The sequence below is a fragment of the Emydura macquarii genome, unplaced genomic scaffold (genome assembly GCF_026122565.2).
Source record: "Emydura macquarii macquarii isolate MOO-44397 ecotype Brisbane River unplaced genomic scaffold, CSIRO-AGI_Emac_v2 contig_1551, whole genome shotgun sequence".
Classification (NCBI taxonomy): domain Eukaryota; kingdom Metazoa; phylum Chordata; order Testudines; family Chelidae; genus Emydura; species Emydura macquarii.
The window spans coordinates 1,721,194-1,865,372 of NW_027131688.1; positions in this window are offsets into that span (position 1 = coordinate 1,721,194).

Sequence of the window (144,179 nt, forward strand, 5' to 3'; positions counted from 1 at the left end):
ATGAAAATGGATACATAACTGCAGAATTTGTAAAACCGTTTGAATCAGATCCTCATGCAGGTAGCTGTCAAATTGGGAAAATCCAAACAAAAGGCAAAGGCCTACTTCAACTGAAACCAAAGAGAGAATACTTGGATGGTTGGCAACCAAGTAATGTTATTATCTTACAAAGCATCAAAGTATGGGCTGTGTAGTCAATGGATCGGATCCTTCTGAGTCATCAGTAAAGTCAGTTCATCAGTGTATAAAAGTAGGCTAACAGGAGGCAAGTATAATAAAAACAAAAGTTACCATGCTAATCAGTTAAAGCTGTATCTAGCATCTAGATCTCAGAAGCAACTTCCTCCTCAGACACTAAGTAAACAGCATGCGATGGACACTGCTATTTCAGACTTACTACATCCTCTGTTGCTGCTCTGAGGCTCAGGCTGAGTCAAAATCAAATATTCAGGACTGAAATGTTACAGAAGTTAAAATAGGTCCTCAGAACCATAAAACCCAGCAACACGTGAACAATCAATTGATTAAACAGCTAAGCAAAACACATCTAAAAGTCTGTTCCACTTCAAACTTGTAATCAATCCAGACAACAAGGTTACCTTATGACTGCATACTAAACCATTGGAAAATGTTTATATGAATTAATTCCTTTATCTTATAGGTGCCTTAAGTGTGTAGTTACTTTCCAAACTAAATCAGGAAACAAGGAATACATACTGAATGTAACTTTGAAGTTTAAAGTTTGGAATCCAATGGTGGATTATGACAGTCCAAAATATAATGATGTAACTTGTCCAATAATGGGCTCAGGACTTGTTAGTGGTCTCACCACAGTGCCTATATCAGGGGATTGGTTAATCAAGTTCAGTTTATATATCTATCTGTGGTGCTAAATTGGTCTCTAAATGAATTCAGTTATTGCAGGCATACCAAAGTGGTTTCCTCTTTCTCAGTGATCCTTGTGGATAAGGGTGTAACTGATCAACATGTACAAAATACTATTCTGATAGGGATACATTCTATACCGCTAGGAGAAAGTGTAGCTTGGATCCTCTTGGAATCCTGGGGCCCTGACACGACTATTTGGTTCAGTTTGGTTTCAGTTTGATTTATTGATTGGGGCGACCCAGCTGTTTAATGAAATCCAACTTAAAAATTGATCAGCTGGTCACCATAAAGAATAATCAGCAAAATGACCAATATTTAAGAAAAAAAAATATCTGCTTTATGCATGGAAACTATGTTATAAATACAATCACTGGTGCGTTGCAATCTCTAAGTTTAAAAATGGTTCTAGACCTAATCAAAGATAAGCAATTGTTAAGTTGCTGTATCTCTAAATGTTTTCAAAGGCTGGGAAAGGAAAGAGCCACATGTTTGAACTCTGTCAGCATTTGGTTCATTAGGAACAATTAAATAAATGGAATCTGTGGCATTTCACGCCAACTGAGACAATCTAAGGATTATATAAGGGCCTGGTCCTTGTATGTCTCATTCACGGTTTCTTTAAGTGTTCAGTGCTTGACTCAGACAAGGATGTGCACAGGCAGTTGGCAGCTGTCCAGTCCATTGGTCACCTAGAAGATGGCACCTGCAGAGAATGTGTCAATGTGCCTCCCTTGTTGGTCTATCACACTCCAACTCAGACCTGAAAAGCTCTTCAGATGATCTGTTGCTCTGAAAAAAGGCCTCAGTCTACCTGTAGATGTAATGTATTTGAGACAGACACTGTCATGTGTGGACTACAGGGAAAGTTACAAATAAATCGTTGTCATGCCTGGTGAGGCTGACTAAGTGAAGGACTCCGATAAAGAGGATGACATGTGCTGAAAATGGCCAATTTTGCATGGTAACCAAAAAAGCTACCATTATAGTCCCTTTGAGTGTCAGGTCACAGACTCACATCTTGTTTTACTCAGAAATAAGTTACTTTAACAGGAAACCAAGGAATTTCCCCTATTCCCATTCTTGAAAACATCACTGTCATCCTATCAGATCCAGCTTATCAAGATTTAACTATCCGCAGAACACCAACATTCCTTGTCTGTATTCCCCCACTAGGGTTGCAATTAAAAGCAATATTGCTTCATAAAGAAACGTACCTTGTATAGATTATTAACGATATGGACAAGACCAAATGAGCTATTATTTAATTAATGGATAAAGGTAATAAGTCTTCAGCAAACCCCCTGGGTAGAAGTTGGGCTACAAAAATAAATTGTTGTCCAAGAGATTGCAATAGGAACTATTTTCATTATTTTAAAATGCATGCAGTGTAAAAACAATAAGCAGAAGCAGAAATCCATACAAAAAGTAACTAATAATGCTGTTAAAAATGTACCCAGGGTAATCATCACTAACAGATACCAGGACTCAAAGTATCATCATTATAATACCTTTCCTCCATCGCATGCGGTGGAAGACAGCATTGAAACTATCCCCGCAGGTCTATACAGGTCTAACCTTCTACATCCATATCTATGTAATAAGGGGCTGGTAGCCCATAGGGTTAGCCTGTTTGTTTGTTTGTGTATAAATCTTTTATTTGTAATGTAATTAAATTATATAATTAATGAATATAATTAAATCATGTAATTAATGTAAATGAGCCCTTTGGCGCTCACATTCACTGATTTGATAGTTCAGGTCTCCCTGATGATGACAACAGGAATATTGCCGGTTCAATTTAATAGCCCTCTACTCCTCCCCACTTCTGAACAGCAATAGAAGTATCAATACTCAAATTGACCCGCTGCCCAGAATACATACAGCAGCCATACCCCCAGCAGCGCAAGACAAATCCACATGGGCAAGGGGAGTTATTCTGGTGATGAATCTGAGCCGCAATAACTACCATCTTACTATGGCCATGGGTGAATACACGAGGGAAGCTAATCGCTTTTAACACCTTGGAGTATTTTTAGCAGGAATGGGCAACATGTTTGTTAAAAATAAATGTAAAACCTGCACATTTTGAACATGAAGATTTTCTAAAAAGATATGTTCTAGTGAGACATAAATTAATCCAGGAGAATTCTCCAGCCTGCCCTATACATGAGGTCAGACGAGATGATCACAAAAGTCCCTTCTGGCCTTGGAATCTCTGAATTTAATTTTAAGTTTATCAACTGCTTTGACACTTGACCGGAAAAACTGGTGGTGGTTCTTGTTAGAGCGCGCCAGCTGCATTCGCTGTGCTGGGCCCTGTCCCGGTCCCAGGGAGCTCACATGCTGATTCTCCATTTATAAACAAAGCAGAAAGTGAGGAGTGAGCCTGAGAGACAGGTTTACACATGGATCATCTATTTAGAGAGCTGCATATGAGGGTGTGGTTCAGTATGAGGGTGTGGTTCATTAATGATCTGGAGGATGGGGTAGATTGCACCCTCAGCAAGCCTGCAGATGACACTAAGCTGAGGGGAGTGGTAGATACCCTGGAAGGTAGGATACAGAAGGACCTAGACAAACTGGAGGATTGGGCCAAAAGAAATCTGATGAGGTTCAACAAGGACAAGTGCAGAGTCCTGCACTTAGGATAGAAGAATCCCATGCACAGCTATAGACTGGGAACCAACGAGCTAGGCAGCAGTTCTGCAGAAAAGGACCTGAGGTTACAGTGGATAAGAAGCTGGATATGAGTCAGCAGTATGCCCTGGTTGTCAAGAAGGCTAATGGCATATTGGGCTGCATTAGTAAGGGCATTGCCAGCAGATCACGGGAAGTGATTATTTCCCTCTATTCGGCATTGGTGAGGCCGCATTTGGAGTATTGTGTCCAGTTTTGGGCCCCCCACTACAAAAAGGATGTGGACAAGTTGGAGAGAGTCCAGTGGAGGGCAATGAAAATGATGAGGGGGCTGGAGCACAAGACTTATGAGGAGAGGCTGAGGGAACTAGGCTTGTTTAGCCTGCAGAAGAGAAGAATGAGGGGGGATTTGATAGCGGCCTTTAACTACCTGAAAGGGAGTTCCAGGGAGGATGGAGCTAGGCTGTTCTCAGTGGTGGCAGATGACAGAAAAAGGAGCAATGGTCTCAAGTTGCAGTGGGGGAGGTCTAGGTTGGACATTAGGAAAAAAAATTTCCCTAGGAGGGTGGTGAAGCACTGGAATGGGTTACCTAGGGAGGTGGTGGAATCTCCATCTTTAGAGGTTTTTAAGATGTGGCTTGACAAAACCCTCACTGGGATGATATAGCTGAGGTTAGTCCTGCTTTGAGCAGGGGGTTGGACTAGATGACCACCTGAGGTCCCTTCCAACTCTAATATTCTATGAAGACTTTTTCTTGGTGTGAGCTTGAAATACCTTCACCGTGCCAACCCTTTCTTCTTCCAACTGCTCCTGAAAGGTGTGTGTTTATCTGTGCCTAGATTAATAAAGAATTTCTAAAAATGTAATGTTTGGTGGACAGTTACCAGGAGTATTCACACCCAAATTTTCATCCTAAGGCTTACACTCAGCTAGGCAGGGGACCCAAACACACCATCTCTCATAACTACCATCAAAACTAAGTGACTCAGTTCAAATACCTGCAATAAACTGGCTGTGCCCAGTCTATAGACTAAGGCTTACTGAGAGAAAATGTTCAGGGATTGTTTTCAAACAACAAATGCATTCAGTAACATGAAAAACAGTGCCCTATGTTCAACACAACACAAAGCAAAATTAATTGAATAAAATTATTTTCTACTAATTTTTTCACTCAGCTCCTTTGAAAAGCATGTTCTGTAGTGAAGGCAAATTTTGGAAGCCTAAATTTAGTAGACAATAAATTGTATTGCACAAATTTAAAATCCATCATTTCCATCCACTCTGAAATATGAAATGTAAACAGTATCAAAGAATGCAAATTAAGAATGTCTTTTCAGCAGTTCTGAAAAGCATGAGGCTTGCGAGCTAGGGAGCACTGCAAGGTACAAGCATGACCTTTTGTCCCTGGCTGGAGCTTAGGGACATCATTGTGTGTGGGAACAAAGGATTCTTCCCTGTTGGTTTCATTTTGCAATGTATATTGAGTTACAAATAAGGCACTCTCCCGTCTCATTTCTGGCAGATATGACAGATTGAATCTTCAGCAGGCATATTTCTTATTCAGGTAAAGATCTGTTTATCCTCTGACTAATTGCAGAGTTGTAAAACAAAATACACTTCTGTTTTGCAACAAATAAAAAAAAAAATCTCCCTTTCCATTGAGCTGTGGAAGCTAATTACATGGCATGGCACACTGAAATAGCTAGCTGCACTCCGGGTTCCGTCAAGCAGCTCCAGCAACATTGTAAAGTGTCGGTAGCAGTTCTAATTCCCTAACTGGAAACTAAATTCTGAATGTTCTGCGAGGAAGGCTAGTGCGTCCGTTCTTGGGCTAAGAGGTAGCGTAAGAGTGAAGAAAATTGTTCCTCCCAATCTTGGGCCTCAGGATCATCAATTCCTGATCAGGTATTGACCGCTGACATATCAGAAAGATCACTATTGAGTTGCTCATATTGAGTTGATGGTCCCTTAACTACAACGAAGTGTTCTCCAAGAACAGCCGCAAGCTGATCTGCATAATTAAGGGGTTGCTTTGAGTGGTGAGAACAATTAGTGTATTTGCGACCCTTTGGGATTTCCTATTTTAAGTCCTAGCCTGACAGGCTAAGGGGTTCTTTATTAGCAATAGACTGAAACAACAACATTGCACAGTTTGTTCCCCTAAGAGGGTTTGCTTATTATTAGAACAGCCAAGCTGTCACTTTAAGAAAAACGGTTCCATGCCGCTGTATAAATTGGCAATCTCTGAGTCATTTACACTGTTTTAAATGCAGCCCTGGTGTGTTTAAATAGGTAGAACAGTTAATAAAGAAAAGGACATGTAAAAACTTCAAGGCTGAGATGGAAGGGAAGTTCGCCTTGTGGCTCTGGGCCTGGAGTATGAGACAGGAGTGTGGGGCTCTGGATTTGCTTCTGCCAGGCACCTGCTCTGTGAACCTGGAAAATCATCGCTTTGTAGCAGTGGGAAACTGAGGCTCCGAGAGGTTTAATAATAGGCCAAAGATGAGTGTGAAGACCGTTCCGTTCCCAGCACATGCACACAGAGCTTGAATGTTGCAGCATAACACTACCCCTAGGAATCCAGCATGCAAACACACGACAGCCGAATACAGAGAGAGCGAGGGCAGGCCGCTCCCTAGGGCACACAGCCTGACTCAGCTCACGTTGCTCTGGGCTGGTGCTTTGCAGACTGACTGCAGAGGATCCAGACTGTGTGCTTTCCTGGAGAGTCCCCTAACCTGCAGGCAGGACCAGGAAACCCCTCGGGTGTCAAGTGACCGCTTGATAGTTGTACACCGTTCTCAACACACACAGGAGCAGACAGCCGTGGAACTCAGCTTGGTGATTCACAGCCTGGCCCAGGTAAGTCCAGTGGGGCTAGGCTGTGCCTGTTGCAGCCCACCCCTGTGTCGCAGCCAGGGTGCCACCGACGCTCCACTGGAAGACTCTGCCTCAGACAAGCACGACTTTTGCTGGGGCTGCTGTTGAACCAGCCAGTCGGACAGAGCAGATTCCCCTTATGGGGGTCAGGGGCCATAACAAGCACCATGCAGGGCCCAAAGGGCACTAGTACGAGTGATCCTGGCATGTTCATGTGAGAAGGAGGGGGAAGATTTCTGCTTGTCTGCCGCGGGTCCCGTCTGGGTCTCACGCTTTCTGGGCCATCTGGGCAATGGCAACCATGCCCTTAACCCTAGAAACAGACACTGGCCTAGGACTCAGAACTCCCAGCCTTGCTCTTAACCCACTGGGCCATGTGACTTTCCAGAGGTGGGTAAGTGGGGCCAGAGCCTATGGACAACACCAGCTTCTCAGACTCCCCGTGGCTCTCAGGCTTTCATGTGATGCTGTCCTTTTGTCTTTTCCCAGCATAATTTCCCCCAAAGGCTGTAAACCTCATACATTCCTCGAATCCAAGGCTGTACAGCTAGTGTGAATCCTGTATAATACAGGCCATAGAATTCCCCCAAAATAATTCCTACAGCAGATCTTTTAGCAAAACATCTAATCTCGATTTAGCAATTGTCAGCGATGGAGAATCCACCATGACCCTGGGTAAATTGTTGCAATGGTTAAATACCCTCATTGTTAAAAATGTACACCTTATTTCCTATCTGACTGTACCTTACCAACATTTACCTTGTGAAACTGAGCAAAATGAACCAGTGAAAAATCATGCATGAAGTTCTGTGAAAAAGAAAAAAAACCTTCCCCCCTCCTGTCGCCCAGTCTTACTGGAGATCGGGAGCTTCAGGTTGGTTCCAAAGCCCACTGATGTCAGCAGGAGTCCTTCCACGGAGTTCAACAGGCTACAGAACAGGAACGCTCGGGAATAGGAAAAGTGCTAAAATAGCTAACCTGTGTATTAAACGATGCTTGAGAGCTAGTCCAGCTGGAATCCCGTTTGCTCCATGGCTGCACCTGATGCTCCTAAGGGGAAGATAACTGGGTGCCACACAGGCTTTGTATATGAGATTGTAAAGTGTTGGCATGCAGGACGCTCCTCCAAAGCAATGGGGCAGTGAATTGATTTTAGGAAATCTTTAAAAACATAATTCCCCTGCTCAAATTTAACTATTAATTTTTAATTCTGTAAATGCTAAACACGGAACTTAGAGCTTTGGCTTAGAGGCTGTGTTTCGTTCTTTCAAAGGGCAAAATAATTATTTTAAAATGAAAACTTATATTTCCTTAATCCATAATGTGGCAATGTCTTATTTTTACCAAAAAAACCAATGGCAAACGGAACATGCTCTGAACCAGGCTACGGACAGAGCACGTTCGGTAAGATTCATTTTTCATTTAGCTGCAGGAAAGGACCTGGGGGCTACAGTGAACAAGAAGTGAACAGTGTGCCCTTGTTCCCAAGAAGGCTAATAGCATATTGGGCTGCATTAGTAGGAGCATTGCCAGCAGATCGAGGGAAGTGATTACTTACCTCTATTCAGCACTGGTGAGGCCACAATTGGAGTATTGTGTCCAGTTTTGGGTCCCGCACTACAAAGAGGATGTGGACAAACTGGAGAGAGTCCAGTGGAAAGCAACAAAAATGATTAGGGGGCTGGAGCACAAGACTTATGAGGAGAGGCTGAGGGAACTAGGCTTGTTTAGTCTGCAGAAGAGAAGAATGAGGGGGGATTTGATAGCAGCCTTTAACTACCTGGAAGGGGGTTCTAGGGAGGATGGAGCTAGGCTGTTCTCGGTGGTGGCAGATGACAGAACAAGGAGCAACGGTCTCAAGTTGCAGTTGGGGAGGTCCAGGTTGGACATTAGGAAAAAGTTTTTCACTAGGAGGGTGGTGAAGCACTGGAATGGGTTACCTAGGGAGGTGGTGGAATCTCCATCTTTAGAGGTTTTTAAGCTGCGGCTTGACAAAGCCCTGGTGGGATGATTTAGTTTGGGTTGGTCCAGCTTTGAGCAGAGGGTTGGACTGAATGATCTCCTGAGGTTCCTTCCAAATCTAAGCTTCTATAATCATCTTTTAGTTTCTTTTCTCTGATAAATAAATGAATGCATTCAGTGCTTGCAAAAAAGAGCTACGTTCACTTATTGATTTTAAAGAGAAAAGGTGGCTTAAAGCTACTTTGGTGTGTGCACACTCTGTCTCTCTCACACACACACGCACACACACACACACGCACACCCTTCAGCTGCATTGAGCTTTCCTCAGCTAGAACTGAGAATGAGGCCCAGTGAATTAAAGCACATTGATTTCCACTCTTTTTTGTTGGCAATTCTTGTCCAGGCCAGCGTTTCAGCCTAAGCAATGAAGAAACCTGACTTGAGATCAAAGTGATCTAATAATGTCCAAAACGTGAAAGCTGGGGAACAGGAAGTAAATAGGAAAGTCAGTGAGATGTGTTCAGCTGAGTTGAAGTGAAAGTGACTGATTTCAACAACATTTTTATTTTTTCCATTTTGGGGTTCACCAAAAATTCTGAAAAATTTCATTTGGGGGTTAACTTGAATTTTTTTTTCAATTTTTCAGACTTGCCAATTAAAACAAGCAAACAAAAAATCATTATTCACTGAGCACTAGCATTCTTCTCACTCAAAATAATTTGTGGGTGTGTGTGGGGGGGGAGTTGGTAAAATGAACTAATAAAAAGAAATATTAAACTTCCTGGAATTCTTGCATTGCTGTTTGCTGAGGGCTTCAGACAAGTAAGTGGCTGAACTAGGAAAAGTGACCCATTGGTTGTGATGTCAGGCTTCTCCTCTGAGTTCAGCAGGTCCTGCCAGGAGCGCTCTCTCTCCTTCCCTCCCTCCCTCCTTTCCTATATTCATGGGTTTGTTGGTGTTGGGTTTTATTGTTGGTTTCATTTGGCTTTACTTCAAGCAGCATTTTCATGACCTCACAATGTGACACTTTACCACTACACACCCCTGGGCTCGAACACCTGCTCACTGCAATCCAGTGCAGACTGGGTTAAACACTTTTCTCCACTTTCTAACATCTTTCTGACACCCGCTTTCATTTTCCCTGTCTGCATGTAACAGCTATGATGCCAGGTGTGTAGAAGCATTGCATGCTGATCTATATATGCTTACCTGTATGCTCGTCAATTCCTGCATCTCCGAATACCACAAAAAGATCATTCCAGTCACGTGGCTGGAAGCGCATGATTTCATGTGTGCTCCATTGAGGAAGCGGGTTCTTCTAACTGACCGGGACACTGCCGTACCTCCTCCATGCAAAGCTCCATGCAAAGAAAGACAACAGAGAATTACAAAGTAGTTTGTTTGTTTGTTTGTTTTTATGCAGAGTCTTTCATCTGACCTGTCAGAAGGTGAACTTTGCAAAGGCAGAACAGAGATAAAAAACACTTTAGGGAGCTGAATGCAGCAACTTTCTGCAGGAAGGAGAGCCCAGCATGTAAAGACAGGTGGGAGAATGAAAAAACGTCAACATTTAAAAGCAGTAGAGATGTAACTGTGTACCTCGGAATGCCTGTCGGCTCTCTAGCTGTCCCCCTGTGCAGGCCTATGGAAGTGACTGCACGGGTGCATTGCAGTCTGCATCTTCCAGAGGGTCAGGACAGAGTAGGAGGGGAAAGGGGTGTGCTCCTGAAGCACTTTCCATCTTGGAGCTTCCCCTGTGGCAGTGCAGCTCCCCATTGCCCTTACTGCTGGGTCACCTCCACCCTTAATGCCAGTCATCGGGGCTCTGAAGAATTAAAGTGAGAGTGCTAAGTTTGGGCTGGATTAAATGGAATGTGGGTATATTGAGGGGAATGGAGAAAAGCAGCAATGAAAGGAAGGGGAAAGAGGGTGGTGTGAACATCTAAGCTTTATTGCAAATCAGCCACAGGAGAAAGCAGACGCAAAGGCCTGGGAATGGGAGGCAGTGAGCCAATCCCGCAGGAGAGGAAACTGCAGCCAGAGTGGGCAGCAACACCAGCGGAGTGAGTGCTGGGCAGGAGGAATCTACAGGGTTAGAAGAATCTTTGGAGAGGTTTGAACCTGGCTGGGCTGGCTAGGAAGATGGTGACAGTGAGACAGAACGGGTTGGCCTGAGCCTGTTTTTGGATCAGGGAAAGCTTTATTACTCCACCACTCCCAGCTGGCTAAAGGTTAGAGATTGGGGATTGTTAGGTTACTGTGGGTGGGTGAGGCTCTGTGGCCTGCACTGTGCAGGAGGTCAGACTGGAAGATCACAATGGTCCCTTGTGACCGTAAAGTCTATGAGTCTACGAATGGCTATCCAGGGGTCGGGAAGAGACGAGGGCAGGAATCAGCACAAATCAATTCAGGAGTGCCTGGCGAGAGCTCTCATGTCATTCAGCAGGGAGTGACGTTGCATGCTAGCGCTTTTGTGGGAGCAGGGCCAGGAATGGTTGTTCTCACAGCAAGGCAGTGTAAAAGGCACCCCAGATTGGAGAGTTGAGGGGACACAGCTGTTCAACTGTCCAGATTGTACCCTTGGGAATGTCACATTGGTGGATGGAAAATCCCAGGCTCACACACTTTTCTCTTTTTCTCCACTGGAAAAGGAGGAGGGGAGGCGGTTAGAAAACGGGAGAGTGGTTTCTTTCCTCCATCTAAATGAAGTGAAATGTTTTTATAACATTTTTAAAATTTGTTGTTTCAAAATTTCTAGTTTAAAATGTTTAAATGATTTTTTCACAACATTCTTTGTTTTGATTGAAAAGTCACTTTCCATCCAAAAAAAAAAAAGTTTCATGCAGCCCTTAGCTTCAGCGGACAATATAGCATCTCTGGAGTGTGGACACAGTAGCTGCTTATCTTCACAGCCACACAGAATTCAAATGGTCTCTGACTTTGGTTGGAGAAGGAACCAAAACAAGAGAAACACAAAGTATTTTAAAATATCAAAAGGCTAGAGAGTCAATACTCAGCATGACGGCAAAACCCTGATGTCGTTTTTTAATACACAGGGTGAAGCTCCTGTTTTAAAGTCTAGTGTTTCTAGATTTGTCAGCCCAATGCAAACACCTTTAGTACCAACAGTCTTTTCTAAACAATAGTCCTGGAGATAGACTGGTAATCAGAAAGAGGCGTTATCTGTCTTTAAATGCCCACCCTGGCATTACTCTTGTGTCTACCCACTCTGTGCCTGAGTTGTAATCTACTGGCTTCCCTTCCCCAAATTCAAGTTTCTTGTCTTGCCTAAGCAGCCCTGCAGAAATCCATTCACAAACAACTTCTGTAATTTCTTGTTCCACCAATGAATCTCTCCTCTCCATTCCCATCAGCTCCTCTCATTCTCAGCTTTGTTCCTTTCTCAATCTCACCACCAGAGCCTGGAACCAGGTCTTAGCTCATTTCCCTACCCCTCGTGCTGGGTACTTGGCCTCTCTTCTTTAGAACATCCTCACAGCTCTCTTCTTCTGTGATGTCCACAAACGCACACCTGCATCACTGAAATGATGCTGCCCACTCAGTACAAGGTCCACGATAGATTTTTACTCTGCGTGTCCTGTGGTTTTGTGTCTGGTTGGTATCATCTGTGTAAATTATAAACTCCCCCAGAAAGGACCATGCCCTCCACGATGTCGCACATAGCGCCAAGCACGGTGCCAGCACATAGCCAAAACAGTAATCACTTAACGGTTGTATTTCGTGATTTTCCAGGGAAACAGATGATTGTTTGCAAAAGTCAGAAGAATGCGGAAACGGGGTTTTGTACTGGAGACTGCTTTGGCACATTAGCTATGGTGCAATCCGGCTCACCACTAATGACTAATTTAGATAAATTAAAGAGGAACAGGGTGGTTCACTGTTCCATTATAACATCACAGATGTTAAGGCCAGAAGGAACCATCATGATCATCTAGTCTGAGCTCCTGCACATTGCAGGTCACAGAACCTTACACACCCACTCATGTAATAGACCACTCACCTCTGGCTGAGTTACTGAAGTCCTCACATCATGGTTTAAAAACTTCAAGAGAATCCACCATTTACATTCATTTAAACCTGCAAATGGCTTCTGCCCCAGGCTGCAGAAGAAAGGAAAAAAAACTCAGGGTCTCTGCCAATCTGACCCAGGGGGGAATTCCTTCCCGACCCCAAATATGGCGACCAGTTAGACCCTGAGCATGTGGGCAAGACTCACCAGCCAGACATCTGGGCCAGAATTCTCTGTAGTAACTCAGAGCCCTCCCTATCTGTGTCCCATCTCCGGCCGTTGGAGGTATTTGCAAATAGTAGTTGCAGACAGGCCACATGCCATGGCAGGCAATCTCATCGTACCGTCCCCTCCATAATTGTATCAATCTTAGTCTTGAAGCAAGTTAGTTTTTTTCCCCCACTTCTCTCCTTGCTGTTCCAGACTTTCGTTCCTCTGATGGTTAGAAACCTTCATCTAATTTCAAGCTTAAATTTCTTGATGGCCAGTTTATATCCATTTGTTCCAGTGCCAGCACTGGCCCTTAACTTAAGTAACTCCTCTCCCTCCCTGGTGTTTATTCCTCTGATGTATTTACAGAGAGCAATTCTCTCTCCCCTCAGCTTTTGTTTTGTTAGGATTGACCAGTACATTTAGGTTTTTTTCCTCCTCTGTTTCTTCCAACTGATACATTCCCAGTTTATAGCAAAAATTCTTGTTGTTGGTCCCTAAGTGCATGACTTTTACACTATTAAATTTCATCCCATTATTTTTACTCCAATTTTCAAGGTCCTCCAAATCTTCTTGTATGATATTCTGGTCTTCCTCCATATTGGCAATACCTCCCAACTTTGTGTTCTCCAGAAATGTTATTAGCGCGCTCCCACTTTTTGTGCCAAAGTAATTAATGAAAATGTTAAAGAAGACTGGCCCCAAGACTGATCCTGATCAATTCTGACTAGTAACCTTCCTCCAACATGTATTTTCAATCCTAACATTTATCCTGTCTCATTTTTCCATAAATAATCTGAGCAGAAGCTGAATTAGTCATTGGAAAAGACAAGCAAAATTCTTTCTCAACTCAAGGTGTCATCATCATGTTTAAAAAATGGCTTTTATTGTAAGTCATAGCTCATTATGCATGATCAATTTTCTGATTAAGCATTGTTTGGGAATACAGATTTATTCTGTGTGACAAATGTAACACCAAACTGTTTTTTTTAATTGCAAATGATCTATATAAAAACTACTGCCGACACTTCTTTCATTCTGCTTCTGTAATGCTAATTAGCAGAAGAGATATTTTTAGTACTTGATGGCATACTTTAACATGCTCATCCCTGGCTAGCTGGTGGAAAAGCTAAGTTCTCTCATAAAACCAGTGTTCTTATCATTTGATTTCTGTATAGGTCAGGGCTCTGGACTGGAAGTCAGGGCAGCGGCGGTCTCTCCCTGGCCCTGTACTTTACCTGGTGGTGTGGTGATGGTGCTGCAGTCTTGTTAATGCTGCCAGTATTGCTGTTCTTGGCTCTCCGATGGCAGCTGCACTAGCAGAAAGTGCAGCCTATTAATTCATCAGATCTCAAGGTTTTTCATAAGAAAGGCCACAGGCTCGGTTTGGTGGTGAAGGCGCTCAGCCAGGCTTATTGTCAGCACAGCCCGGTAGTGTCCCATAGGCGTTAAGGGTACACTGACACACGTATGCCTGTGACAATGGTACCTGCTCACTCAGCACACTAGGATCCTGTCCCCTAAACCAACACAAAGGTGCCCCTCCTGTGACTTCTCCTTTTATACATTGATACTTGCGCTCCAGACGTTGTTAGTTACACCCTTATCCTTGCACCTGCTAGTTCGAACAAAACATCCTCATCCATTATCCTGTCATCCCTCCTTATCTTTATGAGAGGTCGTTGTGTTCTTGTGCCGTCTCTTAAGAACGTGTTTGCAAAGTTACTTGAGTGATCTGTGTGTTTTTGCACCATCCTCTCTGGCCAGGAATGTGCTGGTTAGCTGACACCTGATGTGTTACTATTCTGCAAGGCCAGGCCTCCTCTGGTTCACAGACTTTGGTTCACACTGCTTGTTATGCCTACAGGTGATCTTGGGCAAGATAGTTCTCCCATCTGTGCCTCTGTTTCCCCTCTATCTCTGGGTCTGTGTTGTCGATGTAGGCTATTAGCTTTTCAGGACAGGGTCTATGTCTTGTTATGTGTCTCTGCAGCACCTAGCACTAAAAGGCCTTGATCTCATTTATACAAATAGCAGTAGAGACGCATGATCTTGCAGTCTAACCTAGACAGAAAGAAACACAGAACAGAAAAACAAATGTGCTGTGTTTAGCATCTTGCTTGATAATTCAGCTTGGTAATGGGTGATACTTCAACAGTACTTGGCTGAGTATGCGAGCTGCTGTCGCTGGTGCAGGGAAGTGGCCAGCTGTGGCAGGCTGGAAGAAAGAAGAGTGTATTTATGGGGAGAGTGAAACCTTTTTTCTAGACCCTGATCCAAAGCCAAAGTCAATGGCGATCTGTGTTCATTTCACTGGGCTTTGGATCATGTTGCTGGCACGGTTCCTTATTGTCAGAAGTGAATAGGACATTGTGACATGCTCCTGGGAACACAGAGCTGTGAGCCCCTGTGTTACTCTCTGCCTCAGCAAGAATGAGCCATGCTAGAGATTAGACCGGGTTAGCTCCCTGCCACACCAGTCTGTCCTCCTCACCAATGAACTCCTCAAAGCTCTGTCGGCCCCGACCTCACCGAGCAGGTAACAATCAGTGGACTCCAGCCCCGAGTTCCCCAGAGAGGTTTCTCTGCAACTGTAAATGTTTCACAGCCTCTACCGCTCAACCTGCACAGACGATATGAAGTTTGCTGCTCTTTTAGACAGTCACTGCCCTGCAGCTTTTTTAAGTAACTGGGGTGAGCACACCCTTCCCTTCCAATACAGCACTGCATTGCTTTATAGAGTGGAACCCCAGAGTTACAAACCACAGTTACCAAATGACTGGTCACCCACACACCTCATTTGGAACCGGAATGTGCAATCAGGCAGCAACAGAGACCAAACAAATAAGCAAATACTGTACAGTGCTGTGCTAAACATAAGCAACTAAAAAAAAGGGAAAGTCAAAAAAAAATATTTGAGAAGGGAAGGAAACTTTCTGTACTTATTTCGTTTAAATTAAGATGGTTAAAAGGAGCGGGGTTTTCATTCTGCATAGTAAAGCTTCAAAGATGTATTAAGTCCGTGTTCAGTTGTAAACCTTTGGAAGAACAACCATAACGTTTTGTTCAGAGTTATGAATACTTCAGAGTTACAAACAACCTCCTTTCCCGAGGTGTAACTCTGAGGCTCTACTATAGTAAAAATAATTCAAGTTTATTAACAAAAGGAAATGGGCTAAGTGATACCAAGGACAAGGTATACAGGTAGAAACGGTTACAAACACACACAGATAAAAATACACTTTCTAATGGCTAAGACCTAATTTAACAAGCTACAATCTTTGTTAAAGATGGTTTCCTCACCAATCTTCCTATCCTAGCAACACTGACTGGCTCTTAGCTAGGACCCACACCGAGTCTAAGGGGCTGTTTTACCCTGTCTCTTCAGGTGAAGGACAATCCTGTAGCCCATCGGGCAAGTTTGCTCTATTAGATTCAACCCATTGTATTCACTGGCTTCCCTTTTGCTTAGCTGTAATGCAAAGAACCTACAAGTACAGTCCCAAAAGTGAAATCCCTGCAAGCTGCATGGAAACGTTTTAAAGACACCATAGTTAAGGTCAGTTTTAATGTATACCCCAAATTAAAAAAACCTAGTAAGAAGACGAAAAATTGCCACCATGGCTAAACAACAAAATAAAAGAAGCAGTTAGAGGCAAAAAGGCATCCTTTAAGAGGTGGAAGTTAAGTCCTATTGAGGAAAATAGAAAGCAGCATAAGTTCTGACAAGTATAAATCCGTAATTAGGAAGGCCAAAAAAGATTTGAAGAACAGCTGGCCAAAGACTCAAAAAGTAACAGCAAAAAAAATGTTAAGCACATCAGAAGCAGGCAGCATGCTGAGCAATCAGTGAGGCCACTGGACGATCAAGATGCTAAAAGAGCACTGAAGGAAGATAAGTCCACTATGGAGAAACTCAATGAATTCTTTCATTGATCTTCATGGCTGAAGATGTAAGGGAGATTCCCAAACCTGAGCCATTCTTTTTAGGTGACAAATCTGAGGAACTGTCCCAGACTGAGGTGTCATTAGAGCAGGTTTTGGAACAAACTGAGAAATTAAGCAGTAATAAGTCACCAGGACCGGATGGCTTCCACTCAAGAATTCGGAACGAACTCAAATGTGACATTTCACAACCACTAACTATGGTATGTAATCTATCATTTAAATCAGCTTCTGCACCAGATGACTGAAGGATAGCTAAAGTGATGCCAATTTTTTAAAAAGTCTCCAGAGACAATCACGGAAATTACAGGCCAGTAAGCTTAACTTCCATACCAGGCACATTGGTTGAAACTATAGTAAAGCACAGATTTATCAGACATAAATTAATATGATTTATTGGAGAAGAGTCAACATGGTCTTTCTAATGGGAAATCATGCCTCACCAATCTACTATAATTCTTTGAGTGGGTCAACAAGCATGTGGACAAGGGTGATCCAGAGGATATAGTGTACTTAGATTTTTCAGAAAGCCGTTGACAAGGTCTCTTAACAAAGGCTCTTAAGCAAAGTAAGCTGTCATGGGATAAGAGGGAAGGTCTTCTTCTGGATTAGTAACTGGTTAAAAGATAGGAAACAAAGGACCGGAATAAATGGTCAGTTTTCAGAATGGAGAAAGGCAAGTAGTGGGGACCCCCAAAGATCTGGACAGGGACCAGTACTGTTCAACAGATTCATAAATGATTGGGAAAGGGGGCAAACAGTGAGGTGGCAAAATTTGCAAACTATACAAAATTACTCAAGATAGTTAAGTCCAAAGCAGACCGCAAAGAGGTACAAAAGGATCTCACAAAACTGGGTGACTGGGCAACAAAATGGTAGATGAAATTCAGTGTTGATAAATGCAAAGTAATGCACATTGGAAAACAAAATCCCAACTATCCATATAAAATGATGGGGTCTATATTGGCTGTTACCACTCAAAAAAGAGATTTTTAAGTCACTGTGGATACTTCTCTGAAAATATCCACTCAATTTGCAGTGGCTGTCAAAAAAGTTTGCAGAATGCTGGGAATAATTAGGAAAGGGATAGATAATAAGACAAAAAATATTGTATTGCCTCTTTATAAATCCATTGTACCCCCAGATCTTGTATGCAATACTGTGTGCAGATCTGGTCACCCCATCTAAAAAATATTGGAATTGAAAAAGGTACAAAAAAGAACAATAAAAATGATTAGGGGCATGGAAAAGCTTCCATAAGAAGAGAGATTAATAAGACTGCAAGTTTTCAGCTTGGAAAAGAGACGACTAAGGGGGGGATGTGATAGAGGTCTATAAAATCATGACTGGTGTGGAGAAAGTAAATAAGGAAATGATATTTACTCCTCATAACAAAAACTAGAGGTCACCATATGAAATTAATGGGCAGTAGTTTTAAAATGAACAAAAGAAAGGATTACTTCACACAACACACAGTGAAGCTGTGGAACTCCTTGCCAGAGGATGTTGTGAAGGCCAAGACTATGACAGGGTTCAAAAAAGAACTTGTCCTCCAGGACAAGTCCATCAAGGGCTATTAGCCAGGAGAGGCAGGGATTGCTGTTTGCCAGAGGCTGGGAATGGCCAACGGGTTGGCTCACTTGTTGATTACCTGTTCTATTCATTCCCTCTGAAACACCTGGCATTGTCCACTGTCAGAAGACAGGACACTGGGCTAGATGGACCATTGGTTTGACTCAGTATGGCCATTCTTATGTTCTTATGTACAGTCCTGCTTCCTGTAAGATATTAGCTGGAGCATAAGTTAGCAGATGTGTGGATAAATATGCCATAACCCTTGGCACAGATCAATGGTTACCTTTAGATTTTCAGAACCAAGAAGAGCTGCTCAATGGTAGGAGTTAGAATGTTCCAGTCTGGGCGACCAGAAGGAACATGGAAGTAATAACCGCAAATCCGCTTAAGCCAGGGGTGAGGGCATGATCATGCACTGAAATGGCAGTGACACATCGCCGTATGTTAACCTATAGAACCAGTACCCCACAGTGTTATATCGGTGAAAAGGTGAAATATAGCATAATAATGGGCATGGAGGGCTGAGCATGAGCAGATGATGATCAGGCTCTAAAGCGAGACAGGCCCTTTTGTCTCCTACCGCCAGGCCCGCAGCTAAGGGTGCGAGTGAGCAATTCTAAAAACTTCCGCATAGAACGGTACCACGGATTACCCCAACCCATATTATCTTTATCCTGTTATGTGGCTTGGATCTTTTCTAGCTTTCTCCATTATTTTACTAATGGGATCTAACGTTTTACTTTGCCCTCAGTGTGTGTGTCCTGGTTACCTACCCCAAAACTCCCCACAAGACACTGAACTCCAGAGTGCGAATTTTGGGTAGCCTGATTCTGGGGGAAGAACATTAGTGCAGTCTGATCAATTGGATATCAATCTCTTTATTGTTATCAGTCTGAAAAAGGGTGAGGCAACAATCCAAAGTCCTTCTGTGGGCCCTTATCTCTCAAAGTCTGCCTTTTTACAAGGGTCACATTGATCCCCTAGGGCTCAGTCTCCTTTCTCCTCTGGGGGGCAGCAGGGAGGGAGGGGAATCTATCTTCACTAAGGTGTCCCCTGGCATGTTCCCATGTGAATTTTAGAAAGAAAATGCTCTCTTCCTGCAACCTCCCATACAGATGAATAGTCCACTGACTTTGGCCACACCTGGTGTGAGGTGTTGGCCTCCTGCCTTTGTCCTGAGCAGACCTGTTTGTAAACTCCCTTAGAAGGCTGATTTAAACCCCTTTCTGTCTCAGCCTGTAAAGCAGAGCGTCAGTGACTAGCCATAATTCCACACCCAGCCTTGTCACCTGCATTGCACAATGATGTCGCTGAGCGGTATCATCAGCGTTCAGACGCCACCTCCCCAGCTACGTTAGGGCTGCAGTGAGACTCGTACCAGTGTGAGATGTGAACACTGGCGTCCCCAGGCTCACAGAGAGTATCACAAGGAAGTACCGGGCCAGAATGGCCTAGGTAGATTGAGGGACTAATTGGCGCTAGAAAGCGTCCAAAGAAACCGCTTGTTCCTTCGCCCTGCCGTGCAAGCCCCTCTCCCTTATCACACGTGCACGGCGAAGAGCAGGGTCTGCACCTGAGTTTGAGCTGATACAGAGCAACTGAAGCTCTGCATTTAAAGCAGGGCTGTCCCTGCCAGATGCCATAGCGGCCATGCAGAAGGCCCCTACACGACACTGTTAGTCCCAATTTAAGTTCTGTGTTAAGATAAGACTCAGAGTTTAACCACTGGCCCACCTTGGCCTGACGGGTCCCTGAGCAACCCAGCTCACTGGGGCAGCCTGCACCCGGCACTGTCCTGCTGGGCAAGGAAGCATGTACACATGTATGCACGCATGCACACGCACGCACACACACGCCATACTCAGCCAGCTCTCTGGGCTGGTGCCAAAAGCCCCATTTCTTCCTGGCGTCCCGTCACCCTCCCCTTGATTTGTGCCTCAGGCTGCTTGAATCCTCCTTTCTGCTTTGAGTTCGCATAGGGCAGAGGCCCTCTGGCACTAGAGTCTCAAGTGGTTCAGAGGGTGGGGCGAGAGTCTGCACTGGGGTGAGACTCGCCCAGACAATTCGGGGCTCTTCAGTCAGCTTTTCAGCATCCAGCCGTCGCCCTGAGAACTGGCCAGGTCTCTTCGTCCATGACAGACATTGCACTCCCGCTACTCCACAGCCAGGTGTCCTTCTCAGAGACCCAGAGCACAGAAATCTCTGCCAGGTTCCCTTTCAGGCTGGATAGCCCACGCCATACACACACAAGTGCAACTCAGTTCCTCTAACGATGAGTAAAGAGCAGGTGGCATGCAGATATTTGTGTGCACGTTGATCAAATCCCACCAGCTGCAGAGCAAAGATCATGCTTCAGCCAAAGAGTAGAAAGTGCAGAATATCCGATTGGATGGGCTGGATGTAAAGAGCCGTAACGGCTCTGATAGAAAGCATGACGATGTCTCTTCTTATGTTCTTCTGGGATTATTATAGGCTAAGATGTGTTTTGTCTCCCTATAGGTTATTGTTGGTTGTATTAGAACCCGCAGTAATTTGCTCTGTATTATGCAGTTTGTTTTCTGATGCTGTCTCTCATTACTTATCATTCTCTTTCTCAGATGGCATTAGTAGTTGTTTCCTTGTCTTCTCGCTTGGCCTTTACTGAGTGTTTCCTGGAAGTGATTCCTTCACCATCTAGAACACTCCATCCCTTTGCGAGAGAGGCCGGTGGCAATGTGACAGGCCCACGAGGACAGATGAGCAGTGCCTGCATACCTGTGAGGAGGAGAGCAGGGGTCTGTCAATCCCGGGGGCAGTCAAGGGTCAGTTTGGTCTTTGCACAACTTCACTCTGCTTCCGGGCTGCTCTAACTCGTTCCAGTTTGTAATGCCCCCCATGCAATACACTCCAGCCCCACCCCATCTCGCCCTGACATGCCCCCTTGCTGCCAGGAAAGGGTTCCCCTTATGCAGTGGGAATTCCCAGCTGGGATATTAGGATAGCTCTTTCTGCCCTGTATGTCTCACCAGAAGGCCAAAGGAGATGGCCTGCAGCCATGATGCTGGAACTCGGGGTGCTGGGGGAGCTGCCGCATCCCTTGGCTTGAAGTAGTAATAACAAACTCCAAATCCATGGTTTCCATCATCAGCACCCCCCGCTATAAAAACTGTTCCAGCGCAGCTGGACTGGGGCTGAGAGGGGCACAGGGGCCTGTTCAAAGACGCTCAGCACTGGACAGGTTCTGGAGTTGTTGATGATTTTACTATTGACTTCAAAGGGAGCAGAGCTAGGTCAATGCTCAGCACCTCCTCACCCCCCATGGAATTAAAGCACTGGGGTATTTGACCAGCCTCGTAAAAGACAATAAGCTCCAGGTTTAGTTGTGTGGCAGGTAGCTGTCACTGTCCCCAGATTGGTGGGGGAATGTTCATTGCATTAGTCCAGTAGGAGAGGCAGAGAAAACCAGACCAGACAAAACCTACCATTGGTCACCATTTTATGGAACAGATTAAGACGTGCGCTTAAAGAAAGGGGGAAATTTTGAGAGTCACTCTCTCCTCTGTGGCCTGTGAGAGAAGAGTAGGCAGCACGACTGAGAGCACATAGATGTCCTAGTTAAATGCCGAGGTCCCCACCAGCCCTGTGCCATTGTCCTGTGTGCTCCACCCTGTTCTGTTTTCCAGACCCGATGAAGAGAAGGCGACTCTTGAAACCTTGCACATTTTATTTCTGGTTTTCCCCAATAGCAGTCTGTTTACTTCCTGGGTGTGTTACCCACATAAGGGCTACAGGACTGGGGCAGAAAAGGAATCAGCTATCAATTCTTCTTCGTTAGGGTGTGTTCTCTTTTAAAATGCCGTTATTTCTGTGCCTGAGGATGTGGGCATACACAAGTCACTGCACAGGCAATATTTATAGCGCAAAACAGGAGCACAGCAAAATCTAACCATTTTGCAAAAAGTCACATTTTCTGGGTTTAATCAGCCATTTATGCTGTGTGCAGAATAACTCCTTATGTGCTGGTTGTTGAGTACTGTACCATCAGCAATACATATAAAAGGAGGGTATTAGTTTAAAGATTTTCCTTCAATGATCATACATTGATGGTTTTTAAAGGTGGACTAAAACGGGTGCAGTGATGCATCTGTTACTCCAGTGAAGCTTCCTCCTCATTATGGATTTTTCGTCTTTGTTGGCTGGATCCCAAAGTGCTGGTTTTACTCATTGTCTCCTGAGACCATTCAAAGACAGCACCTCAGGAAAGGAACACAACAAAAATAGTGCCCTTACTTATACCTTTTCTAGGCTAGGTGGCATTGAGTCTGTCTCTAGTTTCTATAAAATAAAATATGCAATATGCACACAATCCCCCAACAACACTATCAGTCTAGCATTAAGACTTGCTCCTTCGCTTTGCTCTGCAGTGAGCAGGGCATTAGCGTTATGTTTTCTAGGAGACCCTGGGTGAAATTCCTCCCTCTGCAGAAGACCAGCACAGGGCTTTTGCACTGTCCGCCCCGCACTGTGGGAGTGAGGAGGGATTTCCCCCAGCGTGCAGTCATGCACACCCTGTACTAGAACAAAATGCTGCCCTTTAGAGGTCAAAGTCTAAATGTACGCAATGTTTAACCTAAGTGAACGATATGCTTTGTATGTACAGCTGTAGCACCCTTGTTAATAGTCTGTAAAGACAAACATGATTTAATTAGTGAAAAATAGAACTAAACCATGTCATTAGTTCATCTCTAATACAACCTGTTTCATAGAATATATATTTTGGTGAGAAATTCTGCTACGTTAGTTAAGTCACATTTATGTTTTCTGTACAGTTCACTGTGAGTTAAATTCCAGCTTCAATCAGGTCAATTGGATTTTGTCATTTACTTCCGTGAAGCTATGTATAGCCATGGCATAAAAGAAACCAGATTCCCAGAGAAACAGGGTGAATGGCTGAGTGTTTTCATTCCCCAGCACCAGCATGCAGAGACTCAGATATTCCGAACACCTTTTCGCAAGTTCAAGCTGAAAAGTGGCTCAGTTACACTAATTACATTGTAGAATCAGATCAGAAATCTATGTTGAGAAAGGGTAAAAAGTGAGGTATATGCTCATTGGTATAAATACCCCAGATTTAAAACCATGTATGTTGTCAGCCCAGCTCCTACAGACATTATACACGAATTTTCTTCTTCAGAGATGGTAAAAACAACAACAGCCGTGCCTGGAGTTGTAGCAATGATAAACCATGCAATTGTACCACAAATGCATGCAATTGTACCACAATAGGTAAGATTGTTTCAGCATTTGCATCGTAATCCGATTTGTGATGTCAGACTTTGCTCTAGAATGAAAATTACAATGGACGGGTTAAGCCTAGGGGGATCTGAGTTGGTATCTTTTACAAATGTATTTATTTTACACATCTAAGAGCTAGCGAAAGAGAGAGAGACACTACCTAATGTGTAGCAACAGAACTCTCAGTGGATGCAGTAGAGCAGGGGTCCCAACCTTTCTCTTTCTGAGGCCTCCCCCAACATGCTATAAAATCTCCCCATCCCACCTGAGCAGGGCAATTGCCTGGGGCCCCACACCACAGGGGCCCCGGGAGGTTAAGTTGCACAGGCTTTGGCTTCATTCCCGTGCAGTGTGGGCTTCGGCTTTCTGCCCTATGCCCTAGAGAGTCTAATGCCAGCCCTGCTTGGGGACCCCCTGAAACCTGTTCACGGTCCCCCAGGAAGCCCCAGACCCCTGGCTGAGAACCGGACTGCATGATCATATTTTTCCTGGGGTGGGGCCCACTTTCCCACCCCCAGCACCTTGCAATAGAGACCTCCCTCTGATTTCTTTTATCACACGTGGGGTGAGTTTGTTCGTTGGCTTTAATGGCACTAAAGTTACCAAGCCGGTCCTGCAGGGCAGCGTTGCAATTCTCTGGCAGACCATGGATGCTCTAAAGCCATAGGAGCCGGCAAGTGGAGGATTCTCCATCAGCAGGGCAATCCTTTGGTAGTGGACAGGGAGATGTAGACCACTTCCAGGCCCAGCATGAGAGGCTCAGTTTGCTCAGATGTGGCCTGGCTGGCTGTGTAGCACCTTGCGGCTGTTCTGGTCTATTCTGGGGACTGGGCTGATGAAGAATTGACCCAGTGAACCGGGGGGGGAGGACCCTCCCTGAAACCTCAGCTGCACTTAGTGCTACTGGGCAGAGCAGTGCCCCCCAGAATTGTATGAAGTGCAATAGACCTGATTGACCCTCCCCGCAGTAACACCTGCTTGTGGCTGCCCCTCAGACCCATGTACACACTTTTCCGTATGTGGGTCCAGGGGGGCTAGGCAATACAGGTGTATTTCATGCTTTCCAGCCTAACCCCTGATTCTAGGGGCTCATAATTTATCAACTGTTGGAAATCTCAACTGACTAAACCATGGCATAAAAGACACTAGAGCCCCAGAAAAACAGGGTGCATGGCTGAATATTATCATTCTGCAGTACCAGCATGCAGACGCTAAAATAACCCTAACGCCTTTTTACACATTCTAGCTGAGAAGTGGCTTCGTGGCCACTAATGACATTTTTCAAATAATTAAGTCATTTGGATTTTAAAAAGCTGCGGTATTTAGTACTGAAATCCGGCATTGGAGCAGCCATGGAAATTACTTTCATGACACGGTTCCTTTGCTGTCTGCAGTGTGGGATGAATGCAAGTAAAGACATTAGGAAGCTCTGAGCATGACGATGGCAGAGGATATGCATCTCACCATTAAACAGGAATTTGATTCTTTTTTTGTCCTTTAGGGCAGGGTAAGATGAATATTTGTGCTGTTTTCTCAGCATCAGCATACTGGCAGCCTCGCTACAATTGAGTAAAAAACACATACGACACGCCAGAGTCATTCATTTTAAAGTTGCTTATCCATTGTTTGAAAAATGCTATAGGTCCTTTACTGAGGTGACAGAGGAGCTACCTCATGAGACCTCATCATGGATAGCTAGACTGCACTGAACACTGCTTCTGTGGTCTCAGTGGAAGGACAAATCTATGTGGTTTCCATTGCCATTATGCAATTGACACCTTCCAATCATTGATACAAGAGTCCCCAAGAACCTCCATGGATGCGTGAGCACTCTGAAGAATCTCTAAGGAAAGTAAGTCCCCAGTTTGGGTGTGTTTCACATGACGTCCATATCCAATCACACCTTTGACGAAGTGCTGAAGTACGACCTTCTGCGATGGGGAAGTTGATACAGTGTATGCCTTTTAAACACTTTTGCGATACTAGAACAAGGGACCGAAGATTTTGTCAGACAGCTTCTCCTGTAACATCTTGATAAAGGCAATATGTCCACAACATCTATTCTTCCTCTGAAGGGAGATGTGGAGCTGGTGTCATATTCACCCTTGTGCCGAAAGCCAGATGGCCTCTGCACTCCTTATGTCTTACGTAAGCCCTAAAGGATGAATTTCCTCCTTAGGGTTGCTCTACATGGGGAACGTATGCCAATGGAAGCTACGGTGTGAATTTAAACCACTCTATTTATAATGGCATGACCCCTGCATGGATACTCTTGGTCCAGACTAAGAGTGGAGTTTTCTTTGGTTTAGTTTAGGCCATTTTGGAAAGGGTTTGAACTAAACTGAAAAAAGCCACTTTGATTCCGCAGTCAGAGTGCCCATGTGGGGTGTTCTACTAGGGTGGCTTCACTGTGCCAGGCGTAAATGGTAACATTTTCCTGCTTGGTCAAGCCCTTAGTGAGCACAGTGATGACATTTTCTTTTCTGTGAGCACTCACAGCTCGCTGGAAATACTGTCCGATGTTCTATTGTTTGGCCGAAGCTATGGGGGCCAGAGGCACTGGGCTCCACGTCTGGCCGGTGAAATTCAGTCCAGAGGGGAAGGTCACAGACATTTAATCAGCCAGTACCATTCCTTTAAGGCCCGTGTTAAGGGCAAAAATCTCCAGGATGAAATTCACCAGCACGTAGGGGGCCCATGCTGAAAAGCAGGCCATGCCTAGGTCTTAAGTGTCCCTTAGACCTTGCTCTGGCCTCTGCACAGGGGTGAATTTCACCTCCACAGAGTAGTAAGTAAATACAAGGCATGCTGACACCTGTGCAATACCAAAGCCATTCATCAGAGAGAGATTCTCCCGCCTCCAGGGCTGCCTGGAACTCCTAAAATACTCAACATTTTTACTCCTAGACCCACTGCATACGGCATATCCTTGTTGGAGCCTGTCCCAGGTCCTAATGAGTGCCCCCCAGACACCACGAGGACGGCTGAGAGGGAAATCTAAGCATCTGGGCTCTGGTTCTCCTGAGGTGTGCTAAGCCTCAGCCGTCTGCAGCCCTGAGTCCTCCCTCGGCCCCTCCGGCCTATTTCCAAGGCACTGACTCTCCGGCTGCCCCCCTTCTGGAAATAGTGTTCCTCTGCCCACCTGTCTGGCCCTCCCAGGCCAGCTCTGAGCCCCCAAGATACCCCAGTTACATCAACCCGGCCTCTCCCAAACACCACCCCGGGGCAGGTCTCTCGGGGGTGACAGCAGAGTGGAGCAGTGAACGTGCAGAGAGACACTTTGCGCAGAGTTGAAGAAGGAAACGTCCTTTTACCTTGTCATGGGAAGCACAGGCAGGTACAGATCACACAAACAATAAACACTACACACATGCCCCTGCCTCAGTTTCCTCACCACGCCCAGGCTGAGGTCCAAATCCCATGGGTTGTCCAGAGTCCTTGGGGCCATCTGGGCTCAAGAAAGTGGGCAGGGATTCCCCTGCCCCAAGAGGTTGCTACCTGATGGGAGGCTTTTCCCTCCTGGAGCGCCTCACCCAATTTCTCTGGCCTTGCTCTTTCCTGCCCCAGGCTTCCCGTCTTTGTCTGACTCCTCCTTTGTTCTGCACCTGGTAGGTTTCCACTGCTCCTACCTGCCCCTTCCCTTCAGAGGAGTCAGCTAACTTGCTCTTCTAAGGAGATGGCTCATCCATCATTCCCAGATACTTGCATCTGAATATGGTCATAAGTGCTCAGCACCTTCTACTGGCTCTGTCTGGTGCGTATCTGCCCCAGGGCCTGTCAGCAAAGGTGGAGCCACACCCGTATGGGCACAGACTATACAGCAGTTTTCCAGAATAAAATTTCCCCATTCTGGTCAGGATTCATAATCTCTACAGCCATAGCTCCAATTCACTGCAGAGCCACGTGCTGTCTCTTCCCCTTTGCATGACACTGATGCTTCACAGCTAGAAATAGCTTTTATCTAAATGTCAAGTGAAGATAACACCACCAAATAGATATCCATTTTTTGCTGCAAATTGTAACTGCGTTTGCTTCACAATCATCGTCTCTCCCCGATGGTGTGGCGTACCCTGGTCCTGTGCTCTGCTACGTAGGCAAAAGTACCTGATTACAGTCTGGGTTTTTTCATTGTTCTCACTGCATGGCCATCTGGAAAGAGCGCTGCTTGATCCATGCATGATACTGAGGGCGTGAGAGAGCGTAACTGAAACCAGCTGCTGTCTACACTATGGTAGAACTCGTTACCGTGGACCATTGGGCAGGTGTCTGGCTGCCTCAGTATGCATTGTGTGACAAGATCCGAACTCCAAATTGTGTCTGGTCACTGCTTTGAGCTTTATTTACCTCCACCTGATTCCAGCATCCAAGAATATATTTTTTTAACGAAATAACACTAAAAACATGTACTACTAATGACGTGTACTACTCTAATGAGATGCCTTGTTCCACAAGACAGATACGTAGCAGTCCCTGGGCCGCAAAGGGCTCTGTCTGTGTCTTCCATCACTTTCCTATAACACAGTTCTTAGAACTGTTTGCCAAAAAGTGAAGTTTATCATTTCTAGCTGTGATGGGTGGAAAGTTGCTCTCCGCTGAGATAGGACTCTGTGAATAATGGAAAATAGAGCTTAAAAAAAGAGTGTCAAAGAGTCTGGGCAAAACACACTTACTTCTCTCATCGGCTAATCATGCGTCCCCTTCCCGCTGCAGCTTGGGGTCTGCAGTGCATCCTGGAGTGAGGATCTATGGCCCACTGCCAACAGCTGCAAGCTATTGCTTTTCCTGGCCATTTGCACAGGCTGTTCCCTCACGCTGCATGCAAGGTGCAGGATTCATCTGTAAGAGAAAATGTTAAATGCTGACAACATTACCCATCCCCTGGCAAGAGGGCCCCTCGAGTACATAAACAAATGCATTCTGTTGTTTAGTGAAGGAGCTCAATGAATTTTTCCAAGGAAGATGACTCCAAATGTATGCACCACTTAATGATTCAGATGTGGTCTAATACACAATATCATTGTAGGACAACTGCATTACTGTAAGACACTCACCAGTAGAGTGTGTCAGAGATGAGAGGTTTTCCTGAAGGGCTGAATGAAGAAGAATGTTGCAGCACCAATGAGTAGAAAGAGGCTGTAATAGGGAAAATGTCAGTCTTATCTGGGGGACTGGGAGGGTTTGAACATGTCCCAAGTGGCAGTGTTACATGTTGTATCCTATGCTGTGGGTAGACTCACTTATCTTTGTTATATTTCATAGCCTACCAGAGGTGCTCACTTTCCTGAGGGTCTTAATCTTAATTTGCTGAAAGAAATTAGGGATAAAATGCAGATGATTGAAATGGAGCAACACTGATTTACACCAGCTGATGACCTTCCCCTGTGTACTCATGTACAGAAAAGGGGGTGACTTCAGGGTTTTATACTCAAATACTCTAACTTTGTTGTTGATGGTTTGTTGTTTTTTTGTAATCTAGTAACCAGATGGTCCATCTGTTTGAAATATGGACTTCATGCTGATTTAAAATCTCTAGAAATGATGTCAAGTTCAGTAAAATTCATTCCAACAATTTGAATTGGCTGAGTTTTTAATAACCAGAATTATTTCCTGAGGTTTGAGTCATCACTTATTTCAATTCAATGGAGTGTTCATCACTGATATAGGGGGAAGGAGAAAATTTACATTTGCAAAGTTACCCTAGGAGATTAGTTTAAATATTGAACAAATTTCCCAGAAGGGTTTGAAATTAAACCTATTTGTCATCTTGGAAACAAGTGAAAAGCCAGGAAGAAAAGTCAAAGTCATTTTATTACAGTCACAACTATTTTCCATAAAGATAGAATCATAGAACCATAGGGTTAGGAGGGATCAGAAGGATCTAGTCTAAGCTCCTGCCAACATGCAGGATGTGTTGTGTTTAAACCATCCAAGACAGATGACTATCCAAGGGAACCTCTAATGAAGGAGCTTCCATGACCTCCCCCGGCAGTCTGTTTCATTGTTCTACAGTTCTTACAATTAGGAAGTTGTTCCTGAAATTTAATCTAAATCTGCTATGCCCTAGTTGGAACCATTGCCTCTTGTCCTGCCCTCTGTGGCAAGAAAGAACTTATCTCCATCTTTTTTATGGCAGCCTCTCAAGTATTTGAAGACCACTATCATCTCCCATCCTGAATCTCCTCTTTTCCAAACTGAATATACTCAGTTCCTTCAGCCTTTGCTCACATGGCTTGTATTCCATCCCTTTCATCATCTTTCTCACTCATCTCTGGATCTTTTCCAGTTTCGCTACATCCTTTCTATACATCAGTGATCAATACTGGAAACATGACTCCAGCTGAGGCCCAACCAGTGCTGAATAGGGTGCTACTATCACCTCCCATGACTTGCATGCTATGCATCTGTTAATGCAACCTAAAATTCCATTTTTTTTTTGCAACAGCATCACATTTTTTACTCATATTGAGGTTGTGACCCCCCCAAAGTGCTTGCAACCCCTCCCAGTTGGGTGTTATCTGCAGATTGTATAAATGTATTTTAAATTCCATCATCCAAGTCATTAATGAAAATACTGAATGGTACCGGACCTGGGACTGACCCCTGTGGACCCCACTTGATATGTCCTCCCAGTTTGACAGCGAACCATGGATGACTACTCTTTGAACCAGCTGTGCATCCATTGTAAAGTAATTTAATCTAGACCACATTTCCTTAGTTTGGTTATGAGAATATCATGTGGGGCTGTGTCAAAAACCTTATTAAAAAGCAAGCTATATTATGTCTCCTCCTTACCCCAATCCATTGGCCAATAACTCTATCAAAGAAGAAAATTAAGTTGATTTTAGAATCATAGAATATTAGAGATGGAAGGGACCTCAGGAGGTTATCTAGTCCAACCCCCTGCTCAAAGCAGGACCAATACTAACTAAACCATCCCAGCCAGGGCTTTGTCAAGCAGCAGCTTAAAAATCTCAAAGGATGGAGATTCCACCACTTCCCTAGGTAACCCATTCCAGTGCTTCACCACCCTCTTGGTGAAAAAGCTTTTCCTAATATCCAACTTACACCTCCCCCACTGCAACTTGAGACCGTTGTTCCTTGTTCTGTCATCTGCCACCACTGAGAACAGCCTAGCTCCATCCTCCCTGGAACCCCCTTTCAGGTAGTTAAAGGCTGCTATCAAATTCCCCCTCACTCTTCTCTTCTACAAACTAAACAAGCCTAGTTCCCTCAGCCTCTCCTCATAAGTCTTGTGCTCCAGTCCCCCAATCATTTTTGTTGCCCTCCACTGGACTCTTTCCAATGTGTCCACATCCTTTCCTGATTTTGGTTTGTGCTTCCTTCTCCCATGTTGCTAATATTCATTGTGTTGAGTATCTGGTCGACATTAATCTTTTTAATGAAGACTGAAGCAAAATCGGAATTAAACACCCCAGCCTTCTTGATTTCATGCATTGTTAGTTCATCTTCTGTAGTAAGTGGAGGGCCTACACATTCTTTCATCTTCCTGTTGCTCCTTATGTATTTTAAGAACTTCTTCTTATAACCTTTATGTCTCTTATGAAGTGTAACTTATTTTGTGCCTTAATCTTTCTGGTTTTGTCCCAACACACTTGTGCTATTCTTTTGTACTGCACCTTAGCAATTGTTTATATTTTCCCAAGGGGAAATCCTTTTGTAGGACTCATTTTTTGATTTCCAAATCATTAAAGGGCTTCTGATGGAGCCATATTGCCCTCTTATATTCTTCCTATTTTTCATTCATATCAGGATAGTTTGCTGTTTTGCTTTAACATTGTCTCTTTGAGAAACTGACATCTCTGATTAACTCCTTTACTCCTTAGGTTTTCTTCCCATGGTACTTTACCTACCAATTCTCGGAATTTTTTAAAGTCTGCTTTTTTGAAGTCCACTGTCTTTAATTTGCTGCTCTTGCTCCTTCCTCTCCTTCGAATCATGAAATCTATCATTTCATGATCTCTTTCACTCAAACTACCTTTCACCCTCAGATTCACACCCAATTCCCTTGTGAGAATCAGGCCTGGAATGGCTGTCCTGTGAGTTACTTCCTTGACCTTCTGAAACAAACTCTTACTGTCAAACATTGCAAAAGCTGATTGGGCATTTTGTCTTTTACCATGTTACTTTTCCAGCAGAGGCCTGGGTAGTTAGTCTCCCATTGTGTTTTGGATATTTCTGTTCTTTGTTCTAGAAATGCCTCATCCACCTCCTCTTCCTGATTTGGTGGTCTGTAAGAGATACCTACCATGCGGTGACCCCTACTTTCTCACTTATTTTCTCCCATTTTAACTTTATCCAGAAACTTTCAACTGGTCTGTTTCTCACCTCCTAATAAGTATGAGCTCCTCCCTTTTTTGCCACCCTGTCCTTTCTGAACAAGTTATATGTGTCTATACCAATACTCCAGTCAGAAGATTTATCCCACCAAATCTCTGTGATGCCAATTAAGTGATATTACGCTATGAGTGAACACAACAAGGAATAACAAAGAAGCTAACTTTGCAATTATGGGGAGAATTTTAGCCTAGCAGAATTTCAAAAGTACCCGTTGCTTTATCAATTGTATTGAATCTCCATCTTACACATTATATTGTATCTATATACCAGAATATTACAACCATTTTGAATACAGTCAAGGTCATTCATTGTTGAGTTCTTCATTAGAATACGTGAAGAGTATTTTAATAGCTGCTAATTTATCACAACACTATAGCTTCAGTCGGAGAGGTTGATTGAAGAAGAATAAATTCTCACTGCTATTAAAACAAAGGAATGGATGATCCTTTTTAGAATGATTGTAATCAAAGTCTCAGGGGTTTATGGTTTTATCTTGTGTTGCTCTTTGGTTACATATTGTTTTGGAAAGCTTTTTTTCCTGGGTAAATATGTGAAAATGTCCCACTTGTTCCATTTTTTCCCAAAAGAGAGGCATTTATATGTGAAAGTTCACAAAGAATATTTTACATGTAAACATACATGAAGAAAACCTGATAATTTGCTCAGCTATGTATGTGGTGAAAGGACTTCCACAAATGTGTATACAGAATTGCCAGGACAGCTACTTGAGTGCAAAATTCTTGTGTTTCTGCAAAGACAGATGGTCTTCCATATTCTGAATACACTTTTGTGGGCATCCATCATGACTCCAGTAGCTTTACTATCCCTCATCCTCCTGAGGGTGGGGGGCTGGGAAAGGAGGAAGGGGGTTGTGCCCCCTTCCTGGTGGGTTGGTTGGTAGGAGAGACAGGGTGCTCCTTCTCCTAGGGCTCTATGAGAGGCAGAGTGCTTCAGGGCTGCCTCCGTGGCCTTACTTTCTCAGTTCAGGGGTGGTCAAGAGCCTTGCAAATGATCCACTAGAAGTTAAAGCGAAAGGTGCCCTTGTCCTAGGGGAAGGCTGGTCCCTTCTTTGGGGCCTGGGGTAGCTGTTGCTTGCAGACCTGTTCCCTTCAGCCAGGACTGCAGCTGTGTCCTTATTCAGGCGGTCCCAAACTAGATCTCTCCTCCTCCTATCTCCCTCTCTTCTGAACTGTCTCGGTCTTTTTTAAGTTCCTCCTTCAGCTGGTCAGGTTCTGCAGGTGGTGGAGCCCCTTGGGGCCCAGAACTGCTTCTTAACCACTCTGGTTCCCACTTGAGGCTAATACACCCCATCACCTCCTACAACTTCTTATCCCTCTGAGTTGTTGCAACAATTACAGCATTTCCCCACCCCAAAGGTGGTGTTTGAGGCAGACAAAGAGGTGGGTCTGCAAAGGTTACATCTGTAGATGCCCCCTACAAATTTGGCTCAAGAGAGGTCTCTGGTTAAGGAGCTCTCTCTATGCCTCTCTCTGCCGTTCCACCTGTTCATAGCTAACAGGGTTCTATATCTCCCACCATCCCAGCGTTTTATGATGCTAATGGGATGAGAGTCAGGAAACAGACCTACAGACTAAGTGTGCAGGCTTCTTGTGCGTGGAGGCTGGGAGGACAAAACCCACACCCCTCTTGGAGGGGAAGCCCACAGAGCTGCAGCCATTCGATGTGCCTGTGGGGCTAGCCCAGGTTCAGTGTCCTCTTCCCTGGCCTGTCCAAATGCTCAGAATCCAGAACAGCGCTTGCCTTGGCAGCACACTGGGGGTGCCTGGCCCAGAGAGTTCCTGCTCTGCCTGCACAGGGCTATTGTGGAGGGACCCTGCTCCACAGGGTGAATTTCACTCACCCCTGGGAAATTTTATCTGCCGCTCACACAGGGATCAATCCTACAAAGTGCTGAGCACCCTCCGCTGCTGCTGAATCTGTTTACCTGGTGGGTGCCAAGCGCCGAGCAGGACTGAGCCCCCAGAGGAAAGGGAAGGCTCTCTGAGAGTTCTGGTTTGGCCCAGGAAGGTTTCTAGAACTTAGGTTTTGGGGAGAAATTACTACCCAACCCTCCACCCTATTTGAGACCCAGAATGGGGGAGGAGGACTATACAGGTGGACACATAGGGAAGCCTCTTCAGCTCCTCTGAGCACATGAAAGGAGGTCTGGCACATTCCATGGATAGTCTTGAGTAAGCAATGTTGGAGGTGGGTCAAGGGAGAGTCTGAATACAAACATCCTTGGCAAGCGGCATGGAGGCAGTAGAGACTCCAGTCCAGCCCTTAGACTACATGATGGAGCAGCTGATTGTTGTCTCCTCACACCGATGTCAAGCCAGGCTGTATTCCTCAGCTGAAGAACGTTTTAGTCTCTCTGATTGTGTGTTAGCAGTAGTGTTGTGCGCAAGACACAAGAAGTCATTCTTCTGCTCTACTCCGCGCTGATCAGGCCACAGCTGCAGTGTTGTGTCCAGTTCTGGTTGCCACATTTCAGGAAAGATGTGGAGAAATTAGAGAAAGTCCAGAGAAGAGCAACAAAAATTATTAAAGGTCTAGAAAACATGACCTGTGAGGGAAGATTGAAGCACATAAAAGGTTGTTACAAGGAGGAGGGGTAAAAATTGTTCTCCTTAACCTCTGAAGACAGGACAAGGAACAGCAGGTTTAAATTGCAGCTAGGGCGGTTTAGATTGGATATTAGAAAAAACTTCCTAATTGTCAGGGTGGTTAATCACTGGAATGAATTGCCTAATTCAGCATTCCTACTGATGACTGGGAGAGCCCGGCCCACAACCACTCAGTCTGGAGAAGCCGGGTCACGGCTGGTGCAGTCACTGCGGGGAGCCATCAGAGAGCCAGGGCGAGGTCCATAGGGAATCCAGGAAGCAGAGTGCGCTCCAACCTCCACCTGGCGTGGACCTGGAGCCACTGTGGGACGGTCTGCCACTAGCACATTGGGATGTTCTCCCACACTACTACCAAACACCACAGACTGACTGACATAGTCGTGTTTCTTTTCGTCTGTCAAGACGTTGGATGGCCATCCAAATTGCCTAGGGAGGTTGTGGAATCTCCATCACTGGAGATTTTTAAGAGCAGGTTAGACAAACACCTGTCAGGGATGGTCTAGATAATATTTAGTCCTGCCTTGAGTGCGGGGGACTGGCCTAGATGACATCTCAAGGTCCCTTCCAGTCCTACAGTTCTATGAATCTATGATTGTGTAGACTGAGTGCTGCATGTTACAATGTTTTTAACAACGTATTGGTCATGGCTATGAAACTAACAGGAAATAAAGAAGTCCACTGGTTCCAAAACTGAATCAACAAAGTAACTTTATTTGTTTCAACTATTGTAATCAGTATAATCAGGGGTGATATGAAGGGGATGGAATACTGCAGATATGTCTCCTTTTTCTGCTGATTCCTTTTTTTGTTGTTGTCAAAGTTATAATACTTTTAACTATTTTATGTATTTTTGAGCTCTATTCAGAATAGTGAATGATATTGATAATGCAATTACACAATCGATTCTACATTCCCAATTTTTCAATTTAGTTGTGTATTAGTACTCATTAAGAGACAGAAGGTGATTTAGAAAGTTAGCCATGTATTTTAAAAGGAACTGCAGGATCGGAGACAAAACTTTAGTCTTCCAAAGAAATGAAAGCCAAACTCACCAGAAAGATATCATGACACAATACACAGATTAAAGCTGGTCAAAATTTTCCACATTAAAATTTTCCTATCTGAAAATTGATTCTACATGATAATATTGATCTCAATTAAATCTTTCAATCTCTCATTGAGACAATCCAAATGAAAAATTTTGTTTTGAATCAATTTTTCAAAATGCAACCAATCCTACTTTCACACACATTTCTTAATATTTTCCAACTTTTCTGTGCTGGAAAATAGTTAGAAAGTGTGAAAATATTTCCCCCTCTTTCAGAGGATTTTTTTTTAATGTTTTACCACTTTTACTCTTTGTCCAGTTGAAAAAAAGGAGGAAAAATTTAAAAAGGAAGAGAAATGGGGTGAAAATAACCTCCCAAAATCCCACAACAGAAAACTGAAACACTATTTTAAGTGATTTTTTAAAATTTTGTTTTGTTTCAAAATGATAATTCCCATGGAAAATTTGAAATGTTTTTCTTAAAACTTTCACAAGGATGATGTTTTCCATTATTTCTTTGGGGTTTTTTGTTAGTTAGTCTATTTTTCATGACCAGCTATAATAACCGAGGTAGAAGCAATTCCAGCATCAGTGCAAACGCTCCTTTGTTCATCGTTCATTTCAGGGCATGATGTGAAAGCTGCCCTGTCCAAATTAGACCTTTTTTGGGTGTCTCACAGAAAACGAGTTCACATAAATCTTGTTTCCAGTCCCATCAGGGACAGAATTCCCAGCCACACTTCCAATTTACACCCTACTTCGGTGACTTGCTGCTATTCATTCCCCTCTGAATTCTTTGATTTGGTCTGATTGGCTGCAGACTGTCTGGGACAGCAGGCTATTTTCACAGACAAAAGCCTAGAAACTGAAAAGAACACTCTAGGTGCTAGGGACAAATTGACAAAACCCACAGAGAACCAAAATTCTACTTCACAAGAAAAATAGCATTGCCCAATCACCTGCATATATTTTTGCAATGTTATATCTGCTCACAGTGGTTACCCTTAAACACGTGCCATTTACTATTTTTGGGATATTTATAGTATTTTCTATACACATCAGAAGCATTATCGCTAATAATCAGTAAGTATTTAAACAGTCCAAGATGGTAAAGTCAGGTGTATAAAAATCTGATCTAAAACCCACTGAAGTCAATGGAAAGGCTTATTTTGACGTCAGTGGCTTTGGCTTCCCCTTACGCCTGCCCACTGAGCACCTGCTTCCTATTAAAGAAGAATCAGAGATTTTATCCTCTTACAAGTGATTGTTGCCATTGGTGAGTCATAGGAACATGGGAATTGCCAGACTGATCAGAGCCGAGTTCCGTGGACTCCCGTGTTCTGTCTTTAAGAATAACCAGCTGTTCTGGTAATGAGTCATCCAGGCATTACTTCTGCTCATTAAGAGAAGGTCACCTACCCAGTGTGAGTTACGCAGTTACCTTTAGCCCTGTTGTGGACTCTAAACTGCGCAGTGGCAAAGTATTTGTGGAATTAGAGGAACTTAAACAAAACCTGAGAATTCTACATCTCATCTCCTAAAGTAACCCTCCCTCGCCAAGCTGTGGAAATACAATCACTAGCTGTCAGTGATGCAGCTACTTCAGGCTTGCTCTGATAGTACAGTCTTCGCTAATTGAAAGGGACTTCTGTGATGCTGCTGTCACTTTAATAACGCTGCCCTTATCAACACATAGCATGTGATTTCTGTAATACCAACAGCGAACCTTTGAGTAGCTCCTTGAGCTTTGCTGCGTACCATGATTAGCCTTTAGTTTTAGTTCTTTTTAAATAAATTAAACTGTAAAGATCTCAAAATCCTTTTGGAGGAGGAATTCAATTAATAAAACATCTGTGTGAGAAGAACATTCAGTGTGCAAAGTGAACCAGCTCTATGGCCAAGGGAAGGTTGATCAATACGTCTCTGAGTAGATGCCAGGTGTAATAACCTCATTTTGCTGGTGGAACCTGAGCATGCTTCTGCACTTCTTTGCTAATGCATTGCAGTACGTAAACCTGCAGGCAGGGCCAAGGGACTTACCTGACAGCGGCTGCAGAATGAGACCCGAAGGTAGAATTGTCGTTTTGCACAGTTCTCTGCCCTGTGGGCACTACTGTGATTTTTCAGGCATTATCCCCCACTGGAAACTCGCCGTTGTTTTGTAATGAAAATAGCTTGTAATGGCCAAATAACAGTTTGAGGGGAAAATGGCAAATGTTCATTTTTCATAAACCCACGATAGTCTGATCTGGTGGTTTTGACACAGAAATGTCACGCCACAGATAACATCCTTTGACCTTACGGGAAAGCAAGTCTTTACTTTAGTCAATTAGCAGTACCTTGATCTTCTTTGTCTCAGTGGACTTATGGGCTCTTTTCTGAGGAACTTGAATTGAACATGGCATGAAAAAACAATGGCACCATCTGGCCTGCCCATTATCAGGTGTAGGGGATGTCTCAGGTGACTGAGAGCTGCTTAAATCAAAGCATATTTTATGGGGTCAGGTAGAACATGAGTGGCACATACGCTTCTCTGCACATGGGCCAGGTTGAGTCTAAAATGCCAAAGTTCTGTTCTGGAATTCACTTGTCTTTTGAAAAATAATCAGTATGAAATTTGGGTGCTCATCTCTTTTGAAAATCAGGCCATTTGAAATGGCTTTAAGAGCCTAATTTTAGGTTCCGATTTTTGAAAATGTTGGTTTGGGTTGTCCCAAATTCTGGGTCAGGATTTGGGAGGACCAGATATGACATTAGCATACCCTATAAAAAAAGCCATCATTTTACGACATCGGCTGTGTGGAATGCTACCTTCCAGGAAAAGGCGAAAGTGTCACAATTTATCACAATGATTTCAATATCATAATAGCATAAAGTTTTTCTTATCCTTTAATATCTGAGACAGCTGGTATGACTGCAATAAAATAAATGACTCCTTTCTTAATGTAGGCCACTATAGGTGAAATTTATCTAGTATTTACCATAATGGAGTGAATTTATATTGCATCTGCACAATCCATTTTTAAGGAAGATATATATGAATTGCAAATGACAATTTGTTCTAGTCACTTTTTCCTTATAGTTGGTATTAAAAAGTAAGAGATTATCTGAAATTATATTTCTTTAAAATAAGAAACATTATGTAATGAACATAGTGATTGCATGTTTTACAGTCTGACTTGTTTTGTCTTCCAAGATAATATTGTGCCCAAGTCTTCCGTTGTGTAACTTCTATTCCAAAGGTAACAGAATAGTACTAATCTTTTTCTTCATTCACGTTAATGACTGGAAGATCAGTTGGGTATCACAGCCGTGAAAAAGCTAAAACAGTGGACCTCATCTTGCTAGAAACTATTAAGATATTACCTTGGAGGAATTAGTCTGCCAGAAAACTATTAAAAAAAAAAAACAACTCAAAGCAAGCCAGGACTGATCCTCTGGTTAAATCCAATGTCTCTCTTATTTTATGATCACATGCACGAGTAATGCTGCATTGCTGTCTGACCACTGTCGCTGGGATATATTGCAGTTCACCTTTTCCCCTCAGTCTTGTCATCTTGTGCAATTTAGTTTCCCTAACACGGACTAGGACACGAAGAAAAATTGGTTGTTTTCATGCTATGGACTTATATGAAGGTGCCTGGTTATTTTTAGCCATTGGTTCATGCTGTCACCCGGACTCTCCGGTCAGTAACAGCTGCTCATAGCAGTCTGGCTGTTACCTCACACCACCAGAGCATTCCACCTGGGCTGGGGCCGCTCACAACCAGCTTTGGCAGGAGCACGCCCGACAGAACCACTGAGGCGCACCATCGGTGCTGTGACTGATGGCGATGAAAGGAATACGTTCCGGGACACTTGACCACCCTGTTGACATCCCTCCTCATTACAGCTGCAGCAGGACTCATCAAGTCTCTCCCACGCTGGTAGGTGGCTGCCATCCTTGTCATAGAGCCGGCTGCTCCACCAGGACCTCTGAGAAGTCGTACAGCTTGGGCCGGGCAGGATTTGATCTACTGGACCCTCCAGCCTCACAAGATCATACCACAGACCTCGGTGCCGCTCCTCCACGGTTCCAGCTCCACAGCAGTTTGCTCCCCTCCACTGGCGTAAAACCTGTCAGGGCTGACGTCATTTTCAGACACTGTATTAACTTTTTAATCATTTGGGTATGAATGATTCATAAATGCCTAACGGAGTATAAAACTTTCATCATGTTTCCCGATAGCAGGTTTTCCATCTTCAATCATTATTACTAGTGGGATTGCAAGATATGTACCAGGGTGCAGAGTGCAGCCTCTTCTCAAACACTGTTCTTTACCTTTCAAAACGTATTGAGTCTTCAACGAAAACTCTGGAGCCTGCAAATGAGTGTATATGGGAATAAATCCTTGTCGAGCTCCCTCACCAAAGTTACTTCACCAGCCATTCAAGAGGTAACACACTCAGCATGAAGATTGTAGGGAAGAATAGTCTGTCCATAAAGAATACCTAGAATTTGGATTAGGCACTTTTTCTGAGCCAGTATTTATTTTTAGGCAAACAATGCTTGATGTCTTTTGTTGTTTCGCTTTGTTCAGTAATATTCATTCAATTATATCAAAAACTCCAACCCCGCTCTCCGGAGCTCTTTCTTCTCCGGAGTAGTAAGCAGGAAGATCTCGTCAGGGTGAGGATGTCTCCTTGCATTGACGGTGCACACACATGGTTGATTGGTTCAGTCTGTAGTTCAGGGCTGCCAGTGCTAAACAGTATCTGGAGTCATTGTTTGTACCATCCGTGGTTGGCTTAGGAGACCCCATCCCCTCCTGGCAGAGGCTGACCTGGACACTCTTTGTTACTTCCCTCTGAACTGGAGCAATGCATCATACCTGGGCATGACGCATCAGCTCTTAGAAAACTCCAACTAGTACAGCAGCATGCGACAGCCCATCTCCTCAGCAGCACAAAGTCCCGTGAGCACGTCACTCCTGTTCTCCGCCCTCTTTGCTGGCTCACCAGAGAATATTGAATGAACTTTATCTACAAGGGCCTGGGCACAGTGTACCTAAAGAACCAACAGCTCTGGGATGAAGAGCTAAAGCTCTGACAGCTTTCCTGCTCTGGCACAAGGGAACACTCGACAAGAAGGGTGACGCTCATCTGCACAAGAGAGAGAACATTCTCGGGAATCGGCCTGGGACTCTATGGCTGTAGATCGAACCCCCCAGGAGCTCAGGACCATCACAAACCTCACCACCTTCTGCTCGAAGGGCAAGGCACATTTCTTTCACGTGCCTTGGCTAATAGAACATGTACAGAATAAGATGTGCGTATTTATTTATTTTTTAAAACCCCTCACAGAAACAAAGACTCTACTGCATGTACAGTTATAGCCCTGGGGAACGACTGAAGGAGAGAACGACCCACACATGACAGATATTAATCCCATCACAGAATGCACCGCTGGAAGGTGATCGGACACTATGCTGATGAGGGAAGTATAAGAACCCAAATAGTACAGAATGGAATAGACCCCTCGAGAGCAACTTCAGTGCGATACAAATGTCCCAGTGGGGGTAGTCTGCGTTTACATGTTTGGAGAATGGTGAGCATGGCCGGCTTACTGTGCAGTGTGTGCTACAGAACAATGAGGGGTGCTGTGACTTTCCACCTGCTAATACACGTAGGGATACTGTCGGGATACTAGCTCTGTTCTCTTGTTAGGATGAAACGTTTCCACGAAGGCTGGTTTTTTAAGAGCTGAGTACAGCACACTATGTAGACTCATTCAGAGATGAAAAAGAGATTAAAATAAAAAGCAACCTGCAGGTGGGATGGCAGTAACTGATTCTTCACAGGCATTCAGATGTCCTGCCTTTCTAAACTTTTGAAAAAAAAGCAACACACGTTCCTGTGATTTCACTCCAGGCACAACGTAGTTGCAGTCAACAGGAACAGTCCCTAGCAGACCAGCCAAAGAGAGATCAACGAAAAAAGATTTGAGAGGAAAATCAATTGCCACTCTTAGGTCAATGTGGCAGCTGTTACTGCCCTGAGGGGACCCTGTGGAGCTGTAAGATCACTTCCCAGCCCACTCCATCCGGGTTCCTACGTCCGTCATTACAGTATCTGAGCAGGGGCATTTTAGCAACCAGCCAGGTGTCCAAGCCACTGCCAAGTATTGGGATGCACGAGCAATTATCCAGCTTGCTGCTTGTAGCCGCTTTCAGACCGTTGCAGGGACTTAGCGTAACTAGGCAAACTGGAAGAGGGAGTAGTAGCCAACGAACACGTGACGTGAGCCTGGCTCTAGGCGTCTCTCTCTCTCTCTCTGAATATGCTGGGACAGATGTCTGTGAAAACAGGAAGTCTGGATCTATTTTAGAACTGCAGCTCTGGGGAAGTTATTGCTAGACCAACCACAAAGACTGCTGGCTTAACAGTTGTGGTTGTTTTTGGTGACATGTCTCTGTAACTCCTGCTTCTGCCCAGTGATTGGTTTGCTGGGTCAGCTATGTAACATTTTCCTTGATTGACATGCCTCTGTAACTTTGGGGGTATAAGAGGGAGGTAGCAAGTTGGAGTCAGCGGATCGCTTTGTGGACACAGTGAAAGATCCCCATGTGCAGACGGAGGGACCGGCCATCTGGAAATCTGTGAGTCATTGACCTGAAGATGGCTCGAAGACTTGTGGGGGTAATATTAAGTTTTGAGGTACTTTCATCACCTATTGTATTGTGGGTGCTAAAGACTGAGACGTGGAGGCTTCCGATGGGAAGTGCTAGAGGCCAATAAAGTAAAATTTTGAAGTTAAAGCACTTGGTTTGGACCTGTCTTTGTCAGCTATATAGCAGACATTTGTACTCCATTTCCTTGGTTTCTGTCTTTATACCAATTCACAGAGACTAAAAGTTACTGGGTCCAGGAACCTTGGCTAACACTCAGAAAGGGCAAGAAGCAAAATCACCGTAGGCCAGCACTACTTCCTTCGAGGCCATGACTGTTATTCTTGTATTCATTGATTTATTCTTTTCTCCTCCTCCTTGTTTGTCTTCCCACTGGCCTTCCCCTATTTTTCTTCCTCTCTTGGTCTTGGCAGCTTTGACCTGGAGCTGCGGAGGAAGCTGAGGTGAAGCAGTGAGGGCTACCATTGGGTCCAAAGGCTGTGAAACTCGTGTTCATTATCAGCTTTGCTGAAGAGATCCAAAGCCCAGACCCTGCTGGCAAGAAAGCCCTGCCTCACACGCCCGCACAGCTACAGAGTCCCCAGGGAGGCTAGCGACTAAAGAAGCTCATCCTTTTGGAGAGTGGGGCAGTGTCTGAGGCATCTGGGCTACTTCCATGGAGGCCCTTGAGGGTTAATCCCTAGAATTTTGGTGCTCTGTAGGGAGCCAGTGTAATGGGAGGTGTGTGGGGGTGATGAGCTGCCGATGGGTGGTGTACATCAGTCAGGACTGTATTCCCAAACTGCCCTGCCTCTGCCTGGAGTTCTGGAGTCGTTGCTGCCTCTGACATGTTCCTTTCTGCAGCCATGAGTTCCTGCCATGCACCCCCTCTGCCTCAGTTCCTCCTGGAGCCCAGGAGTGCAAGAAAGCACTCCCAGTCTCTCCCCAAGTGACCAGGATAAAGAAAAGAGCATCTCCACCCAAAGTCACTCCTCTGATCCCTTACTCATAGTGAGATTTCACCAGTGGGTTGTGTCTGCATGTCCGCTTGGACACAGGAGCCCTGAACTAGCTCTATTCTGACTCAGCTCTGCTGCACTCATATTTGGGTGCAGCCCAAGCCCACAACCCAGACATTATCCTCCCTTCTACTTGCACATCTTTGGCAGAGCCGGACTAGGGGATTCTGGCTATGCATTGCCAATGACAGGAAAATATAGTAGGGCATGGTGGAAACTAACTGAACATGAGTTCCCAACATAATGCAACCGCTGAGAGAATGAGGTGTAAGCAGGGGAATGTCGAGTAGGAGCAGGGAAGTGTTGTTACTGCTGCATATAGCCATAGTGAGACCACTCCTGGACACAGGGTCCAGTTCTGGTGTCCACACGTCAAAAGGGATGTTCAAAAATTGGAAAGGGCTCAGAGCAGAGCTACAAGAATGTTTCAAGATCTTAGAATCATAGCAGATGAGGGTTGGAAGAGAACTGAGGAGGTCATCTAGTCCAACCCCCTGCTCAAAGCAGGACCAGCCCTGAGTAAATCATCCCAGCCAGGGCTTTGTCAAGCCGGGCCTTAAAGGCCATTAAAGATGGAGATTTCACCACCTCCCTAGGTAACCCATTCCAGTGCTTCACCACCCTCCTAGTGAAAACGTTTTATCTCATATCCAACCTAGACCTCCCCCACTGCAACTTGAGACCATTGCTCCTAGTTCTATCCTCCCTGGAACCCCCCTTCAGGTAGTTGAAGGCTGCTATCAAATGTCGCCTCACTCTTCTCTTCTGTAGACTAAATAAGCCCAGTTCCCTCAGCCTCTCCTCATAAATCATGAAGAAAACTTGCCTTCTAGTGAGACTAAAGAAGCTCAATCTCTTTAGCTCATCAAAAAGAAGGTTAAGTGGTGACTTGATTATTGTCTAGAATTACCTAGCTGGGGAGAAGATTTCTGATAGCAGAGGGCTCCTTAACCTAGCAGACAAAGGCAGAATAGGATCCAGTGGCTGGAAGCTGAAACAAGACAAGTTCAGAATAGAAATCAAGTGCATATTTTTAACAATGAGGACAGTTAATTACTGAAATGACATAAGAACATAGACACAGCCATACTGAGTCAGGTCAAGGGTCCATCTAGCCCAGTATCCTGTCTTCCAACAGTGGCCAATGCCAGGTGCTTCAGAAGGAATGAATAGAACAGGTAATCATCACGTGATCCATCCCGTTGGCCGTTCCCAGCCTCTGGCAAACAGCAATCCCTGCCTATCCTATTTAATAGCCATTGATGGACCTGTCCTCCATGAACTTATCTAGTTCATTTTGCACCCTGTTATAGTTTTGGCCTTCACAACATCCTCTGGCAGAATTCCACAGGTTGACTGTATGTTGTGTACAGAAATAATTCCTTTTGTTTAAAACCTACTGCTTATTATTTCATTTGGTGACCTCTAGTTTTTGTGTTATGAAGCGTAAATAAGACTTCCTTTTTTACTTTCTCCACAGTCAGGATTTTATAGACCTCCAGCATGTCCCACTTTGTCATTTGTTTTCCAGTTCCAGTCTTATTAATCTCTCCTCATATGCAAGCTTTTCCATTCCCCAATCATGTTAGTTGCCCTTTTCTGTACCTTTTCCAATTCCAATATATATTTTTTGAGATGGGGTGACCAGCTCTGCACGCAGTATTCAAGATGTGGGCATATCATGAATTTATAAAAAGGAAACAAGATATTTTCTGTTTCATTCTCTATCCGTTTCCTAATGATTCCCAACATTTTGTTAGTTTTTTGACTACCACTGCATATTAAGTGGATGTTTTCAGAGAACTATCCACAGTGACTCCAAGATCTCTTTCTTGAGTGGAAACAACTAATTTAGATCCCACCGTTTTATATGTATAGCTGGAATTTATCAAAATTGAATTTAATCTGCCATTTTGTTGCCCAGTCACCCAGTTTTGTAAAATCCCTTTGTAACTGTTCACAGTCTGCTTTGGACTTAACTATCTTGAGTAGTTTTGTATCACCTGCAAATTCTGCCACCTCACTGTTACCCCTTTTTCCAGATCATTTATGAATATGTTGAACAGTCCTGGTCCCACTCCAGATCTCTGGGGGACCCCACTATTTACCTTTCTCCAGTCTGAAAATTGATAATTTATTCCTACCCTTTGTTTCCTATCTTTTATCCAATTGCTGATCCACGAGAGGAGCTTCCCTCTTCTCTCATGATCACTTACTTTGCTTAAGATCCTTTGGTAAGGGACCTTGTCAAAGTCTTTCTGAAAATCTAAGTATACTATATTCACTGGGTCACCCTTGTCCACATGCTTGTTGACCCCCTGCTCAGAGAATTCTAGTAGATTGGTGAGGTATGATTTCCCTTTACAAAAAACATGTTGACTTTTTCCCCAACAAATTGTATTTATCTATGTCTCTGATAATTCTGTTTTTTACTATAGTTTCAACTAATTTGCCTAGTATCGAAGTTAGGCTTACCGGCATGTAATTGCCAGGATCACCTTTGGAGCCTTTTATAAAAATTGGCATCATATTAGCTATTCTCCAGTCATGTGGTATAGAAGCTGATTTAAATGATAAGTTACATACCACAGTTAGTAGTTCTGCAATTTCACATTTGAGTTCCTTCAGAACTATTGGGTGGATACCATCTGTTCCTGATGACTTATTACTGTTTAATTTATCAATTTGTTCCAAAAACCTCCTCTAATGACACCTCAGTCTGGGATAGTTGCTCAGATTTGTCACCTAAAAAGAATGGCTCAGGTTTCAGAATCTCTCTCACATCTTCAGCCGTGAAGACCAATGCACCGAATTGATTTAGTTTCTCCACAATAACTTTATCTTCCTTAAGTACTCCTTTAGCATCTTGATCGACCAGTGGCCCCACTGGTTGTTTACCAGGCTTGCTGCTTTTGATGTAGTTAATTTTTTTTTGCTCTTACTTTTTTGAGTCTTTGGCTAGCTGTTCTTCAAATTCCTTTTTGGCCTTCCTAATTGTATTTTTACACTTCATTTCCCAGAGTTTATGCTCCTTTCTATTTTCCTCAAGAGGATTTAACTTGCACTTTTTAAAGGATGCCTTTTTGCCTCTAACTGCTTCTTTTACTTTGTTGTTTAGCCATGGTGGCACTCTTTTGGTCCTCTTATTATGTTTTTTAATTTGGGGTATACATTTAAATTGAACCTCTATTATGGTGTCTTTAAAAAGTTTCCATGAAGCTTGCAGGGTATTTCACCTTTGGCACTGTACCTTTTAATTTGTGTTTAACTTTCTCATTTTTGTGTAGTCCCCTTTCTGAAATTAAATGCTAGCGTGGTGGGCTGCTTTGGTGTCTCCTCTAACCCTCCAACAGGGATGTTAAATTTTATTATGTCACATATAATCATAGGATCATAGAATATTAGAGTTGGAAGGGACCTCAGGAGGTATCTAGTCCAACCCTCTGCTCAAAGCAGGACCAACTCCAACTAAACCATACCAGCCAGGGTTTTGTCAAGCCAGCCCATAAAAACCTCTAAGGATGGTGATTCCACCAGCTCCCTAGGTAACCCATTGCAGTGCTTCACCACCCTCCTAATGAAATTTTTTTCCCCCTAATATTCAACCTAGACCTCCCCCACTGCAACTTGAGACCATTGCTCCTTGTTCAGTCATCTGCCACCATTGAGAACAGCCTAGCTCCATCTTCCCTGGAAACCCCTTTCAGGTAGTTAAAGGCTGCTATCAAATCCCCCCTTATTCTTCTCTTCTGCAGACTAAACAAGCTTAATTCCCTGAGCCTCTCCTCATAAGTCGCTCAGCCACCTCATCATTTTTGTTACTCTCCACCGGACTCTTCCCAACTTGTCCACATCCTTTTTGTAGTGGAGGGCCCAAAACTGGACACAATACTCCAAATGTGGCCCCACCAATGCCGAATAGAGGGGAACAATCACTTCCCTCGATCTGCAGGCAAGGCTCCTACTAATGCAGCCCAATATGCTATTAGCCTTCTTGGCAACCAGGTCACATTGCTGACTCATGTCCAGCTTCAGTCCAGTTACGGTCACCATTACCAAGAGGTTTAACAATATTCGCCTCTAGGACCAGATCCTGTGCTCAACTTAGGACTACATCAAGAATTGACTCTCCTCTTGTGGGTTCCAGGATACGCTGCTCTAAGAAGTAGTGGTGTCTGGAAATTTTATCTCTGCATCCCATCCCGAGGTGACATGTACCCAGTCAATTCTTGAAATCCCCCATTTTTATTGAGTTTTTTATTTGTCTCTCTAATCTCCCTGAGCATTTCACATTCACTATCACCATCCTGGTCAGGTGGTCGGTAGTATATCCCTACTGCTATATTCTTACTATTTATGCATGGAATTACTATCCATAGAGGTTCCATGGCACAGTCTGGTTCATTTAAGATTTAATTCATTTGACTCTATGCTTTCTTTCACATATAGTGCCACTCCCCACCAGTATGACCTGTTCTGTCCTTCCGATATATTTTTGACCCTGGTATTATTGTCCCATTGATTATCCTCATTCCAAGTTTCTGTGATGCCTTTTATGTTAATATTCTCATTTAATATGAGACATTCAAGATCACCCATCTTAGTATTTAGACTTCTAGTATTTGTATATAAGCACTTAAAAAAATTGTCACTTTTTTTTGCCTGCCATTATGTGATGTAATTGAATGGGACTCTTTTCCATTCGACTGGTTCTCATCAGATCCTGCCCATATTTTATCCTCTTCCATCCTCTCCTCCTTACTAAGATATAGAGAATCTCCATTAATAGATATTATCCTAAGGGTTGTTTCTGTCTGAACCACATGCTCCTCTGCACCTGCTGGTTTTCCCTCTAGCCCTTAGTTTAAAAACTGCTCTATGACCTTTTTAATTTTATTGCCAGCAAAACGGTTCTGCTTTGGTTTAGGTGGGGTCCATCCAGGCTCCCACTTTCCCTAAAGGTTCCCCAGGTCCTAATAAATATAAACCCCTCCTACCTACAGCATCATCTCATCCACACATTGAGAGTTTGCAGTTCTGCTTGTCTAACTGACGCTATGCGTGGAACTGGAAGCATTTCCTACAATGCTACCATGGAGGTCCTGGACATCAGTCTCATACCTAGCCACCTAAATTTGGTCTCCAGGATCTCTTTCCTACCCTTCCCTATGTCATTGGTATCTACATGAACCATGACCACTGGTTTCGCCCCAGCACTACACATAAGTCTGTATAGCTGTCTCGAGAGATCTGCAGTCTTCGCACCTGGCCGGCAAGTCACCATGCAGTTCTCCCGGTCATCACAAACCCAGCTATCTATGTTTCTAATGATCGAGTCCCACATTCTTATTACCTGTCTCTTCCTAATAACTGGACTTCCCTCCCCCAGAGAGGTATCCTCAGTGCGAGAGGACACCATGACATTATCTGGAAGGAGTGTCCCAACTATGGGACATTTCCCTCTGGTCCAGTTTGATGTTTTCCTTCCCTGAGACTTTCATCCTCCTCAACAGGACAGAGGCTGTCAGACCTGGGGAGGAAACGTTCTACTGTGTCCTGGAAAATCTCATCTGTGTACCTCTCTGTCTCCCTTTTCTCCTTCAGTTCAGCTGCTCTGGTTTCCAAAGCCCATATGCGGTCTCTGAGGCCAAGGAGCTCTTTGCACGGAATGCACCCATAGGTCACTCGCCCATAGGGCAGGTAATCACACATGCTACATTCAGTGCAATAACCTGGATAGCTCCCACCCCATTGCTGGACTTCTGCCAGCATTCTCTTTTTATTCCTGCAGCTCTTTCTTTTATTGTTGTTTGTTTTTTTATTGGGGCGGGGGAGAGTTATTGTCTTTAGTTTACAGAATGTTAATGAAGTGTATCTATGCCCCACTCTCCTACTCAAGTCCCTCGCAAAATTCCCGTTAGCTGCCCCTGTTAGCTAACTCCTCTGGTTGCTTAGGAGTGGGCTTTTTAAACCCCAATTCTCCCTGAGTAGCCCACCCTTGGTTAAGGGTTGAGGATCAAGCCTCAGTAAAAAGCTCTCAGCCTTGCCTAGCAGGTCACTAGGATCAACACATGGTCCCCGAAACAAACAGACCTTACAATATACTTCAGCGAAGCAGCAAGCATACCACAAACACACACACTAGACAAAAAACTCACCCCAAGAGTCACGTAGTCGCTTCTCCTTCACCTGGAGAACTATCTCGCAAAACTCCCCTGTTAGACTTACCTAGGACATGTGGTGGATTCTCCATCACTTAAAGTATTTAAAGCAGGACCAGATGATGTTCTAAAATATACGCTCTGGCTCCACCCAAAGTTCTGCACTTGGTTCCTTTGGCCTGTGTTATACAGGTGGTCAGACTAGATGATCACAATGGTCCCTGCTGGCCTTACACTCTATTAATATTCTAGTACCAATGTGTTTCCAATCACTTCTGTAAAATACTTGGCAGATGTGACTTCACTTTCTCCAAAGGTAGAGGTCTTCCCACTTCAACCTGAACTAATAGAAGTCACAATTCAGGCTAGCAACTTAGAAGCTGAAGGATGAATACATCTGTATAAATAAAGGCATTTAAAACATGGGAAACATAGCTTGGGATAACTTGTCATCAGGTATCACTATTTCTTCATGTAAAAACAAACGGGATGCCACATACTCATAAATAAATAATTGTTTTCAGACTAATACTCAAATATATTATTTCTTGTTGGACTTTTAAATTTTATTCTTAGACCTTCTGTGTTTAATATAACCAGGAAATTAGAGTTAATAGGCATCAAGACAGCATGGAGTTGACAAGAAGGTCACTTAGTTATGATTGCCAACTCACAATTACTATTAAAAAAAATGTTCCTAATTTATGATTCAACACACTACCGGTGACTGTATGCATCTGCACCTAGTACATAGGTTATGTCACACGGAAAAAAAACAGAACAAACACTTGTCATAAACTAATGGGAGATGACACTTCCGTGCTTTTTTCTCAGGAATAAAGTATACTTTTTTAAATTCCAGAGATAGGAAGTAATTCAACATAAGAAAAACAATACAATTTCAGTGTCGCCAGCAATGCTTTTCCTATGCAGTCTCATGCTAATCTACCTTTTAGTTAGCTTGAATGCCAACACTTTTTTATGTTCTTACTCCTCTTCCCGGAACATGATGAGAACTGTACTGTCTATATAACTCTGTCAAGGTGGACATCAACTTTCAATATTTTATTTGGTTTTAAAAAATTATCCAGAATCTGAATGTTACATTTCTTGGATGCCAAACAAAACTAACTTTTGATGAGCTGCATGGCAACAAAACTCTGATACAAGCACAAGACAGATTCAAGCCCAGAAGGTGTGCAGATTTGGCCCAGACTAATATCATGGGGGGTGTCCCTAATCCCAAAGCAGGACTATCTCTTCCCTCCTAACCATGTGAAAGGAAGACAACTGAGGGTGTAGTTTTGCTTTGGGGTGTCCCTCTGCTCATCATTTTTAGTTTAACAACCTATCTGTATATATTGTGTGTTGACCTTGGATTCTTGGGTTTTCTCCATTCACAGGTCCAGACAACTACTCCGAAATAAAGGTGTATTGAAAATAGTTCAACAACATTGACCAAGGACTGCAATTAAAACCTCATCAGTTAGCCAAGTGACTGGGCTACCTTTGTTTGCAACCGAAGGGCATGGCTTGTCTTTCAGGTTGGCTATAAATAGCAGAATGGCAAGCTCTGGCTTGTAGCGACTCCCAGCTCCCTTGAAAACATGACTCAGCAGTAGACACCGCAGCTGGGCTGGAATGGTTTTCCCACCCAAGAAAACTCTTGAGATTTCAAATGTTTACCATTCCACATGAGGGAGGTGGGGGACAAGAGCTCAGAAAAGCTGAGAGCTCAGTGATGAGGCCTTTGCCGGGGCTGCAGCAGACCCAGGTTCACATCCTTGCTCTGAAATCAGTGGCACTTGGGCTCCCAGGGGGATTTTCAAAAGCCCCTTATTGCCCATTTTCATCTTTAGACTCCGAGTCCATTGAGGAACCAAATACCTTTAAAATCTGGCCCTTTGTCTCTAGTTCCACAGCTGCTTCGTCTTACTCTTCTCAGGGTTTCAGTGCATTCTAGCAGCCTTCAACTACCTGAAAGGGGGTTCCAGGGAGGATGGGGCTAGGCTGTTCTCAGTGGTGGCAGATGACAGAACAAGGAGCAATGGTCTCAAGTTGCAGGGCGGGAGGTCTAGGTTGGACATTAGGAAAAACTTTCACTAGGAGGGTGGTGAAGCACTGGAATGGGTTACCTAGGGAGGTGGTGGAATCTCCATCTTTAGAGGTTTTTAAGCTGAGGCTTGACAAAGCCCTGGCTGGGATGATTTAGCTGAGGTTAGTTCTGCTCTTAGCAGGGGGTTGGACTAGATACCTCCTGAGGTCCCTTCCAACTCTATGATTCTATGATTCTACAGTCTCCTGAAATCTTCCCCTTCAGGGTCCATCTACACAGCAAGTCTCAGCAAGTCTCAGAGACCAGCTCTTCAGGCTCACATCACGGTGCTGAAATTAGCTGGGTAGACACAAGAGATGAGTGGCCTTCAGAGTCTGAGCTCCAGTCTGAGGCACAATGTCTACGTGGGTATTGTTAGCACCGTACTGCAAGACCCACAAGCCTGGGTATGTTGAGCAGGGCTCTGAGACTCATTGACATTCTCTGTGTAGACACACCCAGAGCCAGCTAATGAGACGTTGCTGTGTTCACATTTCCAATGCACTCTCCCTTTCTACTTTAATTTAGACCAGCCGGGAACTGTTTCTCATTTTGGAGTGACTCCCTTGTATTTCCTTTTACATGAAAAGCTCTACAAAAAAGTTATAATATAATCAAGTTTGCAAATTCGATGTTTAGAAGAGATCCTTTTGGAACGTTCCAGAGGATTGGGAAAAAAAAAACAAACCCAACCCTAATTTCTTCAGGTTCTCCTGATTCCCTAAATTCATTGCACTAAAAAAATCATGATGAGCTCCTTTAATTTTAGTCTGATATGAGCCTCTATATGAATATTTATAATATTCAGTATTAATTAATAGTTGAAAAGTTCCAGACTCACAAAATGTTATGGCAACCTGAGGGAATAGAAACTGGTTTTTTGTACTATTTCAAGCCAGCTCCACAGACCCTGTGTTCCTACTGTGAAGTCTGGCACTGAATATTTAAACAGTTTAAAATACTTTAGGATATGTTTTGTATTAGATGAACACAGAACACTAAATTTGCATGCAAAAATGGAAGATTTCAAGAGGAATTCCCTATAAATCTGTGCAGGAAAGATATATTTATCAAAGTAATTGTCTGTTCACATCTGCTCTGCATGTCCTTATCGCTTGCAAACACATATGAATATATATATTTATTATTAGCTACTTTCACAATCACAAATTCACCTGCTGAAGCCTTTTAATTCTTCTCTTCCTCTCCAAATATTTTCCTTGAACAATTAAGAACAAGAGTAAGAAACATTTCCTAAAATGCACACAAAGCATTCCGCATCTGTGAAATTGCATGGGGCTGTCCGCTGAGCTCCCTCACACCAGTTTAACTCAGGAGCAATACCGCTGGAATCCACAGGGTTACCCCAGAGCCAAGCAGATGTGAGCCAGAGGAGAGTCGTGACCTAGGTACTGTGCGGTCAGCAGACACCATTATACAACCCATCTTTCACAGGGCCACATCCTTAGCTGGTGCAGAACGACCAGACTCCTTGGGAGCCAGAGCACCTCTGCCAGCTGAGGATAAACTCCTTTACTCCAGCTAAGGATCCGGCCCCCGGTTTGTACACCCTGCTTCAGAAAACAAAAGAAGCCCAGGAAAAAAAATGCCAGCCCTGGGGCAGATGACTGAGGCTCCATGTGTCCTTCCTGACCACCTCTCTGCCCCACGGGGGGACGGTGGGAGATCCAGGGTTTCTACTGCCTGCCCCAGCTACCTTTGTGTGGGAAGAGACAGAAGGCACAGAAGGCGCCTTCGGGTGGGACTTATGGCCAGGCTGTGAGGTGTGATGGGGCTCTGCTGGTCTCAGACTTGTCTCCCCACCTGAGAGCTTCCAGGACCAGGGGTCCCTCAGACCCTGAAGGGTTCTCTCCTTATCTGCTGACTCTCTGGAGCTGTCAGCCAGCTCAGGGCCAGGGGCTGAGGGGAATGCTTGGCCTTTCATAAGCTCTGCAGGAGTTACTCAGCTTCCACCCCTCATACCTGGGCACTGTCCCCTCCTGCTGCTCCCCACTGCCCTGGACAGCTCGACTGTGGCTGCAGGGGGATAGAGTCCAGGAAAGACATTTTAAAAATTTCAGGTGGTTTGAATAAGGAGATCTGTTTTCAGCAAATATACGTGTGCAGATCTACAAATGGGGAAAGGTTCTGCAGCAGAAAAATAGGTTTTAAAAATAGGAATTGCCAGACCAGATCAGACCAGAGATCTAGCTAGCCGAATACCCTATGTTCAGCAGTGTCCAGGACTAGGTACTTTAAGGAAGGTGCAAGAAATGCCATAGTGGACAACCTGGAAGCAAATGACGTTGAATGCTTATGGATCAATGTCCTACAAGATAAAGATAAAGATAAAAGATAAAAGGACAAGATGGGGCATTCGCTGGTGTCTGCTACAAACCACCAAATCACACTTGAGAACAGGATGACCATCTCCTTAAGAAACTGTCTATAAAGATGGAGGGACTGTGTGATCATGGAGGGCTTCAAGGTGAATGACATGCTGCAGGTCTCATTTTGTTGGTATTAAAACATTCTTGGAATTTCTAACTATAGAAATTTGCTACCTCGAAAAGTGTGGAGGAAATGATATTAGACCTCATCTTCATCAAAACAAAGGAATTAATCACAGAACTAACAGTTAGTGATAGTTTAGGTACAAGTCATCATGACTTGAGCTCACTGTTATCTGCAAACAGAGTAAACTCCAAACCAGTAATACATAGTGAGTTTGAAGTGGAACAATTTCATAAAGCTAAAAGCAGTTATGAGCTGAATCAGCTGGAAGAAATAATTTAAACAGAAAAATATAACTAATAATTGGGAATTGTTTAAGAACATTTTATTAGATGCCCCAAAACTGCAATCCAACATTCAAATAAGAAGGCCACACTGATTATTTTTTTAATCTGTTTTAGATGGGAAGTAAAGCCAGCAATTATATATAAAATGAGTAAATAAAAGTGAAAGTTATAGTAATAAGTATAAATCAGAAGCTAGGAATTGTAGAAAATTGATAAGGGAAGCAGAGGAACACAAGGAAAAAAATCTGTGGACATCAGAATTAAGGACAATAAGGACTTCTTAAAGTGTATTAGGAACAAAAAGAATCCTAACTGGTATTGGTCCATTACTAGATGGAAATGAAAGAATAATGAGTAATAATGGAGAAAAGGCAGAAGTTTTCAATAAATATTTCTCTTCTATATTTGGGAGAAAAATAGATGACATAGTTTCATCATATGGTGATAACACTCTTTCCATTCTGCTAGTATTCCTGGAGGATGTTAAACAGCAGCTACTAAACTTAGAAATGTTTAAATCAGCAGATTCAGACATCTCTCATCCAAGAGTTTTAAAAGTGCTGGCCAAGACATTCACTGGTCCAGTTCTGGTGTCTATAATTCAAGAAGGATGTTGATAAACTGGAGAGGGTTCAGATAAGATCCACAAGAATGATTAAAGGATTGGAAAACATGTCTTACAAAGACAGACTTAAGGAACTCAATCTAATTAGCTTAATACAGAAAAGGTTAAACATGACTTGATCACAGTTTATCAGTACTGACATGGGGAATGAAAATTTGATAATGGCTCTTCAGTCTATCAAGGTATAGCAAGATGAAATGGTGGGGAGCTGAAGCTAGACAAATTCAGACATGTGAATGTAATGAACCATTGGAACAACTTATCAAGAGTTGTGGTGGATTCTCTATCACTGACAATTCTTAAATCACAATTAAATGGGATTTTTTTTCTTCTAAAAGATATACAGTAGTTCAAACAGGAATTATTTCAGGAAAGTTCTATTGTCTGTGTAATACAGGAGGTCAGGCGATATAATCACAGTGGTCCCTCCTGGTTTATAATCAATGACTCTATGAATTATGACATTCCTCCAGGACAAATTTCTTCACAAGTCCCATAGTTAGAAGTTGTTTTAAGCCCTGAAATATGAAGATGTGCCTGAGACTAGGATTAGGGTCTTCTCATAAACCCTTTTCCTAGCTGAACTTGTCTGGATATCAGGGTTAATGCAATGACCTGCACATTCTTTGTTTTCCACTCAAAGCAGTTTCCAACGTACACAGATATGGATACTTCTGGCTTTCCCTTACTTTCATGCTATCATTTTTATTCAGTCAACTGCACATTGAATTGGGTTGGCTCAGCCAAATACAGAGCCGTTCTTTAATACTTGTGCATAGTGGTCGGCTATGAGACACTTTTGAAACAGGTCTCTTTTCTCTGTACTTCGTGATGTTGCTGTAACGTGTTGGTCCCAGGATATGAGAAAAACAAGGTGGGTGAGGTTATATCTTTTATTGAACTGTCTTCTGTGGGTGGAAGGTACAAGCTGTCAAGCTACATAGAGTTCTTCCTCAGGTCTGGGGAAGGCAGCAGAGCGTCTGAACATGTTTTTCTTTCTAGGTCATTTGGAAGGAATAGACTGCAGAAAAGAAGAAAGGGAGGAGAGGGGCTGCCCAATTCTGCAATTCTGGTGTCAGAACCAGAGAGCCTTGTGGGACATTTTCAAAGTAGTGCAGGCAAGTTAAATGCACAAATCCTGTTAAAAAATAATGGGATTTGTGCATAAAACTCTTAAGTGCTACTTAGAGCTAAAATTCCCAAGCAGCACATGCTCGTGTACAACCAAGCTCCTGAAGCTAACGGTGTTTTTGTGATAGGTTCTATTTTTAGTACCACTCTACGGCACTGTAATGTTGCCGGGGTTCTCCTCAGAGGCCCTCAGTAAAGAAAAAAATCGAATTGCTTTAGAAAACATGTCCCCTTTTATCACATTTGAAAGATTCAAAGGGCAATAATTGCAGTTCCACACAACAAAACCCCCTGGCTGGACAGCCAGTGCACTGTGGATATGACACTTGCAACACGCCACGTGATTTCGTTGTGATTCCTGTTCATGCAGCTCATGCCACGGGGTTTGCCACAAAGACCATCACCGGCCCCTCCCTGCCCAGCTGCTCTGGAGTGAAGCAGGGCAATTTCTTTACTCTCCAGTCATTGTAAAGAGCAATGGAGCGACTGGGACTGTATGCTGCGCAGGGGGGAAACAGGACCCTGCCTGGGACACCCAGGCCCTCCATGTGCTTCTTTGTGCCCGTCCTGCAGGAGAGAAGCTGCTCCTTTCCCCACTGTTATGGCATCAGGCCACCCCTGGGCTCATGTCTGAAGTGGGAAAAGACCAGCTCTGGGCTGGGGGAGCTGTCCCTGCTCCCTCCACCTCTCTCCGCCATTTACAGCGTCACATCCTGCTGCTCTAGCCTGGCCTCTTGGCCTCCACTTGTCTTCCCCTGCAGAGGCAGCTCCTGCAGCAGCTCTTTACACCTACAGGCCGCCCCACATCGGGACGGCTCGCAGACGTGCATGCAATGCCATCCTTGCACCTCGTTAGAATGCAGGGCTTCAGCGAAGAAAGCCAGTCAATAGAGGCGTTGCTGTAGAAGACCCCACCATGGCAGCACTACTAATCTTGATTCCTTCTCTCTTCTCTGCCTCTCATTACCTCTAATTGCCGGATCTATAGTTCCAAACAAGAATCAATAGGAAGATATTGCAACAAATGATTTTTAATCTCTTTTAAAAAGGATCAGAAAGTGCCATTTAATACGACATTGCTAATGATATAAAACAAATTACCTTGCTGCTGGAGTTCGTGAGCTGCTGGCCAATCCATTACTGATGTTTCCAATTCAGATTCTACGTAGGGATTCTGTCTTTCCACTCGCCAGATACTTTAAAACATTAAAGAGAAGAAATAAAGCATACTCACTTCCCAGTGAGGTGCTGCATCCTTAACCCAGTACCTAGATACAATCGCCATGGAAAGAGCCCATACCTGGAGATATAATGTAGCAGTGATATATAGGATACTTTTGGGGGGAGTCTCTTCAAAGAGTGTGCTATTGCTCTGACCTGCAATGTGCCCTATTACAATGATTTTGCGTTGATGTATGTGGTGTTCATTTCAGCTTGTACCCACAACTCATGCTTACCAAACCAATATTGCCTGATTTTAGATGATTAATATTATTGTGTATATAATAGGGTAATAGGCTCATCAATTAATCTCATCAGAAGATAATAAGGTTCTTGTCCCAGAATCAGGCTACACAGAGTTTTGCAAGGATCCTTGGGGTGTATGACCAGGCCACGCACATTGAGGACAAAATATAGCCTTAAAGACTTTTATTGAGATAAAACAGAATAATCATCAAATGGATGATAATCAATCAGAATTACAAAGGCAATACTATGGTTCTAGAGATACATGTGGTAATATATGCTATAAAGCTTTTAGATGAATATACTCGCACCCCTCCTTGATAACCTGGTGCTAATAGAGAGAGGACAAGTCTTGTCTCTTGTATGCTGATGTCCAGGTTTCTCAATTCTCGAGTGGGAGGAGGAGAGCTTATGAGACACTAGCGAACTAAGAGCTATAGAAAGACTATAAGATCCAACTCAGAGTTTGACTCAGCTAACTAATTTAAGAACTGAGAACTCTAAGACTAAGACTGAGACTAAGACTACAGGAGTGATAAGACTGTAGAAGACACAAACTGTCGCTTGCACTGGAATTAAAAAGACCTTTGTAGATAAGATTACCTAACACGGTGGGTTGTTCCTCTTATAGTCTGAGCGCTAAGTGCCCTCCTTCCATGTCCAAACTTAACTTCCTCACCCACTAAATATCAGGGTACATTAATTGTAAAGGCTGGCGTGTTTGTGCATATTAAAGACATATCCATACCTTTTATAGACAATTACTCACACTCACCTCTGCTATTTCTGGCCTAAGCATGTTCTTTGTGATGCACCCGTTAAGACTACCGAGGGCATGAACTGAGGTAGCCCCCATCTTAACGCAGCCTTATCGAGGATAAAGGTTACCAACATGTATATGCTTTATGCTTTAGCTCATCATCACTTATTTAGACTAAAGATCCTGTACATATATATGCTAAATTGCCTTAGCTCATCATGCGGGATGTGGCCTGTAGGTTTCTTGTCTTACAGCCAAAGTATTCTAATAGAAATCTATAAACCTATCTTAATAAAACAGGCAATTAAATTCTGAATAAAAGATATATATGCAAGCAAGCAGGCTAGTCCTATGGGCTACGCCCAGCAACAGCATAGTCCCTTCCCAAAAGCACTGTTCCTGAACTGAGAACTGTCGGAGCATCGTGACGGGCCTAAAAGACACAGTGACAGACAAAAGGTAGGGAAATAAATATAACATCAAGGTAAAGTGGCCAAACTTCAATAATCCACAGCCTTTCCACAGAAACATTGTGGCCTATAACAACACATTTCAGGCAGCTACTCATGTAGTAGATGTAACAGACCATGGTTACCATATGTTATAAAAAAGTAAGAATGAGCAGTTATCTTTAATTACCTTCAGGATGGCATAGAGGGTCCCTGATCTGATATTGGTCCTCTTGGTGCTACTATGATACAAACAATATTGCATGCAAAACACTGTGTTATGTAGCCTGGGAATAATCGAGGGTGCACATTCTTTTTCAGGCAGCTACTTACGGTTAATTAAGAAGATGAACTTGGTGAAGCACACACAGAAATTACGCTCTTTAGTTAATACAGACAAAGTTAATTGAAATAATAGGAAAAATCAATATACAGAAGTATAAGAGTAAGCTAGGTACAGTAAAGTGGTTTCCTGCACTTACGGAGACCATTAGAAACAAAGATGGATGGCACTAGGCCAGATTTCCTATCCAGCTGTCCCAAGTCATTGCCCTGGTGTTCCAACAAGTTGAATAACCATTTCTTTTATACACGTTTTCCTATTTCACTCACATGTGTCCAGGACCATATCTGATAATGTTTCAGCCCCTGCCGATGTACCGTATTCCAGTTAACCATATGTGGAATTCTGGCTAAGTGCAGTTAAACATCTGACAACTTATACCTCACATGCATCAATTAATGTCCCTGTAGTTTCGATACATCAGTGCAGTCAGTTCCTTGGTTACCTTATTGCAAAATATGCTACCATACGTTTGTTTGTGGTTTACCTATTTATCACACAATGCACTGCTAAAGTATCAAAAGACGCAGATTGCTAAAATGTATAACCTTAAATCAAGCACATAATACTCCTGCTATCTTATGCCAGCTGCCAACTTCTAACGGGCTTCTCTTTAAGCCCGTAACACTTAACGCTTAAGACATATGGCAAAACCTATTTTTAATACATATATTTTGGTTCTTCTACTTGCTGTTACAGCTTCAGTAACATTCATTATTATTTTATACACATCTATGGCAAAGAGATTGAATGTTACTTCCCAACATATACCCTCCAAGATCAGGTCGGGCTCAATGGTCAAAAAGCGCATTAAGGTTGGAAAGCACAGGCACTCAAGTTAAAAGCACGTTAAGGTTGGGAAAGTCAGGCACTCAAAAGTTAGGCAATCCTGTAATTGAATTTCCGGTGTCTACATTATTCATGCACATAAGGAGCTTTTCCTCCAACCAACCTGCACACCCTGGTCAGAGGGTGAAACTAACGTGGTTGTTTTTTTGTAAAATGACCCTTACCAGATAGTGAAGCAAAGTGGCCTGTACATGATGAGCTAAAGTTCAATGTCCATGAGCCTCATGACTCTGACGTCAAATTCTTGCCCTGCTGTGCCCGGCAGTAAGGGGCGAGGAGCGAGCCCCTTAGTACTATATGTGTTGGCCCGAGGCTAACCTGAGTTGGCTCAGGGCAAGACGGGACCAGGAGGGAGCCCTGCATGCATGTTGTCCTCATTCTCCATGCTAGGGAGAGGGGACTCTGGACACAAGCCAGCTCTGCCCTCTGTCACCGGCAGAGTCTATCAGTAACAGAATAACAGTTCTTGTCAGTAAATGAAAAGACTGATTCATAGCGGGTGCGGGCCGGGTGGCATTGCCACTAGGACACTACCCTGGGCGTGAACAGCTGTGGGTTCTGTTCTCGACTAGGCCATTGCAACACTTGGCCACTTGGTGTTGTCTGTAAGTGGGCAGGGGGGCTTGCCCAGCTTTGTACCACCTTCCAAACTAGCTCTAAGCTCACCCATTTAGCGTGAAGATCTGACACTGTTGGGAATCAGTACATCGGGAGAGTTCCAGTGTACGCAAATCCTTTCATCCCTAGGTAGCTGTAGGAAGAGAGGAGAGAAAAACAGTGGGGAAAAGATCACAGCAATAACTGTGCTTTTAATGTGTCCGTGTGAAGGACGCGGGACACATGCACAAAGCTGCCTCATTTATTATGCATCAGATATAACATGCTGAGCGGCTAATGAGATAGCAATGTGGCGGTTTTGGACATACTAGCTATGCTTCATGCTTACAAGAACCAATGAAAACTGATCAGTGAAGTTTTGCAAAATTTCAATTAAAGAATTATGCAAACTGTTGTGTCCAAATTGAGGGTTTCGCTTTTGTAATGTAGACTCAGTTTTTCCTGTGCTCAGAACTGCATGACACGCCTCATAGATGGGGTCTGTGCAGTACTTCGGTATAAATAATTTACAATAGGCTGTTGGGCCAATCCATGCCTTTTATGTTTACTTAGTCTGATGTGTGTGATACTGAGTTGAAAGAAAGAGGAATTATGATTGGAGGGAACGAGATAGAAAGCCGGCAGACAGACTGGACCACAAGCAGAGCATATTTCTCATGTCTTGGCTAACTTTCCGGCTCATATCAGAGAATGAGTAACTTCTTTGTTGTGGGATGAGATATAGCTGTTCTTACATCCCCATATCATCCCACTGCATATAGAGAGCTTTTCCTACAACTGAGAAAATAAGACAAAATAAAATCCAGGGCTATTTGTTGAATTTCCAAATTCATTTGCTTTGCTACGTTCACACCATTTTATGTTCACTTTCCATGAGTGTTCATGTGAATCAGCTTCTAACACAAGACACTCACTGATAACAAATTCTGACATACTTGTTTGCTCATCCCACTATAGAACATAAACAATACCATGTGACTTATGTTCCTAACCAATACTTTTCAGATTTTGAATATTCACAATCAATCCATGAAGTTAAACTCTCCCAGATTATTTGTGTTTGAATAAATACATTTGAGGAATTGAAGTTCTGCTCACAGTTATTAAGCAAACAGAAAATTACATCAAATACGTTGAACAAATTGTTGGCTATGAGTTATTCACCCACCTCTGATGTTCCATAGTTCTGGGTCTTATAAGAGTAAGATTTGGAAAGAGAAATTTTACCAGGTTCTCCTGTTTTATTTACAGTCTGTGAGAAGCCTCTGGTGTGGCATGCAAGTGAATCAGTCATAGACCTAATGTTGGAAAATTGAGAGAGGGCAAGGACCAAAGCAGCAAAAGTGCAGTTGATTATCATGGTTATTCTGTTACAGTTATTTGGTATCGAGCCCTTACAACGAAAGGTGGAGCTCCAAAATACACAGGAAATGCATCAGCAAAGTGATGGGTGGAAAACAACAAGTAACGGAAACTACCCCTTAGATTCCATCCTCCTCTCCCAGACAGATCTGTAAACATCCTCCCCTCCATTGGTGCAAAGTGTCACTTAGCCAGTCTGGCCAGATAAGGCTTAGTTCCCTGCCTACGTGAATCTTACAGCGACATACGGGCTCTTCAGTGGATCCTACTCTTACGTGTTAGATCCTTGCCTTTTGGCAATAGGATCATGGAGGTGGGGGGTGGATCATAAAGGTAGTTTAAAATAATCTTTTCAATTTGTGCCTCACCTGAACTGTGCTGCTAGGACACAGCTCAGTACCTGGGCTTGTTACCCAGGTTCCTCAAACCCATAACCAAATCTGTTACCCAAGGTTCTGTAACTGCACTCTCTGTGAAGCGGTATCAGGACATAAACCAAGAGTGACGCAGCGCTTCTGTCTGCTATATGGCTGGTATAGACAAGTCAAAGTCAAGTGCTTTTACATAGAGCCTTTTTCCTTTATTAATCTCCAGCATTCCCAACAGAATGCCTTTACTTAACATCTCTACCTTATTAGTCTCAAGCACATAAGAACACAATAGGTTATAGAGCACCCAAACTCATAGTTATCCCACAAGTCTGGAGTGGTCTTTGGGCTGTATCTTCACAGATTTCTCGATGGCCGGTTTTTCCGTCTGCAACTGGAGCTCTTTCCAATGTGTGCACAAAGTGATCTGTTTGACCCAAACCCACAATTCCCCTCTTATACTCAAAAAGGGACAGAGATATATCAATCAAAAATGTTACATAGCTGACCAAACAAAATCCATCACTTAGGAAAAGCAGTGATTACAAAATATGTCACTAAAAAAAAAATTGTTAAGCAAGCACTTTCAAGCCATTACTCTAGCAGTATATTTCCCATAACAACAATCCTAAAATATATCCAGAATTCCTGTTTTTCACAGATGTTTGCTCCAGCATAGCAGAGAGAGGATGTAGAATCAGGTTCACTTCATGGGATCACTGCCTAGTCTTCTCCCGGCTGTCTTAGTTATGCTAAGTTTCCTGCAAAGGCCTGCTAAATACAACTAGCAGAATAATTGGTATTCCATCCCAATAATTGGCAGTGGCTTGGACGCCTGGCTGATAGCTAAAAATGCCCCTCTACAGGCTAATATATGGATTTTATTTCACTCCTGGATCCAGAACAAGCCACATATCTATAAACTCAGATCACAATAACTGTTGGGGTGATGACACAGCCTCAGAAATAGAGGATGTCTGTGGCTACAGAAAGCTTTTGTCAAAGAAGTATTAACTTCACAACAGTGCATTTTATGATGTTACAAAGAGAGTTCTTGGTTCTGTGCCTTACAAGTAAATAGAACAATATTTCAACCCTCCTTATTCAGTTGTCCAAATGCACATAACAGATTTTTGCAGATAGGGATTTATGTTCACTTGTTAGCATTGAATAAAGTAGAGCAATTGAAGCTGCCATTTATTTTGGTGCTATTGCCATTATTTCAGGGTCCTTGTGTATGCTGCATGATTCACTGAGCTTCCCTTGACGGTTTGGTGACTGGTCACTATTGCCAAAGCAATCATACACAAACTTCAAGGATTTAGAAATCAGAGTTGTTCTAAGTGAATTCTGCAAAGGGTATAAGTTAGACCCAGTCATTGCAAATACTGCTCCAAAATTTGATTCACCTCTTCTGACTGTCCTTCCATTTGGGGGCGATATGCTGTGGAGAGATGCAGATTGATGTCCAAGAGATGGAATAGCTCTTGCCAGAAATGGGAGATGACTGCGGATTTCCGGTTAGATATGATGTTGGAGAGTAATCCATGGAGCTTGAAGACATGACTGAAGAACAAACAGGCTGTCATTTCTTCAGTGGGGGCCTTCTGACCTATCTTAGACAAGAGATCCACTGCTACTAGTATGGCTGTGTGGCCGTGGGAATTGGGGAACACCGACGTGGACTCCCAGGGTCAGGAAGGAGTCAGTGGCGTACCCAGGACTGTAGGACTTAACAGAGGCATGAAGTCTTGACTACCAGAAATGCTGCAAAATCAGGTTTATCATCTTCCACTGCCCAAAGTGGCCAGCTAGGGGCGAGTTATGGCACAGTCTGAGAATCATGAGGCATGATGCAGAGCATTGGAACACAACTGGGGTGCTGGGGTGGCTGAATGGCATGACGAGATAGACCTAGGAGCCGTATCTGGTGCAGAAAGCGTCTTCCACTCATTGCCCTGCCGAATGCAGGTCAGTTTGTATGTGCTGGTGAAAACAGAGCTGCACTAACCTACTCCAGATGGGCACTGATCAGCACTAGAGGATACTTCCCTTTGACAGCAATGCTGCCCATGGCCTGAGAGTTGACACAGAAATACAGTGTTATGAGCTTTTTTTTCATGAACAGGATTGGAGTTCCAGTGGGGATCTGGAGCGCCAGATGAAGTTCTTAGCCAGGGTCTCATCAAAATATTCCCATAGGGCCTTGAGTTTGGGTTCTTACAGAGGGTAAATATGCTCAAAGGAGATTTTAGCCCCTGCCCAGAAATCTATGGTGCAGTCATAGGGCCAGCGTGGTGGGAGGATGTTGGCATTCTTTGTATCAAATACATCAGCAAGGTTGTTATACTCTACCGGAATTAGAGGTCTGATATCTCCAGATGCAATGAAAGGAGGATGGGGTCAGCTGTCTCCACAATGCTGGCACAACAGTTGGCAGAACTAGAGTTAAACCAGACCTCCTGTGTTGCCCAAGAAATGCTCAGATCATAGAGGGAGAATCAGGGCAGGCCTGGTACGACAGAGAAGTTGGATGAGAGAATCAAGGTCTCATAGTCCTCCTAAATCCTGACCTGAAGAGGTGCATTCTTGTAAGAGATAAGCCTGTGAACGACATCCTGCCATTGATTGTCCCCACCCATTCCAGGGCTAGCTTCCTCCATATGGGCAGGCAGTAGGCTCAGGTAAAGGCCATGTCCATGGAGATGCCAGACATTTCACAGTCAAACGATGCAAGCAAGGCATAGATTACTTCAGATGGGGTTGGGACCTGGAGCCAGGTCTGGATTTTCAAATGGGGCAGATAAAGGTGCGGGGACACACATAGGGAGTAAAGGAGTCCATTCGGTGAACCCTATCCCCTTATTATGTCCATTTTATGCAGGCTGGATGAGGCCATTTTCCAAACTGAACTTGTGGGGCATCCTCCGCAATACAGACTGAGTCATTCTGGCACCGTGCTCTTTCTCTCAGTCTGTAAGGCATCTCTGAGTGACATTGATTTGCCTGGGGTCTGGTCTGGGGCTAGGCAGAATGCATGCTCAGGGGGTCACAGTACTGGGTTGGGATTCAGTGTAAGTCCTCCTCTTCTCCAGGCGTTATTCCAGCAGCTGCTTATCAGTTATCAGTTCAGATACACAACTTGGTGTAGGACAACAGCTCAACGACAACTCAATGCAGGACATTCAGCCCTTGATGAAAGTGGGAGATTTGCACCTCCTCATTCCAGGCGGTGTCGGGGACTAGGTTCTGGAAGGGGGCTGCACAGGCTGAGACAGGCCATGAACTCTGCGTGAGGAACTTCAGAGTAGCTTTGGCAGTGTAGCTCTGGTTAGTGTCATCAAATATGAGCAAGAAGGACTCTTCAAACCAACCAAGAACTGGGTCACTGGGATGATCAGACCCCCTTCCCCGGGTCGTGTGGGCACACGGCTGATCACATCATGAACAGTAGGCAGCAGTGGCCAATGGATCCTTGAAACCTTTGAGTCACTATCACACCACTCTGGCAACACAACTTTTGGACCACGTTTTAGGGTCTCTGCTTCAGGTGGCCCCAGAGGGCTTGAAATGGGCTGGACCTGCACTCGGAGGGAAGTAATTTAATTTCCAGCTACAGCTGGGCAACTTGGTTCTGACGGCTCTGCAGAAGGGGCACTGTCTTCAGAACTGAGGCTCCCATGAGCTCCCTCTAAGGACTGGTCTATGCTGGGAGCTTACATCAGCATAGCTACATCACCCAGGGGTGTGAGCGATGTCACTACGACGACCTACCCTATGGGTAGACAATGCTAGGTGTATGGAAGAATTCTTCTGTCAGCCTAGCTACTGCCTCTCCTGGAATGGATTACCTATGCCGACGCCTACCGCCCATCAGCTTAGGGAGCGTCTGTAGACTGGAGCGCTGCGGCTGTACCATTGTACCATTCTAAGTGCAGATCTACCCCCAGACTGGAGGTCAGTGTGGCAATCTGTGCAAACTGTCAGGGGGTCTCTTGGTTGTGGTTCGACTGCATTTGAATATGGCTATTGAAGGTCTGTGTCAAGGAAAGCTAAAAATTGACGTGTTCGACATTGCTTTACAGAGCGAGGGTCACATGGCGCCTGTTGCTCATAATTAGGTGTAAATTCAGCACTGGATCTTGGACCCAGGTTCGATTCTATTCCTATATATTTTCCAAACAAATCAGCTGTGAACTGTTCATTTAAGAGGGCCAAGGGCAGCTCAGGGTAAAGGATCGTTCTGAAGAACAAATAGAGGCAATGGGACAGAATGCGTCTGCTGCATGCGCTTGGGTCCAAGGATTCACAGTGGGGCTGGCTGTATCATTCCATTTTGCATTTCTAAGTTGATTAGAACTGGTTTTTCCCCAGCCCCCTTTACAAATCACACAATTATAACATGACATTTCTACATGAGAAACTGTGTGTCCAAAGATCAAAGAGAATATCACAGTAATAAGAAACACAGGAAGGTTGAGGTTTTTGTGCAGGGGGCTTAGAAATAACTTCCACAAAATAACTCCTGATTTTAGCCCAGATTCTGAAAAGTCTCTCCATTCAGGAAGAGGAATTTAAACATTTGCTTAATTTAAGGCACATGCTTAGGTCCAATTAAAGTCCACAGGACTTAAGCATATTCTTAAAGTTAAGCCTGTGTTTAAGTGCTGTCCTGAATTGGGGACTTTATGAAATCAGTACATAAAGTGCTCAGTGCATTACTCCAGTATTATGGCGGTGCAAATCCCTTGGTTAATATGGATCCACAGCAGGAGTAACGCAGTCATGAATAGGGCATATTATCTGGTAACTGCTGGGTTCAGGTTTTCCGTTATAGTACAACAAATATAGGGAAAGTAGTGCTGTGCGTGCGTGTGTGTGTGTGTGTGTGTGTGTGTGTGTGCGCGTAAAGATATCCGAAGCCATGTGAAAAAACGTTGGAAAGCACGTAGTATAAAGTTATCAACATTCACAACTTTATCATTTAAAGGGAGATTTTGGGATTTTTAAAAAATATGGATTAAAAGCCATCTGGCAATAGACTGATCCATGAAAGATTAATGGGAGTGATTTCTTGGAGCCTCTAGGAAAGCACTATAGAATAGCGGCTTATATATTGAAAACACAGCGTGGGTGGGACCTCCTCGCCCTCTCCACCCCACAATGCTAACATTGTCATAGGAAAGTTGCTCCAGCAGTGAAAAGCCTATTTTATCTCTTGTGAAATATTGGAGGAGGAGGAAAATGTTCTGAAAAGAACTGCTAACCAAGTCCTAGTACTCCCCGATACATGAACCTGGCTGTGTTCATCTCAACCACAGACTAGATACCTCCTGAGGTCCCTTCCAGTTCTAATCTTTTATGATATATTTCATGGTTTCACTGAGCTGTCAGTCCACACTGATAGAAAACAGCATCTCAGGGACGAACAGCGATTGACTTGGGAAGGCCCTGAACATGACTGCTCCAGCAATTCTCTGCAGGAGTGATACCTATGGAAAAGTAGTTTATAGTGTCTTGCCAAATCACCTAGGACTTCGGGATAAAAAGCATCATCCAAAGTACAGAGAATATGGGCAGTCTCAAGAGAGAACCTGCTCTCCTGAAATTTCCAGGCCAATTTTACAGAGTCCTGTAGGCCGATTACATCAGAAAAACCTTCAGCACTTGCTCTGAATGTCAGCACTTCCCCGTCACTAATGCAAACTGCTTGATTGCTCTGCTTCCTACCTTCCGTCTACCACATTTACCCAACTTTCCTTTAAAATAATCCCAGCATTTCCCAACAGAGAGTTTGAAGGTAGTGAGGGGTGCTTGGAGAATCGTTCCCTTCAATTTAGAAGTCTAAATCTGGATTGAAGTGCTCAGCTGTAGAGATCCACATGTGAAAAAGTTGGCCTTGGGCTTCAATATGTCTGTACCACACTTTCCTTACTTGCAGATGGAGATAATAGTGCTTCCCTGGCTCAGGGTGCTGACGTGAGACTACATTAGCGACTGTCTTAGATTTAACAAAGGTTTGTTCACAAGAAGCCTGGCATTTAGCAAAGCTCTTTTAATTTTAGAGATGATTTCCAGAAAACCACGGTCCAGCAATGTGTTATGACTATCATCCTTCTGTAAATCCAGGATACTGGTTGCATGAACACAGCAGGGAGCCAGTATGTTCATATGTTCTGGACAAAGATTATAAAATTACATTTATTGGCTAGATTTTTAAACCTGCCTCTGTGCGACAAGGGATTTCCCCTACATCACGGCCAACTCCCTTGAGTAGCACTGAGCTCCTGAATTAAAGACACAGCCTGTCACAGGACAGGAGGAATTTTAAAGCGCCGGAGCTTGAGCTGGCATTTTCAGTTCAGAAGACCCAAAAGTCTTGCCAGGTTTATGATTGACAGTCGCCAAAACTCAACTTGCCACCAAGAGGCTTTTAAAAGTCTCAGGTTTTCTCCCTAGTTAAATTACCCAACAACTGTATCGTTTTGGAAACTGCTTCTCAGGCACTCAAACTATTTCTTGGCACATTAAATCTTCTCAAAAGCTTCTCCAGCCACAGACTGCAGAGTCCTACCATGCTCGCTGGTGGGTTGTAATTAATGTGAACCCCCCCCCCCCAGGTATTTTAAAATAAAACCTCAAAATACTCATGGGAGAAGGTCAGGTCAACCCTTCTTCTGCCGAAGGAACTGCTGCAGAGGTACATATATTCTCATTACTCTGTCAGCCTCTACTTCCCCTCCCCCACTTTTCTTTAAGGTCTATTAAACACTCCCCATGCAGTACGGGTACAATGTGCATCAGTTCCATGGTGCAGCCCCAGAATGACCTTTTGCATATTCGGGTGCTGACCATGTACTGTATCTTGTCTATTAATTGACACTGGAGTATTTAATGGGGTGGAAGGGCAGCCTTGGCACTCAGGAGAGCTGGGTTCAGTTCTTGGCTCTGCCAGACATCCTGTCTGACTCACGGCAATTGATTTTCCTTTCTGCCATCCTTTGTCTGTCTTGTCTCTTTAGACAGTAAACTCCTCGGAGAATGGCCTGTTTCTCGCCATGTCTATGTAAAGCCCCTCGTGCTGTGGTGCAGTGATCCCAGTTGTGGCTTGTAGGTACTGGTAATGCCTTTTGCTTGAGCCCACTGCACAGTTTCTGTTCTCATGGCCACACCCAGGACAATTCAAAGTGGACAAGCTGATAATAGAAAGGAGGCATTTTTATGTCTAACAAACACATAAAGCATGGCTTAACATTCAGTCCCATTCATTGACATTTTTTGTAGGATGAAGGATACAAAACTTCTAATCCGAAATTAATCCAAAGAATAGATGGTGAGTGTATGCACAAAGTGATCAGAATGGGATTTTGCATTTCGAAGGGAGAGTTTGAACTAAGAGACACTCATACGTGCTGCTGTAGTTGAAGCAAAAATGCATTCAGCGAAGTCCTATGGCCTGCGTCATACAGACAAGCAGACGAGATGATTACAATGCTCACTTCTAGTCTTCAAATGTCTGAATCTATCATTAAGGACATGATAGACCCCTTCAACTGGAGAGCCCTTGTTCAGAGGAGTGGTCCCATTGACTCTAGAGGAGTTCTATGGGTAAGAAAGTGTTCACCAACATGTCACGCAATTTTGAGATTGAGATCTTTCTCAAAGACTAATCTGGCATTGCTAGCGACCGAGAATATTAGAATTGGGATTCTTCAACGCTGCATGTCAGATACTGTTTTCACTCAGCATTTCTTCAGATTCATGAGCTGTATGTTTAAAATCAATGAATCTGGAAGGAAGTAAAAAGAGAAGGAGGGAAATAAAAATGGTCAGTTTGAAGGCCACATTCCTGTTCTCTTTTCCCTCAACTATAGCTCACGAATAAAGACTGCATACAGGTGTCAAATGAGAAGGCTGCTCATAATTACCCTCCTTAGACACTTAATAACATTTCCGTAACTTAATGTGCTCCCTGTCTGTGTAGCATTTGCGACATCCTGCTCATAATATTGCCTAGTTTATCAATGTCAGATGACATATATTCAGTCCATTGGAGAATATTATCAGCAGAGAGAGGCTTACTGTGCATTATTGCTCATTCAGCTAATGAGCGTGATTGGAGCCGGTACTGATAATTAATAACAGAACTAAAATACTCGTTATAATGCTAATGCTAATTAAGACCATGTTTGCATGGAATAGCTGTGCAGATGTTGTGAGAAAACAGATAAGGAGGGGCCTCTTGTGTATGGTGCTTAGAAATCACTTTATTCCAGATCGGTGTCACCGTGCAGTCCCAGTCAGAGCTGACACATGGCGGGCCCAATCCTGCTTCCATCAAAGCTAAAGGCAACACTCCCTTGTGGTCATGGGGAGCGGGGCTGGTCCCTTAAACACCAAGAGAGAAGACTGCAATGGAGGCCAAATAAACCCTTATATTGGATTCTCCGTAATGAATGAATGGATGAATATCAATGCCCGTGTGTGCTCCAACGCAAAGGGGCAGTGGTGAAATGGATGGGCTCCGAAGAGACCTCGTGGACATAACTGAAACTTGTTCCTAGAGTCATAGATTCGAAGGCTAGAAGGGAGCACTGTGATCACCCACTCTGACCTCCTGCATAACACAGGCCGGAGAAGCTCACCCAGGAATTTCTGCAGTTGGGGCAGGGTGCTTCTTCCCTGCCATGTACATGAACCTTGGGGGATTGAGTCTCACAAAGGGAGTGCCCGCAGTGCTAGGTGCTTTGCATCCTACAGGGACGCAGCTGAGCCCTCTCTGCGCAGGTGGGGAAGGGGAGAGCAAAGGGCAGCGCCGCGTACCAGAAGTATTCACCCGCCCAAGGTAGATGATGTTAGATAGCAGAGCGAGCTGGTAATGTAGCAGCCATCTGCAACAATCAGAGGGTGCCGGATCTAACCACGGGGTCTGCTCACCCCGCCCTGCCCTGACTACACTGGAGGATATGAAAAACTGTCCCTGGAGACTTGGCCCTACAGAACAGGGAGGGAAAAGGCCCATGCGTTGGACAATCCAGTCTCTTGCGCTGAAGAGAACACAGGGGCCGTCTACACCCCTAGGGATATGAATTGCCATGAAGAGGGCCAGGAGATGCAAGAAGGAGACACAGCAACAGCCTGGAACTCCAGAGAGAGTGGTCTGTGTGCAGTGTCCCCAGGGATCGTGCAGTCTGCTTGCTCCCCCTGTGTGGTGTGCAGTAATCACTCAGACAGCTCTGCGTCATTCAGTGGCTGTGCACAACAAGACACTCACAGAGTCCAGCCCAGGCTCTCTGTCTGGGAAGCTCAGCACTTAAAGGTAGCATTCCCCAGTCCCCTGCACTGAGGCAAGACTAAATATTATCAAGACCCTCCATGACAGGTATTTGTCTAACCTGTTTTGAAAAACCTCAGATGATGGAGATTCCACAACCTCCCTAGGTAACTTGTTCCAAACTACTCTGACAGCTAGGAAGTTTTTCCTAATGTCCAGCCTAAATCCCTCTTGCTGCAATTTAAGCCCATTGCTTCTTGTCCTGTCCTCAGTGGTCAAGGAAAACAATTTATCATCATCCTCTGTATAACAACCTTTTACCTATTTGAAGACTGTTATCATGTCCTCCCTCAGTCTTCTCCAGTCCTAACAAACCCAATTTCTTCAATCTTTCCTGATAGATCATTTTTTTTAGACCATTAATCGTTTTTGTAGCTCTCCTCCGGACTTTCTCCAACTTGTCCACATCTTTCCCAAGGTGTGGTGCCCAGAACTGGACACAGTACTCCAGCTGAGGCCTAGACAGTGCAAAGTAGAATGAAAGAATTATTCCTTGTGTCTTGCTGACAACACACCTACTAATACATCCCATTTTGTAGCAGTATTATATTGTTGACTTATGTTTGGTTTGTGATCCACTATAATCACCAGATCCTTTTCTTCTGCACTCTTTTCTAGGCAGTCATTTCCCATTTTATATGTGTGCAACTGATTGTTCTTTAGCATTTGTCCTTATTGAATTTCATCGTATTTTTTTCAGACCATTACTCCAGTTTGTCAAGATCATTTTGAATTCTAATCCTGTCCTACAAAGCACTTGCAACCCCTCCCAGCGTGGTGTTGTCCACATAGTTCATAAGTGTACTCTCTATGTCATTATCCAAATCATTTATGAAGATATTGAATAGAACTGGATGCAGGACAGATCCCTGGTGGACCCAATTTGGTATCCCTTCCAGCTTGATTGTGAACCATTGACAACTACTCTTTTAATGTTCTTTTCCATTCAGTTGTACACCTGCCTTATCTTACTTTCATCTTGGTTAGATTTCTGTCGTTTGCGTATGAGAAAATTGTGTGAGACAATATCAAAAGCCTTCCTAAAATAAAGATATGTCACATCTACTTCTTCCCTCTTATCCACAAGATTTGTTACCTAGTCAAAGAACGATATTAGGTTGGTTTGGCATGATTTGCTTTTGACTAATCCATGCTGATTGTTACTTATCACCTTATTTTCTTCTGCAAATTGATTGTTTGATTATTCGTTCCATCCATCATATCAAAGTTAAGATGACGGATCTACACTTCTCTGGGTTGTCCTTATTCCCCTTTTTATAGATAGGTACTATATATTTGCCCTTTTTCTGTCCTCTGTGATCTCTCCTTTCCTCCACACATTCTGAAAAGTAATCGCTAACGTCTCAGAGATCTCTTCAGCCAGTTCCTTAAATATTCTAAGTTGTATTTCATTAGGCCCTGCTGACTTGAAGACATTTGACTTGTCTAAGTCATTCTTAACTTATTCTTTTCATTTATTATCCTCAGATCCTACCCCACTTATATTGATGTTCACTGAGTCGTCCAATCACTGCTAACCTTTTTGGTCAAAGCTGAAACAAAAAAGGAATTTAACATTTCAGCCATTGCTGCATTTTCTGTTATTGTCTTTCCTCTTTATTGAGTAATGGGCCTACCCTGTCCTTGGTGTTAGGGACAAAAAGAATCCTAACTGTCCTTGGTGTTCCTCTTGCTTCTCATATTTTTGTAAAATATTTTCTTTTTACCCTTTATGTCCCTAGCTAGTTTAATCTTTTTTGTTTTGACCTTTCTAATCTTGTCCCCACATGCATTTTATACCTTGTAATTTGACCTAGTTTCCACTTTTTTTGTTGGACTTTTTTGTGAGTTTCAAGTTGTTGAAGATCTCCTGGTTAAGCCAAAGGTGGTCTCTTACCATACTTATTATCTTTCCTGTGCATTGGGATAGTTTGTTCTTGTTACCTTAATAATGTCTCTAAAAAACTGTCAATTCTCCTGAACGCTTTTTCCCCTTAGGCTTACTTCCCATGACATCTTACCTACCAAGTCTCTGAGTTTGCTAAAGTCTTCCTTCTTGAATTCCATTGTCTTTATTCTGCTGTTTTCTCTCCTACCATTCCTTACGATCGAGTTTTATCATTTCATGATCACTTTCACCAAAGTCGCCTTCCACCTTCAAATTCTCAACTAGTTCCTCTCTGTTTCTCAGAATCAAATCCAGAATAGCCATTCCCCTAGTCACTATCTCCGCCTTCTGTAATAAAAGGTTGTCTCCACTGCATTGCAGGAACTTTTTGGAAAATCTGTGCTCTGTTTTATTTTCCCAACTTATATCATGGTACTTGAAGTCTTCCATCTCCACTAAGTCTAGTGCTGTGGATGGTTTTGTTAGTTGTTTAAAAAAGCCTTCTTCCTTCTTAAGTGGTCTATAGTAGACCTCTACCATGAAATCACCCTTTATTTTTTGCCCCATTTTATCCTTACCCAGAGACTTTCAACAGGTCTGCCACCCACTTCTACGTCAAATTCAGCACAAATGTGTACATCTTTGATATACAAGGCATCACCTCCTCCCTCCCTTCCTATCGTTCCTCAGCAAGCTGTACCTTTCTCTACCAATATTCCAGTCAGGTGAAAAACCCCACCAAGTTTCTGTGTGGCCAGTTAGGTCATAATTGTGATTATTCACTAGTATTTATAGTTCTTCCTCTTTATTGCCCATACTTCAGGCATTTATTATGCAGCAATCTAAGATACTCATGAGATTTCCTCTTTTTATTCCGTCTTGTCTCTCTTTTGTACTGCTGTGATTGCCCATGTTCCCCCCAGATTATGACGCTTCACCCATATTTTGGACTGCCCTGTGGGCTTTTCTCTCTGCCCCCATTGAACCTCATTTAAAGCCCACCTTATTCTGTTAGCCAGTCTGTTTCCCCTTCCTCGATAGATGGGTCCTGTCTCTGCTCAGCAGTCCTTCTTCTTGGAGCAGCATCCCCGACAGAGCAAGACAAAGCCCTCCTGGCGACACCATCCAGGCAACCCCATGTTTAACTCCAGGATGTGATCTCCCACCCATTGACCAGAAGGATCGATGAAAACACCACCTGTGACCTCAACTCCTTCACCCTTGCTCCCAGAACCCCGGAGTGACTTCTATCTGCTCAGGGTCATTCCTTGCAGTATTATTAGTGCCCAACATGAATAAGCAACATGAGGTAGTACTCAGAGGGCTGGATGATCCTTGGCAATCCCACTATAATATCTCGGATACGGGCCCCAGGCAGGCAGCACACCTCCTGGGCTGCCAGGTCAGGTCGGCAGATGGATGCCTCCATCCCCTTAGAAAGGAGTCACCAACAACCACCATCCTTTGTTTCCTTTTGGGAGTGGTGGCCACGATCCTCCCAGCCTTGGGGGCACATGACTTCTCTCCTCCGCCTTTGGGGGAGATTGCTCACTGCGAGGGAAGCATAGTGGGCGTTTATCTCTATGGATGGTTGTTTGGGAGCTGGGGTGGAGCGCTGCCTGCTGCCAGAAGTAACTAGCAGCAGCTTCCTCCCTGTGCACCACGGAGGGCTGGGAGGGTTGTGATTCTTGGTCAATGGGGTCCTCATTAAAGACGCACTTCTCTGAAGCCATTACCGTGGATGGTAGCATGCCATGGCCTTTAAGGACATACACTCTCAGTGGGTTGATAATATTGCATATGGACATGACCTAATGCTGTTAATTTTAACCCTCTGAATTCAGGAAACAGAGCAACTGGTCATACACCACAGAGTAAGGGTTTGCAGTATCTTACCAGGGAAACTCCTTTCCCAATGCCCTGTTGTACTTAGAGATTGCCAGAGGCATGCAGCTGTCTGGTTGGGTTGTGATAACTCAGCACCACAGGGGGTGATAGACAGAGCGTTTGTCTGAATGTTGTTGTTTTTGTTGATTTGCTCTGGATACTCAGTGTAGCAATGCCTGGTGCATTTGTATGCTTAATTATGCATACCTTTCTTTGCGATTAAAATACATCCTTCTTGTGCAGGATTGCCATTCGAACTGCTTCAGTTCTGTGACAAACACAAACATCCTATCATTAAAATGTTCAATTTCTTTTTCCCACCCACTGGCTTCTGTCTCCATTACAGAAGATATAAATGTCAGGGGTTCGAGTGGTCATGACCCCCTGGCTGGGTATTGGACTACATTTCAACTCTCCAGTCCTTCAGTTAAGATTAATTGGTGTCTGTTGGAGATGCTGCACTTGCACTTTCAAACCAGCTGGGAGCCAGCCTATTTGATTCTATTTAGTTTCTCTCTCCCTTGAAGTATTTTTTTTAAATCTAGCCTTCAGGATTTAACTCTAAAACAGACCAAATGCAAGCACTTTGTTGAATAGCATCTCACTATCAGCTGGCCTGCTAGCTATGCTCTTAGAATAAGAGGCACCATCACTGGCTATATAGTTGTCTTTCTTGGTTCTTAATTTTGCTATTATGAAACATCCTCTCAGCTTTCCTTTGTGCAATTAATATTTCATTGGACCATTGTCTCAGCTTAAAAAACAAAAGTAACCTTTCTTCAGGATGGGATGGGGAATTTTATAGGCAAAAAGCCGTTTATTTATTTTGGTCACATCAAAATGTAGGCCCGAAGATAGGTTTTTGCTTTATTTCTGGTGAAATCAAATTTCCTCTAGCTTCCCTGTAACACTAGGATTACATGGCTCCTTTATTTAGATTTTCATTACTATTTGTATTGCACTAGAGGTCCCGAGTTATACTGGGGCCCCATTTAGCTGGGCACTATACATGCATATCATGATAGATAGTCTCTGCTCTGAAAAGGTTATGCTCCAAATAGCCCAGAAAGAAAAATGGTGGGAGAAAGGAAATATAAACTCTTCTTTGTAAATTGGGAACTAGCATTGTCCCTTTCTGACGACATAGGACAGAAGGTTATATTTAGGCATGGCAGAATTCAGTTTTTATTTTTTATAATTTGATGGAAAGAGTTCTGTTTGCTTTTAAGCATTTTTAAAATGTGTACTGATTGTAGTGTTCGCGGTTGTGGGAAATTATGGGCGATCAGACTAATCAGACCATAATGACAGGAGTGTTGCAATTCCAAAAGTTAAATTGTCAACATCACATGTCAAACCAGACCAAGTAAATATCCTTAAGGCTAACTCAAATAAGTTCTCAAACCACATTTTTCTTAGCTGTAAATTTTGATTATTCTCGATTGAAATGTGTTACGTCAGGTTGTGTGTATGCAGTGAAATCGACATTTACCCTTAAAAATCGAATCTGTCTGAGGCTAGTTAGATTGTAGAACATATTACACGGCTCCCAGCTTTGGAAGCAACACTGTTATTTTATTTTATTTTTAGAAGCTGTGCTCGTGATGCTCCAGCAGAATTTACGAAAATAGACCTGTTTAGGTGACTGATGGTGTTTAATAGCCCATGCACAGGAAATGCATTGAATTAAGCTGAACAGTCTGCTGGTAAAATGTAACCTCACAAAATGGCTGACCATTGGACTGATGAAGTAAGAACTGTCTCTCTCAGTGAGTCTCCTAAGAGTGTTTAGCTGCTGAACTTGTTATGATGTTGGGAACCTTGCATGTTCAGGGCTGTATTATGAATCAACCCGTTTCAAACATTTGTTTAACCACTAGGGAAAACCCAGGAGGTTTTTTTGCTTGCAGGTCTAACACGTCACATTGAGCTAACCCTGCAGCTCCACGCTCGAGGAGTCACCCAAACGCTACCAATAGCCGATCTCCTTAAGTGCACTTTTATGCACCCTGGATGCTGATGTCTCTCTGCAATCATTTGTAGCAACAGCAAAGCTGGCAGGCTATTTATAACCTATTTTGGTTTCCTTCGGAAGAAGGCCGGTACAGTTATGTATTTTGAATTTCTCTCTTTGCTTGTTAAACTGCTTCTCTCTGGCTGACAAATAACAACAGGGAAGATTCACAGGGAAACAGGGAAACTTTTTTGGTGCTATAATTACAGACACTTCCGCTGCTGAGCTCAGACTCCAAGCCAGGCATCACACCTTTTTCAAACTGATAAAAAGTTTCTGTATCAATCTGTTGCTCCAAGGCAAAAAGTTAAACATAGTCAGGAGCAGGAAAATTATCACTCAGCCTGCTGAAGGAAATGCTGACTGGATTCTAGTGCCTGCCAGAGGAAAACCATCATTTCATGAAACACAAGTTCTAACAGGCTGAAGAATTACTCCACTAAGGCATTCCTACGAAGCAGGTACACAGGAGAAGTTTTGTGGCACTGCAGGCACCCCCACAGGCTCTCAGCGCTGGTGATAATTAATATGAAACCTGCACTCCATGAGATTTACCAATGGAGCTGATTGGCTGTGACCAGTATAGTGTGAATTTGAACTGATACCTGTTTCCACCGGGGATCTGATTTTGTAGGTAGGTGGCAGTATTTGCCCAGCCCCTGGCCACAGCTTACATGCCACCAAATGAGACGCTATTCCCCACAGCTGAGTAGATCTTAATCAGGGGACGCTGCTTCTTCCTTCCTGTGGGCTTTGAAAAATAATCACTCACTGCAGTTACTAGATTTCAGAGTAACCTTCCCCTCCCCCCCCACCGAGATACAGAGAGGTGTGCACCCTTCTCTCGGAATCACGATTTCAGGCTCTCGGCACATTCAGGCAGACATCCGTGCAACGCTTCCCGCTCGGCTCACACGGCTATGGGTATCTGTGTGGCATCATGCACTGGTGCCTTTTGTTTTTCTCCAAAGGAATCTTAGACTCTGCAGCATCACTGAAGAAATCACTGGGATGGGTTACCTAGGAAGGTGGTGGAATCTCCATCCTTAGAGGTGTTTAAGGCCCAGTTTGACAAAGCCCTGCCTGGGATGGTTTAGTTGGGGTTGGGCCTGCTTTGAGCAGGGACCTAGCCTGGGTTAGATGACCTCCTGAGGTCCCTCCTAACTCTAATATTCTACGATTCTATTATTCTATCCTCCTCTACAGTCCTATTGCCAGAAGGCAAGGATCTATCGTGTAAGCGTAGGATCCCCTGAAGAGCCCGTATGTCGCTGTAAGATGCACCTAGGCAGGGAACTAAGCCGCATCTGGCCAGACTGGCTAAGTGACACTTTGCACCAATGGAGGGGAGGATGTTTACAGAGCTGCCTGGGAGAGGAGGATGGAATCTCAGAGGTAGTTTCCCTTCCATCCCTAATCTTCTCTGATTCTGCAGTTTCCGAACAGGAGCTGCCCCGAGATGTTACCTACTTTTGAACTGAATGTTTTCCTGGTATGTCACTAGATTTAGAAATATTGCTGACAAAGTCACAGGACAAAGGCTAAGGAGAATTAGAAAATAATCAGAGAAAAACTGTATTGAAGGCAAGGGACCTGAGCACACTGGTGCAAATCAGGACTAACTTCAGTTAGGAAATTCAACTTGCTAAAACCAAAAGGCACTGTGAGCTAGTGGTGAGTGCTTGGCTTGGGACTCGGGTGACCTCGGTTCTGTCCCTTCCCTGCTACTGACCTGTGGCAAGTCACGTCACTTCTGTTTCCTTTCCCACAGCTGGTCTCTTTAGCCTGCAAGCTCTCTGGGGCAGGGATGGTCTCTTATGATATGTTTGTACAGCCCAGTTTCTGTATCAACCCGTTGCTCCAAGGGGAAAAGTTGAACATAGTCAGGCTCAGGAAAATTATCACTCAGCCTGCTGGGTCCTGATATTGGTTGGGGCCTCGGCTAGATGCTACTTTAGTGAAATAAATCATCAGCGTGTTCTCCAGCCCAGTGCTCTACATTGCGCAGGTGAGTTGGTGTTTTCACTACTTCACTAGTACCTTCTTTACTCTTAATATCATTGAGATTCAAAGGGTATGTCCCAATCATTTTCTCTGTGTATGGCCTTTAATGTGTAATAACACACACACTGCGAGATCACTCTTTCAACCCCCCACTACTGGACTAATGGCCTCCACATTTAATTAAAATGGAGGCTTCATGTGGGAATTAATAGAAACCTGGCAAGAATATGCATAATGCCAATTACGTGGAGCTCCAGAGACTCTCTCTGACTTAAACATGCAAGCTGGAGCAGAGCAGCTCACTGTGTTGCTTATTTACAGTGCAGGATGGTATTAAGCCCTTCTGCTTTATGCATTAACAACACTAAGAAAGTAAATCCTCAGAGAGGCAGGGAGCTGAGAGCATGACTCCCATTTACTTAAATGGGAGGATTACAGCTAAAATCTTATTCAATGCTTTGAAGATGTACACGCATAATATCTTCTGTGCCAAAAGATGTAGAAGATGGATAGCCCTCCTTTACCCTAGAACATGCCTCCCCTCCTGGTGCCCTCGCCCCAAAGCACACACATACATCTTCATCTCTTGCCAGGGTCTCGCTCCTACCACCCCCATCCCACACACACACATCCTCCCCACCTCAGATCCCCTCCCCTGCCACCACTGCACTGTTCATGACTCCATCTCAAGAAGGACACTGCAGAACTAGAGGGAGTTCAAATAAGGATGAGGAGAAAGATTAGATTATCCCACATCTGCTAATGCAGGGCTCTTGCACTTTCCTCTGAATGATCTGGCACCGGCCACTGGCCAAGACTTGATAGTGAGCTCGGGAGGCTTTGGGTCTGATCTAGCCTGGCCATCCCTGTGTTCTTGTGTGCTGCACATGCTCATGGGCTCCATCCCGTCCCCACGTTCGCTCCCCTGGAAACTCAACATGTACCCTCTACCCCACCAGGTTTTATCCCCCCTTCCAAATATGTGCACCTCCTTTCCATCTCCTCCTCCTAAGATTCCTCTCCTCCAGCTAAGCAGCAGAGTCTGGAGGGGAGACATTGCAACTGGGAAAAGGATGGGTGTTGGGGGTAATATATCTCCATCATCCCCTTCTGGTGGTTGTGACTATGGGATGCACCATCAGGAAGTGGAGGATTTGGTTTAGCAAGTGATACTGGACCTGTAAGTTGTCCGCAGATATTAGTGAATGGTAGGACATGGTGCAGGCTGGAATGACTTTGTTTGGGAGTTGGGGGGATGTCTGAAATACTCTTTTGTCACAGAGGATGAGAGGCTGGGGAATAAGATGGTGCCATGAATGTGACAATACATGGCGATAGCCTCGTTGTGACTACACTTACCTGTGAGATTCGGCAGCAGTCGACGGGAGTTACGCAAAGTACGCAAAAAACGTGCATAACTCCTGTCAACTGCTGAGCGTCTCTTCTGCGCTCCGCCTGCACTGCGCTGTTCCCATCGACGCAGCGCGGCGCTACTTGTGTAGCTGGTCTTAGTACGTCGATTTCTGGATCGACTGAGCGGGTCTGCACTGACGGCTCAGTCGATCCAGAGAAATCGATCTGATGGCGGCGAATTGGCTGCTGTCAGTGTAGCCATAGTATAAGACTTACAGTGAGGAGAAATCAAAGTGATGCCCAGAAACTCAAACTGAAATTTCAGACCCCCCAGGTCTGAAAAGAAAAGAGACTCTGCAAGAGAAACCTCCTGGAGATGAACATTTGGAAAGGAGACAGGGGAGTCTGCAGAGATACAGCTGTACATCCAATGGATTGTGATAGCGCAAGATCGTCCATCCCCAGAGCACCACCTCTCGGTTGTGCTGGGAAAGGGGTAGCCAACCACCTTTTTGTTTGCGGGGATCCTATGGTACAAAGGTGCTCACAAGGTAAGGAAGGGCTGGATTCACCATCCTCCACTCAAACAAAGGCATTTGGAGTGGGAGCAGAATTACGTTTCTACTGAAGTGTAGCGAAAATAAATAAAGGAAATGCACCAACACGTGCTCGTTACAATGGGAATGATAAGACTGAATGGAAGGGACTGAGGCAGGTTCCTTTAGTACATTTCCCTTTGCTTTTCTGTGTGGGATCCCAGTAGCTGAATAGGTGCTACATAACAGAGCAAAAACATTCTTTCCGAATCAGAAAACAATCATTTGGTATCAGCTCCCAGCACGGTGCAACTGCAAGTGGAGATAAACTCATGCCAGACTCGGCAGTGAATTGCTAGCAGCGCTGTGGAGCGGGTTAGCTCAGTTATTCTAATAGTCAATATGAGCCTCTCTGGGCTAAATTATTTCTCAGTTACGCAAGCATAGATCCTATTGGAGAGGTGCAGGCAATTCTCACCAGTTTCAAGAGCAGAGTTTGCAGTGAATTATTAAAGATCAGCCAGACACAACTCATAGGCCGAGATACCTAGACATGGTGGAGGGTGTGAGGTCTCTTGCTGACTCAGGCGTCATGCTTATATTTCACATTACAAAAATAAAGACACGACATCACAGTTCTTCTCCAAGAAGACACATTTGGCCAGCCATGTCATGACCGCAGCAGCACTGACTGGCCAAACCTGATGACACTCCGGGCTGAGCTGCAGGGAGGCAGGAGCTAAAGAAGCTTTTGTCTCAAGTGGAATAAGGCACGAACATCAAATAAAAGCTAAAAGCGTTCATATTGAAGAGAAGGTTTATTGCCGTATTGAACTAGAATTGCGGGTGGTAATCTTTTTACAGAGCAATGAAAGGAAAATGAAGACAGGGAGTACCATGGTCAAGAATGTCTGTTCTGACTGTTTAAAACACCCTGTAAAATATTTAAACTTCTGCAGCCAAATTCCTCTTGAGAACCTTGACTTGAACTGAGCGAGCTCCACCAGCCACGTGTCTGGCTTCTGCTGTAAACGGGATACAGAGCAGCATTCTCGGCTGGAGAGGAGTGAAAAGGCAAGTGGAACTGCTTCTCCCTCCCGCTACCTGCAGGTCAGACTCAGTCTGGGCTCTGTTTATATTTGCACTGTGCAGATACTCCTTGTTACTGTTTTGATCAGACACAGATGAACAGCCAAAAGCTCCAGCAGAGTTCACATATACATAGTTCTGGCTAACAGGGCCCAGGGCCTCAGCCCTGGCCTTTGTGCATGCCGCTCGGCTCCTGAGGAGAAAGGCAGCAAAGGTCTTTTGTAACTTATTACAATAGCACCGAGATGTCCCACCAGAGACCTGTTGTGCAGGGTGCTGTACAAACACACAGAGCCAGTCCCCAAGGAGTAGCTCTCTACTCAGTGGCGTCCCAGCACCAGGCCAACACCAAGGGCTGAACTAATGCACGGAAGAGCCAGATGTGGGCAGCTCCAGCGGGATATGGAACGAGAGCTGCTCAGAAAATCTGGGGGGTGGGGATCATCCATGGAACATTTTTACTTTTCTGTGAAATATTTCAGACAAAAACCTAGCACCAGCTGCAGCCGAACACAGATGGGAGAGGGCAGGACCTCCAGCCCACGTCCCCAGACCTGAGGGGACATGCCTGCGACACCAGCTCCAGCAGTCTTCTCATGCCACCCAGACATGGGGAGCAGCTGGGTTCCCCTCTTCACAAGTGTTGCAGCACAGTTCCTGCGCATGACCACCCCTCGACCCCCTACCCCTTCGGTGCTAACAGCTGCACTGCCATTGGCCATGAGCCCCTTGTCATGGCAGCCCCCTCTCCTAACACTGCAGTCTGCCATCTGCCCACCCCCCACTCCCTGCCCTTAATGCCCCTCACTGGCCTCACCCCCCTTCCCCTTTCTGCCTCTATCCCCGTGTCCCGTTCCCTTTACCCATCCCGTCTCTTACTCCAATAAGACGACTTCTCTCCCTGCTTCAACCCCAAATGAAAAACACCCCACTCCTCACACCAGCAAGAGAAATAGCCAGATCCATGGCTAAGGAAAGGCATGGAATGACCTGCCATTCTCACCCTGCACCTGGGTTTTGTCTCTTTAGACAGCAAGCCGTTAGGGGCAGGGACTTTGTGTCTGTATAGCACCTGGCACAGAAGAAGCTGCATTCCTGCTCAAACCCTACAGGAGCCAATGCACCTGGGCTCGCTCTTCATGAGCTTACAACCCTCCCCTGAGCAAAGCAATCACCTCTGCACATGTTTGGTTTCAGTGCCGATTGTTTTTGTGTATTGTTTTCCTACAGTGGATTAGCTCCAATATGTCAAATGCCTCTTGCTCATCCCCATTCCAGGTTCCTAACCATGTTAAAAAAGTGGGCGCTCTTTAAAGAAGAGAAAATGCGATCAATAAATGCCTTATGCAACTTTGCAGCCTGGGGAGATCAATAACCTTTGTGCAGTAACTGTCGGGGTGCTCTGGAGACTTGTGCTGACCTGAGAAAACCTGTCCCCCTTTTTTTGCAGTAGGATTGGAGGAGGATACACGTAAAAAGGGAAACAGCTCAATGCAGCACTAAAGCACAGGGCTTTTCTGTCCGCATTTTTGCTCCTTTCACATGACATGAGTTGAACATGGTAAATAAATTGATCAGGGACAAAATCTAAACTCTGCTAGCAGTTCACTTACTATGCAGCTGTTTGCTCTTCTTCTTAGCTATGCTTCTGAGAAGGCATTTAGGAAAACAAATGTCTCCCCCCTTCTCAGCAAACACATGGAGTTCATCAAAGCCTAAGGGGACACTGCACCAGCCCCATGTAAATACATTGCAGCACTTCACTCTTTAATCTTCAGACAAACCTCCCTGTTTGTTTCCAACGCTCTGCGGACTCCCTAGCATTAAGTGGCTTTCCAGCCTGCCCATCACGTCTCTTTACTAAGGGGAGTAACAATGTTGGATGGTGTCACAGCCCAGCGTTAGATGTCACCACACGGCCGGGTTGGGATCCCAGTGCTGGCCTGGGCTCTTTTGGCTTGCTGAGCCTGAGACGTGTCCAGACACTGCCCCTGTGGTGAATCTCTGGGTAATGGGACCTGGCCCCAAGTCGAGACAAGAGAAGACAAGAGCTGCCCCCCGCAACTCCTCATTAGCTTAAGCACGCTCTTCCCAGCAGGCCATCTTGTAGGGACTCTGGATTGCATTTACCCCTTCAGGGACACACCGGAGCTGTGCGTAGGGTAGTAACAAAGCCACTCTGTGCTTGAAGTGGCAGAAGAGAGAGACAGCTCCAGGAACACATGAATGTGGATCCCTGCCTCAGGATCTCACCACTCGTGAGCATTTTTGGAGTTTGGTCATTGTCCTTCCAGGGTCCACTCCTCCAGGTCAAGTTCCTCGGTGGCATCGTGGCATCGTTCTCTGACCTTTGCTGTCACAAGGCTCCTTCTCCCTCCACACGCTGGTCTCGTTGCTCCTTTCACCCTGACCTTCTGAGAATCACTCTGAATTTTCTCCATGCTAGCACTAAACCCTGGTTTTCCTGTCTTCTGGAGAAACTCCGCAGCTCCCAGCTGCCCTCTGCAGACAACTTTGGTCCAGCTGTTTTCCCTGGGCTTCTGCCATCTCATTGCAGGAAGGTGTTCATTCCCAGTTGAGTGGCAGCTCACTATGTTAATGACTCTCCATTCTCCCTGGTGTGGGAGGGATGCGATGCCAGACCTGACAGGCAATGGCTGACTTCTCCAACACTGAGACATTCGGTGATACAGCAATTTAATAAAATCCAGCACAACACGTAAGTCAGACCTGGACGGATCCCCAAATAGTCACAGGTGGCTTATCTGAGCCTATCTCCTTACCTAATGTTAATGGTGTTCAGGCACCTCTCTAAGGCAAGTACACCTGCGCTACTTCACTTCGTTCTTTAGGGCCAGATTGTGAGGCTTTTCTCCAGGCTGATTACACCTTACGTGCACCTTTACACCTTGAGCCGTCCGTTGAAGTCCATAAAGTTCTTGTCAGAGCAGAATACGTCTGAGTGGGAGTAACCATGTCACACTCTAGGCCATTGTCATCATGCTCAAGGTTTGATCATTACTAGAAGCAGATTTGGGGCGATGTGAGATTAAATGGTTACAAAAAACTAACGTTGAACTCCTTGGCTACCTGTGTGTACAGTGGGTATTTCATGACCAACACACCACCTATCGATCATCACCAGCACCAGGTTAGAATGTTTAACAGAAAACTCCCTCCCACGCTAGGTTGGGAAGAACAAACACGATAGCAAATATTCTGCATGAAACCTGCAAAGGCTTCCCTTTGGCTCCATCCATGAGCCTCCTCTAAGAGGGCTTTGCAGATTACAATTCCAGGTTGCCTCTGACATCTTGAAAGGTGCCAGGGTTTTCAACATTATTATAGAATCATAGAATCATAGAGTTGGAAGGGACCTCAGGAGGTCATCTAGTCCAACCCCCTGCTCAAAGAAGGACTAACCTCAGCTATATCATCCCAGCCAGGGATTTATCTCTGTTACCATAGCATCTAGGAGCCCAAATCATGGACCTGGAGCCCACTGTGCTAGGTGCTGTGCAGACACAGAACAAAAAGAGCCAAAGAGCCCCAAAGAGCTTACTATCTAAGAATATGTCAAGAGACAGCAGATGGACACAGTCAGACAGAAAGATGAAGGGAGCACAAGGAAAGTAGGAAACAATATGGCCCAGCCTGATAGGCAGTGGTCTTTGTACACCAGCAGCCTACCCACTGATCAACACTAGTAAGAATGGGATAAACAGCATTTCTAAAGAAAAGGGCAGTGCTGGAGTTCTGTCAGAACAATCTATCTGTATATTTGATGGGGATAGAGGTAAGGGCTTTTTGTGAGTTCGGGTATTTTCAGCCCAAAGCTGCTATTTTTATCTGGAGGGGCAGGGAGTAAAATAGGGCAAGACAAAAAACATAAAACCAGACAGACAGAAACACAGACATTGTAAAAGAGTGGACCTGACACTCATCTGTGTGAATCAGCCATCCCACTGACCTCCAGAAAGCTTTCTCAGCTGACACCAACAGAGAGCCTCACCCAATATGTTTGAAAATTCATTCACTTCGAGGCTGAGACTTCATTACATTTTGAATATTCAAGTTGCTGGTGCTCATGAAAGTTGGAATTCCACTCCAGACCCCCAAGAAGAGACACAGCACTGGCCGCAGAGAGGAATTAACCACTGGAACAAGTTCCCAAAGGTCGTTGTGGTGGATTCACCATCACCGACAAGTTTTAAATCAAGATTGGATTTTTTTTCTAAAAGCTCTGCTCTAGGAATTATTTTGGGTCAGTTTTTTGGCCTGTGTGATACAGGAGGTCAGACCATATGATCACAGTGATCCCCCCTGGCCTTGGAATTCATGAATAAGCAGCAAGACAGATTCCCCACTCAGCCTCCAGCAATGTGCTTCAGCCCTGAATTTTCTGGAGGTCAGTAAGTAGCTCCACATCCATGCCCATTTAGAGCCCTAGTTTAGCACCCAGTGGGGCCGTTAAGAGTGCTGGGTTGGGCCCTCACTTACATTGCACTATCATCTCACCTGGAGATGCAGGTCTCATTTTGTTTGAGTGCGTCTATGCTTGAAGGATTTCTTTCTAACTACATCGGTCCTCAGCTAAATATTACAACAGTGAGCAGTGACGGGGAAGCCCTTGGGGTGGGCAGCTGTATTTAATTTCATACATCATTTGCAATATACTGAAGTCAGCAGGCTAAGCAAAGTTAATGAGACAGAGGAGTATGTGGGTAAATATTAAGTGTGGTGCACAAAGATTGAGCCACACGAGTATAATTAACATTAGATATTTTGGCATGTTATGCACTGCCAGTGATTTCATTTTTCCCTACTGCATCATACTGACATCAAAGTTATTTCTCTCTGAGTTATTAAGAAGAAGAAAGGAAGAAAGAAAATGTATGTGGTCTGAATGAATACTGGCTTGATTTTGGACTGCCACTTATTTCAGGTTTTCCCATTGCATTGTTTGGACAACACCTGCTCCTCTCTTCCAGTTTCAACATCAGAAATACCAGAAACAACTACCATTGGTTTGAAAGTGTGATTTATGTATGTACCTGAACCTATCACATAACTCTCTCTCTCTCATTCTCGGCGTGTGAGTTACATTCACAGACCAGGGTGCTATTTCAAGCTGGAACATCTGATTAAGTTTTCTGACAGAAACAAACAAACAAATAAGCATACACCCAACTTGCACTGGCTCCGTTCCAGCAACGCTTTCCAGGAGCTTGATACTTTGCTGCAACCATGCCTTGCCCACCAGATCCTTGTCTTTTTAGGGCACTGGAAAACCTAACCGTGGCATTCCATCCAGTTCTGCTTAAACAGAATCTTTGCACACACACTCCTCAAACAATGCATTGACACTAATAGATACACTCTCAATTTGGTGTGCTACACATATACAAGGCACATATTTTATAGAAATGCCTGTAAAACTAAAAAACAAATCTCAAAATAAATTGTTTAAAAAAATAAAACCAAGCGCAGACTGGGTGTCCCAAATGTCTCTGATTTGGTTCCCAGATATAATGAGAGCTCTTTATTCCATCAATCCCATTTATGTTTGTTTCCATAACTTATAAAACCTGCTTTATTATTTTATATTGTTTATGCCCTCAGTATGATCTATATATGAGCAGCAGATACCTGAACAAGTGGGATCTAGTAAGATAACTTAGGTCCCAATGCTGTAGCTTTCTCTGTATTCCTAGGGGGTCTCTGCATGGCATCCGGCATCTGCCTGTCATGGGCCAGTTGTAGGATCAGGGCTTAAGAGACTGGGAAAACTAAAAGATGTGCTATGTTCTCCTTTCTGGTGGAAGGCAGACGAGAGTTAAGCTGTATGAAGAGCAAGCTAGTGGCCATAGTGGAGGAGAAGATACTTGGTGTGGAAAAGCAAGTTTAAACACAGTACAGTATGCAAGAAAACAAAGACTCCTCGGACAATCACATTCAGAAATTCACTACAGATGGCACAAGGGGAAAGATCAGCAATAAAGGAAGGGGAGAGAGTAGAAAGCAAAGAAGCAGATTGGTGATTTGTGACTGCAAGTGGAAAGAGAACCAGGAGCCATTCAACCCAGCTAGAAGTATTGAATCATTATCAGATGTTCAGCAAGCCAGCTACTGAGGAATCTGTCTCCGAAGAAACACAGGAGAAAGCTTCAGAGAACACAGCCAATGCGTGTCTTTGTGTTATGGAGTAAACAGCTAACAACAGAGGTTCTTCAACCATCCTAAAAAGGGAAGCAATCACCAATGGAGAGTGGATAGGGACCCAAGGACAATAGGACAGTGTGCTGGCTCCCTGGAGCAAAAAAGCAAGATGTAAATACAAGACTGGATGGGCTTATGAAGTCTGGCAAATCTCCACTGGTGATGAAATACATTGGAACCAGTGGTTCAACATCACGCAGAGATTATAGAAGACTTCCGGGACCTTGGAAGGGAAATGAAGAAGCAGAAAGTCCAGACGGCATTTGGGGAGATCCTTCGAGTCCCATAGGTGAGGGAAGGGAGAAGGCAGAGAATCCTGGAAATGACCATTGGCCGCACAATTGATGCAAAGCTGAAGGGTTTGGTTTTGTGGAGCAGTGAGCCACACTGCGGTGGGAACGAGGGCTGTATGAACAGGATGAGCGCCATCTCTCAGGTGGGAGAGCTAATCTGATTGGTTAAAGACAAGCTGGAACAGCCAGGAAGGCATTTAACTAACAATACAAGGGGCAGGTGCTCAGAAAGCAAATGTGGTACAAACTCAAACTCAGCGTGTCGTGAACAAATTGAACTAATGTAACAAAGAATGTGAAGTGAAGAAAGTGTTGAGTTGCTTATACAACAGTTATGAGAGTCTGGGAAACAAGCAAGAGGAATTCATTGATGAGAAGAAATGTGATATAATTGGCATTACAGAAACCTGTTGGGATGATTTACATGCTTGGAGTATTGAAATCACTACCGTCAGCTCAAACCAGGGCCCCGTAGAAGCACTTGCTCTCCCCGCTGGGGCTCCAGGAACCTGAGGAGATCTGAGTCTCCCCACTGATTACTGGGGGGAGGCCGTGCCCCCACTGCCCCCCACTTCTGCATGCCTCTGGTTTGGGTAAATTATGAAATAAATTGATTGGAAGGAAAAATGTACTCAGAAAAATGTGAATGAAAGTTGGGAGTTACTTAAGAAGAGTTTTTAAGATGGCCAAAAATCCATGACTCCACAGTCAAGTAAGAACATAATATTGGCCATACTGGGTCAGATCAATGGTCCATCTAGCCCAGTATCCTGTCTTCTGACAGTGGCCAATGCCAGTTGCTTCAGAGGGAATGAACAGAACAGGTGATCAGCAAGAGATCCATCCCCTGTCACCCATTCCCAGCTTCTGGTAAACAGAGGCTAGGGACACTTCAGAACACAGTTTTGCATCCCCGCCCATCCTGGCTAATTACCATTGAAGGATCTATCCTCCATGAACTAAAGGGCTCTTTAATCTCATGGAGAAAGGCATAGTTAGAACAAATGGCTAGAAACTGAAGCCAGAAAAATTCGAAGTAGATATAAGACATAATTTTTTATGCAGGTGATTAAATATTAGAACAAGCTACTAGGAGACATGGTGGATTCTCCATCTCTTGCAGGCTTCAAATCAAAATGGGATGTCTTTCTGTAAGCTATGCTGTAGTCAAACACAACTTGTTGAGCTCATTACAGGGGATAACAGTGAAATGTAATGGTCTGTGATATACAGGAGTCTGGCCTCAAACTCCACGAATATATGAAAGCAAAGGCTTCAGAATTCCTGAAACCTCTTGTTCCCACTACGGCACAGCTAGCAAGGAGTGCAGGGCCCTACCATCTCCCCTGCTCTCCTTGTGCCCTGAAGGAAAGACAGGTGCTGGCAGCAGCAGATGCAGCTTTCACTCACTTTCTCCATTTCTCTTATTTTCTCTGGATGCTACAAGGTCCAGCCCTGCACCAAGAAGGGGATTGTCCCCATAGTACTCGTGGGATGCTTTGGGTGTCCCTACTGGTCAGGCACTCCTGAGAAAAGCCCTATCATTAAAATAAAATGCTGGGGGGAGAACTGATGTAGTTCACCTGGATGAAAGCTTAGTAGCTCTGGGAAGACAGAGGCTCTTCTGTTAGTGGTGAGCATCTTACAAACCTCATAGCAAGGTTACACTACAATCAGCAAAGTATGGTGTGATGAGAACATGGATAAACGGAGACATTTAAAGCTGACTCAAACGTTTCATGATCTCAAAGACAAAAAAAGTTATCCTGTCCTGGAAATGTTTCCTTCTTCCAAGATTATGCTGGCCAGAATCCCAGAATAGGTAATAATCAGTCTTCAAGCAGTGACAGGTTTGCAGTCTGATATCCTGTGACTGTCAAATGGGATTTGTAAATTATTAATTCCCCCTTGCCAATGAAAAAACATTGAATCCTGCAATACTGGATCTTAATAGTGGGAAACTTTTATTTTCAGGTAGTATTTCAGGTTATTTTTCTGATTCTCTCCAAGCTCCGTTGGATTCATGTTGGATAAGACACAGTTTTATAGATGGGATGATACAAAATATAATTACAGCTGAAAAATTGGGGAAAAAATTAACTCCCTGTAATTTATGGGAAATACGGGAAAAGATGAAGTTGAACTGAAGAATAAAGATTTATTGGCATTTGTTCGGGTGGACCTGATTTTGGTTTGGGCATTCATGAGCAATGTGTTCATCTTCAACTCATGCTGAGCCAATTGTTATCCCTCACCACCATGTATTACATGCAGAGTGTGTGTGTCTATGTCGATGTGTGTGTGTGTGTATGACAATATAATGCATATATGCATATATCCACATGCATGTGTAAGTACTGCTGACCAATATTTTGACCTGAATCTTTCATTTGAAGAGAGAGACCAATAACTTGCTTGTGAGGTGTCACTATGCAGCCTAGCATATAGTTTGCAGGAAGGTTGCACATAAAAAGGAAGATGCAACCCTGTTACTTGAAATTTTTCACTTCATGTGTTTATATACTTAAGTCATTAAAATGTAATTCTATTTCCAAAATGCTTTCTCAATGTGAAATCAAATAAGCATGATTGCAATAGCATAATTCATTCTCTTGGATTGTACACAGCCGCAAATTAGCCTGCTAATGGGATTCTTGGGTTCAGAATCAGTGCCACAATATGTTACGCTTCATGATCACCTAAAACTGCATTTTTTTTAATTTCTCAAAGGAAACCCAATTCTGTGTGAAAGCAACAATAATTTCTTCCCTGCTTCCAATGCAGAGTCTCAGAATGCAGCTGCTGGCATCCAGCAGGGTAGTCAAGCAGTGGGGTGCACAGCAGACAGCAGCCATTGGAATTGCTTTCTGCGATGCAGCAGCATAGAGTCAGCACTGACGTCTGAGAGCAGTGAAATTGTACGCCAACAGACGCCACTGGCATGCTACTCTGCAGTGTGGCAGCAGATAGGAGGCAATGACTGGCATCCCATAGTGTCGAAGCATCTCTGCTGTAGCAGCCCTTACACTGCTAATTGATAACTGGCATTAAATAAAGCTAATTAGCATGTACCTCTCCAGGCTGTATTATCCTGACATAATTAGGCAAATTAAACTGTTTCTTTCTCAAAACGTACGCGCACATGGCAACAGGCAAGAAAGGTCCTATTTTCCCTCTCACAAGAAAATTGATCATCATTGCAAAATTGCTGGGAGTCTGTGGTGCAGCTAGCCATGGGCAAAAAGGAGTCAAGTTCAATCCAAGGTAAATTGCTACAAGTTCTACTCTGGGAGCCCATGAAAACAAGGTGGTTCATGCATATTACTAAGCTCTCCGAGCACTCACCGTCCCAAATAAATGAAATCAATTTAAAAAAGAAAAAAGGCAAAGTAGAAAGTTGAAACCCAAACACAAAGACGTGCCCCAGATTTTGATCTCAATTATGCTGGAGTAAATCCAAAGCATCTCCTCTGATTTTGCATTTATGCTGGTTGAAGTGAGATAAGAATCTGACCTTATAATATTTACAGTGGATATTCACCCTCGACTCCAGATTTGCTGTACCATGAGCAGCATCCCCCAGAGCATTCAATTAGACATAGGGCTAAATGACCACGATGAGGATGGCATTGTTAATCCTACAGTGACGGGTGCAGAAACAACTGGGGAAAGAAAATGAACATTCCCTGGTCTGTGGGAATGGAAAAAGGAGGGTCTGAATTTCTAAAATGGGAAAGGTAAAGTGCATGGCTTCACAGCCAGGAATGAGAAAATCAGGCATGCCAGGCAAACTCCAGCAAAAGAGGTGGCATTGGACTGAACAGAAGAGCAACACAAGCTACACTGTGCTATCAATGTTTAAGCAGAACTTGCCATGATCAGAACAGAGTATTTAATAAAGAAAAAGAAATAAGGGGAGAGAGGGGAGAAAGCCAGGAATTCATCTGAAGAAAGAGGTTTCCCCGTATAAAAGGGAAGTATGAAGGGAAGCAGCTATATTTGGAAATGTGTCAATAAAAGTGAGGGAAATAAAATTATCTTTTTTCTTACCACATGTTCTGTGAATATATGTGTTTTCACCCACAGCAGTGGCGAGGGAAATGCTCTCCTTTTGTAAGATAGTGAAAACTGCATTTCTTGTTGACTTTGAAGTAGGCGGCTACTGGGTCAAGTGAAAAATGTGACCCAGGGCATATTTTTATACAGCAAACATAGAAAGAGAGAGATTACAGTATATATAGAGAGATTACAGCTATAGCTCCTGCTGGCTACAAAAGCTTTTTCAGAGCTCGGCTGCAGACAGAAATTCTGATTTGTGAAGGATTTTGAGATTTCAAAATTTGGCTTTGTTGCGAATTGGAAGAAAATCTGAAATTTTCAAAATTTTCCATGAAGAAAAATTCCAGGAGGAAAAAAAAACAACGTTTGGATTAATCCAAAAGTTTTGTTTCAATTTCAACTTTTTTTATATAATATAAAATAAAATAAACAAAAAGCCAATTCAAAACTAAAAAATAAATAAATAATTTATTTCTAAAAATGTTGGAGCTTTTTTCTTTTGTCAGAAACAAAATGTTGGTAAAATGAACATGACAGAACTTCATTTTCCAACAGAAAATGTGTGGATAGAGTAAATATTTACATCTGGGAATGTATGTTCTAGAAGCAGGCCAAAGGTGCTATGTGTCTGTTCACCTGCAGTGCAGGGAAATACCTAAAAGAAGTAAACGTGACCATTATCCTCTATTGGAAGATGTACTTTTAATTGCATGCTGTAGTTGTGGACTCTCTTTTTTGGTAAGAATGAAAGATACATCTTGGTTTTAACACCTGGGTGCTGTATCTTTAACTACAAGGAAGAATCCATGGAGAGGCAAACTTAGTTGTCTACTGGTCTCTCGTATTTTTAAAATGCCAGTCTCCAAAAATGTGTCAAAATAGAGTTGCATAAGAACAGCAATAGAGGCTGATAGTAAAGAGAGAAGGGGAGCCAGCTCCATAGGACAGGTGGTGCCTGACATTCTAATCAAGGCCCGGAATCCAGATCAAATCTTTTCTTTTGGTAGAGAGTCTCTTATCATAAGGAACTAAAGATGTGATCATAAAAAGTGACAGAAATTCAAGCTAATGGGAAAAAAATGTCATATCTTCTTGAAGAGGGGATTGTGACGGACAGATATGCTTGAAGTCGGAAAGGAAGCAATGCTCGAAGCCTGCTTGGAACTCCCAGTAAATATCTGACGCCGCGTGGCACAGGAGGTAGAATGCCTGGGATACGAGGCTTCTTGTCTTTTTATAGGCCAAAGGGGCAGCAGCAAGAACAAAGGCACTTTGTAACTGGAAAATCTTATCATCCAGAAAGGAGAGAAAAAAATCAGTGGGATATCACAGACATCAGCCACCGGATGGATGCTTTTCATTGGCAAAGGATAGCATCACGTCTTCAGAAGACAAAAAACTATGCACGCCAACAGAGTGTGCTGCCCCCTTAAAGAGATAATGCCGTATTCTGCCCCTCTTACCTCCCTAAGTCCCTATGGGGTGGGGTCTCAGTCAGGCCTGTCACTAGTCACTCATCATTGCTCACCTCCAGTAGCCTCTTATTCTGTGAGAGTTCAACAGAACTACCCGCAGAGTAAGTGACTGAAATCCTGGCCCCATCGCAGCCAAGGGCAAAACTCCCTCAGATGCCCATAGGGCTGGAAATTCACTCCAGATGAATAAGGGGGTGCAGTGGAGACCTAAATGAGGGACATTAAAGCAGCAGGAAAAAGCAAAGGAACAGCAAAATAAAATAATAATAAAAGGGCTAGAAGAATCAACCCATGTAAAACACTTAGCAGGCAGGTGTCACTGAAATCTCCAGGGAGTTACTGATAATGAGAGAACCACAAACTTTAAACATAAGGAAACAGCAGGAGAAGCAAGATTTAAAGTGCAATTTTCTATATCTATTTTTGCAACAAGTACAGGACAGCTGTGCAAAGCCACTGAACGAGGTGACGTTCAAAAAGTGACAATGAAAATGTACTACAGAACCAAAGCTTTCAGTCCACAGAGCAGACTCTGAGCTGGTGTAAATCAGTATACATTAGTAGAGCGAGGCTGATTGACACTGGCTGAGGATCTGGCCATGTTTTGGACACTAGCTAATAAATAGGCTCATACACCTGTCCTTCACCGAGGTTTCCTTGAAAACCTGTATTTTTAAACTAAAAATTAAAAGAAAATGCAGTAATCAACCGTTAAAATTGCCATGTTTACCTTCTACAAAAAATAAGTAAGATCACCTTGTTATTGGCAGTGTCTTTAGCTAAGGCATGAGCTAAGGCAAATGGCAAATTTTTAGGGGCAGAGTTTCAATGATGCATGTAATGGAAAAGAGTCCCATTGTGCTCCTGTCTTGTGGTCACATGGGAACCAGAACAACTGCAAAGACTGTGTGGTGATGAGCTCTGGTGAGATTGGAACACCTGTCCAGGATTTGCTGAGGTTTGTTCCACACAGATGTCAGTCTGTTGCAGGGAAATCTGGTGATCAGATGACAGTACATCGATGTCAGATTGCGATGAGCCTTTATCACCAAGGGGTATGCAAACAGGCTTCTGATGAGTCCTGGCAACAGATGATTTGAGACATGAACACCTGGAGCTTTTCAGAGTGACTAGCTACCCTGAAGCACAACAGACAAGTGGAATAAATGGTTTTATTTAAAAATGGGCAGGAGAATGAAGTGGGATATTAGGGTAGCTGGAGTTTCCCATTGTCCTAAGTATTCTTACTTCTGTTTCATGGTTTCTAGTCCCTTGTGCTGCCGGCTTCTCTTAGGTATATCTACACTACCACTTCCAGGGTTGTGAAAAAAACACCGCCCCCACCCCGAGCGAGAGAAGTTACACAGACAGACGTGCCAGCGTGGACAGCACTGTGTCAGTGGGAGAAGCTCTCTTGCCAATAGCGCTGCTGCCGCTCATTGGGGATGGTTTAATTATGGCATAGAGCAGCTACATGAGAGATCTTATGGCAGCGCAGCTGCATCTGTACAGCTGGCCGCTCTACGCTCGCTAGTGGAGATATGGCCTTACTCTGGGATTTACAAAAGAAAAGGAGCAGAGGGGAACTGTGCTAGGAAAGCTTGAATTGCTTCGATATTTGTCGTATGAAAAACACTGTGGGTTTTCTGATACTTTGGGTGGCTCTCAGTTTTCAAGCACCCTCTACAGAGTGTATGTTAATGAGTCTTAATGCTAGGTCAGAAGGGACCAAGGTCACGGGAAGTGATTATTCCCCTCTATTCGGCATTGGTGAGGCCGCATTTAGAATATTGTGTCCAGTTTTGGGCCCCCCACTACAAAAAGGATGTGGAAAAGTTGGAGAGAGTGCAGCGGAGGGCAACCAAAATGATTAGGGGCTGGAGCACAGGACTTATGAGGAGAGGCTGAGGGAACTGGGCTTGTTTAGTCTGCAAAAGAGAAGAGTGAGGGGGATTTGATAGCGGCCTTTAACTACCTGAAAGGGGGTTCCAGGGAGGATGGGGCTAGGCTGTTCTCGGTGGTGGCAGATGACAGAACAAGGAGCAACGGTCTCAAGTTGCAGGGTGGGAGGTCTAGGTTGGACATTAGGAAAAAGTTTTTTACTAGGAGGGTGGTGAAGCACTGGACTATATTACCTAGGGAGGTGGTGGAATCTCCATCCTTAGAGGTTTTTAAGCTGAGGCTTGACAAAGCCCTGGCTGGGATGATTTAGCTGAGGTTAGTCCTGCTTTGAGCAGGGGGTTGGACTAGATACCTCCTGAGGTCCCTTCCAACTCTAATATTCTATGATTCTTTTGGTTAGGCTAAACAAGCCAAGCTCTCTGAGTCTCCTCTCATAAAGTGGGTTTTCCATTCTTCAGATTATCCTAGTCGCCCTTCTCTGCACCTATTCCAGTTTTAATTCATCTTTCTTAAACATGGGGGACCAGAACTGCACACAGTATTCCAGATGAGGTCTCACCAGCGCCTTGTGTAATGGTACTAACACTTCCCTGTCTCTACCTTGCCTGATTCATCCTAGGGCTGCATTAGCCTTCTTCACATTGGTGGCTCATAGTCATCCTGTGATTGACCAATTCACCCAGATCTTTCTCCTCCTCCCACTCCAACTCATACATCCCTAGCTTATAGCACTATTGCACTCTTAAAATGAGCTTCCACTTCATTCTATTAAATTAATCCCATTTCCATTACTCCAGCTCACAAGGTCATCCAGATATTGTAGATATTTCGGTCCTCCTCTGTACTGGCAATACCTCCCGACTTTATGTCATCTGCAAATGTTATTAGCACACACTCACTTTTTGTGCCAAGCTCACTAATAAGATTGGTCCCAAGACCTATCCCTGAGGAAGTCCACTAGTAACCTCCCTCCAGCCTGGCGTGTCACCTTTCAGTATGACTCGCTGCACTCTCCCCTTTACTCAGTTCCTGACCCATCTTTTAATTCTCATATTAATCCTCCTCTGCTCTAATGTAACTAATAATTTCGCAGGTGGAACTATATCAAGGGCCTTACTGAAATCCAGGTGGATTACATCCACTGCATTTCCTTTGTCTAAAAAATCAGTTATCTACTCAAAGAACGAGATCAGGTTGGTCTGTCACAATCTGCCTTTTGAAATACTTGTATTGCTGTTTAGATAATGTGCTGATCATGCACACAGTTTTGTGTTCCACTAAGACATGAAATTGCCTCACAATGGTACCTAAAGCATAATCAATGCATCATCTTCCACAATTCTGCTAGCAGCCTTTTCTCTGTGTGTTTTATGCTGTTAGATTTCTACTCTAACTTCCGTGACCACAGCAAACCTACTTCAGTTCTTCTTTCGCAGTGACCTTGAAACTACATCAAAGTCATGCAGAACCTCTTGGCAAATCTCTACATTTTTCTCCGTTTGCTGTCATACTATGAAAACGACAATTTGTTTTTGCTCAGGGGATGTTGGTGCCAGGTTAACTCTTTGGGGAAACTCTGGTTTTCTTGACCTCAGTTTCTATAATAGCGGAACTATTCTGTGCGATAGAAAACCAGGGCGTCTGGGGTGGGGGAGAGTTATATTCTTCATACAAAATCCTCATGCCCATCCCCACACCCAGACCAAAGAGCTGGGCAGAGGGGGTGAATCCCCTCCCCAGACAAAGGAGTGTATCTAGGGCCTTCCGGCCTTGCATCTAGTGCACCCCCAAAAGGGCAATGTGCACAGATGCCCATGACCTGCACTGCACGGCAGATTTGCTCTGGTTCTGCTGCTAGGGCAGCGTCTGACTGCACAGCCAGGGGCAAGATCTGCCTTTCTGCGTTTCCAGCGTGCTCATTTTGAAATGTAAACCAGGCAGCTGCACTTTCAGCTAGGCCTGGACGTGCCAGAATGTCCCGTATCCATGTTACCCACTGGGCAGATTGTCCCCCGCTGCACCCAACTCCTGGAAGCTGAGGCAGTGATGTGACTCTGTGACAGCCCCCACTACAAAGCCTGGCTCTTGAGCCGAAGTTGCAAAGGGCTCATGCATTCAGGTCTAGAAATGCCTGTTGTAACCAATGGCGTTGGCCCAGCGGATGGCGGTCACACATGCTCTCAGTTACCCAAGGTGTGCAGTAAGGGCTCAAAACCAGGCTCACAGTGACTGCCACGTTTGGGAAGGTTGGCAGCTTATTATCTGAGCCAGGAAAAGAAGAGGACAAAGGAAAACAAAGAATTGAAAATGATTCTGATCTGGACCAACACTGGTTCAACTGACCTTTTTAGTGAGGTATACGTCAGGCGGACAGATGGTACAGCACAGGTGTGCAAAATGAACCCATTTAGAACCACGTCTTTATTAAAATAATATGATGTTACTAAAACCATGTGGTAAGGAGTCATTCATTCAATAACACAGCTGGTGAAAAATGTGTGTTTCCTGATAAAACTGAAAACAAATATGGGCAGACTTCAGCACATGTCATTCATTTGCTGATGAAAAGCTCTGCAATGGTGTTTTTTAAGTTGTTTTGCTTGAATCAAATGTAAATAACTGATGATAGATCTATCCACAACACCTCGACTGACATGACTGGTTTGTCTCTCGATGCTTTTTTATGTATGGAACCCAGTCTTTGCACTGAGGCATTTGACTTTGTTTGGCCCAAGGAAAGGGAGAGAAGCAGTGGGGAGGAGAGGTGGATTTCAGCTGGACACCCTGTGTCTCTGCACATGTGCTGAGTGCAGGTCTGGGCAGCTCATCTCTGAGGACCAAGAAATAGGTTACTGGACATGCTCAGTAGCTGTTTCTGAGGCTGCATGGAAAGTTTTCATTGTGGGCATTCTGCCTGGCAGGTCACTAGTCGCCCACTGCGCACTCAGCCAATCATAGCGTGGGAGGGGGCGGGGAAGGTAAAGAAATATAGGCGTTAAAGGCAGACCAGAGCACTCAGTGGCTGATCCACACAGGATCGAGAATGTGTGTGCTGTCAGGGTTGGGTCCCAGTCCCTGGGCTATGCTGGATACAGGTGAATGCTGCTCCAGCCTCACTCGCTAGGGAAGCCCTGCATCAAGACAAGGTTTGATCTACCATGGTGTGTTTTGTAGACCTAGAGGGAGAGCTGGGGGCAGAGGTGGAACATCTGTTATCCCTAGAGCCCGTGGAAATTACATTGAGCAATCAGCGACCTGCTCTCAACTGGGATGGTGTCTCAGAGTGTGAATGGGGCAGCATTTAGTGAGGGGAGGGTCTGTCAGTTCTTGGATGACTTAGTTGGGCTTATGGGGAGAAGGCGGTGTTCTGCTGTGTGAGCCTTATGGAGATCCAGGGAATGGATATTCTATACATTTATCCCAAACTCTGTGTTATTTTGGATACAGGTGCATTGCCTGATCTATTGATTACATTGATTACTTAAGAATGCCCAATTAACAAATTCAGCATCTGAAGTTTGATAGGTTCTAGTCCCTAAATCAGGAACAGCGGTGTTAGAATTGCTGTTTGATAAGGAACACTAACATGCACGGTTGCAACACTCACACTTAGAAAAAAGCTTTTGAATTTGCAATAGTTTCATTTACACGGTTAATTTTAAAAAAAATTCCGATCCAAACAAAATGTTACAGTAATGCAATATTCATTTGACAACCAGCATCATATCATACACTAGTTCACCCAATTTTTGTGGAAACTGAGAGTTGTGAAAGGAACTGGTGGTCCTGTCTCTGGCATGCCAAGCGAGTCCAATGGTCAAAGTGGGGACGCCCTAGATGATGGTTGGACATGTAATAGGGACTGATGGCTTCCATGGACATTCATAAGAGTGGTTGGCCTCCTTTGCCCATAACTAACTTCTTCACCCTTAATGTTGGGGTTTCCTTACCTTATAAATTAGCATAGTAAGTAGCCCACATGTATTACCGTATATATCAAATGGTTCCTATATCAATCTTGTGGTTATGCGTCTGCTGATGTTCTTATTCCAAAATACCTAACCTGGCATCAAATGATTTCTTGTGATTACCTCTCAGCATTTTGTGGAAGATCTAAGCAAAACTATATGTTGCAACATAAGCAAAATAATAGCTCATGCCTCTTGTGACTTAGGGTCACTGTTAGAATCATAGAATCATAGAATATTAGAGTTGGAAGGGACCTCAGGAGGTCATCTAGTCCAACCCCCTGCTCAAAGCAGGACTAACCTCTGCTATATCATCCCAACCAGGGCTTTGTCAAGCCGCAGCTTAAAAACCTCTAAGGATGGAGATTCCACCACCTCCCTAGGTAACCCATTCCAGTGCTTCACCACCCTCCTAGTAAAAAACTTTTTCCTAATGTCCAACCTAGACCTCCCTCCCTGCAACTTGAGACCGTTGCTCCTTGTTCTGTCATCTGCCACCACCGAGAACAGCCTAGCCCCATCCTCCCTAGAACCCCCTTTCAGGTAGTTAAAGGCCGCTATCAAATCCCCCCTCACTCTTCTCTTTTGCAGACTAAACAAGCCCAGTTCCCTCAGCCTCTCCTCATAAGTCCTGTGCTCCAGCCCCCTAATCATTTTTGTTGCCCTCCGCTGGACTCTCTCCAACTTGTCCACATCCTTTTTGTATCTGGGGGCCCAAAACTGGACACAATATTCTAAATGCGGCCTCACCAATGCCGAATAGAGGGGAATAATCACTTCCCGTGACCTGCTAGCAATGCCCCTCCTAATGAAGCCCAATATGCCATTGGCCTTCTTGCCAACCAGGGCACACTGCTGACTCATATCCAGCTTTTTATCCACCATTACCCCCAGGTCCTTTTCTGCAGAGCTGCTGCCCAGCTCGTCGGTCCCCAGTCTATAGCTGTGCATGGGATTCTTTCTTCCTAAGTGGAGGACTCTGCACTTGTCCTTGTTGAACCTCATTAGGTTTCTTTTGGCCCAATCCTCCAGTTTGTTTAGGTCACTCTGTATCCTATCCCTACCTTGCAGGGTATCTACCACTCCCCCCAGCTTAGTGTCGTCTGCAAACTTGCTGAGGGTGCAATCTACCCCATCCTCCAGATCATTAATAAAGATGTTGAACAAAACCGGCCCCAGGACCGACCCCTGGGGAACTCCGCTTGTGACCGGTTGCCAGCTAGACATGGAGCCATTGATCACTACTCGTTGAGCCCTATGCTCTAGCCAGTTCACTATCCATTTTATAGTCCTTTCATCCAACCCATACTTCTTTAACTTGCTGATAAGAATACTGTGAGAAACCGTATCAAAAGCTTTGCTAAAGTCAAGGTATATCACATCCACCGCCTTCCCTACATCCACAGAGCCAGTCACCTCATCATAGAAAGCAATCAGGTTGGTCAGGCATGACTTTCCCTTGGTGAATCCGTGTTGACTGTTCCTGATCACCTTCCTCTCTTCCAAGTGCCTTAAAATGGATTCCTTAAGGACCTGCTCCATGATCTTTCCAGGGATTGAGGTGAGGCTGACCGGTCTGTAGTTCCCCGGATCCTCTTTCCTCCCTTTTTGAAGATGGGCACTATATTTGCTTTTTTCCAGTCCTCAGGGACCTCCCCTGTTGCCATGAGCTTTCAAAGATAATAGCCAATGGCTCTGAAATCACCTCAGCCAACTCCCTCAGCACCCTCGGGTGCATTGCATCCAGCCCCATGGACTTGTGAATGTCCAATCCTTCTATATAGTCTTGAACCTGTTCCTTCAGCACTGCGGGATGTTCGCCTCCTTCCCATTCTGTGCCACCCAGTACAGCAGTCTGGGAGCTGATCTTGTCTGTGAAGACAGAGGCAAAAAAGGCATTGAGTACCTCAGCTTTCTCCACATCCTCCGTCACTAGGTCGCCTCCCTCTTTCTTTAAGGGGCCTACACTTTCCCGAATCTTCCTCTTGTTGGCAACATGCCTGTAGAAACCCTTTTTGTTCCCCTTCACGTCCCTTGCTAGCTGCAACTCCAATTGTGCTTTGGCCTTCCTCATTTCATTCCTGCACGTTCGAGCAGTGTTTATATAATCCTCCCTAGTCATCTGACCAAGCTTCCACTTCTTGTAAGCTTCTTTTTTGCGTTTAAGTTCGCCAAAGACTTCTTTGTTAAGCCAAGCTGGACGCCTACCATATTTGCTATTCTTTCTGCACATCGGGATGGTTTGCTCTTGTGCCCTCAATAAGGTCTCCTTAAAATACAGCCAGCTCTCTTGGGTTCCTTTCCCCCTCATATTAGCCTCCCAGGGAATCCTGCCCATCAGTTCCCTGAGGGAATCAAAGTCCGCTTTTCTGAAGTCCATGGTCCGTATCCTGCTGTTCCCCTTTCTTCCTTTCATCAGGATCCTGAACTCGACCATCTCATGGTCACTGCTGCCTAGGTTGCCACCCACTTCTACTTCCCCTACCAAATCTTCCCTGTTTGTGAGCAGCAGGTCAAGAGAAGCACGGCCCCTAGTTGGTTGCTCCAGCACTTGCACCAGGAAATTGTCAGCGACACTCTCCAAAAACTTCCTGGATTGTTTGTGCTCTGCTGTATTGCTCTTCCAGCAGATATCAGGGTGATTGAAGTCTCCCATGAGAATCAGGCCCTGTGAACTGGAAACTTTCCCCAGTTGAGTAAAGAAAGCCTCATCTACCTCATCCTCCTGGTCTGGTGGTCTGTAACAGACACCCACCACGACATCACGCTTATTGTTCTTGCTTCTAAGCTTAACCCAGAGACACATCAGCTTACTTCTGCTAAGGGCTATAGACCTCACTTCCTTCTGCTAATTGCTTACGATAATATCTTACATGCTTGATCCAGTAGATTCCTTGCATTACTATAGTCTGCTATACCTTATCTCTACATTTAAGCTAACTTAAAATGTATAATGTATCCCATAGGCTGCAGATTTCTGTTTCACCAATAACTGAGAGGACCAGTCAGCCATTAACCCAAGGCATGGAAGGTGATAGCTATGGAGGTCCCAGAGTATGTGTTTGCTGACGGGGTACTGAATTGTTTGAAAGGATTGAGATGCTGCCTTTTCCCTAGCTTTGAAGATCCAGGGGGCACACACTACATATTATAATCATGCTATAAAGTTTAAGACATCATCTCTGAGAGAAGCTTAGAGAGGAATGTGTTTAGATGCGTGTGCTAAAGAACAGAAAACACAGTCTTGAAACCTTATAGATGAATGTCTGTAACAGCAACAAAAAAAGTCAGTAGGCAGAACAACAGTGGATTTACTGTTTAGTAGATTTTGTTTAAATGGTTTTCATAGTATTAAAATGCTATTTATAAGATTTCCAATGTGCATTAAATATCTGTTTACTAGAGAAGATTTTGGAACAAATTGATAAATTAAACAGCAATAAATTGAAGTCATTGTTGAAGTCATTGTGGATAGTTCTCTGAAAACAGCTGTTCAATGTGCAGCAGCTGTCAAAAAAGCTTACTGAACTTTAGGAATCATTAGTAAAGGGATAGATAATAAGACAGAAAATATCATAATAGCATCACATAAATCTCTCCTGCGCCCACATCTTCAATACTGCATGCAGTTCTGGTCACCCAATCTCAAAAGAGATATCTTAGAAATGGAAAAAATGTACAGAGAATGGCAACAAAAATTATTAGGGGTATGGAACAGCTTCCATATGAGGAGAGATGAAAAAGACTGGGACTGTTCATCTGAGAAAACAAGAGTCACCCAATGAAATTAATAGGAAGCAGATTTAAAACAAACATGGGGAAGTACTTCACACAGTGCAGAGTCAACCAATGGAGCTCGTTGCCCAGAGGATGTCGTGAAGACCAAAACTATAACAGGGTTCAAAAAAGAATTAGATAAACTCATGGAAGATAAGTTCTTCAGTGGCTATTGGCCACGATGGTGAGGGATGCAAACCCATGCTCTGGGTGTCCATAAGCCTCTGGCTGCCAGAAGCTGGGACTGGACAATAGTGGATGGATAACTCGATAAATTATCCTGTTCAGTTAATTCCCTCTGAAGCGTCTGGCACTGGCCACTGGTTGGAAGAGAGGATACTGAACTAGATGGACCATTAGTCTCACCCAATATGGCCATTTTTATGTACTAAGAATGTGTATGGTACTTTGAAGTTGACTGGGAGGTAATAACACCTTCTTCTCAGGGTTTTACATACAATAAAACTGAGATTTAATTCTGCATAATGCTTTCTGAAAAAGTTCATAGAGACAGAACTCTTGCTTGTTCCTTAGCAAAGAATTAAGAAGAGGTGCAGGAAGAAGGGGAGTGTAATAGTTATATATAATATTGCCTCGGTATTTCCCTACCCCTTACACGTCCATATTGATATAATAATTAATCTTTACCTCCTTTGTCTCAGACATTATCTAAACTAAATGTCATTGTTTAAATGTTGTTGTACTGTTTTCAGCTGTCTTGGTTCCAGGAGTAGAGAGAAGGTGGGTGAGGTGATATCTTTCATTGGACCATCTTCTGTTGGTGAGAGAGATAAGCTTTCAAGATATGCAGAGCTGAAGAAGAGTTCTATATAGCTCAAAAGCTTACCTCTTTCAACAACAGAAGTTGGTCCAGTAAAGGATATTACCTCACCTCTCATGGTCTGAGCTTTCATTTCAGACCAACTGAATAATGTTTAAGAACATTTTTATTTTACAAAAGAGGATCACTGAAGTTGCTCTCTTTATTGAGCCTAAAATTAGCTAAATCAGCCTCTGGTGAGGTTTTGTGCATACATATGAATTAGGAGGGAATGATAATCTCCACAGCCCAAATCTACTTTGAATTCAGTTCTAAGCAGCATATTGCACAATTCTTGCTGTGGAATCACAAAGTACCCAAAGAAATGCTGAGAAAACTCACCGAGCTCTATTTCACCTGGCACATGCAGCTGGAGTTGGGCTCAAAGCCTAGGCTGAAACGCTCACATAGTACAGTCTCTGGGGTGTCCTTTCTCCACCTCTCCTTATACGTACACACATTTAGTACCTGAAATAAAGGGGAAATGCTAATAGTAATAACATGGTAACAGTAGCAGGGACATTAAACCAGCTTCAAGAGATTAACCCTGGATTTGTTGTGATCCCCTTAAAATGATGCTGACTGAAGGTGTCAGGGTTTAGTTTCAGAAATACAATTAACACTGAAAATAGGACTTTCAACAAATGGGATTATGATGGATTAAGGAGAGATTACTACTTTGTATTTAACCGCTTTCAAGAAAATAACTTTATTTATTTATTTTTTAAAAAGGAGCTAAGAAATTAACTTTTTTGCAGTGGAAGTAGATTTGTTTGCCTTCCCTGTCATCTGCCAACTGTTGCCTCTGTTATAACCAGGAAAACTGAAACAATAACACAAAAGTATTACCAAGAAGCAACTTGATTGCTAAACGTATTTTGCAGGTGTTCACATGAAATAGCATGCTGGTCAAAGAACTGTCAGTTCTTATTCCTCTTCACTGGGCTTGATAAACCTCCACTTTGCAACTATATTGAGTTCTCGCTTCAGCTTTCAAAGAGTAACCAAAGACCAAATATTCTGGTAAGGAATCACCTATCACTGACGTGAGTATTGACCTAGAGAATTTTTCAGGTAGTAGGATTTAGGCATTGAAATTAAAGGCATTGCAAAGGACGCCATATACTCTACAGTGAAATTACTTGTGAGTTTCTCAGCATCTCTAATGAAAAGCAGTTCTGCTGGGTAATTTCTGTTTTATTATTTTTAAATAATGTAGTGTCCATAAAGACTACAGCTGAGGAAAAAAAATCATTCGGAATAATTTATTGGCTGATTTTTTTTTCTATTTCTGTTCCCAAATTGGGCATAAACAGGTTATGATTTGTATTTTGCTCAGACATATTTGAATTTATCATCACAGACATTGTGGTGAATAATTCTTGGTCTAGAGATTACTTGTGAGTTGGTTCTAGTCCGCATCTATTGTTCAATGTCTGAGCCAGGCTTCTTACTTTGGATTCTCTAGATAAATTAAGTGCTATGCTTTTGGCCCTTGATTGGGTGACCATAGGCTTCTTGTGCAAATACTTGTGCCTTCAGAATGAGCTTTCCACAAATATTCCCCGGTATTGACTTTGGTCTAGGTTGTGATTTGGACTACGTGCCTGTGCTAGGGAGCCAGGGGAATTAAAGCCCACCCCCCCTTTATGCCCCTGCACAGATCACCTAGGCCATAACTCCACACCAGCAAGGAAGGAGAAGGGCAGCTGAGCCAGCATAGGAGAACTCGGAGGGTGATGAAATTTCCTAATACAGGCAACTATAAATTGCTACAGACCTCTTCACCCCCTGACCAACGTGGAGCCAAGAGAGAGTTGTGGGTCAGAGGGGTGTGCCTGAGTTCCTGTGCCTCTCCGGACTGCTCCACGTGTGGTTCAGGTTCTGCATCGTTCCTTGCCTAGGGCAGGGCCTAAAGACACAATCTAGCCCTGAAACATGCAGTGTCTGTGAGCAACCCTCCCTGAAAAGTCCTTGTCCAAACGGGAAATGCTCTCCCTAACGGGCAGAAACACTCAGCATGCCTGCCTTTAAACTAGCCAGCAAATGCATGGAGAGATGTTTGCAGCATTTGTCCAGTTCCTGTAGGGCTCACTAGGCCTTACTAGATGCTGTCAATATAAATTCTGTCTCAACTAAACTACGGCAATAAACTTCCTCAGTGTTAATTCTTCTTAGCTCTTTCTCTCGATACCCCGTAGTGAGTCTCCATGGTTCATACCATACCCGAGGCCTGATTTGCACCTCACACACACCTAGGCACGGCATCTTTAGTGCCTCCCCTGCCTACAGCTAACCTTCCTGTTTTCCGCGTGCGGGGTGGGCTGTGGGGAAGGGCCGGGGACAACCAGCTCAGCCAGCTCCGGGCGGGGGCAAAATGGTCACCCCTGGGCTCAGGCTTCATGGGGAAGTGGAGGAGTGGGGCCCCAAAAGAGGACCAGGGGACAGGGCCAGAGTTCCAGGGCTCTTGCGGGCACCCCAAATTGGCTGGATCCCTTGGAGTCCCATGCAGTAATCTGCCACTGTTTAGGTGCCCCTAGAATGCCAGCACCCCTTGGCAAGTGTCAGCTGTGCCCAACTGGAATTCCAGACCTGACCACACCTCTCTTTTTACATGCCCTCTTTGTTCTTGGTTCCTGGGGAGAAAGGGTCACCATGTAAAGTCGAAAAGGGGTTAACAATTCCTCTTTGGAAGAAGCCACAAAGGTTTAATAGGTAACCAAACCTTGTCTTTTCTCTCCATGCTGCACAAGAATTACCGGAAAATGTTGCTGATCCTCTCACAATATAACTTACTGGATGGGAGGGAATTTATATTCTAGGCACTGCATTTATTTTAATTATGTTTACCTTCCCAGTCTCTCTAAATCAGACTTGATTGTATTTAATATGGGTTTTAAATGTGTCTTAATAATGTTTGTAATTAATCCTGGTATGTGAGCACCTGAGTGTGCTAGGGCCCCGGAGCCCCTCTGATAGCTCATTGTGATAAATAATCTAAAGCAGCCACCTGATGGGAGTAATATTTCACATTTCCCCCCATTCATTTTGTCTCTGCTAGGGCCCTGACGGTGTCCACATAGCAGAACAGCTCTGGCAGTGGCTGGTAGGGTAGAAGAAACAGACTTGTCTGAATAATAAACTCTCTTATAATATGTGTGCTCCCTGTGCGTTATCACCAGATATGGCATGTCCTAGAGAATCGCCTTCTAATGTTACAGCACTCCATCCATGAGTGAGGTGGATACAAGAGTGTTTGATAAGTCCCCTTCTTATGGCAGTGACGGCAAAGCATAACAATTACTTGATCTCCAACTGATTCACTTGGGGCCTGACCCAGAGCTTACTGACCTCAAAGGGAGTCTTTTAATTGACACCCCTGAACTTTGATTCTGACAGTAAATGAACAGTAAATGCTCACCCAAAAGCTTGCAAAGGGGGAAGAAGGTGCATCCAGTGTTGTTCATCCTGGCTTATACTAGTGGTACTCTTCAGCTGTGGCACTGAGTATTCATCCTTTAACCCCTGGTGGAGGGCTTTTCCCTCCCCCAAACAAAGCGCTCTTAAAGGGGACTTGCTTCTTCTGTGACAATGGGTCCAACAGAGGCCAGGTAAGAAAGCTGGAAATTATGAAGGGAAAAAAATCCCAGACTAATTTACAATTAAAATCCTAAAAAAATCCTTAAATGTGAATGAATGTAGTGTGCAGAAATCAGCTTGATATACTGCCTTTGATATATATTGGATACCTCATTATGAAACTAACACAGTCCTTTTAGAGGAGATATGGTACTGTGTATCATAGATTACTCAGGTTTATGCAAACAGTAGGAGAGGGAGTGTACAGTTCAGAAATAGAGACTTTCCCTACATGATTTGTCACCAAGACAATGAAGAATATGGAGAATAAACAGGAAGAACTGGAACACGAGCTAAATTATGACTTAATTGAAATCACTGACACTTAGGAAGATAAATCTCATGACTCAAAAACTGGTATGGAAGGAACAGGTTGTCCAGAAAGGGAAGGAAGGCGGTATTACATATACATCCATAATATATACACTTGTTCTGAAGTCTAGCAGGTGAGATGCAGAGTACCTGAAGGTCTCTGAGTGAGGATATAAGGGCAGGGAAAAATCAGGAGTGACATCATGACAGAGGTCTACTAAAGACCAGCAAATCAGGAGAAGAAAGTGGATGAGACATTTTTAAACAAATAACAGAGATATCCAGAATATAAGTCCTGAAAGTAAAGGGGGACTTTAACTACTTGCACAGCTGTTAGAAAAGTAAGATGGCAAAACACAAAATCTTCAGTAAGTTCTTGGAACATACTGGGCACAACTTCTTGTTTCAGGTGACGGAGGAAGTAACTATTTTAGACTTGATTCTAAAAGGGAGGAATTGGTTGCAAATCTGCAGATTGAAGTCAATTTGGGTGAAAGTGACTGTGAAATGATAGATTTCATTATTCTAAGGAAAGACATGCATAAAACCAGCAAAATAAAAGACTCTGGACTTCTAAAAGCAAACTTTAACAAACTTAGGGAACAAACTTAGGTAAGGTTCCATAGGAAGAAAATTGAAGGGTAAAGGGTGTTCAGGAGAGCTGCCAGTGTCTCAGAGACAACATTAAAGCAAAAAACCACCACCACCACCAACAACAACAAAACTATCCCAAAGCAGAGGAAAGATAAGAATATTAATAGACTAATATGGCTCCATCAGGAGCTCTTTAATGACCTGAATATCATAAAATAATAATAAAACATGGACAGATTTCTGGGGTTGATTATACAAGTATAATGCAAGGACGCAGGGAAAAATCAGAAAGGTTAAGACACAAAATGAGTTACACCTAGCAAGGGGCATAAAAGGCAATAAGAAGAGATTCTAGTAATACTGTAGGAGCAAGAAAAAGATGAAGGCAAGTGTAGGTCCATTGCTTAGTGGGGAAGAACTAACAATGGAAGACATCAAGAAGGCTGAGTGTTTAATGCCCATTTTGCTTCAGTCTTCACTAAAAAGGTTAATTGGGATCAGTTCCTTAACTTGATATTAATAACAAGGGGGAAGGAACGCAAGCCAGAATAGAGAAAGAACAGGGTAAAATATATTTAGATCAATTAGACTTATTCGTATTATTATTAAAGCTAGTCAGCAGTATTCAGCTAGTATTAAAGAACTAGCTGAAGCAATCACAGAACCAATAGCAACTATCTTAGAGAATTTATGGAGGATGGGTGAGGTCCCAGAGGGCTGGATAAAGGCAAACATTTTACCTATGTTTAAAAGGGGGAACAAAGAGGAGCCAGAGAATTACAGATCAGGCAGCCTCATTATTTGACACAATCTCACATGATATTTTCATAAGCAAACAAGGGAAATATGGTCGAGAGGACATGACTATAAGGTGGGTACCTCCCTGGTGGTAAGACCATACTCACAGGGTAGACTTCAATGGCTCATAGCCACACTGGGAGGACATATCTAATGGGCTCCCACAGGGGTCTGTACTGGGTCTAATATTATTCAATATTTTCATTTATGCAATGACTTGGAGAATATGTCTATAAAATTTGGGGCTGACACCAATCTGGGAGGGATTTCTAGGACTTTGGAGAACAGAATTAGAATTCAAAATGGCCATGATAAATTAGAGAATTGGTCTGAAATCAACAAGATAAAATTCACTCAAGACAAGTGAAAAATACCACACTTAGGAAGGAAAAATCAAATGCACAACTGCAAAATGAAGATTAACTGGCTAGGCAGTAGTAGAAAGATTTGGGGTTTATACTGAATCACCAAAGAAATATGAGCCAGTAATGTGATGTAATTGTGAAAAAGCTAATATTCTGAGATGTATTAACAGGACTGTTGTATGTAAGACAGGATTTAATTGTCCCGCTCTACTTCCCACTCACTGTCTGCAGTGATGTGTCCAATTCTGGGCCCCACACATGAGGAAGAATGTGGACAAATTGGAGAGAGTCAAGAGGAGAGGAACAAAAATGATGATAGGTTTAGAAAACCTGACCTATAAAAGAAAGGTTAAAAAAGATTGCCATGTTTAGTCTTAAGAAATGAAAACTATGGAGGAACTGATAATGGTCTTCAAATGTGGTAAGGGCTGTTATAAAGAGGACGGTGGTCAACTGTCCTCCATGTCCACTGAAAGTAGAACAAAAAGTCATCAACTTAATTTACCTCAGGGAGATTTAGGTTGAATATTAGGAAAAACTTCTAACTATAAGGAAAGTTAAACTCTGGAACAAACCTCCAAGGAAAGTTGTGGAATCCCTGACACTGGAGCTTTTTTAAGACCAGGTTGAACAAACACCTGGCAAGGATGGTCTAGGTTTACTTGGTCCTGCCTCAGAGCATGGGATAGACAAGATAACCCCTTGAGGTCTCTTGCAGTCCTGCATTTCTATGATTCTATAATACTGCAATTCCACCGAAATTAGATATAGGTACAATCTCACTTTAGAAAATGCCCAAAACCAGCTACTAATAATGGAAGAAAATATTACTTCACAGCTCTAACTGAAGAATGATCCTCTTCGGCCACAATGGAACTGGCTTTTGTAAAACAGACTAAGATCAATAATTGATTAAATCAGGGAGCGTATTTGAAAGGAAATAATATACAAATACATTCCTGAGAGGCCTCAGGAGGAAACAAGAGCCTTAGGAATGATATATACAAGTGAAGCACACTTCAGGGGCTTAGTAGGTGAGAAAGATAGTGTAGTGAATAGGGCACTGGACAGAGCTCCAAAGACGCAGGTGCAATTCTTGGCTCAGCTACAGATTCCCTTTGTGGCCACAAATCACATCAATTTTTCAGTAGAGCTCAGTGCCCGTTTCAAAGTGGGGCTGGGCTTCTCAAAGAGCTCTGCTCCCAGTTAGGCTCCTGGAGAAGGGTCAGATTTCTGTAAGTGCTCTCCACCCACCAGTTCCCCTTGTGACACCAATGGGACGGGTTTCAAAAGAGTCAGTTGTTAGTTGTCCGTGTAGGCTGCGTGTGTGTCTCTCTCATGTAGGTGCTGTCTTAGCTCTGCAGATAGCCGAGACGGCACTCACAGTCGAATGAATCGACATGACCACAGATTAGCTGAGCAATGAAGGCACCCGGCCCAGTTTATTGCAGTTGACGCACAATGAGAAGTGACCTACAGAGTATCTATGGGTCTACTTCAAATACAAGTGCGTCGTTACAATGGACTCGGCACAACTTAACGGTGGGACTTTCCATTATCCCCTAGGCCAGACAACCTCTTTCCCTCTGACACCCTCTTTTATACACTGTTTCAGACAATTTTGTTCTGCCCCCTTCGACGTAGGTAGTTGCCACCCTCTTGACATAGTCTAATACCACCCTTTACTGTAAATTGGATGGTTTGGACAAAACTCTATTTGTCCCCTTATCAGACAATTCTATCCTTCAAAGTGTCATATCAGGGGGTCCTGTCACCCTTGCTGTCTCTTTGGTGTTTGGTTTTCCTGGTGCCTTCTGCACCTGCTAAATATTTTTAGTAATATTTTGATATTAGTAATATTTTGGAAATATATGTGATTTGCAGTATCAGCTTTTTCTCCATGCCAGTTTCAGTAAGGTCGTAAGTTCACAGCCTGACTCCTGTTAACTTGGCTTTTTCCACTTAGGCCTTATGTCTTAGCCTGTTCTGCTAGGTTGCGGGCCTCATGCTCTCAGCCAGCATCACTCTGCACCCAGTATGCTGAGGTTCTCTGAAAATCTGACCCCAATATGGGGGCTGAGACTTTCCAAAGCAATTCTGGCTTTAATCTGTAGGGCTGATTGAAGAAGAATGTTAGGATCACAATGAGTAGGAAGAGACTGTGATGAGGAAAACGTCATTCTCATCTGGGTTTCTAAGGGAAGGTTTGAACACATCCTGGTTGCGGTGTTACATGTTCTATCCTATGCTGTGGATAGACTCACTTATGTTTGTTATATTTAGTAATGTCCTAGAGGTTCTCACTTTCCTGGTCTTAATCTTAATGTATTGTAAGAAATAGGGATCAGATGCAGATGATTGAAATGGAGCAACACTGATTTACACCAGCTCATGATCTTCCCCTGTGTACTCATGTACAGGAGTTTGGGTGATTTCGGGGCTTTATACTTGAACTCTGATGCACAACCTTCTTTTGTAATCTTAGTAACCAGAGGTCCATCTGTTTGAAATATGGACTTCCCACTGGTTTCAAAGATCTAGAAATGATGTCAAGTCAAGTTCTGTAAAATTCATACAAACAATTTGAATTGGATGAGGTTTTAATAACTAAACATTTTCTGAGGTTTGGATCATCATTTATTTTAATTCAATGGGGTGTTCATCACTGATACAGGGGAAAGAAGACGATTTACATTTGCAAAGTTATCCTAGGAGATTAGTTTAAATATTTAATTGATTTCCTAGAAAGCTTTGAAATTAAACCTATTTCTCATCTTGGGAACACGTATAAAGCCAGGAAAAAAGTCGGAGTCATTTTATTACAGTCACAACTTTCTTTTTCCATGTTCACAGAAATGTGGGGCTGCAAGGGATTTTGAGAGGTCATCAAGTCCAGTCCCCTGCACTGAGGCAGGACTACATAAATCTAGACCATCCGTGAAAGGTGTTTGTCCAAAAACCTCCAATGATGGGGTTTTTCGCAACCTCCCTTGGAAGCTATTCCGCAGCTTAACTATCTTTACAGTTAGAAAATGTTTCCTAATATGTAACCTAAATCTCTTTTGCTGCAGATTATGCCCATTACTTCTCATCCTACTTTCAGTGGACATGGAGAATAATTGATACCCATATTCTTTATAACAGTCTTCACATATGATAAGGGCTGTTATCTGCCACCCTTTAGTCTTCTTTTCTCAAGGTCTGCTGGTTTTGGGGTGGAACCACCTACTTCTTTCGGGGCGGTGAAGAGCTGGCAAATCCCACTCTCCATCAGGAGAACAAGGATAAAGGTTCAGGAGTGAAACCTGAGGACTCTCCTATCTCCTTTGCAGGAGAAACCAGCCCACTATCACACCATATTATCATAGTTATTTTGTGCAGAACACACTAAGACCTTTTTTTAACCATTTCCCCTTTAGCAGCACCTCTCTCTACAATGGAGCAGCTGGTGCCAGCCCATTGCAAAGGATGAATTGTTTGGCTCTTACTAATTGTGACAGCGAAGCAGATTGCTCAAACAGACAATCATTTATTTGTACAATCCCATATGACCACCAGATATGGACTGATGTGGGCATAGGGCACCGTAGAGACCTTTATCCCAGACAACGGGATGTGTGGGCATTCCCAGTTTCAGTAATACAGATCAGCACATGGAATCTACATTTTTGACAAGCTCTGGGACTAGAGATTTTATTTTTGCAGAGATCGGAGGTAGTGTATAAGCAAAAATAACCAGCAGCATTTAACTGAAAGTCTTGTAGCCTTTTGATATAGATGGTGGTTTAATATGGCAAAATATTTCAAGCACATTTTCTTTAGTGTGGTTCCTGGCATATCTCTGCCCCACAGTTCTCAGATCTGGTAGAAATAATCAGTGGAAACAGATTTCCCCCAGATTTTCTCCCCACTTACAGATTTGTAAGTTCTCAAATACAGTAATTAAAAGAATATCTTTAATGTGATTAGAGCTTCTTGTTTTCTAACCATTCAGCCAGCTCTGATTTTCAAATAACTGTCAATTAAAGTTCCAAACATTAAAGCTCACAATGATTATTTGCAAATATTTGGGCAGCTTCTTGTTTTAAGAATTTTACTTTAAATTATTACTTGTCTGAAAATTTGTATCAAAGATACATTTCCTGGTAGGCGTTCGGCATCTTTAAATGCGTTAGACAATCAGTGAACAGAAACAATAATGTGTGACTTATGTAGCCAATCAGACAACACTCTTAACAGGTTACAGTCAAAGAAAGTAATTCATGAACAACCCAAAGAGTGTAAATTATGAACACTAACTATCTGACAAATAGTTACAAATAACAGACAATCATAGAAAATCAGGGTACTTTGTAATGACTATTATTATATTATATTATTAATAATCAATTGTTTGACCAGCTCTAAATCAACTTGAATTTAAATTCATGGGGCTGGATATCTGTTTGTATGGAATTTCCTTATGCATTTAAAAGAACTCGGTGGGTATTCTCAGTTGAGTAAATTAATGTTCACCACTCTGCAGTTGTGATTCCTTAACTGGGCCGTATATTTCAGACTTTAGGCTGTGTTAAGAGCCATAAACTGATTTCTAAATACTTAAGAAAAGGTTTATTAGAAAGTGTGTTTATAGTTCTCCAGGCGAGCATGGCTTCCAAAGCAGATAATTTACATCCACTTTAATCCTGAATTCTCATAGCATCTCAGAGTTTTTTGACCTTTAGCGGTGGGAAGGTTATCAAATAAAAGCAAGGCTGACCTCCACAGTGGGGTCTTTCTTTTCATGAGCATCTCCTGACATGACCTTACCATGTGTATCATTACATTACATAGCTATTCTGGTCTTTTTTATCATTGTCTTATTTGTCAGTGGGCCTGTCAGTGTGTTAGATTTAGCTGAACGGGCACTTTTGGTAATATCCCAGGATTTTGGCATACGTCTCATTGCATGGTCAATGGCATATTTTGAGGTTTATAAGTGCTATTCCACTTCTCTTTCTAGATGAATGATATTACAGTTTTATTTGTGTCCTTCCATAAGATCCTTCAAAGTGTTTGTTTAATGTCTTATTCTTCAAATGCCAACAGCAAAGAGCATCTGATTTAAAAAAAAAAAGTGCAACATTCCTGACACCAAATATGGCTGTCCATTTCGTCAAGGAGGCAAGAAGCTTAGCCCATCAAGCCAGGTCGCTACTGTTCTGATATTTATTGGACCTGCAATGAGGAAACATCATGTCCTTCATTCCTGGCATTCATTTATGTCAATATCCTTGACTGGTGGTGTATTGAGTGGGATAAAATTAGGGATTTTCATCTTTGTGGCACTTCATCCTGGAATAAATTGATGTCATAGCCCCAAAGAGGGAGACTTATGTATAATACTGACAATTTCAAGAAGCAGCTTTTCAAGATGCTGATATAAAGCACATCTTCTGCATATAATACTAACACTAATATAGGCTTATTTAATTAAACCCAGCTCCAACTATAATTCTGTAAATTAGGGTTCTGGTGGATCATATCAATCACTGATCAATGGAGCAGCACTGGTGTGAAACTACATGCTTGCAGTGGTGAATCAAGCCCACAGTTTTTACTCTGGGTGTTGTGCTGTGTGATGGTCTATCTCTGACAGTGTGCTCAGCACTACAGATTGCACACTGTCCTCACTTTGTAATGAAAGAGGGGCTGTGGCTCCAGCAAGGAGGTGCCAGGGCTCAAGCAATTTTTCTTTACTTTCATACCTGATGCGGCACGCCCAGAGGCTCAGCCCTGGCGAGTCCTGGCACAAGTTAAGCACTGAGCACACAAAGATAAAGTCCATGCCCCAACCAGCTGACAATTAACACTTGCACAGGTGTTGGACTTTCCTGGAGCCAGTGGTTCAAGTATCAGGATGGAGATCACTGGATGCAAACTGGTTACTTGGTCCTGCAGATGCAGGACCTCAAACACGAAGTGCCATTAAGCAAACTACTGAAAGCCTGGAGCAGGACAAAGAGAAGTTCTTTGCGCTCATTTCGCTGACACTATTGATATGGCAACTGGATGTGCTGTAAAAGCTGAAAATCTTCCACAGCAGATACCTGCTCTCAGTAAATCTCAGGGAAAAAAAGACAGTTTTTCAGTCAAGTTAAAGATGCGTCTGTCCCTGAACTGACAACTCTATGAAACTGTCTGCTTAGACCAGTCTTCTAGCAAACTTACTCACTGCAAACTTCCAGATAATGATTGCTAATGTGTTCACGAGAATACCTTCTATCCATGTAATTATAATTGAACTGCTCAGGTCTGTGAAATCTTCCCCAGAAACATGTTCCTCCCTTTGAAAATGCTGTAATAACTAATGTCCTGTCAAATTTAAACTACTAACTAGACCCCTCTGATGCTAAATTAAATTGTCTCATCCAGCTGCACTGATAAAAGGGGAAAAAAAGGCTCAATGTTTCTAGTTTTGAATGCTTTACTGGCATGGAATCTGCTGCAACTTCTTTTTTTTTTTGCAGCCATCTCAGTTTCTCACTAGAGGCCTAATTCAAAATTCATTGACATATAATGGCAAATCTCCTACAGCCTTTAATGGGCTTTAAGTTAGAGCTAAAATTCACACCACACTTGTGTATTTTGTGTTAGGAGTGTCTTCTTTTTCCTGTCTGAAGCTGAGGAATGAATCTGCCTTCCCCAGTTTAAAAATACTATCTGACAACACCCATTTCTAACTGAACAGCCATTTTTAAAATAAAAAGTGAAACATTCTGTTTCAACCTTACTGAAATACTTCATTTCATTTTTTTTTTTTTTTTCTAAATGAAATTTTGTCAAATTAGGTAGATTCCAGCAGAAAGTTTCAGCTTTAACAAAATGGAATTTTCTGATGGTAAAAAAGTTCCACTGGAAAATTTTCACCCAGCTTTACTGATTTAGTGACTGTCAGAAAAGTGATGTGGAATATTGTCAGACAATAGGTGAAGATCAATGTATCAGCTTTTCACCTTTCAATGGGTATAGTTTATGTTTTCTTTTTTTTATTCCTTTCTGGAGCTTTATGTATTGAGAGGTACCTTGAAACTGCAGTATTCAAAATAGCTTTGAGAGATGAATCCGGGAGGGACAAGTCGGCGGACAATTTTCATGGAAGTTTAAACACATTTTTCTTCCACTATGTTTAAAGTTTGTGTGTGTTCCTTTTTCGTGTACATTCTAGGAAACAATTTTACTAACAGGAACATTCACAGATACCGTGAATTTTAAATAAATATAGGAGATAGTTGCCAAAATTGAATTCTAAATTTTCAAAAGTGGGAATTTGCAGAAGAACCATAATTCTAAGTTTTACACCCAGTCATGCCATTGACCTGTGAGTACAATGAGAACTTACCATACCTTCCATATTTGATTTACTTTACTACCATGAGTAGTCCTAACAATGTCAGTGGAGCTACTAAGCTCTTGCTTAAGGGCTGGCAGGATCAGCTGCATACCTCAGATAGCTGAAAATATCAATGTTAAGTGCTTAATACTCCCAGAAACTGCCAGTCCACAACGTAATCATTAGAATAATCTGCAGAAAACAATTATTTAAAGCTATTCTCCAAATGAGGAATACGTTTCAGAGAATGCTGATCTGCTTATAGACAGTTTTCAAAAAGAGACAAAGATCATTGAATAAAAATGTTACAAAATATTCACTCAGCTCTAAAAATACCTGACTGACGTACTGTCTTGAAACGAAAGCACTCCACTACTCCAGTGCTGAATACAGGATAAAACGAACAGAACAGAACAGAACGGAATACAGGTGTCAGGTGTCTGGAGTGGCTCATATGGCATGAGCACCAAACTCAGGGCAGAAAGAGAAGGAGCAATGCACAAGCCCCAAACTGGTTGTGAGTACTGCATGTAGATTTCACCAATCAAGTGTAAACTCTTCAAGCACTATACCAGCCTTTACATGGAGTCACAGACAGTCCCCTGGTGCACTCCCGGTCTAGCTTGCCACCCAGACAAGCCTGCCTTTGTGACAGATGGTCCCTTACAGCAAATATCACAACATTCAGGTTACTCCTAGTCCCAAAGGACCAGTCATTTGCACCAGGTCAGTTGCACCCTAGATCTCCCACCAAAGACACTTGTAGAGAATCCTATAATAAATTAAATGAAGACTGATTAACTAAGAAAAAGAAATGAGAGTTATTTACAAGATTAAAGCAGGTAAACACACACACACACACACACACACACACACACGAGTTACACACACATGAGTTACAAAAAGTAACAGAAGCTGCTGTCACGTGAAAGCTCTATATATCCTTTAGGACTAACCCAGGCCAAGCAATGGGGAACTCTTGCTTATCTTCAGAAATCCTTACCATTGAGAGTTTAAGCAACATAGATACAAGATAGTTCCTTCTTGTCAGGGATTGTTATTCCCTCCCCACTGAGTTCAAACTGATGGGACGAGGCCACCTCCACGTTTCCTCTTCATGCCTGTGTGGAGGGAGCAACCAACAAAGTCTCTGTTCTTTGATGTTTTGCAAGGGCTCATTTGGTTTCAATGATTCTTCTTGGTGGGCAAGACCTAACGCCTTCTGTAGGAAGCCAGCATTTCTACATTAATTAATGTGCCTTGGTTGGTGAGTTACACAGTCACAGAAGTTTACAATGCAAACTCTCCATATAACCTTTTAACATGGGTACTGACGTAAGTGAGGTTAATACATGCAGCATCCTACAAGCATTCATACAGTCTGAACACTAAACACATTTTTATAAAGCTATTATCAATTTTAAAACTAGTAACACACAGGTGAGCCACAGAGTTTTCCAGCCATGCATTTGTTAGTGTTTGGCGTGAGTTGTGCCCTGGTTAGCCAGCTCTACAGTGAACACATGCTAAGAATTCATTAAACTTCTCGGCAGTGACCCGGTCTTCCTTGAGTGCTCCTTTAGCACCTCAATCGTCCAGGGGCTCCACTGATTGTTCGGCACTAGGTCCAGTAAAGAGACCAGTTATTTAAACTCTATGCTTTTTACCAAAAAGGTTCCTCCTGACCCCAAAGGATCAGCCACAGCACCAGATCAATATAAGTTTGGATCTTACCCAAAATACAACGCTGCCAGCCAATCCTTTAGTAACTAAAATGAAAGGTTTATTATAAAAGGAAAGAAAAACTAGAAGAGAAATGTTAAATTATTAAAGCAATCGGATACATACAAATGATTAGAAAGTCTAGCTATATCAGGTTTTCAATAGAATTGTGGCATTTGCAGGCTTGTATAATCCCTCTGGTGTACAGCCAGTACTTGGATGGGTCTCAGTCCTTTGTTTCACAGCTTCAGTTGCAGATGAGTTAATCCAGAGGTAGGTGAAGGCTGAAAGCTAAAGCCTGACGGAAGATACTATGGATGTGGTGCAGCTGCCTTTTATAGTGGATTGCCATGTGGCTCATTTTAAACACAATTCCTCGGCACATGGCATGGAAAAGCCTTAGGGTCAGAGAAAGTCCCCTGTCCGTAGGGCATGTTCTCACATGTCCTGGTCACTCATCAGGTATAGCCCTGGCTTTTCTCCCTGGGCCCATTGTACCTGTAAGTTTCCTTAATGAGCCATTAATCAGGGTAGTGATGCAGCCATCCTGTCTGGGGTGTCACCGAGAAACACAGAACAAGTTGAAATACAGATATATCAAACACATCCATAACTTCCAATACAAATATGACACATACACATAAACAGTATCATCATACTTAGCAAATTGTAACCTTTCTAATGGTAGTGATATGGCCTATCTCCTATGAATTATTGAAATTTTAACTTAGGTTATAATTGTAGAGCTGAGCCATTCTTTTTAGGTAACAAATCTGGGGAACTGCTCCAAAGTAAGGTGTAAAAAGAGGAACTTTTTGGAACCAATTGATAAAACAAACAGTAATAAGTCACGAGGACCAGATGGCATTCGCCCAAGAGTCCTGAAGGAACTCAAATATGAAGTTGCAGAACTAACAACTGTGGTATGTAACCAATCGCTTAAATCAGCCTCTGCACCACATGACTGACAGAAAGCTAATGTAAATCCCTTTAGAAAAAAAAAAAAGGCTCCTATGGTAATCCTGGCAATTACAGACTGGCAAGCCTAACTTCAGTACCAACAAATTGGTTACAAATAGAGTAAAGAACAGAATTATCAGACATACAGATGAACACGGAGAAGAGTCAGCACAGTTTTGTACAGTGAAATCATGCCTCATCAATCTATTCAAATTCTTTGAGGGTGTCAACAAACATGTGGACAAGGGTGATCCAATGATAATAGTGTACTTGGACTTTCAGAAAGCCTGTGACAAGGTCCATCACCAAAGGCTCTTTGACAAAGTAAGCAGTCATGTGTTAAGAGGGATGGTCCTCTCCTGGATCAGTAACTGGTTAAAAGACAGAAAACAAAAGGGCTGGAATAAATGGTCCGTTTTCACAGTGGGAAAGCTAAATAGTGGAGTTCCCCAATGATCTGTTCTTGGGACTATGCTATTCAACATATTCATCAACGGTCTGGAAAAAAGGGTAAACAGAGATGTGGAAATGTTTGCAGAAAATACAAAATTATTCAAGATAGTAAAATCCAAAAACTGCAAAGAGTTACAAAGGAATCTCACAAAACTGGGTGACTGGGCAACAAAATAGCAGATGAAATTCAAAGTAATGCACTTTGGAAAACATAATCCCAACTATACATACAAAATAATCGGGCATAAATTAGCTATTACCACTCAAGAAAGGGATCTTGGAGTTACTGTGGATAGTCCTCTGAAAACATCTTCTCAATGTGCAGCAGCAGTCAAAAAAGCAAACAGAATGTAAGGAATAATTAGGAAAGTAATAGATGATAAGACAAAAAAATATCATAATGTCACTATATAAATCCATGGTACGCTCATACCTGGAATACTGTGTGCAGTTCTGGTCATCCCACCTCAAAAAAGATATATTAGAATTGGTAAAAGTACAGAGAAGGTCAACCAAAATAATGAGGGGTATGGAACCACTTCTATGCGAGGAAGGATTAAAGAGACAGACTGTTCAGCTTGGAAAAGATACGACTGGGGAGATATGACAGAAGTCTATAAAATCATGAACGTTCTGGAGAAAATAAATAGGGAAGTACTATTTACCTCTTCACTTAACTTATGAACCAGGGTTCACCCAATGAAATCAACAGAAGCAAGTTTAAAACGAACATTAGGAAATATGTCTTCACACAACGCACAGTCAACCTGTGGAACTTGTTGCCTGGGGATGTTGTGAAGGTCAAAAGTCTAACTGGGTTCCAAAAAGAACTAGATACGTTCATGGAGGACAGGTCCATCAGTGGCTCTTAGCCAAACTGGTCAGGGACGCAACCCCATGCTCCGAGTGTCCCCGAGCCTCTGACTGCCAGAAGCTTGGACTGGACAACAGGGGATAGATCATGCAATAACAGCCCTGTTCTTTTCATTCCCTCTGGAGCACCCGTCACCTGCCACGGTCGGAAGCCAGGATACTGGGCTAGATGGACCATTGGTCTGACCCAGTGTGGCCGTTCTTATGTTTATGGGTACACCTTTCTGTTAAGAATAGTAGATCTGTTCATATGTGGCACACTAAATAGTGTGGATTTTCACAGAGTTCATCAGGAGTTGGATTGGGCTCTGACAATTTTTTTGGGGGTAATGGGGGAAGTCAGGGTGGGATGGAGAATATTTCCTTACCAGAAGTGTCTGGAAAGATACCATAAAAAGAGTTTGACAGGCTTTTGCCATGTTTAGGGAGCGCTTCCCTTATGAGTGAATGTAGTTTTTTAGTTCTATTTGTGGCTACTTGTTGTCCTCTGCTTTTCATCTCTTTTCCAAGGATATGAGCCATTAGCAGCTCCTTTCAAATCAGAACAGCTACTCAGGCAGGCTGAGATCAGAACTAGGATCTTTACCTTGTGTACTTCGTACCAGACAACAGAGAGAACAATGAAACAATGCTTAACCAGAAACAATCCCAAAAAATCCTCCCATAAAAAACCAGAACCACACACACACACACACAGATTGTAATTAAGACGTAGCAAAAAAATAAAACTAAATCTGAATATACTTGGTGGCAAAACAGGAATTGTAAATCAGATAGTTGTTTATCTGTGCACAGGCCCAGCAAAGTCAAATGCAGCATCGTATTCCTGTGATTATCCTCATGAACAGAAGAGGCTGCAGGTAGGAGCAATGACTCGGGGGCAGAGCGTCAGCACGTCTGCATGTTCTCACCTCCGACGTTCCGCCCGTGTCCCAAAAAAGGCTCCCTTAGGAGGTGTTCGTGTTTTAGGCCCTTAACCTGCAGAAAGTAATCGTGTGTAAGCGACAGCACTTCCTGAGCTCAGTGCGTTAGTTGCTTCCACAACTCTGCCCTTCGGGACGCGCCTGTGGCAAACCTAGGGATGGAGAAGTACAGTCTCGGAGGCGATCTGCCAACATTTCATAACAAGTGAGCTCACCGAAGAGCTCTGCTTCCTTTTCTTCATCCTCTGTTTTACCTCCTGCCCCACCCATGTCAAGACTCCCAGCTACCACTTCCCAGCATACATCTGGGCCGTGATGTCACAGCTCGAGTGGCCACCACCAAAACGCCAGTACCTAGCACATGTTGGCTCCAGGGAGGCTACTGGCCCCACCTTGCACTGGGAGTATTACCCTGAGTCCAGACCTGCTGGGTCCCGCTGTGCGGTGACTGCTGGCCTGGCGCTCCTGCTGCTCTCCATTGAGCACTAGTCACCATGACAAAGTCCCACCTGTATGAGACCCGAGGCCCATCGGGCCCAGGGGCATGTCTCTGAGAGTCACCGACACCGGATGCCTCAGAGGAAGGTGCAAGAACCCCCCTAACTCACAATGGAAATGGCCATGAAATAGCTACCTGCAGGTTTGGGCAGTCCGCAGCTGGGCTGTATCTTGAAGCAGGAGGGTTGATCGCTGTTATTGATTTATGTCGCTATAATTTATTTATTTGGATTCCTACAATCAAGGGGGGGCAGCTAGCCAGGGCTTTAGGCATCTCAGACACATTTTAAAAAATACAATAAAATGCGTGTGTTGAGGATGCACCTATACCTATAGGCTGCATTTTGCCAGCATTTGCTCCTCATTCTTCAGCTCACGACCCCACACTTGGCGCAGAAGGGCTGCCCTTGCTGAACGAGATAGAGTTAGTGTCATTTTTTTTGGAATGAGGATTGTTGTGACGAGAATAGCCATTGCACCAGAGCCAGCCTTTCCACTTCGCTGCAGCTTGCCCACTCATTTCCGTTAGTCGTAGTCGTTGTGGAATCAACATGCTTCCACTGAAATGAATCGATCCTGGGTGCTGGTCGCCTTCTATGCCTGAGACCAGCTGCAAACATTGTGGCCATGGCTATCTTGCCTCTTCCTGGGCTCGTGCTTAATGGAGTCCCAGCTGAGCCCATACAGCGTCTGTCGCCATCCCCCATGCCGTGACAGGGCAGATGGGACCACATGCTTCAACTCTAATCAGACCATGGGGCTCATAGGAGCGACCACCTGTGCACTAAACATGACACGAAGGAGAAGCGATAGTCCCACTGCACTCGGAGAGGAAGCCAGGAGTGAAAGCAGAGGTGCAGATAAATGCCATTAATAGTACAGCAGCTCTCTGGCACTATGAACCAACAACCTGTTTGCAACTAACTGCCCAAAACCATATCCCCAGAGATCTGGGATCTCACCTGCCTGAGCCCCAGAGCCCCCAGCAAGGAACGTTCTGCCAGTCTCTTGGCTACTTTCAGCAGCTGCTGCAGCTGAGAACTCAAGTAGCTGGCTCCAGAAGAGAGCGCATCGGGCATAACCACCGCCGGACCGCAGACAAACAAGCCAATCGCTCTGTGATGCGTGGGAGAATCACTTCACCTTCCACCCACACACTAGGCATAGGCAGGCCATTGAGTTATACCCCGCCACACACTGCACCCACACGCAATCCACCGTGCACTGTCGGAGCATCTCTTGACGTGCCTACTTGTTATGGGAGGGCATTTCCAATTGGCTACTCTGACATGGCGGCTATGATCGGTGGGAGAAAGCAAGAGGCCACATTACCACCCAGTAGTCCCCCTCTCTCATGGGAGCTCCCAGGTAGCAGAAGGACACTGTGGAAGAAGTCAGAACAAGGTGTGAAACACACTTTCTGGGTAGAGACCTCCCATGGCACCAATGCGCTTCCTAGAGATCAGAGCCTGCACACCTCAGGCTTCTCTGCCCAAAGCCCTGGAAAGAAAGAAACACCTGCTTCTTCTGGGCTCTTCACTGAATACAGTGGGACATGACAGTGACAGGGGCCATGTAAAACAGACAGACCCGAATGTAAAAGCATGAAAGTACCATGGCTGATACTTGTTCTAAGTCAGTAAAGTCCGTGTTCCGTTTCCAAGCTGCTCTGTGGTGGCCTGGAAAAGGGTGGGGGTCAGGAAAAGCTCTGTAGAACAATCCTGGTGGCACAGCTCCCTACCGCAAACCGGCCAGGACCCCACGCCACCCGAAGGGGTCAGAGTAACACTTGAACAAACACATGCACACACCTGGCTGCTACGGCAGGAGTCCAGCAAACAAACAGCCTCACATCATGCGGTCAGCCCAGCAAAATCAGCCCAGGGGAAAATCAACATCTTCCCTCAAGCAGACACACACAGTCAGTGCAAAACACTGGTCTCTAAAGCATTTCAGGCCTCCCTTACACCCTCAGCCTGCCGGTGAAGGCACTCACCATGAGGTGGGAAACATCAGGTCAGTTCCTCCTGCTGAAAAGAAGGGATTTCAACAGGACGCTGCTGAACCCCCAGGAAATAGGCTATGCCGAGGCAGGGCTCACTTGTGGAAGCTGTACCATGGTGTGTCACTCATTCAAAGCTAATTGGGGCCAAAAAAGAGCATGAATGACTCTGGCATTTGGGTTAGAGTGAGGCCTTGCACCACAGACGGGGGTAGCTCCCTGTTCAAACCCCCTCCCTAGATCAGGCAGGGAGAGAAACTGACCGAGTATCTGTTTGCATCCTACTGGAGTCCCTCAACACCTAGGATACAGGTTATAAGGGGAACCGACCCCCTTCCCAGCTGTTTGTGCTCTGAGCCCCTCTACTACAAGACAGGTGTTACCTGAGGACTGCATGGGGCACAGGTAAGCCAAAGGCCTGTCTGCCTGCCTGCCTGAGGCAGCAACACAGCCCCCAAGGGACTTCTCACAGCAAAAATGGTGGTAGTAGCTAAGTGGGATTTAGGAGATTGCAGCATCTCTGTGCATCTTGCCCTAACTCCTCCTAGTCATTATCACCCTGGCAGGCTTCAGCTGGGTCATGTAGACGAGAAAGGGGCCAGAGCCCATTACCACTCCCCTGAGCCATCCAGCCCTGCAGAACCTGCTAGCAGCTAAGTGTTTTGCAGTGCTTGGCTGTAAACGCTCCAGTCAGCTACTGGCAGGAAAAGAAGGCGGCCCCCCACTGTATGCATTGGTGCAGCACTCGTAGAGCCTGCTACTGAAGGCACCGTGGCAGGACACAGCTGTGGGGAATAATGTCCTTCCCCCAGGGTGCTATAAGAGGAACATGAGCTCAGCACTGGCTCTTTCAGCTCTGGCTGTGGGGAAGAGGCACTGTTAACTCAGGGTGGGAGGGGAAGGCTGCTTTCTGGATCTACTAACAGTTTAGTAGAACAAAGCCAGTCTTTGACTGACTGATTGACTGACTGATTGGTTTGGCACGGGCTGGAGGAAGCTTTGTTGGCACTTCTGACTTGAAACTCTAGCTGAGAACTCCTTTTCTGTTCAGACCTTGGGCTACTGGTCCTCTGATATCCCTGGCTTACATAATGTGTCAGACTGTTGCTAGCCAGATAACTAGTTTCTATCTACACAGGCACCTGCCTGATTCATGCACCCATTATGTAGATTAATGAATCTGGCTGGCCAGCTCTCACTGTATTTCCAACAGTAGAAATATCACACTCACAAAGGAGGCATAAAATGTCCTAGATTGCATTAGAGAGCTTTGCATTTCCCGTTCAGCATGAAGGCAGGAGTTGCAATCCAAACAGCAGGTTAAAGGTACGTTGCAGTGCCTTTTATATATTGACCATAAAGTATAATCACCAGCATAAACAGCACTTAGCTAAAAATACCTTTGTTTATGCTCTTTGATAATGAATAAGAGTGGGCTGCATTATTTAAATAGAATCACTCCCATCAAGCTGGCATTACTGCGTGTCATTAAACACACATTCCTTTAGAAACCCACCCATCCAATCAGCTCTGGAGTCATTCTGCAGGGGAGGTTGCTGCTTGTGTGCGTTTATGAGGTGACATCTGTTTGACTAACAGCTGTCTGTGCTGGAGTGGCTCTGTGAGTGCTCTTTCATTCCCGTTTAGCGATCAGTCCTGAAAAGAGCTTGCATGGCTTTTTAAATAGAATTAACCACATCATTATTTTAAAGGTTTTAAGGCTTTTCCTCAGCGAGCCACCCACTCTGTTAATGTGAACAAGCAAATGCCAGATGAACATGTGATAGCAGCATTAGTTATTTAGGAGATCTATACTCAGGAGCATAATCAGAGCATCTGCTCTCTAGGCCAGTGATGGGGGTCGCAGGTGTAGGTCCTGAGCACCTCAGTGGGAGATCTATCAGGATCCCACCCCAGATGTACCTAGTCTGTGGAAGGAGACAGAGCATCTGGAGCTCATGGATTTACTTCCACATGATGCTACTTCTGGCTGCCTGACTGTGATGTAGGCCAGGCCTCAGCTGGCATGAAGAGGTTTCCTGATGTTTTGCCAAGATTAAGGTGAAGCTTAGAATTGTTCTTAATTATAAACAAGGTACCCCACATCCAGAGCCCTGAAAACTGCTGCCGCCATATGTCTGTCTTTGAACTGCTAGCAGAATCTAGCCATAAACCTGTGAAAGCGCAGGCCCCCACTGCATAGCCACCGGGGGTGCTAATGGCTGCTTCTGAAAGGGAGGGTCAGTATTCAAAGGGAATATGATGTCGGTGAAATGAAAGTCCGTGCCTTAAGCAAAGGGCTGGGTTGATCTGCTGCTACAGTTTGAAGACAAATGTTCCAAAGTATAAAGGGATAATGAAGTTTGGAAACCACATGCCAGCCAGTTAACAAAGGAAATGTTGGAAAATAATTGTTTGAGAAATGGAGTCATAAGCTGATAATTATATTGTTTCATTGAGCACATTAGGTGACACTTGGTCTCCATTACAAAAATGAAAGGACAGGCTGGTTCTGCTAGTTCACTAAACTATATTAGACACTTTGGCGATGTGGCAGGCCCAGTAACATGGTGCAGAGAGTCTGCCAATTGAGTTTGGGGGAGTTAAGCCATACTTAAAAGAAGTTTCAAATCCCTTCGCAGGGTAAAGAGAAAGAAGACACAGAGCTTTAAAGCAAACAAAGGGACTGGGGAGTACATTTAACTTCTCAGTGGGTAAAAACTAAATTACACATTTTCTTTTGAGCGCTTTAGAGCCTCAGATTCTCAGTATAATCCACAACCTCCATACGCTGAAAATATACAGATGGAAGATTATGGGTCAGAGTCTTAGCTATAAATCAGAATATTTCCATTCCCCATTCTAGTCCTATATTGGGTAATTTGGAAGTAATTAGAGAGAGAGAACTTGAACTTCTTGTGACTTTCTATAGGTAGAAAATCCTGGTCTACTGGCTTCTTCAAAATAGCATTTTATGTGCCTCTCTAAATGGACTTTTCTGCTCTGTTATCAACATTTTAAGGGAGAATTTTGATGCTTTTATTTCAAATTGCCAGTCCTCACCGAAAACTCATTTCCAAACTGGCAGACCTGTGAGCATGTAATAATTTTCACTTCACAAATATTTTCATGTGAAGAATGGTGCTGTTCCCATGTGTATTTCACCATTTCTGGCAATAAGTTTTTAGGAATGTGAGAGAGAGGGGGATGGATAGGGAGAGACTGACTATATATTTGCCACTAGCTAAAACTTGATTTTCACAAATAAATTTAATCTTTCTCAGCAGCAGGAGCTTTCTGAAACAAAATGGCATCTTTCCACCTACAAAAATTGCCTTTCCTCTGTGAAAAAGGTTCAAGGCATGTTTGTGCCCCAGCCCAGCTGAGTTTTCCCTACAGCTTTGCCGGCACTGATAATGTGTTAATTCAGTAAATGTGTGCTATCTGCCTGTACATGGAGTGAAAGGAGTGAAACTCCCTGTTTTGTGGTTCTCTCAACTGACTGGCATTGTTGGCAGGCTATAGATAACCTGCAGCTTAGCCAACCTGCCTGGCATATCGTAGATAAATCAGATGGGATGATGTTTTTGGTTTCGGCATAGAACTGGGCCTTGGGAGATCTGAGTTTAATCCTAGTACTGACGCAGACTCCCTGTGTGACCCAAGCCAGTTACTTAATCTCTCTGATCCTCAGCTCTCATCTGTTAAATGGGATAATGATTCCATTCAGACTGTAAACTTGCAGGTACTATCTTCACTGCACATAAATACAGCACTCAGGACAAGGGGTCTCCAATCTTGATTGATGCCCCTAGTTGTTACCTCAATATAAATACCAAAACTAGACACCTCTCAGGAGCATAACATAATTTGTATTTCTTTGTCAGGCATGTACATGCTACAAAATGCATGTTCTTCCTACTGCTCTCTCTCTTTTCTATTTGAACATAACTTCTTGGTGACAGAACACATGACTCAATAGAAGTCCAAGGAAAGGAGTTACATGACCTTTGGCTTGCGTTTAATATAGAGAATATTGCTGGAAACCAATGAGTGGAAAATCTTTTGGATTAACAGTTGTGGCCCGATCACAAATATATGTGCACTCCAGATGACGTCAATCCTAGTTAGACCGTACTCTAAATGGCGGAAGCAGGAAGTAATTTGTGTGTTAGCTACCCGGAACAAGACACCTGGACACAAGAACATATGAATTAACTTAGCTCCAGAGAAGTGTTGGCAGATGTTAAACTCCCACAGTTCCTTGAAATAAAGCTCCCAGAATCTTTCGAGCATGAACCAAAGTGCTGATAATCATATCTATTGGTTTAAAGTGCTCTGAAGTTAGGCTGAACTGTAGCATGTGACCAAATGATGGACTGTGTGTAATCTTTTCCTCTGAACCCATTGGCCCGTGAAGAATGTATCCAGAAAAGGACCACTTGAAAGTCATGACGAATACTTGTTACTGCAGATGTACTCTGAGATTGATGAGCTAATGAGTTATTGGAAGAGAGTTTTAGTTCAACAGGAATTACTTGTTAACACAGGTGCCTCTGTAATAATGACTTGTTTGAAGATGTCTTTAGCTTATCAATTATGAAAACTGATGTGGCGTTAAAGGAACGCCTGGGTAGATCAGTTATGGGAGAAGAATATTCTTGGTATATATTGTAAAATGTTTCTGTGAGCTCACTGGGAGTGAACTGAGCTTCAAGGACGTCTCCAGATCAGTTTAGTAATATATAACCTTACTTTCTTGCATTTTTGATTTAATCTTAAATGGAGAATAGGCCTTGGTCCAAGAGGTGAATATAGCTGAACTGCTCAGTAATAGCAACCATAATGTTATTAAATTTTACATCCCTGTAAGGGGAAAATACAAAATAAACCCATCTCAGTAGCATTTAAATTTAGAAAGGGGAACCACATAAAAATGAGGAAACTAGTTAAATGGAAATTAAGGGGAAAAGTCACCAGAGTGAAATGCCTACAAGCTGCATGGAAACTAGTTAAAAACACCATAATAGAGTCTCAAGCTAAATGTATATGCCAAATAAAATAAAATAAAGTAAGAGGACCCCAAAAGATGCCACCATGGCTAAACATAGTAAAAGAGGCAGTTAGATTCAAAATGCATCCTTTAAAATTCAGAAGTCAAATCCCACTGAGGAAAACAGAAAGGAGCATAAACACTGACAAGTCAAATATAAAAGTATAATTAGGCAGGTCAAAAAAGAATTTGAAGAGCAACTAGCAAAAGACACAAACTAACAGCACATTTTTAAAATTACATCTGAAGCAGGAAATCTGCCAAAAAATCAGTGGGGCCACCAGATGATCAAGGCGGAAAAGAAGCACACAAAGAATACAAGCCCATTGCAGAGAAACTACGTAGATTCTTTGAATCGGTCTTCACTGCAGAGGGTGTGAGGGATATTTTCCCACTCAGCCATTCTTTTTAGATGACTGATCTGAAGAAATGTCCCACACTGATGTGTCAATAGAGGAGGTTTATGAAATTGCAGCATTACTATCGTAACCTATCGTTTAAATCAGCCTCTGTACCAAATGACTTGGGTATAGCTAATGTAATGCTTAAACAAGTCTCCAGAGGTGATACTGGCAATCACAGGCCAGTATGCGTAACTTCAGTAGCAGGTTGATAATATTGTAAGAAACAAAATGATCAGACACACACATGAACACAACACGCTGGTGAAAAATCAAGTTGGCTTTTGTAAAGGAAAATCAAACCTCACCAATCTATCAGAATTCTTTGAGGATGTCAACAAATGTGGACAGGGATGGTCCAGTAGATATAGGGTGCTTGGACTTTAAGAAAGCCTTTGATAAGGTCCCACATCAAAGTCTCTTGGACAAAGTAAGCAGTCATGGGATAAGAGGGAAGGTCCTCTCACGGATCAGTAACTAATTAGAGACAGGAAACAAAGGGTAGGAATAAATGGCCAGTTTGGAGAGGAGAGGAGAGTGGAGTGGAGAGGTAAATAGCAGGGTCACCGAAGGATCAGTAGTGGGACCAGTGCTGTTCAACCTGTTCATAAATGATCTGGAAGAGGCAATAAATAGTGAGGTGAAAAAGTTTGCAGAGGATACAACATTACTGAAGATAGCTAAGTTCAAAGATGACTGTGAAGTGTTCCAAAGGGACCTCAGAGAACTGGGTGATTAGGCAACAAAATGGCAGATGAAATTTACTGTTGAGAAATGCAAAGTAGTGCACATTGGAAAACATAATCCCAACTATACATACACAATGATGGGGTCTAATTCAGCTATTACTAATCATGACCAAGATCTACCAATCAGAGTTCACAATGTAATAAGCTCTGGATCTCACAAAGCACCTTAGCAACTTCCATGCTTTTTGGAATAAGAAAGAAAACAAACTAAAATCGTATTTGGCAATTTCTAGGGTTATGCTTTCTGCTGAGTGTGATTTGAAACAGAAAGGAAGTCCAAATTCTGCTCCTAAGCACACTGATTCCAGTCCAAGTACCTCTATTGACTCCTCCAGGAATGAACCTGGGAGTGAGAGAAGAATTTGCTCTGAAGTGTTTCCAATGTTACTCCACAGACAAATACACACAAAATGAGGGTTTGCAAAAGTAAAATACAAACCAACTCTAAATATAGCTGTCCCATCAACACCTTTATCTTTTTCAGACTGGTGCAGAGTTCTATCAAATTGCTCTTCGCTTGGGGAGGTCTGCAGTTCAGGGGGAGAGGCAGTTCAAGTACAGAGATATTCAGCTAAATCAAGAATGTGTAGCTTGCTACAGTGGAGTAGTGATGGCTAAAACATCTCATTTTATGATTAAGGCTGTTAATTATCTCTATACATACCTCCCCCACCAAAAAAAAATCCCCTTTGTTTTCTTTGTTTTATCCTCCTCTCTCTTCTTTCTCCAAACAAAAACCTAAACTTTGCCACTTAAAATGCAAGTATCAGCATGATGGAATTTTAAAGGTATAGAAGTTTTCCCCAGACTATCTGGGCAAAGAGAGAACATATTCTGAATATTTTCTTTGAATCAAAGTCAACATGGTCTTGTTTCTCAACACCCTTGGCCAGGGCTTCTCGTAGTTATGGAAATTATAAATGCTGAAAGCCCTCTTGCTATCCGGCGGCATTCACCTGGGTGTTACTGCCAGGCAGCCAGGCTCACATAGGATATGCTATAGGAGCTAGAGAACTCCTATCCAGCCGAAAATCTAGGCAAGTCCCAGTGTGAAGAATGGCCCTGTGCCAGGGACCAGATGGGAGTCGTGAATTTTTGCCAAGACAGGCCACAGTTGGTTGAAAGTGGCTGAACCAGTGCTCAAAATCCCCAGTGCAGCTGCTCAGTCAGAACGTGTTCCCACTCCTGTTTATTTTCTATTCACAAACCATCACTGAGGACTGAGGTACAGCCGTAAGGACTGGCTTTTGGTAGACCTCCAGCATGAGGTAAGAGGAAGTGCAGCTTCGTCTCTCGAGGGTTCAGCGCTGTACTGTGAATGGCACTGCCATCTCATATATTTTGGGTGGACAAATTCAGGCCTGTGTTCAAGTTTAAATTTTATATGCTGCATGTAGAGCCTTATAACCCCAGCATCAATGAATCAGAGAAACATTTAGTACATAACGCCAAATGTGCAGTAGGCACTCATCTCCAGAAAGGTGGGAAAATAACGGGCCAAATGCTGCATTCCTCATTCACCAAGCAGTTCCATGGAAGTCAAGCGAGTTGTCCATGGAAGAATTTGGCCCAAAGAGCATTAATATCAAACTGACGAGAAACAGAAAATGCGATTGAAGGTAGAACAATATTGGCAAAGAGTCGTGTTTTGGGTACAACAAAATAGGTTTGTTGTCTGTCCAAATTCTTTTGCTCTCACAGATGAACTTGGGTTGAATTTGGAGACTAGGAGCAGGGTCACTATCTTTCATGTGTAGAATTGTAACGGGCAGAAGTCATTCCTAATAGTTACGTCATTTCAAGGGGAAAAATAACTCTAGGGATAAATGAATTTTCAAAATAAAATGATACCTTATAGGTATAGAATTCTCATTGTTATAGTAACTATTCTATTTTCTTACAATATCCATCACTGAAAACTATCACTACATCTATTTACTGAAATGTAACATTAAATGCTGCAAATAAGAGGAATTCCATTTACTGAAGTTTCTATGCATGAAAACTGTTATCATTCATTACTCATTTCATTAACCCAAATTCATGGGCTCCAATTTCATTTCCCGTTGCTAATGCAGAATGTTTATCTGTCTATGACACCAGTCACTGCTTGCTTATTATTCTCCAGTTGCCTTAGAAGATGTGATATTATCTATCCCCATTACTTAAAACAAACAAACATTTATCAGATGTTTCTGTGGTTGGAAAAGAAAAGATAGTTTTAAATTATTTTGCATTTTGTAACCTGATAAATAATGAAAGTTTGTGTGAGAGAAACTCAAACTAAGCAATTAGAAAAAAAAATAATGTAAAGAGGATCTCTCATGCTTGGGAAGAAGAGTCATATTAGAGTTTTCTTGTCAATATGGAAACAGGGAGTGTTTTTTTTCCCTAAATATTAGTTGTTGAGGTCTTTAGTTAAAGAGTAGAGGATGAAGTAAAAATGAATTCTCATACCTGAGCAGTGCAACCAATCACCAATATAATTTATTTTCTCTAGTTTCAGAGGGATATTGAAGGATCTGTAATCGTTGCAATTAAAAATGCTAAGAACTAATTACACAAATAATTAACAGCAAACAGAAATGTGATTACAGAGGAAGTGATAATGGCTCTGACCACGCAAGGGTTGTTAATAGCTCTTGTCACTTCCAAAGGCTCTCTCCTGCCTCCCTTTCTTTCTCCTCTTTGAACAGCATTGCTTCTGACTCTTTTTCCTCTCCCCTTCTAGGTGGCTGTCATCTACCATCCACACAGCTTCACCCCATCGGCCTTCCTCACTGGCTGAGGGCTCTCTCTTCCTCTCCTCACAGTCTTCCACACTCACTTTTGGTGACTTCAGCTTCCATATTGATCACACCTCCGACCCCGTAGCTACGTGTTTCCTCTCCCTCTCCTCTTCCGTCAGCCTGCAGCCCTGGTTCAACTCTCCCACTCACTGAAAGCATCGTTCACTGGACCTGGTCTTCACCAAACCCTGCTCGCCCTCTGATCTTGGCATCGCTGAGTTTCCCTCTGCAATCACCACCTGGTCTCTTTCAGCATTGCCTACCAGTCCCCCTTCCTCCCACCTGTCACTTGGCCTTTCCAGAGCTTCCAGTCCATCAGATGACTCCTCACCTGCTCTCTGCCCTTTCCTCCCTTTCTTCCATTCAGATGGTTGTTGATTCTCTCCATTCTTCATTCTTCTCCACTCTTGAGGCTTTTGACCCTCTCTCCACACACTAGGTCTCTGCCCTGCCAAGCCCTGGCTCTCACCCCCAACATCTGCTTCCTCCACTCCTGCTCTGGTGCTGCAGAGTTCCTCTGGCAGAAATCCTGTGACTAGGCTGATTTATTTTGCTACAAATCTGAGTTCCTCTCTCCATATTCCATCCTAGACCCTCCCCGATCCAGTTTTCACCCTTTGCATTTCACTTGAAACTTCTCTCGCCAAAGTCTCTAATGACCACTTCCTAGTGAAAGCTCCTGTACCCATCCTCATCCTCCTTGACCTGTCACCTGCCTTGACACAGTTGACCATGCTTTTCAGAAATCTTCTCCTTGCTTGGCTTCCATGAGTGTCCTCTCCTGGTCCTCCTCCTACCTCTCTAACTGCTCCTTCAGCACGTCTTTCAGAAGGTCCTCAACATCCACCATCCTGATTTCCGTGCGGGTTCCACCGGGATCTGTCCTTGATCCCCTTCTCAGTCTACACCCTATTGCTCTGTAATCTCGTCCACAAACACAAATGCAGCTACCATCTCTCTGCTGATGAGTCACAGATCTAGCTCTGTACTCTAGACCTGTCTTCTTCTGTCCTAGCTAAAATCTCAGCTACTTCTCTGACATCTCCTCATGGATGTCTAGCCACAGGATCAAATTCAAAGTGGCAAAAGCAGAACTCTTAATGTGCCTCCCCACTCTCTCTTTTTCTCTGTCTTTTTCATACTGTGTCACTAAGGCCCACAACGTGGGCTCATCTTCAACTAAGACTTCTCTCTAGCTCCCCGCCCCTCCAGCCTATGTGTAAATTTTGCAGACTCTTTCTGCATAACGTCTCTAAGACACGGCATTTCCTATCCATCCACCCAGATAAACTCTTGTCCAGGCTCTCATGATTTCACATTTTGGTTACTGCAACGTCTCTCTCTGGCCTTGCTAAATGCAACTCACGTTGCTCCTATCCATTCAGAATGCTGCTGTAAGGATGGTGTCTGTCTGTACCATTTGTTGTCTCTTGTCTTAAGCTTTTTGAGACAAGGACCATCTTTGGTTTCAACACTGAGTCCATGGCTGGTTGCTACAGTAATATCAATAAATAGTAATAATAACAAAGCTTGCACCATGTCTGGACTGTGATGGAGAATGGTGACAGCCTAAAAAACAGCAGCCATCTTGTGTGGGCAGCATACATACAAATATCAGTGCCTACATTGTAAAAGAAAACGTATGAGGCTGGGACAGAAGAATGCTGTGTGTCACTATGAGCTATTCCCGACTTAACTACAGGGTTGAATTTGCAATGCTACAGTTAGTCACTTCGACAGTTCCATTCTAAACCCATATTTTCAGGGGTATAAAATTCCATGATAAAAATCATCTCCAGGATGACATGAGGCTGACAAAGTCGCTTCCTAAGAGCCTTACATCCCCCCGAAAACTACTTGAATATAGGAATCTTCACAATGGATCTGATCAGCAGTCCATTGTAAGATCTTCCAAGAAGGGATCGTCTTTTTCTTCTGTTTGTGCAGAGCCTAGACTTTGGGCTTCTGGTCTGTGACTAAGGCATTCAGGCACTACCACCATACGAATAAATAATAATAATCCACTGCCTTCTCCTGTCTCTGCCCCAGCCCAGGAAGAGATGCTGGTCGAGAGATGGAGGAGGTGAAGAAGAAACAACATCAACAACATCAACATGCAGAATTCTTCTGGAATAACCGGCCCATATGGAAGTCGTTTCTTACCCGCTACTACTTAGTGCCTGGGGTCAGTCTGCTGCGAACCAAGAGATTTCTACCTCTCCTTATATCTCCTAGGCACCGTACGTTTGGATATTCTCAGGAGCCACGTAAATGTCCGGCTCTGTTTGACTCTTACCGAGCAGCTGACCACCGTGTTCTCTTCTGGCAATGAGTTCCACTGGTTGGCTATGTCTTTAAATCCTGCCCTTTCGGGAGATGACACGAGCGCTGATTATCCTGCGTCGTCCCGCTTTTGCCAGGGAAAGGAGGTGCACTCTGCTATTCCCAAACGATCTTCTTTGGCACAGCCAATATTTGAACCTTTTGGAACTGTTAGCCTAGCTGACTAATCGGTGCATTGATTCATTCCTTAGACCTCAGCGGTTGGTAAGGGGTTAGCCTCGTAAGCGGCTACAGCATCAGGCAGAATAATGCTAATGGTATTCGAGCGAGAGACCCGCACACACAACCACTGCCATTTATCACAAATCCCTTGATTAGCAAATCCACTAAGCAGATAAACAACCCCACAAACGCTGGAATACCACAGCAGATGGAGGACGAAGGGGTTATACCGCCTTACTGGCATTATTCACACCTGCTGCTGTGGAATCCCAGACCGTCAGCCACTATCTTCCTCATCAGCATCGCCATCAGTGACTGTCGCCCTGGGGTCTCCCAGGTGCACAGGCAGGGGTACAGCGTTTATAATTCGTCACACTGATGCCCACTGGGGCTCATACATACGTATGAAGGTTTCAGCTCCTTTTCCTTATTTGAACTTCCACACCGCACAACTTTCAGGGTGCCCTGTTTTTCACTGGCTAGCCTGTTAGCTCTCCTTACACTCATTAACCTTGGTTACTCAATCACCACAGCAGCTTGTGTTTAGCGCATTGCTGATGCTCTGTCTGCAAAAGTCCCCAAAACACCATAACCTGCTTTAACTGGCACATTGCAGCATATATTTCCTAAATCTAAACTTTATACATGAGTAGCCCCATTGAACGGTCTGGGATTATCCAATGATTAAAGTTTGTATTCATTATTTGTACTGCTCTAATGCCCACGTCATAGAGCAGGATCCCACCGTGCTAGGCACTGTGCAAACACAGAACAAAAATATGGTCCTTGCCCCACAAAGCTGACAAGCTAAGTAATTAATGTTTCTAAATTTCCTCCCCTGAGTAAGTGTGCGTAAAATCAGGGCTTATGAGCCTGGTGCAGAAGACAAATCTGAATAAATATATACAGACAGAAGTTGTGAAATATTCATGATAAAATGGAGCGGTATTTATCCCATGTTGCATACTCCAAATACAGCACCATAGCTGGGAAAATGTTGCTTTCACTGTACAATTTTTTTATGACTGTGGTTTTACAAAAATAATAACAACAGAGGAAAGAACAAACACTTTCACATATATTAGCTGTGACGATAGTCTTTTGCTGAAAACAGCATTTTTAACAGCACCATGAATTAAGATACTAATATTGTGAAATTACGAAGCTTTACTAAAAGTCCGTTAAACATGGTCTGGAGTAACAATAAAAGCACAGGGTCTCCAACCCACATGAGAGAGATTTCCTAGATGCTTTTTTGTATTGTTGCTATACCCTTCATCATGTTCCTCTCCTTCCTCGTTGAGCCCCAGAGCATCTTGTACAATACAAACAGTGCTGAGATTGTGAACTGTGCTGTTAAGAAAGAACTCTATCCCCTTTTTTCCACCATGTAACTTCAACATAAACCCAAAAAACCTGCGTCCTCCTGGCTGGAGGAAACTAGATCCGTCACACCTTCTCTTGTTAGTGCTGGGGGGAGCTGCAGCACTGTTCATACTGCTAGTGCTGCTGTTCTTGGCGTGCCGATGTCAGCTGCAAGAGCAGAGTGCAAGATGCTGATTTCACAGACCTTGGTGATGTGCATAAAGCCACAGGCTCGGTTGGGTGACGCAGGCACATGGCCAGGTTTATTGTCAGTACAGCATGGTACTGGTGCCCCATAGGATCTGCAGCTACACTGGCACATGTATGCCCATGACAAGAAGGTACCAGATCACTCAACACAGCAAGATCCTGTTCTCTAGGCTAGCAAAAGGCTGCCCCTCCTGTGACTTCTCCTTTAATACGTTGATACAGACAAGTTACGTATTGCACTCCAGACGTTGTTAGTCACACCCTTATCCTTGCACCTGCTAGTTCGAACAGAACATCCTCATCCATTGTCCTGTCATCACCTCCTTATCTGATGAGGGGTCAGTGTGCTCTTGTACCGTCCCTTGGGAATTTGTTTATGAAATTACTTGGGAACTCAGGGAGTTCTTGTACCTGTCAGGACGGGAAGGTACTTACTTGATTAGCTGACACGTATGGTGTTACTGTTCTGCCAGGGCCAGTCTGGTTCACAGTCTTTGGCTCATTCTGTTAGGTTTGCCAAGGGCTCCAGCAAGGCCCACACTTTCCAAATTAGTTTTCATTCTTCATTAGAATGAAACCAAAACCTTTCCAAATCTTCATGACATGGAATTGTATCCAAAAGGTCAAGTTTTCATTCAGGTGTCTCTCTGGAAGAGAGCAGAGTCCACCCGGACCAAAGAAACCTTCCCTTTGAAGTTGATACTTCTCTGCAAAATGTTTCACTTTGACTAAAAGAATGTAGTTATAATATTCTGACCAGATGTACTGCGTATGCTCTCTTTAAAAGGATATGAAGTTTTTCTGGGTTTGTTTTTTTTGCAATTCTGGTAACCCTAGTGAGTGCAAATTGTGGATCATTACATCTATGCACTGTTAACTTAAGAAGATTGTTATCCCTAGCCAGTGTAAAGATGTTACTGATGGGAATGTGGCAGTTGAAACCACATAGCGGTGTAAATAGGGCATCTCAAATGTAGAAAACTAAGATAAAAGGAGAGACAAGGAAGAAGAAAGACCAGGCTTGGGACGGATAGAGAGCTAACTGCTAAAGGCACAGAACCTTTCAATGGATTTCAATAACAAGCTCAGAGGAGACAATAGCTCCAGACACCGGATTATCTGGTGACATGAGGCACCAACAAAAAGATAAGGAGACTGAATTGCCACCATTAAAACACACAGCTTTATAAACACAATGCACATTATTTCTGCAGACCACAGGATTTATAATAAATCTATCTATTCTAAAGTAGCCCAGGGCTGGAGAACAGCTTACATCCTACCTACATTTAAGAAAGGAGAAAACAAAATGATCCAGGTCTGTAATTACACACCTATTAGTTTGACCTCAGCAGTATGCAAGATTTTAGAACAAAATGTGAAGGCAAGAATAATTAAATTCATAGAGTTAAATGGCAAAGGGGATGTAATGCAACTTGGATTCACCAAAGGCAGATCATGCCAGACTAAGCTCATTTCCTTCTTTCAGAAAAGATTTTTTTTTAAAAGATAAGGGAAATGAAGTGGATCTAGTATACTTGGACTTCAGTAAAGCATTTGACACAGGACCAATGGGAAATGTTTAGTTAAATTAAGGAAGAGAAGGATCAGTACAAACATTGTAAGGTGGATGAGGGACTGGCTAAAGGGGAGGAGACAATGAGTTGTACTGAAAGGTAAATTATGGACTGGAGGAGAGTTACTAGAGAAGTTCCTCAAAGGTTGGTTTGGGGACCAATCTAATTCAATATTTTTATGAATGACCTTGGCACAAAAAGTAGTAGTGTGCTAAGGAAGTTTCCTGACGATACAAAATTGGGAGACACCATCAATACAGAGGAGGATTGGAATACTATGCAGGAAAATCTGGCTGAATTTGAAGACTAGAATGACAGAAATGGGCTGAAATTCAGTAATACAAAATGCCTGATCATGTACTTGAGGAATAATAATAATCATTTCTGCTACAAGCTGGGACTTATTACTTGGAAGCAATAGAAGAGGAGAGCGACCTGGATGCATGGATTGATCCCAGAATGAGTGAGCCACCAATGCAATACAACTGAGAAAGGGGCAAATATGATCCTAGGAAGTATCTGGCGAGGCATTTCCAGTAGAGATAAAAAAGTATTAATGGCATTGTAAATAGCACTGGTCAGACCACATTTGGAATACCGCTTACCATTCTGGTCACTCATGTTCAAGAAAGTCGATGTTGCATGTTTGAATTTGCGATTGTCAAATAACAGGCTGAAATGGACTTAATCAAAACTTGTCAGAGTTTAGTACAGCACCAAACAGAATACAGAAAGAATAGGCACATTACCACTCTTGATGTAAGATGAAGCGCTGGCCTCTGTGTCTCTCTCCTCTATAAATGCTGAGATGACGGCAGTTTTCCACTCCCCAAAATGTCTGCCTTTTTATAGGGTATGAGACAAAGAAACCCCCTTTTTGGTGGGAAAAATACTTCCCCATGATCAATTTCTCCATGTCTTATGTTTTCACATTCTCATTTTATCTCATAACTTATGAAATTTCCTTTATGGTATCATTAGGTTACATGATTGATAAGCAAAAAGGGAATTCTAAACTGGTCATTACTACTAATACCTGGGACAACCGGCAGTTACCAGCAAAAGTCCTTTCATGGATACTCATTTTATCATTACAGAAAACCTCTCCAATAACAATTGTTTCTTATCAATCACCCAGTCCTGCTTATGTCTCTGTAGATGTTTTTAGTAGTTTGATGGAGGCTCTTTCCTGGATATCTGTTTTCTCACAGACTTGAAGGCACCAGCCATAATGGAATATATAGTCTGGTACTCAATCATATGTAATTCCTGCATATAGGTCATGCAGATTATAACCCACACTCTGGCCAGTTACTATTCAAACACACACTTTGCTAATACCATACAGATTTTGGGAGAATGGTTAATCTGTGAATACATTTAATATACAAGAAAAAGAGGATTAAGAGTTCTTTTTCTTCTTTCATATGGTAATAGTGGAACAGTGAAAGAAGCAGTTTGACTTCACTTGGATCTTAAGGGCTCTTATCCAGTCCAGAGCAGAAGGGGATAGCCATATGAATGGCTGTGACACCTCCAGGATCAGCATAGATTGGACAATCGTCCGTGATGTGTTCAATAGCTGACACCACACCACAGTCACAGTTTGGCAATTCCCTCACTTCCCACCTATGGAGTAAGTATTCACATCTTCCATGGTGGGTGTCCATATGTGCTGTGGGAAGGAGAAGCCTGGCAATTGCACACTTGGGTTGTCGATTAGATTTTGGTTTGGTACATCGGCCGCCACTCCGGGTTCAGACCACCTTCTGTCAACGTCCTTATCAGCTGCAATGAGGGCAGTAGCACGGGAGCAGAAGGGTTTTCTTCATTTTAGTCAGTGGCGAGGGGGGTATCATAGGTCATGATGGAGAAGCGTGTCATCGGATATTTGCTGGCACAATGCTAGCCAGTACGGATAGCCCTGGAAGTGCACTGATGTGAGGGTGCCACTAATTACATGAAGAGTGGTGTTAATTTCAGTGTCCACTAAAATGGTGTGTGGCTTCCCCTCCACACTGGGGCACAAGGGCTAGATGTTCCACAGACAAATTCAGTCTGGAAACTAGCAGACGGTTTCTAACCACCAGAGGGGTGAATTTCTGGAACTCCCGATCGGAGGTGTGGGGGCAAACAACTTAGTTAAGTTTAAGAGAGAGATGGACACGTTTACAAGTGCAATTGTATGACAGGGTTGCTTATGATGGTAAAGGGAAAACGTCAGCAACCATAGCACTCACTTCTGGTGTTTCTTATGCTCATAAAAGCTCAGGCTTCATGGTTTCAGTCAGCCACCAGCTGGGACAGGAAGGGATTCTCTTCCTCTCCTCCCCCATGTATTCGGGGAGGTTTTTTTATCTCCTTCCTCTGAAGCACCAGGGATTGCCACAGATGGATATGGCACATTGGGCAGGGTAGGCCAGGACGTTCTCAAGTGCTTCGCTTGTTCCCATGCTCAGTGTCTGTCTGATCACCATAGGTGAGGTCAGGAAGGAATTTTCCCCCAGGTCAGACTGGCAGTGACCTTGGTGGTTTTTCACCTTCCTCTGCAGCATGTGGGTGCGGATCACTTGCCAAGATTATCTGGCTTAATCTTATCTCACTTAATTATTTCCCTTCCACTGGGGGGGAGGGGCTCAGGCACTGGTGCACCTCATAGAATCATGGAACCAAAGAGTGGAAGGGATCGTAAGGGTCATCTAATCTAACCCCCTCTCAAGCAGCAGGCCTCGGTCCCTCCAATTCTCTGTTGTGGCACCAAACAGGCTAGTTTTGTGTGGGTTGTGATACACGGGAGGTGAGACTAAATGAGCTGGTCCCTTCTGGCCTTAAACTCTGACTCTATGACCTTCATGGGGAGAAAATACTGGGTTTGATGGAGGGGAAGGCGTAACAAGAACCAATTGTCAGGAGCTGAACCAGACCTATTCAGATGATCTGTAAGGCTCTGTAATGAACATCAGAATGGCCGTCCTGGGTCAGACCAATGGCCCATTGAACCCAGTGTCCTGTCTTCCGCCAGGGGCCAATGCCAGGTGGAGGCCCTCACCCATGCAGCACCCTCTGGTGGCCTGGCATGGAACTGCCATTACTTCTCTGCCTCAGGTTGCCCTAATGGACTTTCAATAAGTTCAACAAGACTTGTATACATTGAACAATGTCACTTCATGGGTCTATCTTATTAAATCAACCACCACTGTGTGCAAACAAGCCCACTCCTTCTGTGGTAAGTCCCCAGGCTTCTCCACTGCGGGGAACTCTGCAGACCCTTCTCTGTTAATTCAAAGTATCTCCCAGTCCTCCCTGCCTGGAAAGTTTGGTAGTCTCTCTCTGGAGCTTTCTCTGGGGGTCATTCCTCTCTCCAAGCGCCTCTGCTCCACTGTGAGGAGCTTCTTGCTCATCTCTCTTGAGGAACTCTCTCCCCAAGATCTTCCTCTGTGTTGTGGGGCTTCCTGATTGAACCTTCATAACCCTTTGAAAGTCCCAGGTTTTCCTTAACTAATCAACCATTGCCCAGCCACTTATCCAATTAACCATTCATGGATTTGGACTGGCTTATTCTCCTGTCACAGGGAGGCTGTGTGTCTGACCCCTTAGTGGGCCAGCTGCTGTGACAGGCACAAATTGAGGATGAGGAGGGTGACTTAACCATTGGAACAAAGTCCCACAGGAAGTGGTAGATCCTCCGTCTTTTGATGTCTTCAGATCAAGGCTAGATATGTGGAGGATGCTGTAGCCAAACAAGTTATGATTTAGTCAGACCTGAGTTATTGGGCTCAATACAGGAGTAACTGGCTGATATTTAATTTCTGTGATAGTCAGGAGGTCAGACCAGATGATGCAATGGTCCCTTCTGGCCATAAACTCTATCTGTCTCTGAATGTCTACCGGGTTTGCAGAATGGTCCTGACATTGACTCATCTCAAACTCTAACCAACTGGACCCAGGGTGAGTGGAAGGAGCAGCGCAAAGAACCATCCCAAAAACATATCCACCATGTAAATCTGTGGCCCCAGTGATCGTTTGCTTCCGAAGTGATGGGCATTTGCAAAGATGTCGGAGGTACTGATGCTCAGGGCACGAAGACAGCATTAGCAAACATCAGGTCTGCCATATCAGAGATCAAATGTAACAGCCCCAGTTCAGCACAGAAAAAGTGCATTGGGCTAGCTCTCCAGCAGGTGTAAATGGAACTACTGCAGGACTGTAGGGGGTCACTGATACCAAGGGAGCTGTGCTAGTTTACATCAGCTGAGGATCTGGCCCATACA